At 37.1% G+C, this 117,433-nt stretch overlaps 2 protein-coding genes across 6 annotated transcripts; both read left to right on the top strand.

Annotated features, from left to right (window-relative positions):
• Positions 1–349: 349 nt before the first annotated feature.
• Positions 350–35,260, top strand: LOC134798917 (sorting nexin-27). Of its 3 annotated transcripts, none has more exons than XM_063771341.1 (11): positions 350–642; positions 21,682–21,784; positions 22,047–22,189; positions 22,728–22,858; positions 23,329–23,426; positions 24,074–24,169; positions 24,685–24,835; positions 30,719–30,879; positions 31,452–31,641; positions 32,925–33,091; positions 33,528–35,260. In XM_063771341.1, exons 1-11 carry the CDS (start codon positions 374–376, stop codon positions 33,594–33,596), a joined length of 1,578 nt encoding a protein of 525 aa, XP_063627411.1. In that variant the 5' UTR covers positions 350–373; the 3' UTR covers positions 33,597–35,260. The 3 variants fall into 3 exon arrangements, with proteins under 3 accessions (XP_063627411.1, XP_063627413.1, XP_063627412.1); XM_063771343.1 differs by lacking the exon at positions 350–642 and adding an exon at positions 10,809–11,252; XM_063771342.1 differs by lacking the exon at positions 350–642 and adding an exon at positions 16,623–16,860.
• A 16,455-nt stretch (positions 35,261–51,715) lies between these two features.
• Positions 51,716–114,739, top strand: LOC134798901 (myogenesis-regulating glycosidase). 3 transcript variants are annotated; one of them, XM_063771289.1, is made up of 12 exons: positions 51,716–51,757; positions 53,776–53,848; positions 84,590–85,090; positions 98,444–98,538; positions 108,362–108,494; positions 108,974–109,105; positions 109,430–109,520; positions 109,709–109,885; positions 110,207–111,424; positions 111,702–111,886; positions 112,335–112,512; positions 113,078–114,739. In XM_063771289.1, exons 3-12 carry the CDS (start codon positions 84,614–84,616, stop codon positions 113,215–113,217), a joined length of 2,826 nt encoding a protein of 941 aa, XP_063627359.1. In that variant the 5' UTR covers positions 51,716–51,757; positions 53,776–53,848; positions 84,590–84,613; the 3' UTR covers positions 113,218–114,739. The 3 variants fall into 3 exon arrangements, with proteins under 3 accessions (XP_063627359.1, XP_063627360.1, XP_063627361.1); XM_063771290.1 differs by lacking the exons at positions 51,716–51,757; positions 53,776–53,848; positions 84,590–85,090 and adding an exon at positions 89,412–89,614; XM_063771291.1 differs by lacking the exons at positions 51,716–51,757; positions 53,776–53,848; positions 84,590–85,090; positions 98,444–98,538 and adding an exon at positions 103,240–103,268.
• The last annotated feature ends 2,694 nt before the right edge of the window (positions 114,740–117,433 follow it).

Below are 117,433 nucleotides of genomic sequence, written 5' to 3'. Positions count from 1 at the left end.
CCAGCAAAACATCTATCAGAAATAAAACTATTCTACCTTGCAAATATTATCATCTAAGTTTAGTACGTTAAATGATTAAATATACTGGGTCAAGCAGATCTTGTCAGTAGAAAAAGGCGGCAAATTTGAAAAATGTAGGCGCGTAAGGGTATCATCCCATAGAAAATTTGAATTTCGCGCCTTTTTCTACTGACAAGATTTGCTTGACCATCTATAATAATGTTGATTTCTAACTATGAAGGATCTATTAAATTAGTACAACTCATAATAATTCATATTTTCTATTGAAGTTATTGAACATGAACGCATCCGATTCGCGTTGAGTTGAGCAATCTAGCCAACACAACAGCACAAAACGTCAAAGTCGTCCAAAATGGCTGAGACAGAAACTGATAATAACAGTATTATTAGACCTGAGAGAAATAATAAAGTTACAACGGCTACCAATGGGCCCCGTCGCGTTACCATCTATAAAACTGACACTGGGTTCGGTTTCAATGTGCGCGGTCAAGTGTCCGAAGGTGGGCAGTTGAGGTCGATCAATGGGGAGCTTTATGCTCCTTTGCAGCACGTAAGCGCTGTTTTGGAGCAGGGAGCGGCTGAACAAGCTGGTATCCGGAAGGGGGACAGGATCCTAGAAGTGTAAGTACCTAGGCTATGTAATCTGTAACCAGTAGGTGGGTGGCACTGGCTGGGAACCTCCCATGAGAGTTCACAGTATTGTTTGGCAATTTTAAGCCTAGCAACGCCTTTTGAAGCCGGTTGGTTCGTTTAAGAACGATCTGTAATCTGATTAGAATCATCCCAATCTTTGTGAGATTCACTTGTATCCTGCATAACAACTCAAAAATTTCAAATACAATTTTTTATTCATATAATTTAACTGACATTGTTTTTTTTTTTAATTTTTTAGACCATGGCACTGATAAACATCTCAATAATACAATTTTTCTTTTTCCAACTATGCACAGAGCATGTCTTGCATTTATATTTTTTGGTGAAATCAGATAAATGAGTCATAGTTTGAAACAGGTTTGTTTGGTTAGTGCAAGTCAGTCAGCTATGAAATTGGTTGCTAAAGACATATTGTTGTTATTTGGTAACTTATGCAATAATAAAAATAAAGGGTTATGTAGTGGCCGAAATTATTAAATTTATTGGCATGTTAAAACTAGGTTACATTTTTACGGAAATGAAGCAAAAGGTCATAGTCGGATTGTGTAATTAATACTGTTTGATAACTTTGTTATTATGAAATGTATTATCTATTGAAATATTTGTAAACACAATTATGTACTTAAAACCAGTCAGATTTTAGAAAACATTGCACAAATTTTACAAGTTTTCTCTTATCCCAGACTGCTGCTGTCTATTTCTATCTTAAATCAATTGTATGTATGTATGTATGTATGTCACTTTATTGCAGATAAACAGGTTTACATAAAATGGACAAAAACAAAACAAAAATAAAAATGTTATGTACAAAGGCGAACTTATCCCTAAAAGGGATCTCTTCCAGCTAACCTTTGAGAAAATGCGAAAAGATCAAATACTAACAGGTGAAAGACAATTTAATATGGACAAATAGCAATATGACAATTTTGGATACACATAAAGGAAGACGAGAGCAATAAGTAAAGAGAAAAACTAGTACTACATATAGTAATTGTTTTCTTTAAGCTTGTATCTTTTACTGAGGTATGCCAATAAAGCGTGTTCTATCTATCCCAAATGCAATTAGTATGTAATCAAAATCTGTAACTTAGATTTGACCCATTTCTATCCCAAAGGCAATTAGTATACATGTCATCATCAGTCGTTCCCTCAATGCTGAGGATCGTGACATCATGTCCTAATGTTGCTGACCAGTCTCTTCCATAGGCTTCTGTCACCCGCCATATGTACGGCTTCCTGCAGATGTACATGTAGAGTATACATGTGACCAATTTCCCGGCTTTGCCTGAGCAGAGATTTATTATTCCTATCTCAAAACCAATCACAACTGGTACGATGACAAAGACCAAAGGTGGCCAAGGAATCTATTTAGAAACAGCAACATCAGTTTAAGTGCTTAGAATTGCTTTAATAAGATCCTCCTTTTTAGGGTTCCGTACCCAAAGGGTAAAACGGGACCCTATTACTAAGACTTCGCTGTCCGTCCGTCCGTCCGTCCGTCCGTCCGTCTGTCACCAGGCTGTATCTCACGAACCGTGATAGCTAGACAGTTGAAATTTTCACAGATGATGTATTTCTGTTGCCGCTATAACAACAAATACTAAAAACAGAATAAAATAAAGATTTAAATGGGGCTCCCATACAACAAACGTGATTTTTGACCAAAGTTAAGCAACGTCGGGAGTGGTCAGTACTTAGATGGGTGACCGTTTTTTTTTGCTTTTTTTTCGTTTTTTTTTTTTTGCATTATGGTACGGAACCCTTCGTGCGCGAGTCCGACTCGCACTTGCCCGGTTTTTTTTATGCAAATTTTATTCCTAAGAAATCTAAGAATCCAAAGTTGCTTATAAAGCCACAATAGAAAAATGTCCATTCTTTAAAAAATAAATACAGCCACAATAAGGCTTCACTCATGAATGCTAACAACTAAACAAACTGTCAATACAGATTGTAAACTGTGGCAATTGTAAAAACAAATACAGCTGTTATTACTCCATCAAACAATCACATGCTTCATATGGCTTCCTGAGAAAACCTTACAGTGACTTAATTGGTTCACACAGACAACTCTTCGCGACTTTGTGTAGAAGTCGTTTAACACACTAACCAAGAGCCCGACTACACTGTTCGTAGCGACTACGCGCTACATACGGCAAAGACGTGGCTACGCGCTACGAGCGTAACGCGTAGCACTTAGTGGTAATGAATGTGTTAATTGCACCTTAACTTACTCTTCTGTATACAAACATCAACAATCATAACTGTCCATTGGTGGACCTTATTATAAAAAGCATAAGGTCCACCGATGGATAGTCAACAGTGTAGGCTATGGTACTGTCATCTATTATGGCCATGGTATGAATACCTACCAAATTTCTGGAAACACGAAATATGGGACCGATTTTAACAATATGAAATATTATTGGAATTCTGGTAGCTATGGTCAGCCAAGAAAGTGATAGAGTCGAAAAGTGGTAAACCACTTTCTTGGCTGACTATACCTATTGAAATGTTTTAGTTTCATTTTATAAAAAAAGTGATGATATTAGCACAGAAACTTCAATTTTGAAGGCCAATTTTATTACCGTTAAATACCGGTATTGAGAATAGCCCATTCCCAAAGATATGTGAAAAATAGGTACATGAGTAGATGGTGAAAATCAAGCGTCCTGAACGGATCTGTATTCTGTACAGTACCAGCGCTTCAAAACTTCTTTTTTTAGAGCTCATTTTTCCTTTCATCGTAGCTCACTAAACTTTTTGCAGCGACTGCACAGACGAAAAGTTTTTGCAATAATTTACGTTGTACCAGTATAACGGTTACGGTACCATCGTCCACACTGTTGACTGACCATTTTAAAACCTTATTATTGCAAAGAAATAAAGTTCATCAGTGGTAAAGAGGGCCGTAGAGCCAGAAATTAGAAGGGAATAAAAAATCTGGCGCGCCGCGTAAAACTTGCGACGGAAGATTTGGTCATCGGCACAGAATAAATTATAGTACTAGGCACAGAAGACTCACTCTCTAACAAAACGCGTCTGTTACGATCAGGACAGGTATGGCCGCTAGGTGGCGACAGCGCCACGGGCGGCTTAATTGCTAGCCGCCAAAATTGGTGTGGAACGGCAAAGCGACGAAATCGCGGAGTGAGCCACGCCTGCCATCGGGCGGGTTTGTTCGTTATTTCAATTACTGTGAAAATATATGTCCGTTTAAAAATTTGTTCGTCATATCCTTCTGCTTTAGCACTTGCATTCGGTACAATGTTACAATAAAATGTATGTACCATCACCCACACTGTTAACTGTACATCGGTGGACCTAATGCCTTTTGTAATAAGGTCCGATGTACAGTTAGAAGTGTTGCTGTTTGTACCTTTAACGCTAACATTGTTTAGTACAGTCGACGTCAAAGATTTGTTTACACTTTTGCCCCTTACTCCTTTGTAATAAGGCGAAAAATGTAAACGTATCTGTGACTGTACAAGGGGATGTGATACAGACGCTATCACTGTACAAATGGGAACGAGACTGTGCAAACAGGGCCCTAGAGAACTAGCTATCCGGTTGGATATAGCTACGAGTATATGCATAGATAGGTATATGAAACAGTCGCATTATTATACTGAGCTACACCATTGAAGGTTGGTCCTTCAAATTAGCATCATGGCTCCTCTACACGAATGGCCAACGCCGGCCAATCCATCACATATTTAAAAAAAATATAGAATTTTGGTCGAAGTTTCGGTTTCGGCGTACAAAATAATGTTTCGGCCGAAGGTTTGGTTTCGGTCAAAAACCTGTGAACCTTTCGACTGCGCCGAAAATGGGCATAAAAATCATGTTTTGGCCGAAGGTTCGATTTCGGTCGAAACTAGTGCAAAACCTTCAGTTTCGGCTGAAAACACGTGTCGGAAGCCGGTGTTGCTCGAAGGAAAAACCAGTTTCGGTCGGACACTACTATTGGTGCTGGCTGTATGGCCGGAGGCCCACTGCTGCGCACGCTACATCCACGGCCCACGTTTTAATGCAAACCGTGGGCAAGCCCACGAAATTTTGTATAGGAACGTGGGTCGTGTAACCTATACATAGCGTGCGCAGCAGTGGGGCTCCGGCCTATGTATGTGGTATATGCCTCCGCATTAGTCAAAAAACTTATGTGTAATTGCGTTATTGCACAGTCTTTGACTAATCCAAAGTTCTTGTCCAAAGAGAAAAGAGTGCGTTTCTTGTTGCTGTACCTACCCTAGAAATAGAATATATGGCATCTTTGGATTCAGAGTTGAGCAACGAATGTTTTTACCTGTTGCGCTGTGCGTATTATTGTGTAATGCATTGTCTACGAGTTTTCGCAAACGGAAAGATTTATGGTGCTAAGGTGACTAACAATATATGATGCCGCTATTGGTTTCACTGAATGTTTTTAATAAAATGTGCCTAGAATCGCTCAGTTAGTATAGTCAGTCAGATGTCAAATCATGTCATTAATGAGTAAATATACTCAAATATATGTATAGATTCCATAATTAATTACAGTGGCGGATTTGCAGTCTTTGCCGCCCTAGGCCCCAGGCCCTGTAACTGCCCCTTTCTCAGCGCCCATCATATTGACTACATTTTGAGTTATTTCTTGTTATCATCAGCGAATTTTTTGTCACAATTCGCCGCCCCTAATATCTTGCCGCCCTAGGCCCGGGCCTACTTGGCCTTAGGGCAAATCCGCCACTGATTAATTACATATTTCGAGGATACTTATAAAAACACCCTGACTAAATTGATGTAAAACTATCGGTAAACTTATCTTGCTACCTAATCTAACCAATATCAAATATATTTTGAAACCGGTTTACAAATGACCTAGAATAAATGATAATTGTCACGCACACTTTATGGCTCTTCTACACGATGGGCCAACGCCGGCCACTCCAAGGGACGCAGCAATGCGGTAGAATGAGATAGCAATATCACTTGCTCCCTCTAACGCATAAATGCGTCCCTTGGAGTGGTCGGCGTTGGCCCACCGTGTAGAGGAGCTATTAGTTTCTAAAAAGTATTAGCGTCACACGAATCTTGCCGCCTCCATACAATCGAAGGTACGCTCTCATTTTAAAACGACATGCTTTAATTACATGAAGCTTGGCATGAACATACATTTATTTAATAACAAAACTTCCGTGAGACACAGAAGCGCGTTTTTCGACTTAAAATACGTGAGTGACCCGTTCTTAATATATTTAACATACATTTATGTCTGGTATTAGTTTTAATTGTATATATTGGTATATTTGGTATACAAATAAAATAGAGCGTGTAGATTTTTTTTATGCAAAAAAGTCTGTAACGATTTTGATAGCATACGCAGTGCAAGTGTTATTTAAACGTCATAATTTCATAGAAGTTTGACGTTTAAAATAACACTTGCACTGCGGGTGCTATCAAAATCGTTGCAGACTTGTCGTGGTCTAACTCTACTAGCTCTACTTGTATTATAATTCCTAGCAACTAAAGCTGGAGGTGGACGTAGGCCATTTTTATTTTATGAGAGGGAAATGGCACAAACCGAATCCCAGGCAGACATGCGGGCAAAGTTAGTTTGAGTATAGGTAATAACCATTACCTGTGGCATATAAAATATATGCAGTATTTAAATGCGTATTATAGTTACACATTTATCATAAAAATGCATAACTAACGTCTTTATGAACCGTTAAATTGACTGTATTTATAACACTCATACTTTGATAGCTCCTTTCGGTGAACGTCTTACATAATAAAGTTGTTTTTTTAATAAATATGTGTTGCAATAAGTGAAAGGATATCAAAAGGCCAATATACTCGCAATCATATTCCTTTTGTGTCAACTTAATATAGGGGTTTTCGGGCTTCGGTCCGCGGCCCAGGCTCGGAAAGGAAAAGGAAGAGTAAAGGCCAGGCCACACCGGCTGCGTGTGCGTAGACGTGCGCGTGCGGTAAAATGTTGGAGCCGCGCACGCACACGTCACGCAAGCGGTGTGTCGTCTTTCATAAGGATCTGTATATTACAACGTGCACGTCTACGCACCCGGTGTGCACAGGCTTTAACCTTTTGAACGCCAAACGGCGCATCCATTTGCCGTGCCACTGACGCCACGGGGGTAAAATTTAGTTTTATGAATAAATGTGACGTCCCACGGTCAAAGGTACCTTATGGCGGGTATGGAGTTATGCATACCCCAGTAATCTACAATAAATAAGCTATCGATAACACAAAAGATCAACCTTCTAGGTTGCGTAGTTACAGAGATATGATTTTTTGAAAATAATGTTGTGAAATGAGCAACTTTACGATAGAGAAGTTTTAAGTTTAGCCGCCTAAAAAACTATGTTCCTGAAGTAAGTTACATAGTTGACTACAAATAATAATACCTTATATATCTGAGATTAAAAAAATATTGCGATTTGTTCTGTAATGCAAATAGAAACTTTTGATATCGACTGATTTATGTGTATACTAACCAATCTCTTGAAAATAAAGTTTTATTTCATTTTTACGATTGATTGCAATGAGCTCTCAAGATTTAAATTTTATCTATTAGAAAACGACACTGACAGACAGTTTAAGCAAAAAACAATACCGATTTAGAGGTGAAAATGTATTTTCTGACTTTTTCATATAAAATCACAAAATTGAATATTTTTACTTTTAATGTGACACACAATCAATTTTTCTGAGCACATATGAAAGAAATTCTGTCATTCAAATGAAATAAATCCTAAAACCCCAACTAAATACTATATTTAACCCCTTATGCCACTTTAAACTTACATAACAATAACAGTATTTGCTCCATACATTTACGAAAAGGTACCTTATGGAAATAAATCTAATAATACATCACTACAAAATATCAATCATATTACAGTTTATCTTTTATGAATAGAAAATATTAATTTACATTAAACTGCCCCAAATTTAATTAGTTCTTCGTCATAATAATCTTAAAAAAGACCAATAATTTGTATGTAATGAAAAGGTACCTTGTGGTCAAGTTACATGATGAGGCATGATGATGATGGAACAGTTAGGATAAACTAATAATATTTTGGGGTTAAGATGGTATAAATCGTCTATTTCTTATCAATAATATATTTCGGTTACTATTGAAGATAAGCGGCATTGAGGTTCAATGACCTCAGATATTCCATAAGGTAATGCGTCGGGTATTGGCATTTTTCAGCAAACCAATGGCTGATTTACTGCATGCGACCAAACCAAATGAAGATTATTCTAGTTAAGAAAGACTTGACGAGAGTAACTTTGGTACGAGGGGCGTTCAAAATATTCTCGGTATTGATATCTTACAACCTCTTCTAAAATTTCTTTTGTTACTGGCCGCTAAGGTTTATTCATTGACATTAAAAAAAAGTATAATTCGAACCGAGATGTTCTTTTGTTTTTCTGCAATTGCTGAACAAACATGAACATCATGTGCGAATTGACAATGTTAACTAAATCAGAACATCAATGCGTCATAAGATTCTCGACAAAACAGGGTAAAAATAAAAAAACCATAAAAGAGGAAATGGATTGTGTTTACCGTGAGTCTGCTCCTTCTTTATCTACCATTTAAAAGTGGTCAAGCGAATTTAAGGGTGGAAGGGCTAGTATTGAAGATGACCCTAGACCTGGTCGGCCTGTAGTAGCTACTTCACAAGAAAATATTGATAAAGTGGAAAAACTTATATTGGAAGATGGTCGAGTGAAGGTAAAATCTATAGCTCAAGTAACCAATCTTTCTATTGGTATCGTACATGATATTATCCATGACCATCTTAATATGTCAAAAGTAAGTGCAAGATGGGTTCCGCGAATGCTGACTCGGCTTCAAAAAGACATGCGTGTAGCGTGTAGTTCCGATGTTATTGACCTGTGCGGTGAAAATCCTGATGAGGTGCTGCAAAGAATAGTTACTGGAGATTAAACCTGGGTTCATCATTATGACCCAGAGAGTAAACAAGAGTCCATGCAGTGGCACATTAAGGGTTCAGCTCATCCCAAGATGTTCAAGGTCGTCCCTTCAGCTGGCAAGGTCATGGCCACGATATTTTGGGATTCTGAAGGAATATTACTAATCGATTATAAAGAAAAAGGTGTAAATATCACAGGACAGTACTACGCTAACATTCAACGTCAATTAAAGGATGCTATCAAAGAAAAGAGGCGAGCAAAGATAACCAAAGGTGTTCTGCTTCTGCGTGACAACGCCCCCGTCCATACTGCTCATATTGCCAAGGCAGCTATTGTTGAATGTGGGTTTGAAACTGTTACTCACCCACCGTATAGTCCGGTCTTAGCCCCCAGCGTCTTCTTTTTGTTCCCCAATCTTAAAAAGGATCTGCATGGAATATTTTTTTTCTGATGATGAAGCATTGAAGGCGGCAGTGGAGGAGCATTTTTACACCAAAGACAAAAAAAAATTTTTATCGGGGATTTAAAAAAAATTGATCGATCTTTTAAGTGGATGAACATAGGGAGGGAGTATATTGAAAAATAAAAATATCAAACTTTTCGTACTTGTTTGTTTTCATTTTCATACCGAGAATATTTTGAACACCCCTCGTATAATAGCAATCTACTTGGATTTGTGATGTCGGTCTATGTACGGTTATAATATTTGCGAGGCGCCCCAACCAGAACTGAAATTATCAAATTAGTTTTGCAGAATGCTAATACAGTTACCAATCTACCAAACTTCTTTTCCCGTATTGACTAGTTTTTTTGGGAATTTTCAATCTTTTTTCCATAAGGTACCTTTTCTACTAAACTCTGAGACGACATTACTAGGCTTATAACTAACTTATAACAAAAATAAAAACAGGTAAACAAACGTTACGCATTAAGGTTTCAGATCACACAATAAAAAAAAATTGAGCATTTTTTCACATCTTTACAAAACATTTCATATCTCCGAAACTAGAAACCCTCATAAGGTACCTTTTCCCGTGGAACGTCACAAATAATGCCTACCTAAAAGTGGGGTGTTTTTCAGTAGATTTTCATCAAAAAACGATCGACGTCAAATGCCATCTTTGGCGTCGTTGTCACGATTTTGCATTGACGTCAATTGCCGTCTGTGTCGTTCAAAAGGTTAAAGGTATATCCTCACCGCAGTCAACTTTTGTGTCGAAACACTGTGAAACACAGTAACATTAGGTAACTTACCTACAGTTATAGTTATTGTTGCTCCACAAAAGTTAACTGCGGTGAGGATGGCCTATAAAAGGTGCGTCTAAGATCTAGCGAATTAGCACGCACGTCTGCTATCTAAAACATAACAAAATGTCACGCCGGAGATGGAGATGTTTCAACCGTAATATTAAGGCATTAGCGCATTACGGTCGACATCTATCCATGCACTTGTGAACGCCACTGACACTCAGCAAATCAATTAGCTTAGCGCCCCTGCACACAAAATACAGATGTAGTGCATAATTATTTTCCTTCGTATTTTCACGGTAACGTACGAACGTGTCTTGCTTCAAATTTTAGTCAGTCTCGGTACAAAAAGTAGGTACTGAGGTTGACTGAAGTAGCCTGACAAATACGAACCATTCCGAGAAAATACGATGGAAAACATTTATGCACTACGCCTGTATATGCAGGGTGCTATTACTACTAGTTTTGCTGACAGTAGACAAAGTTGACAATCTAAAAACCGGCCAAGTGCTAGTCGGACTCGCACACGAAGGGTTCCGTACCATTATCTATAAAAACGGTCACCCATCCAAGTACTGACCCCGCCCGACGTTGCTTAACTTCGGTCAAAAATCACGTTTGTTTTATGGGAGCCCCACTTAGATCTTTATTTTATTCTGTTTTTGGTATTTGTTGTTATAGCGGCAACAGAAATACATCATCTGTGAAAATTTCAGCTGTCTAGCTATCACAGATCACGAGATACGGCCTGGTGACAGACGGTCGGACGGACGGACGGACGGACGGACGGACGGACGGACGGACAGCGGAGTCTTAGTAATAGGGTCCCGTTTTTACCCTTTGGGTACGGAACCCTAAAAAACTAACAAGACCTGGCCCTTGGCTCATAAAGTTTGAAAACCCCTGTCTTTAGGATAGCTCGGTGTTTCGTAATAATTGTGTCGAACAAACAACCGATAAGCGTTTTATAAACAGTACCATTTTATTTGCAATCGGTTTCAGTATTTTCTTTGAGCACTATAGTGATATTTTTACACTTAAAACGTAAAAACCTAGAGCATTATCAGTACACAATATTTTATTGGTAAAATACCTACATAAAATATATGTTTTGCAGTTTCAATTTGATGAAGTGTCATATTATTAAATACTCATTGTTTTGGCTTATGTATGTGTCCGTGTGTGTGCGCGTTTTTTTACCATACATTTGTGTTTCAGACCTAAACGAGTTGAAGTGTAGTGCTATTGAAAATAGCGAAGATTAGATTTTTTTACCGTTGTTTAGTTTTTTAGTGAAAATGTTTAATAGTATGTATTCGTTATACGAACATCAGTTGTCATGTAGACATTCTGATGTTGGCTACACTGCTTTGCAGAACGGGTAAGTCAGACAAAAACACATTTATTCTCCTTGTCCTTTTCATCCTAACCAGCGTCAAGGTTTGCCTTTGCAATTCTACATATAAAAGACAAAATTCTAAATAAATAAATAAAATAAAAATACCACAAAATAAATAAAAACACAAAACTTCTACTCGCTCCATTTTCTTTTTATAACAATTTTTACAAACGAATACTAATACCGGACATACATAATATGTCACTTAAATGTTCATGCCAAGTTTCATGTAATTTAAGCATGTCGTTTTAGAATGGTAACTTAACTTCGATTGTATGGGACCGGCTTTGGCAGCGGGTTCGTGAGACTCAGGAAAGAAACTCACCTCATCCGTTTTTCTCCCTCTGCTTTGTACTGTACAAAAAGGTCAAAAAGCAACACTCTTAATTGTCCATCGGTGGACCCCTTTTGTAATAAGGTCCAGCGTTGGACAGGTAACATTTGGTACTAGAGATGCCCCGAATAGTGAACTTGGCCGAATACCGAATATTCGGCCGCCCTCTCGGCCGAATACCGAATATTCGTCGACAAAATTCGGCATGACATGCGAACATTTTGAGTGACAATTATAACGAAATCTGTTCGCCAACAAAGCACAACGTTTGCTAAGATATATTTTTATGTTGAACATAATTAATGAATGTAGTTAGAGTCAATCAAATCAGATCCATGATAAAAATAAAATATTTTGGAATCAACAAATGCTCAAAAACGTGCCTTCGTATTTAACCATTTTTCAAGAAATATCTAGTTTTTGGTTATTTTTTGGCAAGATTCGGCCGAATACCGAATATTCCGCAAAGTGCTCGAAGGCCGAATAGGCCGAATAATGAATAGTTGCCGAATATTCGTGGCGTCTCTAGTCTAGTTGGTACAGTGCGGGCGTTGGTACTGTCATTGTGTGTGTCATGTGTGTGGCCCCTCTCCCCACGCAATGTATTTTTGCGACGCATTTTTTCCGCCCTAAACCGCCGTAGCTGACATTAATCTTGTGCTAATTACTAATTAGTACTCGTGACATCTAGATTGTGAGGACCTAATGACCTATTTTGCTATCTGAAAGTTGTTCGCGTTGTTGGAGCTGCGTTAGACCCAGTCCTATGAACATGTTAAGGGATTTGATTCCTGTGTTTCCTCGTACTATCGAACAACTTGACTCTTCTTTTTTGCAAAGGATTGTCATCTCGGCTATTAGGGTTTCGGCTAGGTTCGCTGAATGGCCACATAATAAATAATAGTACCAGGTACAGAAGATTCACTCTCTAACAAAACGCGTCTGTTACGAATAGGACAGATATGATCGCTAGGTGGCGACAGCGCCACGCGCGGCTTATGGCTAGCCACCAAAATTGGTGTGGAACGGATGTACTTTTAACTACCTGTAGCGAAGCGACGAAATCGCGGAGTGAGCCACGCCTGGTTAGACCCAGTCCTATGAACATGTTAAGGAATTGATTCCTGTGTTTCCTAGTACCAAAGACATATGTAACTCCGTATAAGATGAATAAAGTCTAAGAAAAAAACGTGCCTCGGAAATCAAGAAAGAGTCATTCTCGGATAGATGGCGCACACACCTTTGGCCTATGGTCGGCTAGATGGCGTTGACGACACCGTTTTATATTTAACAATTTTAACACATAGGTATCAGTGAATGAACATGGGTCAAAATGATATAAAAATAATGAAATCATTTATCCATATATATAATTTTTTTCGATAGTTTTATACTTTTTCATTTTGAGTTTTAGTCGTGTGTCGATAGATGGCAGTAAATTTACTGTGACTACAAAATTTACTATGACAGGACCCCTCTATACTATCTCTTCTCTTTGCTAGTACTATCGAACAACTTGACTCTTCTTTTCTGCAAAAGATTGTCATTTCGGCTCTATTAGGCTCTCGGCTAGGTTCGCTGTATGGCCCACTGTGAAACCTTTCACATTTACTACGTCATTGACATTACATTTATTTAAAAGTAAAATTATTAGAGTTGGACTAAGAAAAGTCTGCAGCGATGTTGATAGCCCGCGGATTGCAAGTGTTATTTAAACATCATAATTTCATTGAAGTTTGACGTTTAAAATGACACTTGCACTGCGTGGGCTATCAAAATCGCTGCAGACTTTTATCGGTCTGACTCTATGACCACAGAATAAGTAATAGAAGACACTTCCTACAAAACCGAAGTTTGACAGCGATTCAGGGTCGAATCATGATATCCCTTTCTAACTTATGGCACTATCCCTTTCGACTATTTAGGGTTGTCAAAATCCAAGTGGTCTTATCTGTGGTCGTGCACGCAAAGGGACGTCAAGTTGTGTCAACCCTAATAATTGCTCGGAGCAATGCTAAGCCGAACGGAGCCGAGTTTGTCCGAAGTCAGGAGTGTCTCCCCACTGCTATGACACTTACCTTGTGAAAACGTTCTATATTTGTAGGTACATAGTCACTGGCAACCTGACAACTAGTGGTGGCGGTGCGTCCATATAACTCGATTCACACCAGCTTGCCTATGTCGGGACAACACGGTGCGTAGAACGAAACGCAACTGTCACTGTCGCACTAATTTGGAAGAGTGATAGAGAGACAAAGCGTTTCGTTGTGTTAGCGCAAGCGATTGTCACCTTGGCTAGGCGATCTGAGCATTTAATCCTCAAAATTTAGCATTTCGTTTTTGATGTCACACTGCTACAGACTTTTTTTAGGCTTTCATACCCAGGGCCGTCTTAAACTATGCTGGGGCCCTTGGGCACATAATAATTTGGGGCCCTTTTGGAAAGTGAAGAAAGCAAAATTGAACTAACATTTTTCTACTATGACCTTCTATTTATTATGGGTAATCAAATATACTGTTACTGTCTGATCTCGGGGCCCCCAGAGGATGGGGGCCCTGGGCACGGGCCCAGTGTGCCCTTTATGGTAAAGACGGTACTGTCCATACCTAAAAAGGAAAATAGTGACTACCGTGTTTTGCTACTACGAGTATTAGACGCATTTATTGAGTGTGATAACTGATAAAATGCGCAAAGGCAGTTTTGCGTTCAATTTCGATTTCTCTCGGCCTACGCTTATGCGTCGTTCGAGGCCGGTATTGCTTTCAACTTTCCCTGTTCGCTCTAAAAACATTAGCTTTAGCTTTTTAATATAGTCTAAACTGTCTAAAGTAATACAAACTGGCGTAGTTTTATAGAATTTATGTTCAATAAGACCAGTTTTCTGGTTTTACAGCTGCATTTAGACTTTACACATTGATCTCATGTTGACATAATTCCAATTTGTGGATCATATAACAAAATATTATCAACAAGATTTCCGATAAAGTATTAAAAATGCTTGTACTTGTTGACCGAAGCGTTAGCGAAGGCCTCCGTTTCAGCTGGGCCAAAAATGTATGTCCGGATTCGGATGTTTTCCTTTGCATGTCGTATTTCTCAACCGATTCTCGTGAAATATTGTGAGCAGGCTCGGTAGTTACATATAATTTTTCTGTTGTTTCTTTTTTTGGAAAATGTAAAAAACGGGGGAAATTGGCATAAAGGGCTTAAGTGTCAATACAACCATTGTGAGTTATGAGGTGCTAGTGATTTTTAGGGTTCCGTATCCAAGGGTAAAAACGGGACCCTATTATTAAGACTCCACTGTCCGTCTGTCTGTCACCAAGCTGTATCTCATGAACCGTGATAGGTAGACAATTGAAATTTTCACAGATGATGTATTTCTGTTGCCGTTATAACAACAAATACTATAAAAATACGGAATCCTCGGTGGGTGAGTCCGACTCGTAATTGTCCGGTTTTTTATTTAAAAAATACAACTTAATTTCGGACTTACATCAACGAAGACGAATTGCTATTACATAACGGTGACCGAAATGTTACCCAATGGACTAGTCTAGTTCTGTCATAACACTCATAACTCATAATTTAAACATCGGTATCAACGTTCAAATTTCGTGGCACTTGGTAAGGGTCGCAAAAAAAGAAATACATAGGTATCATTGTTTTATTTATTAGTAATAAATAACATTTAATTTATTTTTATTCTTAATCGTACTTTGGTAAACTGTACATATATTTAAAGAGGTTTATATTCTTAATACGTCATAGAACCTCAATACTCATTTCATTATCCATTTGTAAAAAAAAATCTAAATGCCAAATAGGCAACAAATGTCAATGTCGCTTGCAGCTTGGGCCGCAACAATTGCGATTGCGCGGCCTTTCTTTGTTTTACCACCCTAATTAGGAAATGTACTATTTAGGGGCTTTTTTATTTACATATACAAAATAAAGGTTAAAAATACTAAGTGATTTGTTTGTATTTATTTTTCTGCCAACCGTACATTGCCACGAAATTTGAACGTTGATACCGATGTTTAGACTCATAAACTTGAGCGTATTATAATGGAAGTCAATTAAGATCAATTGATTTTGATCGATGGGCCCAAATTGATGGAGTTACAGACAAATAAATTTGGATGCTATTGACGTTATTTGACAAAATGAATTGATACCCACGACGTGTCTAGATAATTCGTAGTTTATGATCATACCCGGTTGGACGGGTGCAATTTGGTTGGACGTTTATTTCGGGGGTATGTTTTTACCCCCGAAAAATCAGGATATGATCATTTGTCTTGCACGTGCCGTCATAGTAAACCCTAATTATGTTTGAGTGCAGAGTCTAATTCCCAGACAATACTGCGAAGTAAATCATTATCATACCCAATAATAGATGTAATACTTGTAATGTATTTACAATTTGTACTATATCAATACCGACACATATACTTCGGACCTCTTGCGATTCGCACTTATCCTTAGTTTTGAATAGTGTTTTATTAATTACTTAAATGATATTTAATAATAGTTGTTGCTAAAAAACGTATTGCGGAAAACAAGTTTAACCAGTGATATTTGGATTGCGACATTTCGAAAATATAAGCTGAATATACTGATTGACTTTTTCTAAAAACAAGTGTAATATTCGTATGTTGTAGTTTATTAAAGTGTTAATATTTCCTTTGTGTCACATTTTTATTGTGTAACAGAACGCTTTTTCGTGCAAAAAGAGAGTGATCGGTATAATCAAAAGATATTTGAAATAAACTCTTTTGTATAACTCAACTAATATGTAACGACGCGTGGACTATAATCGAAGCTTTTGACGGATTTTATTTGAAATTATATTTAACTAGTGGGGTTCACCTCACACTTAAACTGTTTGAAACATCGGTAGTTTGATGTACGTTGAATACACTTTTTGACTTTTGAATACAAATTATTAGATTTCTTTTAGTATTTATTGACGCCCAGATATCTTAAAAACAATCTTCCCATGAGTGTAATATAAACGCGTGAAACCGAACGTTAGTCACATCCTTCGATGGGTGCTTAATTTTAGTATCAGTGAACTGACAGTTTGGTGTCAATGGTGAGAGAAGCATACGTGAGATTGGAATCATGTCGGTACAGAGGGGCGGGCGGGGCAGCTTCCACTACAAGTACTACTATTGCACGAGGATCGGCTTTGAGATATACGACCTGGAGACAGAGGCGGAGGCCGAGGCCCAGGAGGCCAAGGGAACTGGGTTCGTATCCATTAGAAGCTATAAGAGATCAATGAACGTCTCTCTTCGGTCGTTCCCGCATGACCATGCCCCGTTATCAATCTTCCAGGTCAGGGTTGGCAAATACCCTACCCTAAATTCCCCATTACTACATAACTTCGCCTTAACTAACATTACCTACAACGTTATTCCACCGTTGGTGACAAAGTTAGGTTATTTTGAACTGAGTTGAAATTTGTAGAACATTATGCCGTTAAATGTAAAATAGTCGTATATCATACATGACTACATTATCTCTTGGGTCAAGTAACTGTAAAAATTCAGCCTTTTCATGTGCAACGGTTCTCTTTTCTTTCGACACATTACTATTGTGTATCTCTGTTTTCTTTCTAAGGGGTCATCCATTAATTACGTCACACGTTTAGGGGGAGGGAGGGGGTCAAGAAAATGTGACATATTGTGACATGGGGGAGGGGGGAGGGGGGAGACACAAACTTTGTGACGTCACTTTAACTTCATCAGTAACCGAATTTTTTTTTTAATTATTTTATTCGCTGTACATTTAAATAACAAGTTTTTAAAACGATAATCGTTTTTATTCTTTTAATTTTCTTTCCTAAGCAGTTTTGGGTTATAAAATAACTAATATTTATATCGTCAAAAATATTTTGATAAAATATTAATAATACTTAGGTACTTACTTAATTCGATTTGGCGATTTCGTAGAAAAAATGTGACGTCACACTAGGAGGGAGGGGTTTGCCAAATGTGACCAAATGTGACAAGGGGGGGGGGAGGGGTCAAAAAACCTAGAAATTCGTGTGACGTAATTAATGGATGACCCCTAATAGGCCCGACTAAGCTACGAAGCTGTGTCATTCGTTGTTAAGTATACCTACAGTGTTATCTGACAATTGCCTAATTCCAGTGGATCGGACATAACAAAAGTCAGTATTTAAATTAGGATTGTTCATTTTTTTTAGACCCCCATTTTTATTTTATTTTCTGAAAATATAGGTTAATTTAAGATACCAATTTGAATGATTTATTAATTCACGGCTCGGTTGAATATTTATAATTTATTGAAAATATGAGATACGACTTCTCGTAAATTACATGTAGTGGCTCATTTGATAAAGCACAAGCAATAACAAACATTAAAAAAATAGTTGTAATTGTCAATTGATTGTAATGTCACCTGTCTACAATGTCAGTGTCACGCGTTTCTATAAATAATATCGTCTGGAAAACTCGTTTATTTTGAATCCCTAAATCAATAATTTCAAAATACCTACGCTATAAATTTGTGAAAGCTGATTCCAGAAATCTGCCTAAGTTATATAATATAACTTAGTTTTATTGGAGTATGTATCCATATAGCATCCAACTCCAACCATAACTTGGCTGAAATCAGGGGAGCAAAAATACAAATGTAAGTTACATCATATATTTTTTTACTGATTCGATTCGTAAGATGATTGGATTCATAAAATCGTTATAAGCGTCCATTGCTAAGGTAGCACCCAGTGGGTTCTACCGGCTTGTCACCATTGTTTGGATATTGTACTATATTAGGTACATGCCAATTTTGCTAATTATATCCTATAATTTCAGGTCATCATGTGATTCCTATTTAGATACGGCTGTGGGATACGTAATGTACGAAGGAGATTGATTTTGTTAAGGCACTTGGGCCCTGAACAAAGTTGAGCATTTTGTATCGAAACGAACGTCATATTAATCGTCATAATACTTTACGACAGTAAATAATGCCTGGGAACAGAGTAAATAACAAACCATACACTTCTCTTCTGGTTCGTCAACAAGAAGCCATCATTGTCAGCTGCTCGTGCAGTGTATAGTTACTTTTTTTTGGGAAACATATATACATATATTTCCTAAATTAATAAAAAAGTAGGTAAACAAAAACATGTTTTATTATTCACAACTATTAACTTAAGTCTTGTCCACCATGATATCAGCAGCTTGAACTGCAACATGTACCTGGAAATTAGAAATTATATCTTATTAAAGCAGTTTCAGGCTGAATTTTGAGTATGACTATGTATTCTTGTATAGTGTTTCTTTCTAGTAGGCACCATCTCTGTTTAACGGTTTGCCTTTATATACTCTGGCTACATTACCACAGAAAACACATAGGTCCCCGCGACCCTACCTACAAAGTGAGCTTTTAAATAATTGTAGTAAAATAATATTAATATTATACTTACATCGACGTGATCCTCACAGCAATACTGTGTGTAAGTAGGTAGGTATTCCAAGTTCAATTCACGGCATCATGTTTCACGTCGTAGGTCTTCGCGGATTCGAACAATTATTTTTGTGAATCATTCCCACACGTAGGAACAAGGTCTTTGATATATTAAGCAACGAAAACTACTGTTTAGGTATCAATTATAAATCAAATCATAACAAACCAGCGCAGCGGTTTAACTGAAAAATTTCATTATGACAATGATAACTTTGACAATTACGTGAGTGACGGATTGATTTACTATGGTCCGATAACTTTTATTATGCGATGACTTTACATTCAGCCAACGAGAAAGGTCAAACTAAGGTCATAAGGATATTTGTTGAAATATCTTCAATCCTCAATTATTATATCGCAGCAAATGTCGGAAACTGTTTGAAAACCTCATATCTCGAAATGGTTTTCGAAATAGAACATTTAAAAAAAAATGAACAATCCTAATTGGTAGTGTTCTAATTTTTAGCCCAAAATTTTTACAAAATTTTACTCCTGCTGCGATCTTGTCGCGCCATATTAGAGCGTGTTCACATTGTCCAATCAGATATTGGGTGGAAAAAGTTAAATTCTAAAAAGTGCCTTTTTGCCAAAAAAGAACCACCAAAGAAACCAATCAAAGAAAGAAGGACTTGATGCCATAGAGCACTCTTTAAAACCTGCTTTATGCCAAGGATGTTTTGACATCCGATATTGTGAAAACGCTCTAAGGCACTCTCACTCACCAGAGTGTATGTTGTAGCACGAGCTAGAAGAAATCTAAATATTCATATTTAATAAGATAACACATATCAGTGAAACAATAAGAATCAAAGTCAAAATGGCGTTCTAACAGTTTTATGTTCTGTCGAAAAATGGCAGTAAATTTACAGTGGCTACATAATTTACTTTGACAATCCGTCTCTATACACTCTATGCTCTTTGGTATATACTTTATCGCGATTTTCTTGGTAACAAATTGGTCTACAATGAAACATAAATTATCCTTATCTCCCATACGCATGACCTAAAGCCACTGTTGCTTCCCGTGCAATATTGGCATTATATTGCATAAGCTAATTGCCGTTTAATTGACATTGTTTATGGGATATAAATTATGTCGATAAGTAAATTATTTACTTGACTTTGTATGATTTAATGGCGTTTGTGTTGTACACATGACAAAATTTATTTGCATCATTTGTCATTTTTGGGTCCTTATCTGTGGCTTCGATAAAAGAATGACTTTTTGTAGATAAATAGCCAAGTCAACATACTACTACTACTTACTTGGCTGGCGCGATGACTCAAAATGAGTCTTGGCCTCCAACACAAGAGCACGCCAGCTTTCGCCGACGCCGAGCTCACGGAGATCTGCCTCCACTCTATCTGCCCAACGATATTTAGGATGATCAACAGGACGGCGTCCAGTTGGTTGACCCAAATAGGCCCTTTTGGCTGCCCGATCATCACCCATCCTTTCCAGTCAAAAAGACATCCTAAAATGATTAATTAATATTTTGCTTATGCGAAGTTTGGCACCAAAAACGGTAAAGTTCGTGCTCCCTACAGTAGTTACTTTTGCCAATCCTAATTTTCAATGAATTGCAACATTAATAACGAGGTTTGGTGATAACAAGCCAATAATTCTAAAACCTTGTTATGGGCACCTTGATGCTTCGATACTTTGATCCGGCCTCGATCCTCGTACGCGCATCTCCTATATTTAGCCTATTGATAAACCGACTGCTAGATAATGTTATACCCTATCGCTTTAGAAATAGAGTTGGAATTTAGATTTACTGATATTTTCCTTATAGATCGTTGGGAGATAAAAGCATTCCAGGGTTTTTAAAGTTGTTCAGTTGAAAAATATCGAAATTTAAAGGTTGTTTTGATTTTTCAATTTATTATTTTGCAGCTCATTTCTTTGTCTGGCCAACGCTCTGATTTTGTGTTTTACCACTGCACAATGGTCTTTTTTTTTACTTTCACCTGTTCACTATTTTAATCGGTCTGATTTTGGAATTATCAATAGTTATTTCAGTGATCAATGACCTATATTAATTACCCCATAGACAATATGTAATAGTGAGATGCTAATATTTGTATGGTGTCAGTAATCAGTTTTTTTTAATGGGGATCAATGGGAATAATATCTTTTAGAATTAGGGCGCCGCTCGTCACGCGAAATAAGGTCTAGATTTGGTCACATCTTTAAAATAAATAAAATCTTAATAAATGTTGTTGCTATTCGTCACGCTCCTTAGTACATCAGGTTTTATAGCCGATGTTTCTTCAGATCAGATTAGCTCAGCTCGATGGGATCGTAATATTGTGTTGTCAATGTCACCATTCTTACACACGTATTTCAGATTTCACAGCAATAGACATCGGCTAATGTTTCAAATATTATTTTCAAAATATGATCCGCACTAACCGAGTGAATTAAATAAAAGCTTAAAACTTGACTCGAACTCAAGATACTTCCAATCATAATGGAAATATAATGGGATGTTCTATGGACGCCACAGTTTTCTTGCCAGTATGGTTTAAAATTAAATAGTACCTTATTGTATGTGTATTTGTTTCAGAAACGGTGTGAACGTTGAAGGCGCGACCCACAAGCAAGTGGTTGACCTGATCAAGTCCGGAGGCGACTGTCTCACTCTTACAGTCATCTCTGTCACACCAAAGGTAATTTATCTCACTCTTCCATAAAGTCTGGATGGATTGGATTTTATTTTTCAAACAATTTTCTGAAGTGTTATTTCGAGCATAGTGTGTAATCGCGAAAGCAGATATGAGCATGAACGGGCTCACACGAGACGACGCCCAGGGTCGCGCAAAGTGGAGGAAAGCAGCGGACCCTGGCAAAGGCCGGGATAACGCTAGGTAGAAGAGGAAGAGTGTGTAATCGTTTATTTTAAATCCAGTTGTTATCCCTATTGTTCAACAGGAGGCCGAACGCCTAGAGCCATGCGACGACGGCTCAGCGCCGGTCGGCGTGATCGGCGGCGCCGCCAACTCCCGTGCGACCGTCTACCAACGCTACGACTACACCGACAAACGCTCGCTACCCGTCTCCATACCCGACTACAGGTAAATACTTATTGAGGTCTATAGAGGACGCGTTAAATGTCAGAATGGCCGAGTCGGAGAACTGAGTTTAACGCCATCTGTTGACTTCGCTGGAAATGAAACAATCGCTGTTGGTCAAAGAATTTTGAGATATCAGATTACTCGATCTACATTAGCAAACTGAGTTTCCCTCGTTCACCATTTCGAAACAATCGGTTACTGTGGACGGCAATACCTAATCTATTTTGTATTGAAATAGATAATAATAATATATATTTTGTAGTTAGTCAAAGGACTGTCTAATTTCAAACAGACAGAGAGAAGCTTACTATCTTTGCCTTACACTAGTATTAGCACCCAAAATAAAAGGATGAGTATAAAAGGATGACTATAGTAGAGTAATCTCTATGGTGTCTCTATGCCCGACTCACCCATTCTGATATTTTAGGCGTCCTAATTGGTTGCAATCACTTGACAATTTTTTTATCACCTTTAAATTAGCTAAATCGACTGTTGATGTCGTATTTCTACTGTACTAATAACTGTTTGACATATACAGGGTGGTGATGGAGCGCAACAGCGGACGATCGTACGTCGCGTTCAACGTGCACATGGCGGGGAGGCATCTCTGCAGCCGCCGTTACAGGGAGTTCGCTGTTTTGCACCAGCTGTTGAGAAAAGAGTTTCTAGGTTTGTAACTGCTGTTAACCTTGGTTCTTTTATTCTGAAAAAATTACAATAATTTTCGCGAGAATCGATTGAGAATTGTGACTTGTAGCGGATAACAGCTGTACATCGTGAGAATTCATACCCAAGATAAAACGGAGCTACGCTTTAGCTCTGTCATAAAGTACAGCACCATCTAGTGATGTTTTTAAGAATTAAATGTAGCTTTTATTTCTCTTTCATATTGTTTTTGTGTTTGTGACAGACAAGGCAGTCCCATTTTCGTTTTGTAATCATACATAGCAGTAAGTTGACAGTTTGCATACGCTCAATGCTAAAAGCCTATATTTAAAATAAATAACGCCATTTACAACAATGATGAGGCACGTACGTATGGAAGTTCAAAAACTCTTTTAAATCCATCTAATTCGAAAAAATAATGTTATAATAGTTTGTAGCTCTAGCTAATTTAGACCTTATGTTGATGGTCGCAGGGTTCAATTTTCCGAAGCTGCCGGGCAAGTGGCCGTTCACACTGAGCGAGCAACAGCTGGACGGGAGACGGAGAGGACTCGAACAGTATCTTGAAAAAGTATGTTCTTCCGTATCTTTACGTACTTCAATGGACTTCTTTATCTTAACTTATTTATAGGAAATTTGAAATATACTTATGTCAGACGTAGTTAAGAAAAAACCGGACAAGTGCGAGTCGGACTCGCCCACCGAGGATTCCTTACTTTTTAGTATTTGTTGTTATAGCGGCAACAGAAATACATCATCTGTGAAAATTTCAACTGCCTAGCTATCACGGTTCATGAGATACAGCCTGGTGACAGACGGACGGACGGACGGACAGCGGAGTCTTAGTAATAGGGTCCCGTTTTTACCGTTTGGGTACGGAACCCTAAAAAGGACCCATTCTTAAAAATAGTAATTTAAACGAATTTTGAGAGAAAAAAAAAATTGTTGTGTTTACTACTATTAAAAAAAAACGCGGGTGGGCCGCACGGCCTTACCAACTCTTAAAATAAATAAATTTGAAATGTGAAATTGATAAAGATCCTATTAAAACCAATCCTTATATAACTCCGTATATTATATTATATACGGAGTTAATACCTGTGTCCTTATTCGCCACACGTAATGCCTTTACTCCCTTCGGTCGTGTTTCAATCTGTCGCCACTCGTTGCGAACTTCCTATTTTCGCACTTGTATCGTAATGTACTAATAATTCGCAGGTGTGCGCAGTACGAGTGATAGCAGAATCAGACGCAGTGCAGGAGTTTCTCACAGACTCAGACGACTCTTCCAACCCATCGCCAGTCGACCTAAAGGTAAATAAGTGTTTGAAAAAATTCGTTTTTGGTACAAGCTTTTAGTGCTGACTGTACTTTTCCACAGGCAACGAATACTCATCGAGACAATTCTAATTAGGTTGCGTTGTTTTATCACAGAGTTCCTATGGCCACCCTCCTGTCTCCAATATCAGATCAGCTCGATGGTACCATAATATTGCATTGTCACCCGACTTACATATGTATACAATTTTTCAGCTTCATTGGAAGTCGGGAAGTGGGTCAAATTTAACTTACAAGATTTGACCCATCTCTTCTTCCTCGGTCCCTCATTGCTGAGGATCGCGACCAAGTGTGCTCCATCTCCACGGTGTGCGATCATAAGTCATATGGGTCACGCACTGCATATTGCCGCCAACCACCCTCTTCACAACATCAGACCATCTCATGGGTGCTTTTCCTCGCACACGCTTGCCATCTATTTGACCCAAGATAATCTGCCTTGACCCGTAGGTCAATCGAATTAACCATTTATACGTTTTTTTTTCATTCAGGTGCTCCTTCCCGACAAAGAAGTAGTAACCGTCTCTGTTCTGAAATCCACCAACGCCGATGACGTATACCGGGCGGTTTGCGAGAAGATCGGACTATCCAAGTCCGTGCAAAAGTACTTCTACCTGTTCGAAATCGTCGAGTACAACTTTGGTAAGTTTTACTTGATCGCATCTTTCGGGTTATTCCCTCTAATTACCACTAAGTTGTTACCAGTGGTAACTACTGGGAAAGTAACGACTGGGAAAGTAACGACTTGGTGGTAACTAGTGGGAATAACCGCATCTTTCTTGACGGGCTTAGCGCTCCGTTCGGCGATACCTCTAATGTAATATAATCTATTTCTTTTAACTTTTATTTAGGCACTGCACATATTCCTCCACCTATAAGTAACTTAGAAAACACATTTTAAATTTCATCATCATCATCATAACTTAAGAGCTTTGCTCTTGTCGGTGGAGTAATCGCCAATCACTTCTTTCTTGTGCCAGTCTTGTAATTTCCACATACGACGCATTATTTTTTATTTGGCTGAGATTAGTGATTCTTGGTCTCCCTTCTTCTCTTGTCTTTTCAATCCTGCCTTCCAGGATGTTTAGGAAAAAGTTATCATGCCGTATAAGGTGCCCTAACATCATGCCTCTCCTATTTCTTATTGCGTTTAACAAGCATCGCTTTTCTCCTATCACTCTCAGGACCTCTTCATTCGTCTTCCTTTCAGTCCAGCTAATCCTCTCCATCATCCTCCGCCAACACCACATTTCGAAAGCCTCCAACCTCTTTCTATCTTGTTGTCTCAGTGTCCATGTCTCACTTGCATACAACGCAATGCTCCAGATAAACACCTTAATCAATCGTTTTTTTGGATATTTTTGAAATGCATGCCTTAAGCAGATCTTTTTTGTTATTGAAGGCTCTTTTAGCCATAGCGATTCTCTGTTTGATGTCCTCGGTGCATCTAGAGTAATTGGTTATTACGCTTCCTAAATATTTGTATTTATTGACTTGCTCTATTGGTGTGTCCTGTAATATGATGGATTTGTAAACTTTAGGGCGTTTAGATGCTGTCATTATGCTTTTTGATATATACTGTAAGAGTTTTAGTTTTTTTTGCAATTTATTTTAAGTCCAAATTGATTGAAAACTTCATCCATTTTTGAAACCAATTTTTGTAATTCACCCCGGTCATTGGCAAATGCCGCGATATCGTCCGCGAAACGTATGAAATGAATTTTGTGCCCGTTTACCTTAACCCCTCCCAAATCTGACTCTATTATAATTTTTATGGCTTGCTCTATGAAAATGTTAAAGATGAGTGGTGATAATGGACACCCCTGTCTCACTCCTTGTCTGATTCTAGCTTTCCCTTTTTCTTCTCCTACTTTGATAATGGTCTCCTGGTTCTTATATAGTTTGTAAATGATCCTCCTGTCCCTGTAGTCAACTCCAATTTCGCGCAGGATACCCATCATCTTCTTCCAATCCACCTTGTCGAAAGCTTTTTCGAGATCTATAAAAGCTATGTGTGTGTCTAGGTTGTAAATTTATAAAAATATAAATATTGTGTATACCTACTCCTGTGCCATTCCTCCTTGAATGAACGCTTCCCATATAATTTATTTCACCTTGTATGATACATTAATTACTGTTTATGTTTAAGTACCGTAATTCAAATTAATGTATTGTTATTGTACTTTTTAATTCGATAATACAGGCTTAAAATTTACTTTTTGTATAAAATTCGTACTTTAGCGTGTAGTTGCGCTCCCTCGGAAGCCCATATAACCATTCCAGTCGCAGAATCACAAAGTGGTAACTAAATGTCAGATGTGTCGTAACAGAGTCCACACAATGTGTCTAGAATTGTTTCGAAACAAAGTGTCGTCGCCGTGTCTACACTTTTCCGTAACAAGGTGTCGACACATTTGTGTGCACTTTGCGTGCGGTTTGCGACTAAATCTGACAGCAAATTTGTGACAGCAAATGTCAATATAAAATACCTCTTGAAAACCAAGGTTTGTCAAACTACTATTAGTGTCTCGTGTGCTCGTAATTCTAGTAAGTCATCATGGGCAATGCAAATGATAATAATCGACCGAAACCATATAAACACCCAACACCCGTCAACCTTTTACAGAAAAGTTTTGAAAGAAATTCAATAAGCTACTTAGGTCAGGCAACGAATGCTCTAAAAGTTGTAGAGGGAAATGCTCGGAACACAATTTTTGACTCCGTAACTCGGTTTGACAAGTTAGGAGGTGAACATATCAAAAGTCCCCGGCCGTAGCCCTTGAGCGGGGGGGAGAGAGGGGGCTTTGAAGGTCCCATTTTCCCGTTTTTCGATTATATCTCGGAAACTATGCATCTCAGCGACATGGCCACTTATACAAAATGAAAGTTAATTTAATTTGTTACAAGTTTATTCAGTCAATTTTTTCGATATGTTGAATAGTTTTTGAGATATCCGCTCTGGAAAGTTTATTTAGGGCTCTCAATTTTATCTTGATATATCTATATCAGTGAAGGTGCTAGGCCGTGTTTGGTATCGTTTTCGTATAAATCTGGGGTGCTGAATCCATTTAAGATATCACATTGACACCATTCCACAAAATAAAAATAAATCTTTTTAGGGTTCCGTACCTCAAAAGGAAAAAACGGAACCCTTATAGGATCACTCGTGCGTCTGTATGTATGTCCGTCTGAATACACAAAATAGTTCTTTACCTATAGACGACAGGAAAACCTATTAGAAATGTGCAGTCAAGCGCGAGTCGGACTTAATGTACGGAACCCTTAATACGCGAGTCCGACTCGCACTTGGCCGGTTTTTTGAAACTCTTCTTGACGCTTAACCGCTGAACCGATTTCGTTGAAATTTGGTATAGAAATAGTTTGCGTCCCGGAACAGGACATAGGATAGACCTTATAACCAAAATCATCTTTTGAAGGTGTGAAAAGTGGCGTGGAAATTTGTACGGGAAATCAATAACCGCTGAACCGATTTATATGAAATTTGGGATGGTCTACATCTTTGATTTAGTTAAAAATGATGAAAAAACATGACTTCAAACCTAAACTTAAACAGTATTAACTTCAAGAAGTCAATTCTGAATTCCCCCCTACACCTCATTTCACACCTTTAAAGGATGATTTTTGAGATAACTTATTATATCCTGTCTCAGGACTCAAAATATATGTGTACCAAATTTAAATTAAAACTGTTCAGCAGTTTAAGCGTGAAGAGGAGTTTAAAAGAAAGTATTTTAATAAGTTTATATGTTTTTACTTCGGAATGGTGTCAATACGTGATACCTTAACTAAATTTGGTACTGCGAATTTATACGAAAACGATACCAAACATGGCCTCGTAGCTTTACTGTTGTAGAAGTCAAAATAAAATTGAGAGCCCTAAATTCTTATTACTTGGCCAAACTTGTGTAGAAGGAAAAGGTAAAATAAAAGTCTTCGGCAGGAATATAATATAAGACACAAATATATTTTTTTTTTGCGTTACTATTTCATTCATCAAATATAAACATACCTTGATTATACTATTCTAGTGAGATCCTCATAGATAAACAAAAACATTTACTTAAAAAATTACAAGGTCGAAATGTCACGGAACTTGTGAGAGTAATATGTGAAAAATAAAAACTTTTATGACAAAAAAAATCTGGACACAATTTAAGAATCACCAATTGCGTCGAGGAATCATCTGTATTTTTGCTTGTTTCATTACCTCCTCGCTTCTTTTTTGTCCTTTGTTTCTGTAGCAATTTGTTAGATCTGAAAATAAAGATAACTTGCGTCGTCACGGATGTCGATTTATAGGTTTTAGGGGGAGTGCAGAATTCGAAAACGATGATCATTTTATAATCCAAGATGGCGGCTACGTATTTTGTCATAAAAGTGGAATCCAAAATGGTTATCATTTTCTAAATCTGCGCCCCCCAAAACCTATAAAACGACACCCATGACGACTTTTATGACATAGTGCATGGCCGCCATTTTGGATTTCAAAATGGTCATCATTTTCGAAATCTGCGCCCCCTAAAACCTATAAAACGACATCCATGACGACTTTTATGACATAGTGCATGGCCGCCATCTTGGAATCCAAAATGGTCATCATTTTCGAAATCTGCGCCCCCTAAAACCTATAAAACGACACCCATGACGACTTTTATGGCATAGTGCATGGCCGCCATTTTGGATTTCAAAATGGTCATCATTTTCTAAATCGGGGCCCCATAAAACCTATATTCTTATTCTTATTCTTCTTATTCTTAAAACGACATCCATGACGACTTTTATGACATAGTGCATGGCCGCCATCTTGGAATCCAAAATGGTCATCATTTTCGAAATCTGCGCCCCCTAAAACCTATAAAACGACACCCATGACGACTTTTATGGCATAGTGCATGGCCGCCATTTTGGATTCCAAAATGGTCATCATTTTCAAAATTGGGGCCCCCTAAAACGTATAAAACGACATCCATGACGACTTTTATGACACAGTGCATGGCCGCCATTTGGGATTCCAAAATGGTCATTATTTTCGAAATCGGCACTCCCTAAAACCTATATATCGACACCCATCTCGACTTTTATGACAAAGTGTTTTGCTACCATCTGCATGCAAGACATTTCTATTATTTTTACGTACAAAAATGGCCCCCTGTCAACTTTCAATCGAGATTTAATCGATAATTTATTCGATTAATATTCAGATTAATTCAATTTCAATCTATGTTAGGTCGACTAAACTAATCGCGATTAAAATTTGAGAATTAACTTTTTTTATTCCATGAATTAGTCGAATAAACAGTTAATCGATTAATGCCCATCTCTGACCACGGAATTTTTACACTTTGAGAATATCTGAAAACAAATCAACACAAGGAGCCATTTTGCAAATCCAGTAACATACCAGTAACTTTGTTATTACTTTTGACAGCGCGTGTCATGTGTCAACACAGAGTCGACACAAGGTCGAAACATTGCAACTCCTTTGTGACTGCAATATTTCTCAGCCTTAAACCATATTTATACATCATAATTAACAAGTTTCGTAGTATGTAAAGCGTTATTTCTGTTATTTAAGTATAGTATACGCATCGAAGTACTAAAAATGCTTCAAATAATATAGTTATGAACACAGGCACTGAGAAGTAAACAATTTCATTTCCGGCTAAACTAAAACAATGTGGTGGCGCGTTGATTATATTACACTTAGTTTATCAAATCACTCGAGCAGTTTAATTCCCCATAATAATTTAAGTCCTATTGTAATATAAATGCAAACAATATATATAATTACGTCTTGTAATCCGTTTTAGAGATGGCGTATTAATGTCACTTATTTTTATTTAAGTATTTTTCCATCTGACAGTTTCCATTTGACAGGAACAAAATGAACGAATGAACGAATGATTTTGGCATAAAGTAGTCGCAAACCCGAAACAATGTGTGCACACGGCGACCACACTTTATGTCACTTTGTGTCATGTGTCGACCCTTCCCCATTTCTGGTAACTGTGTCGACACGGCGACGACTCTGCGACTGGAATTGTGACCGAAACAGACGGTGTCGACACAAGATGTGTCAACACCGCGTCGTAACGGCGACTGGAAATGGTTGTATGGGAGGGTTTCCACGTACAGAACCTTAGGTGGTATCTTGACATTCAGCTGACTGGAGACCTTTTCAGTGACGCTTAATAATAAGTTGATTCTGTATGTCTCATGTAATAAGGACCATGCGCGTTGGAGGGTCTGCCATCTTGTGGCCTGAATCTGAAACATAAGTGCTAAAATCTACCGTTCTCGTTGGTACCTTTCCTTGTGCATAGTACGTTCTAGCATTTTGTGGGCTACATCGGAAGCATAAACGACACATTTACGCCTCGCGGCAAAAATCTGACGGCTCCTATGCTGCCCCCTATAGTTCGTGCACGGGCCTATATTTAAGTTAAATTTAAGCGTTTCTTGGGAAAAATTTCTTCTATTCTATTCTTTTATTTGATGTTTCAGAACGCAAACTCCAACCGAACGAATGCCCCCACTCCCTCTACATACAGAATTATTCGACGGCATCATCATCGTGTCTCGCTGTTCGCCGCTGGCTGTGGAACCCGCGGCGCGAGGCCGCCGTGTGTGCTGATTCGGCCGCGAGAGCATTCATATTTTGGCAGGTAAGTTTAGCAGGTTAACGATATGACGTGTACGTCAGCTTGCGTTCCGTTGAAGAAAGTAAACTTAAATAAATAATGATCCCCTGCAAGATCATTTGTGTTCTTGAAGGCCGGTTTTATAAATCAATAATGCCTCATGTGTCATGAAAGTCAGCTGTCAATTCGTTGATCGGTTGAGAAAGAAAGATCTTAATAGAATATTGTCCATTGGAGCTGCGCTGAGCGAAGATAGGTAGATGAAGTGATTCTACTAGTTTAAACACATCTCTCGCTACGCTACACTTTCTTGAACATGTCTGGTGGAAACGCAGCCTTACTGAGCTTACAGAGGGATTAGGTCGATGTGTGTATAGGTATTTATAATACTACTAGCTTTTGCCCGCGACTTCGTTTGCGTGGGATGATGATAAAACTATCCTATGTCCTTTCTCGGGTTTCAAACTATCTCTATTCTCTATACCAAGTTTCATCTAGATCGATTAAGCGGTTTAAGCGTGAAGAGGTAATAGACAGACAGACTTTCGCCTTTATAATATTAGGATGGATAAGTATGGATTGAATATAATTTCCAGGCCGTAGAAGACGTGAACCGCGGCTCATGCGTCGCAGGTGCACGTCTCTACCAGTTGAAGGCGCTACAGGACGTGCGCCGCGCCGCCGACTACCTCGCGCTCGCTCGCACGCTGCCCGGCTACGGCGACATCGCCTTCCCTCCGCTGCGCACCGACGCCTGTCTCACTCCCACACTCAATGTTACTGTCGGTGAGTGAGATAAGACTATATACGCACGTCTCTGCCAGCTGAAGGCGCTGCAGGACGTGCGCTGCGCCGCCGACTACCTCGCGCTCGCTCGCACGCTGCCCGGCTACGGAGATATAGCCTTCCCTCCTCTGCGCACCGACGCCTGTCTCACTCCCACACTCAATGTTACTGTCGGTGAGTGAGATAAGACTATATACGCACGTCTCTGCCAGCTGAAGGCGCTGCAGGACGTGCGCCGCGCCGCCGACTACCTCGCGCTCGCTCGCACGCTGCCCGGCTACGCAGACATCGCCTTCCCTCCGCTGCGCACCGACGCCTGTCTCACTCCCACACTCAATGTTACTGTCGGTGAGTGAGATAAGACTATATACGCACGTCTCTGCCAGCTGAAGGCGCTGCAGGACGTGCGCCGCGCCGCCGACTACCTCGCGCTCGCTCGCACGCTGCCCGGCTACGCAGACATCGCCTTCCCTCCGCTGCGCACCGACGCCTGTCTCACTCCCACACTCAATGTTACTGTCGGTGAGTACTTATAAATAATAAAAGCAAAAGTTCTTTTGAAATGTTAGTGAGCAATTTCTTATTAATACAATAATGAGGCTCAACAATTAAAATCCGTGACTATCTTTTTCTGCCGTTGTTAAGGTACCAACCACATGGTGCCCAGCCCCTACAACCCAAGGAGACGTGTATGTTGAGGGGCTATCCTGATTCTATGGACGCTAAATATGAACTCAAAATGATTTACTATGAGTTTAATGATAATAAAAAATATTACAAATTCGACGGAGCCGAGTTATAGCCGCGGTGGCTAGTGGGCAAGTCCCCGGACATCTTGGCTGCCCCCCGCTCGCACCTCACCCCGCGGTCGCCCTGCTGGAGTGGTACGCGACAGTGTATGAAATGTAGGGGGCAGCACCTGTTATGGATAAATGTCAATTTCAAGTTTCCAATGGCAGTGGCGGATTTGCCCTAAGGCCCAGTAGGCCCGGGCCTAGGGCGGCAAGATATTTAGGAGCGGCAAATTGTGCCAAAAACATCGTTGATGATAACAAGAAATAACTCAAAATGTAGTCAATATGATGGGTGCTGAGCAAGGGGCGGCTACAGGGCCTGGGGCCTAGGATGGTAAAGACTGCAAAACCGCCACTGTCCAATGGGGTTGGGCAATCGAAGTTTTATGCAGATGCCACCATCATAGGTTTTTCCTGTCAATTCTACCAACAGTAACACATATGTCCCTTTTATACCCTAAATATATGTGTTAAATTGTCTTCTTCCAGGCTGGAACGGTCTAAAGCTCACAGCGTGCACGGAAGGCAACGCACAGACCGCCGAAGTACCGTGGAGATCCGTGAGGGAGTGGCGAGCCGACGACGACGCGGCCGCAGCAAGAATCACATATTCCACACACGATCATACGAGGACTATCGCTCTGTTCACGCCATATGTAAGTGTATAACTACTTATTAACCCAAATGGGACTCGGACCAGCCCTAGTATCCGTATATTGAAGCCTCGTCAACGTTAGCTGCCGCTCCGTACGCCTAAATAAAAAGTCGGATCGAGTTAACTTTACACAGGCCGCAGCTAGAATTACGTATTCCACACACGATCATACGAGGACTATCGCTCTATTTCCGCTATACGTAAAAGTTTTTTTACAGATTTTTTGACAAATTTAAAATTCTATTTTCATCAAGGACCAAAAATCTCCTTGAAACCAATTTTATCTGTGTTTTTACATCATATACTAAAATAATAGGCTTTCAAAAGCCAACAAGAAACTTACATTTACATGAATACAGAAATAAAAAGAAAGAGATTTTTTTATTTCTTTACGATATTTAGGAAAGTATTTTTCTGAAACTATATTTTGTTCACAGTACCAGTTCCTGTGTAATTGCTTGGACAGAATAGCCGAGGAGATGAGCTGGGTCGACACAGGCGACTAAGGAACCCTCAGCGCGCGAGCATAGCTAGTAAGACCGTATTACGCCATCAAAACTCCCAAATTGGTAGAAAACTACTGGCAACATTACCAACACAACTGGAGACAAAGGAACTCTCGGTGCGCGAGCTTACCTATAAGACCGTATTACGCCATCAAAACTCCCAAATTGGTAGAAAACATCTACTGGCAACATCGCCAACTCAAAAACAATTCAACCTGGATATACAAAATGGGGCAAAGACGAGAGGAATAAGAGAGTATTATGCTGTAATAAACTACCGAATTAGTAGAAAATACTGGCAACATTCAGAATCCACACTGAAGTTAGCAGTGAGGCCGTATTATGTCGTGCCAAACTATAGTATGAATTTTATGAGATGATTTTTTCGGCTCGAGCCCTAATCTGTTAAACAAAAACCTTTGTTGGTTTTATGATGAGGCATCTTAAGCGCGTGCCAAAGCAATAAAAAAAAGCAAAGTGATAGTATTAAGGTTCAAATTTATGTAACAGCTCATTCTGTGATAAGGAGTTTAGGTAACTTAAGACGATCCTGTGTGTGGGGCCTGTGTGTGACCTGTCAGGTAACAGAATGAGCTGTTACATGAATATGAACCATATAAATAGGACGGTAAAATTGCTTTTTAAACAAGTTCGTTCCCGTTCACTCAGCAGCGGCAGCATTGGTAACCGCTGCATAAAAAAAAAGAAAAGGCATTTGTTAAACAGATTAGGGCCCGCGCCCAAAAAATCATTTCATAAAATTCATACTATTACTACTTACGACAGTATCTCGCGTGCATGATAAACTACCCATCCCTTTTTAATTAATTAATACAGTTAGAGAAGCAGGGGGTTACTAAAACAGCGCGGAATTATTATTACGTTATCAAGTCTGTCACAAGTCTAATTGCAATCGATGGACCTTATGTTACGTTTGGGTGGTAACTACGTTGCCAAATCGTTTGAAAATTTGGGACAAGTAATGAAAATTTTATCAATGTTGCCAGTGCAAAAAAACTACCAGAACGCGAATCGTAGAACGTTATTATTATCATTATTATAAAATATACTAATGTTAATATAATACGTTTATTTATCTTGATAGTTAAAATATTTAGGTAATGTTACTCTATGCAATTACTCGGAGCGTTAAGTATTTCTTTATATATGGTACTATTACTATTAAATATGGCAGGTCATTGATCAATATGAATTTTTTATTTTAGTGATGGTACCATATATGTTTATGTAAGGTATTCTATGAAATATATGAGAATTAGTAGGTACAGTTGGACACATTTTACTAATCCTTATAGCATCTTTTGCCGTTTTTTTCGTAAGATTATGATATAATTTTGTGGATAGACAGAGTTCCCTATTACAATGTACAGATAAATTATAAGCGCAATTTCATTGTATGTCCTTAAAAATCTTCCATCCATAATGAGGAACTCTTCAAACTTACCAAATTTTACCAAAATCTGTCGAAAAGAAATCGACAATCAAATAAAATAGGCCCTTTTACGACTTGGGAACTCATTTCAATACAATTTTCAAGTGGTAGCTTGCACATTGTATTGAAATGACAATAGGGAGTATTACTGCAATGTTCTGCCGCCAGAGTGCAGCACTAGCACATACCGTGAACCATAGAAAAACTTATACATACCAAAGAGAATTTGAAATAGAGGCGGATTGTCGAAGTAAAATTATGTAGCCACAGTAAATTTACTGCCATCTTTCGACAGAAGATTAAAACTGTTACAACGCCATTTGACTTTGATTCTTATTATTTCACTGATATGTGTTAATTAGTGAAATATTAAAATTAACGCCACCTACTCGACATTACGCCAAAGCTATGGTGCAATCCTTTTGAGCGATGGCGCCATAACCTTTGGCCTACAGCTGTCGAGTAGATGGCGTTAATTTCAATATTATTTCACAAATTAACACATATCAGTGAAAGAATAAGGTCAAATGGCGTTCTAACGGTTTTATTTTCTGTCGAAAGATGGCAGTAAATGTACTGTGGCTACATAATTTACCACGACAGTAATTATCTATACACTCTTTTCTCTTTGTGCCGTACACAGTTTTTTGACAAGTTTTCACAGATTATTTGTTACGAATAAATATGACATTGATGCATCAAGGCCGTTTGTTTACTGTTTGTGCTAGTGGCATCCCCTACGCAGAGTTTTGCGTAATAATCCCTATTAAAAGTGACTCGTTGGGCAAAACAAAATGGTCGTTGAAGTTTCTCTCTGTAAGTGTGACTTTTATATTAGGCTCTGTATTTCCTATCCTGTAGTTTTTAAGCAACTTTGATCCTAGGTTGCTATTATGTCTCAATTTTTATAACCTAATTTTAGTTTAGGTAATTTTGTACTTACCAACCTTAACTTAATTTATACTATACTTATACAATTATATTAAATAAATCATGGAGAATGTTGTGTGTAGGGAGACGTAATGCATTTAAAAATTAAAGTAATTGAATAAAAAAATTAAATTATAAGTCGTATGTAAACTCATTGGTCCTAACTGCCATCATCATAATTATTATTCGTATAAATAAATAAAATTTTATTAAATGGCTCTCTTTATAGAACTCTCTTAATAGATCGACTGAACTCATTTCATATAAAATTATCTTAAATCATTCCCTTTTTAGATTAAATACTAAGTCAGCCATAATATGGGAAAGTAGTCAAACAAAGTAGCTATGCGGCCTTGATGTTCAAAATGACTTCACACACTCATATTCTCGATATTAAACTTTCGTGAGACATGTTTTAAATTGTTTATACGACAACGGTTTCACTCACTTGAATTTTTAGTCGCTATTGGCGACATGTTTCGGGCCCGTCGGGGGTCCTACTCATATTCTTTTAACAATTATATTCTGAGTTCAGAAATGTCTGCAAACGATGCGACAAAACTTAGAAATAAATGGAAAAATTTACCGCCTCGGGCGAGACGCGAACTCGCGACTCTGGCTCTGCCAACTGAGCTACCGAGACTTCACTCGATGACAGCGAATTAATAATTTGATATTATAATAATTTTGTGTTCAGCTCATTTTGAACGTCTCGTCCGTTTAGTATTTTCTGCTACTTTTCATACGTTCAAGGAATTATAAACATATTTGCATTACGTTCTTATTTGCATGCTATTTTAGCCCTTTACGACGGTATCTAGTGGATGATCCATGAAAATGTACTTTAAACTATTTTCCATACATATCCTTGTTATGCGAAGTCAATATTTTTATATATTTTCTGTAAATATTATAGGTTAGCGTGTTCCGTGTCATCTGTCTATTGCTTTAAAAGTGAAAATGAGTGAATTATATTCATATAATTTGCTGTTAAATTTGATAAATCTAAATATGTGACTTGCCATGGGAAAAGGTACTTTATGGTGGCTGGCGCTTAGGACGCATAGCACAGCAATAGTATTGGAGCGGCGTTAATAATAGCGTAAGCGCCAACCGCCATAAGGTAACTTTAGCCGTGGGACGTCACATATGTTTAAAAATCGCTTCACTCTAGCTAAATGTGTAGATATTTTGTAACGGTTAAATGTTATTTAAGTTATATTTATATATGTGATATGGATTACAGTATTTGTCTCAATGTTATTGAGATTTGAAATATAATTGTTTTATTAAGTATATACAGTGTAACTATACAAAACTGGTAGTAGAGTGTTTTTGAGTGTGTTATCCGAATAAATTTGTGACGTGCCACGAGAATACGTACTTTATGGCGGCTGGCGCTTACGTCGCATAGCACCGCAATAATATTGAAGTGGCGTTAATATAGGCGTAAGCGCCAACCGCCATAAGGTACCTTACCCGTGGGACGACACATTTTATTTCTATAGTTAAATTCCGTGCTAATGTGTATATAAGTTGTAGTTTTTTCTACTCCTATACCATAAAATGACGCCTCTCTTTCTCATTAATTCATCAATATGGTCCTAAAGTTGGTCAAGGTAAAATATAAGTAGAATTTGTGTATGTGGTAGCTTGAGTATTTATCCCAATTTATTTACATTTATTTGAATGTCCCATATTTGGAACATTTAAAAAATGGAACTTGGTTTATAGCAATAACGTGCCATTGCTTAGGAACAAAAATAGAAGAAATGTAGCCTGTTATGGGTACATTTATAATTCGATTCCTTTTGGTCAGAAATATGTATGTTTTAACTTTATTTGTGATGTTTTTATCTACTTCTGCTACATTTGTTCCATATCTGGAACATCGTGTGATAAAATTAAAACTGTGCTTGTAGCATTCCCTTTTATGACAACTTTAGTAAATCCGTATCCGTAAAATGTGGCTTTCCATCAGAATAGGTTCCTTATGCTTCACGTGCATAAGATAAAGACCTTTCTAACAGAAAATTTCCTTATGCTCCATTCCATGTGCAATAAACCTTTTCTCATGGAAAATTCCTTATGCACATGAATAATAAGGATATAATATAAATTTCTCTGATGGAAAGCCACAAGGATAGTTCCATAAAAATTGAACACAAAATGAAGTACTATTCAAGTGTTAATGTGATCGTTTTTGTGTTACAAATTAGTATCATAATATTCATAATTTTAATCGTATTTGGGTCGACCAACTAGTTCTTGTTGTTATTCTGCCCCATCAGCCAGTAGACAATAGTAGCATAGTTTCTTAGAAGAGCTGTACCATGTTCTACAAACGTGCTTAAGGACCGTATCGTTAATTATAGATACAGATAAAACCTGGTCTAACTGTTGACGTGTGTATTATTTTGTATTACTATGTTCTTAAGGTATAATCTGGGGATATTTTTAAGCCACATCTGATATAAGAAGGTTTTACATTTATTTTATTTTAGGGACTTTATGATGATTTCAATACCGTCTAGCAAATATAATTTGGACAAGCCTATCGAGCTTAATTTGAGACTATTTCACCGATTCCTTGGTACGATTTAAAGAAACAAAAGGTTAATATGCTGCCAAAATATGCCATCTAAGTGTCCTTTTCATGATTGCTCAATTGAACATCCACAGAATAAATGTGATGAATTTGTATTTTTACATGCAAACGACTTTTTATGCAACATTTTGGATTCCCGACAATTTCTGACGCAAGCGAAATGAGGGAAACAGCTAAAAGAATCTACCGAAATCCAAAGCCTAACGGACATTCATGGCGTTGAACCATGGCTAGAGCAGGTCGATAGAAACGCTCCATGATGGTTATATTGTATACCAAAGTCGGGGTTGCCGTAAGTAACGTGCCATATTCTCTAAAAGGCCACCATCCAAAACTTTTTTCCAACTACAAGAAATGATTAGACTATGCCCAGATGTTTCGCTTTACGAATCATGTGTAATTGCTGTTTACATAATAGTACGATTTTTTGGTGTAATATCTCGTCTTGGTCGCAAACCGCAAATTTTCTTGTAGTATTTGCACACAATCGTTGTTGTTACTCGGGAGGATTAGGTAAATATTGTCCAAACCATATGCTTTACGTCGATCTGTCAGGACGAAATGTTACTTATTATTAAAGCACTAATTAAACTATATGTGTAAATTTTAAATAAAAATATAATACCAGAAAAAACGGCTAAGTAAAGTTGTATCCATAATTAACGATACGGTCCTTAGTAGATGTCCCATTATGGAAAGGCCTTATAACTACCAAAAAATTCAAGTTTGGTTATTTTAAATACGAAATAACTAGTATGTTAAGAGTGACCCAGGAGACCGTAACCATGGCAACAAGTGGCAAGAAAAAGTTGATTCACCCATTTAGTCGTAATTTATGTTTTTTATTCACCCATAAATGCCCAGAAATTGTATTTACTTTGGATTTGAATATGAGTTTCTTAATGTATAAAATATAACCCACTGGGCATGTATGGGTTAACAATATATTAAAGCCTCTCATGAACATGTCAAGGTGTCAAGTACTTAGTCAAGTTAAATTAATTGTTAGAAGTGAATGGAGAATAAATAAATTAAAATTAGGCTTGATGCCGTATTGTTAGAGAAATACAATTAATTAAGTGTTTACTAATAGCAACTTAATTTTTTCCGCGAACCGTTAAAATAAATTATGCGCAATAAGGTGTATTTGGGTAATTCCGAAAACACCCTTAATTCCATTAAACAGTCCATTTTAGAAATTACCTGACAATTTTCAGTATTCGCAATTACCCGAATGCACTTTACTTATGTGTGCCGATTAGTTTATTTTGTTTCTAAGGCTGCTATAAGTATAACTGCGATTATTTTCGTTTTGATGTTTTATTTATATTACTGTCATTTTCGGTCGCAGCGACATATATCGAAAAAGTGCAATAATTAAACATATTCAAAGAATTTATTTAAAGATTTAATGTTATCGTTCAAATCTAAGGTTTAAATTCAGGTGGCATTCGCGGCTTTTTATAATCAATTCAATGGTAATATTAAAATATCGCTTTATTAATATTAAACTAGAGCCCGTTTAACGCATTCACTGCCAGGGGGCGTGGCCTAGGAACAAACATGTATGACGGTGGACGCACATGTGCGTCGGGGGCAGTGAATGTGTTAAGCTATCTTTGTACCGTTGACGTCAAAGATATATTTACAATTTTGCACCTTACTCCTTTTAAAACGTAAACATATCTTTGTCGTCGACTGTACCGACTTGAACGGAGCAAACTGAGGGAGTGTCGTTAATAAACGTCATCTTTTCATAGAAGTTTGCGATAATGATGACATTGCCACACTTTCTCATCGCAAATACCATGGCTTGGTCCGACCTTGTCAGCTTTGAATCTCTTCATTTGAACGGACAAAATAGTTCTTAAAAACTATATATTATAGTCGAGTGTATCATGTTTTTGTATAAAATAGTCGCGAGTTTCTTATGTTATTCATTTGTGGGTTTCCATCAGAAAAGGGTCCGTATACTTCATCTGCAATAAGGACGTTTTTATCAGAATTTCAATTGGAATTGCAGATGGATACGTCCTTATTGCACTTGAAGCATGTTGACACTTCTGTGTAGGAAAGCCACGTTTGTGTTTTATGTTAAATCATTTTTCATTACTGAGTAATTTTATATGTTTTTTACTCAATTAAATAATTACATTTTGTTATTCACATAGGTACGTGTGGTCTAAAAATGTTGTGTCGATTTGTTGTATACAGTCATGTCTTTAAAGACATTTGACGTTTTTAAAACTAATGCGTACTTACGGCTCGGCCACGACATTACGCGACTGGCGACGGCAGCAGCGACAACCATAGATAGGAACGAAAGGTCCGATCGCTGTCTCGCTCCAACCTATGGTTCTAGCTGCCGCCGTCGCAAGTCGCTCAATGTCGTGGCCGAGCCGTTGCTGGTCCTATTTTTTAGAGTTTTAAAGTGACATGCTATATATCATTCAATTAAACTACCTAGAATGTCTGGTACATCGGTTACCTACATTAAAAATAATGTAAAAAAGAAACGGAATAGTCTTTTCCTGTGAAATAAGTAAAATGTACGCTGAATTTAACGTCAAATGTCTATTTTGTACATAATAAAACTACAATGTCCTGTGTTTGATATCTTTACAGTTGATACAGTAATTACGGTATTTAGAGGTATTATTTAAATTACTCAATATGCAAGATAAGAAGTTAATTGGTTGATCGCAATAACAATTTTCAGGTTATATATTTTTGATTTTATTTTAATGAAATTCAATACAAAAATCACTGTAAAGATGTAGACGCCTCATACGACCAGAGCCTCTACCATCAGTTTTAACATTGACATAACGCTCACGTCTACGTAATTTACTTTCTGTACATCTCGCTTGCACTATTGCTCGCATATGCGAGTACGAGCGAGATGCATAGAAAGTAAGTTACGTAAACGTGAGCGTTATGTCAATGTCAAAACTGGTGGTAGCCGTACAGAGCCTCTACCATCAGTTTTGACATTGACATAACGCTCACGTCTACGTAATTTACTTTCTGTATATCTCGCTTGCACTAATATGCGAGTACGAGCCACGGACCTAGAGAGTAAACCGGACAGAGTACATTAGCCAAAAAGTGTGTCCACATGAGAAGTCAAGGTGGGCCGTTGCATCTCTTTCTAATTAGGGTGACCATAAGTCATATGTATGTGGGATATTAGGATAACATTGAATATATAGTTTGGCCAGGATCTTTTCTTATTCGTGCATAGTTATAGAGAATCATACTGTATTTTCGCTGTACTAGTATTATGGCCTGAAAAGGGATGGATATAGTTTTTTTCTCTTCTGTAAAACGCTTCACACAACCTTAGGCACTTAATTTAGTTGTTCTAAAAGCTGTTGCTAATAGGCGCACTGGACCACGAACATGGTGGATCGTCAGGAATGTGGTCCGCCGTAACGTCTGTCAAGAACACGGGTATGAGTGAGAGAGATAGAGAGACAGATATGGTGACAGAATCAGAGGGTCTACCGCGAACCAATTTCGACGTGTTGCCTCTCTGTCACACTTACGTACGAATTTACAAGTGCGACAGAGAGACAAAATGTCGAAAGTGGTTTGGGGTAGGCCCTCAGGGCAGTGGGGGATTTACAGTATTTGCCGTCCTAGGCCCCAGGCCCTGTAGCAAGCACTAGACGCCCCTTTCTCAGCACCCATCATATAGACTGCCACCCTAGGCCCGGGCCTACTCGGCCTTAGAGCAAATCCGCCACTGCCTCAGGATCGCGTGGATCCGCTACGCCCGTTTGTTATAGTTTTTAACTAGGGCGCTTATCACTGGAGCATAAATTAAATTAAAAAAATAAATATCATTTATTATCAGGCGACTAAGGCCCATAGATACATACCTTACAAACTAACATACGTACAATAGTAAAAATCTTACAAGCTAAAAATTATTTCGGCGTCACCGAAAACCATAAACACCGAAGTTCGCAAATTGCGAGCATCTTTCTCTGTCACTGTAATTACTCCTTTATAGGAGTAAAAGAGAAAGATGCCCGTAATTTGCGAACTTCGGTGTTCACGGTGGTAGGCCATCTGTGCGAAAAGAGAAGAGTCGTGAAATGTAAAGAAACTAGTGATGTGCCGTTCCCAGTAAATTTTCCAAAGAGGGTAAGCCCTCATAGGCACGAGCGCTTTTTCAACGCGCGTTAAAAAAGCGCGTTAGAATGAAACAAATGGAAACATGTGTATTTGTTCACACGATGGTGGTGGCGCTTTTTATCAAGCCTTGTTTTTTTTTTCGACTTTAAGCGTTGGTCGTTAAATCGAATTTAGCGTGTGAACGGATTCAACCCCTTTTGTAACGCGCGTTGAAAAAGCGCTCGTGCTTATGAGGGCTAAATTCCCAGTAACGTTTCTGGTATCGTCCCAAAAGTCAGTAAATTACGATAAACTTCTATTTTTCTTTTATTATCTATGTGTTTTTTTCATTATTATAACAATTTATAAATGTGTCTGTAATGTTTAAGGACTTTGGATTTCAATTTTTGCAATTATTTATTCTGTATTGGCTCCCATTTCACCAATTTAAACATGCCGAAATAAATACATACCTATTTATGAAAACTTACGTTTAAGTACGTAATAAGAATTGTGTAAAACCATAAAGGAAATGGTAAAACTGGTTCACATCGTGCCGACATCATGGTCACCCTAATGAATTTGACAATGTCTAACTTGTATTTTTATCGTAAAATGTAATAATTGTGGCTTCCTTGTGAAACGATATTACACAATTAGAAATTATTTCACTCCCACAACCTTTAATGCAACATTTCTTCACCATTTTTAAGAAATTTTGCATTCACGTGTTTTGTAAATATGTCATCAGGTTAGGGATACCAATTAATATTCAAACTTACTACTACAATGTCTACCATATCAAAATTAGTGTTTTTTATTGTTGTGCACATGCTTGATTAAATCAGTTAATAATATTGACATCATAATTATTTACAAATTTCCTAAAAGATATCAGAACCGTACTCTGAATATAGCACTTAAATAATATAAGAAGGTATTTAATTTTAGTAGTATATTGATATAAATACTACCACAATGGTATATTTTTAACATTGGCAACATGTGCGAGTGAGACACCGCGGCCCACCTTTGCTATCTCAAGTGGACCGTTTTCTCTGTACTGGTACGAACGTCTTTCTGGCTCTGTGATAAGGTTCAATTTAGTATGGCAAAAAAAGTGACAGTTCACTCCTTCTTATAACTCCATGGTACGAGCGAGATGCATAGAAAGTAATTTACGTAGACGTGAGCGTATATGTCAATGTCAAAACTGATGGTAGACGTACTGGTTTTCGTTAGGTATCTATATTGTAAGGAACAATTATAACAATGTTACTATTATATCAAATGTATTTTTAATCTGTTACTCTAAATTACAGTTTGTATGAAATACATTCCAGTACGTAGCATAGTTTCACTTCATACATACATATAGATAAGTGAGTGTGGTCACAGTTTCAATAAATGAACTTATGTCAATATGTATAGGTATCGCTTAAAATAAAATGTAATATTGAACACTGTTTTTTATTTTGTTTGGGTTTTTCAAAGTTTAATTTACCTCCTCTAAAAACAACATTTAACCTTTTCGTCGCCAACGACAGATATATCCGCGCAGGTCCAACGGCAAATACGGATTAATCCGTCACAGACCATAGAGCAACATAGACCTATGCGCATTTGCATAAAGTTCAATTTCAATTTTGACACTTCGGTGACGTGGCGTCTGAGCGACAGTTTTTGTGTTTGACACGGCGTCGGAAAGGTTAAGGATGACTCACGCTAGAACTACATTTCATTTTCTAAATAAAGCATCAGGTGGTAATCGATAAGCGTCGTAAGCGTCGGCCCGGACCCGGACCGTTCTAGTATGAGGCATACTTAAGTATCTACTTACGCGCCTTTTACTACCGAAAAATTGGTCGCTTCAACATTCACGGGCCCACTATAATAGGCTGATGATGATGATTATGTGAAACTCAAACAATTTCTCGCAACAATAGCTAACCACCGATGATGACCCATAACAAGCCTCAATTTGCGCTAACCGACCGATCACGACTCGCTAACGAACGCTCAGTGCCGGTGACGCCATCTTGTTTCAGAGGGCCTACCGCGAACACTGAAGTTCGCAAATTGCGGGCATAGGTATTTCTCTTTTACTGTTTTACCACAGAATAAATAACAGTACCTTTTACTCTAAGGGCGTAATTAGTGACAGATATATGCCCGCAATTTGCGAACTTTGGTGTTCGCGGTAGGCCCTCAGATGTAACAATACTATTGACTTTTTGTATACCTTATTTTCTTTGAAATATGGTTTATATTCGGTAAGTCTACCGTCCTAAACCAAATGGACTTACCTATCAGGGACAAAATGGTTTTGAAAATTGAATTTTCAATTAAAGAATTTAAGGTACATGTTCGCTATCAATATTGATGAATCAATGAGATACGTCCTATTGGCTTAGGACGGCGACAGAGTAGTGTCTACGGCGTAAGTAACCAATAGTAGAGCTTACGGCCTTGCAATATAGTTTACGAAACATCAGTGAATATTTCAGAGTTTAAATCGAGCAGCGCAATGAAATTAAACAATAGTACTCCTTAATGTCTTTGCTACAAGGGTCATGAATGATCATTGAAATATTTGGGAGAGTTATATACAAACGAGTATTATAATGAAGTGACCAATATAAGCAGGGCCGGATTAAGCATGTCGGGGCCCCTAGGCAGTGCGAGGCTTGGGGCCCCTACAGTCAGTTCTGCACACAGCATATTCAGTACAGGGAAATAAGTTTGCGAAACAAGTTTCAATCTTCAGGCGTCGGCCGAGCCGATCCAAATCGAACGATGTCTTTTTCGCTCTTATTGCATGGACTGCGTGGACATAAAGCTTTATTCTATCGGTTTTTGCCGATCCCGCGTCGCGTCAAGTGTGGGGAGAGCCCTTTAGGCTTAAGGCTAATTCCCAGTGGAACACCAAAGATATGAGCTTCAGCGTCACTTTCCTATCTACCTCTAATGGTAAATTTTAAGCGATGCTAAAGGCTAAGCTCAACTAGTGCCGCAAAGTTGATTTTCTCAATAGTTAATATTTTGCGAGGCTGAACAGCGATTGTCCGACCATAAGACCAAACGCCGAGGCACATGATTAGAATCAACCTAATAATAAAAAAATTCCATATGTTAAAATTACTTAAATTACTAGACCAAGATTAGCCTGCAACAATTTTGATAGCACTCGCAGTGCAAGTGTTATTTTAAACGACAAAACTTCTATGAAATTATGACGTATAAATAACACTTTCACTGCGTATGTTATCGTAAAGAAGCAAAAATAAACGCGAGCGCAGCGAGCGCGAAATTTTTTGTTAACAATATCGCAAATTGTGAAAGCGTGTTAAAAGGCCGAGTATCGATCTTCATCTGGGCCTAAAAGTCCGAAGTGCCCCAGTGAGGCGAGCTTTCATGCGAAGTCAAAGCCGTGCTTCATCAGGCTTCAGGATAAATAGTTGAGCACAGACACGAACCAATGTCCATTGTATAAAAAAGCGAGACCGCAGGCCGAGCTAGGCGAGGCCAAAGGCTAAGCTGAAGTAGAGGAGATGTGGAACACAAACCAATGGTAAATTGAGGTAAAAAGTGAAGCTGAAGGTTGAGCAATGAGCATTCCTATGAAAAACTGGGGACACGTTCGTCTTCTTTTTTTTTCTTTGTTTTAATCAATAGTCCTCGTGATTCTGAGTCGAAATAACCCAAAAGTTGTTGTGTGAACCATTTTCCTGAAACCATTTTCCTATTATTACAACTTTACAACAGGTACTGAGAATTCGCCCCGTAAACTGTAACGTATTGCTTCAATTTTATTACAGTATTTCAGCGGTTCTCAATCTTTTTTTTTTTGACGGAACCCTTTTGGAAAGCGAAATACTTGATGGAACCCTACAATAAAACAATAGTTTTTAGAAGTGTGTTCTAAATTCATGCGGAACCCCTACAGGGGGGTCGCGGAACCCTAGGGTTCCGCGGAACACACTTAGAGTATGGCTGCAGTATTTCATTAATTTAAAGAATGGATGAAATAAAAAAAAACAATAACAAAGTATAATCATTATTATAAGAATGAAAAGTTTACTCATGAATTTTGACCCTATGGAACAAAATTTTATTTGGTGCGCGCTGAGCCGCCGGGGCCCCCTAGGCGAGGCGGGGCCCCTAGGCAGTTGCCTACTTTGACTTAGGGTTAATCCGGCCCTGAATATAAGACCTTATTTTCTTGGGTATAAGGGTTTACAATGACTAATTAAAGGGGTCAATGTGTATCGGTGTTTGGGCATTTGTGTGGTGAAGGCCGTGCCAATGCCCAAATCATTGAAATGAGAGGTATGAAAATGGTTTGAGGATGCATCATACATTTAAGATCTTTAGTTGAAAGTTTTTGCGTATAGTTGTGGTGTGAATTAGTACCTATACAATTGTGTAATTAATGGCCCGATTCGAACAATACTTATAGTCACAGCGGTACGATACCGATCCGTCAGTGTCAAAAGTGACATTTGAATATAAATACCTAAATAATGCTCTTCGTTACATAAACCAGCTACTGCCGTATTCGAACTTCAAGATATTCACAAGAGACGACACGTATTACTAGAACCATTCTAGATACGTTATAGTTTAGATATCAACTAGTTCTCTTTTGCAGCGCAATTCGGGCAACCAATGTCACTTTTACGTTAGATAGAGTAAGATGTGAATTGGATCGCTAAGTCATATCCTGTGGAAATCGTTCAAGAGTATCTCCAGAATCGCGCAAATGTCAAATTTGACAGGTTAGATCTTAAACATATCGTTATCGTATCTTGGTGATGTCTAAAAGATATCTAATAGATGTCTATTTCAAAATCCGAATCGGGCCCACTGTCGCGCCAATCATGTGCTTGGCCTACCTACAGGCAGGTTAAAATATCTACGGCGCGATTCGAGAAAGAATTAGAGATTCACTAGATATGAAATAGTAAAGATATGTGACGGTCCACGGCAAAAGGTACCATTTCCCCAGCTGAATATTGGAGCGGCGTTAATAATAGCGTAAGCGCCAGCCGCCATAATGTACCTTTTGCCATGGAACGTCACATATCTTTACTATATCATATCTAGTGAATCTCTAATTCATTTCCCGAATCGCGCCGCTAGTATTGGTGTCTGCGATATGAGTAGGGCAGATAATCTCAAGTTCTCCGAGTTAATTCTTTAATGAACTCAATTTTCTTTAGGGGCATCGCAGACGAGATTCATTTTCAAGGTATCACGTCAGTTGATCATGTTTTATTGCGAGAAGAAATAAATACAAGGATTTTAATTTTCCTAAGCTATTTTTACCCTTCTTTTATTTACTTCATCTGTGGTATACAAAAATATACATACATACAACAAAATATCAAACGTTTCACATATGTGTGTGGCACGTGGTCAAAACATCGTGGGTGGAAACGTTCGGTTGTGCTGTAGCTGTATAGAGCAGAAAAAAGCGTTCTCGAAAAATAAATCCATAAAGACGACTTAGAATTCAGTCAGGACTATATCAAATATATTAAATATATTAGGACTTATATCATACAACAGACAATGGTTAAATGGCAATAAAAAAATACTAAGAGAAGTAGAGTTTATATAACATCAGAAAATATCAAAAATAATGTTTCATTGCCACAAATAAATTGCATGTAGGGTACACTGGATCGTAATAAATATAGGTAAAAAAAGAACAGTAAAATAAACCTAACTTATTTTTTGGCTATCGGTTCCAGTCTCAGGCATTACCTACTAGTAACAACCTACGAACACACTCCCTCTGGTCGGTCTCTCATGTCTGAGGATCGTGGTCAGTATCATGGTATAATAATATACTCCACCTGGTACTCTCTTCCCGTCTTTTCGTGGTCACGTGACTGACACAAGCCTACGTCATCATGCGACAGCGTATATCATAATATGCGATAGCGCTATATATAATTACTTACTTATTTACTGCTGTGGCGCGACGACCCGAAGTGGATCTTGGCCTCCGACACCAAAGACCGCCGCTACTCTGTCCAAAGCTGTTTCTGTCCAGTCGACGGCGCCGAGTTCGCTAAGGTCTTTCTGCACTTCGTCTCTCCAGCGGTACCTAGGGCGTCCAGACGGCCTATATATAGCGGCCATGTTATTGTGACGTAGGCTTGTGTCACTCTGGGAAGAGAAGACCATGATTTATTAGACTATGGTCAGTATCAGAACGAACACGAACACACACATTGCAAGATAAATAGGTAGTACAGATGTAGTGCATAATTGTGTCGCTTAACTTCAAACTCGGGTAAATCCATTCGACCCTCTCAGCAAATATCTACCCTATTACCTTATCTTAATACCAAAATCGCATAATCTGACAGATGGATTTACCCGAGTTTGAAGTTAAGCTACTCAATTATTTTCCATTGTTTTTTCACGGAAACGTACGAACGTGTCTTGCTATTTCAGTCAGTCTCGGTACAAAAAGTACTGAGGTTGACTGAAGTAGCATGACAAATACGAACGTTTTCAAGAAAATACGATGGTAAACAATTATGCACTACATCCTATACTGAACCTGTCCTATACTATCTTTAGGTACTTAAATAAAAGTAAACAAATAATTTAAAAATTTCGGGTACCGTAAAACGGGGTGAGTAGGTTTCGCGGGGAGCTATGGGTTATGAATGGGGAGAGAAGATTTGAGAGGGGGGTGAGGTGTGTTTTTAAGGCTACTGCTACAAAAATAATGTATTCCAATTTAAAATGGGGCTATAGTAATACGCATAATAAAAAAAAAATCGATCCAACAATCTTCCAAAATCACCTTTGTCCTCTCACCCCAAATACGAGGCACTACGGGGTGAGGTGGGTTTTCCTCTTTATCGTCAAAGTTATGACATGGAACTACCCAAAATAAAATACAAACTAAAATACAAACGTCCGAACCACTTATTATATACACCATTCAGTTTTCACATGTAAAAATAAAATTTTATCGAGGTTTGAAAGTCAAATTTCACCCAACTCACCCCATTTTACGGTAGTTCTAACATTTATTGATTAACCAAACAAATACAAAACCACCTGTATCTGTCACTGAACGACCCGACTTAAACCTACATTATTTGATCATGTAATGTTTTCATCTACCCTCAACTGGCTTTAAAAGCCATTTGAGGGTAGATTTTGTTTACTCTTTTTAGGGTTCCGTACCCAAAGGGTAAAACGGGACCCTATTACTAAGACTTCGCTGTCCGTCCGTCCGTCCGTCCGTCCGTCCGTCTGTCACCAGGCTGTATCTCACGAACCGTGATAGACGGTTGAAATTTTCACAGATGATGTATTTCTGTTGCCGCTATAACAACAAATACTAAAAACAGAATAAAATAAAGATTTAAATGGGGCTCCCATACAACAAACGTGATTTTTGACCAAAGTTAAGCAACGTCGGGAGTGGTCAGTACTTGGATGGGTGACCGTTTTTTTTTTGCTTTTTTTTCGTTTTTTTTTTGCATTATGGTACGGAACCCTTCGTGCGCGAGTCCGACTCGCACTTGCCCGGTTTTTTTTAAATACCTAAAGATACAGAGTATAGCGTGTAGGAAACCTAAGAGTAAGGCGAGTAGCGGACGAACGGCAGACGCGTGCGCTTCCTCCCAGACACTATTAGCAGGGATTACTTACTTTCCGCTGCACGCCAGTATATATATACACGCTCTCAAATGTACACTCAGCTGCAGAGATAAAGGGCATAGAAATTTGCATCTAGGGAATACATTTTTTTGCAACTGATTGTACAGTCGGCAAAAGTAGCTAAACAAGCGAACCAGGCAGTTAAAATGATCATGGTTATTGGTTAGACGCCAGTGGACTCTTTAAACTGAATGAACAGTCAGTGATGGACATAGGTAGGTACTTTCTTAACTTGAAGATCACACAACTAATACCTACTGTTGCAGAGTAAACTTATACACAAATTATGAGAAAATTAAAATTAGGGTAAATCTAATATCATTTTAGAAAAATCATTATCTTAGAACGATTTCAATTTAGTATCTTGCCTATAATTTGAAATCGAAGCTTCACGCCCATCTAATCCAGAAAAAAAAAAACTTTTCCATAAAACGATATTCGTTGCAAAGTAGATGTGGATAGGAAAATATGGTGCATCATTTAGACTTTGTTGTTGATTTTTGACCGACTAAGTACAGTTGTTTATTGATTCAAGTTACTCAAAATAAAAATAAACTGCTATATTGCATATTTTTATTCCGCAGCAAGCTATAAACCCATTGTGGGTGACCACAATAGTCGTGGTCTCGTGATCTTAAGTATATTGAGTTATTACCAGCATAATACTGTAACATATAATAATATAATCGGTTTGTTTGCCCTGTCAAACACAGATGATGTAAGATGTAAAGTCGGAAAACGTCTTTCGATTTTCACATTCAAGATCATCTTTATAAGGTACGCTGTTCATTGAAAGTAAGAAGCGGTAATTATATTACATTTCGTGTTCAAAATTAAGGGCTTTAAGCACCCAGCACCATTTAAAGATACCCATATGATACGATTGGTGATGTGATAGAGTATAAACTCTACCCAAATGTTTTTTAGAGGCTGGGAGAGACGCACTTGTCTTCTGAAGATTAGAAGCACAGATCGTCAGCTCGCGATGTATAATTTCAAAATAGGTAAGTACATTACCTAGATCTAAAGAGTTAAGTAAAGCTCAACATATATTTCATAAAAAGAGATAACCGCATTAGAAATCACTAGTTTTAACAAAATCAGAGCGGCAAATGTTGTTTTCCGTATATAGTATCGGAACTCCAAATGTTAATCTTTTTGAGTAGGTACCTACTACAAGAGCCGCAATTGTACCTCCTAAGAGCGGCTCGCCAGCCACAGTTTGCCGAGCTGAGCTAGAACATCGCTTAGCCAACAGTGGACGATCAACCTCACCTGAACGGCGCAGGCAAGTAAAGATAATGAGGCAGTGTGATGCGCGCGCTCGGACTCGCGCGGGTTCTGATTTTACCGGTATTTTAAACGTTCCAAATTCAAACGTGCTATCCAGTTGGCAGATAGATTGTTTTGTGCTTTATTCGTTTTTTTTCCTAAAATTATAAATGTGACAAGCAAAGTATTTACCTAATTCATAAAAAGTTTGGGATTTATAATTTTATATCATAATTCCATTAAAACGCTTGCAAATTTCAGTTTAAACACCTTATTTTGGATAACTTGTGAAGTTTTATAAAGTAAAATAATATTATTTTTGGTGATGGCGACTATTTAACCCTTTACCGCCACTTGCACCATCCCACTAACCCGGGGTTAACCGGTTAACCCAGTGTCAAATTGTACTGGTAACCGTGGTTAGTGGAATGGTGCAAGTGACCCTTAGACTTTGCGCGCGTTTTTCTTTTCCGAAATAAATAGAGTTAGACCAAGATAAGTCTGCAACGATTGCAAGTGTTTTTTATAAGTCACAATTTCATAGAAGGTTGACGTTTAAAATAACACTTGCACTGCGTGTGCTATCAAAATCGTTGCAGACTTGTCTTGGTTTGACTCTACTCTACTTTTGGCACGTTGTTTCATCCATTACTATTGATGCTAACTGTGCCACTAAGGGCCACTTGCACCATCACACTAACCCGAGGTTAATAAGCAGTCAAACCTTCAACCCAGTGTCAAATTGTACTGGTAACCATGGTAACTCCAGGTTTAACCGGTTAACCACGGGTTAGTGGGATGGTGCAAGGGGCACTAAAAGATTTATAATAATTTATTGCTATAAATACACAATTTTCATTACACTCCACTGTTGCCGAGGCGATGCTATTACAACAATATCTAACACTAAATCGCCTATTGCAAATTCATAAAACGTGTCTAAACCTAGTTTTCTTCGCTTCCTTATTACTTTACCATTTTACATTAACACCACATGCTATTTCCTATCTCCTATTATTTCCATTTTCATTCATTTTTGTATTTAAAGAAATAATCCTTAACTGTACTTAACTGATATCGTTCCAATGACAATAATGATTCATACTTTTTTTTTAAAGAACGTTGGTTTTACAGATAACAAAAATTTTTAATTAAAAAAATATTTAATAGTATGTAGTTTATCTTACTGCTACATAAACAAATATTATGTCAATATTAAATCAATATCGATGTTATTATTACGTAATAATAACATTTTCGGAGATAAGAAATTTGTTGTAAGAAAACATTTATACTGGCCGCAATTTGCGATATTTGAACACATCATATAGAGTTTATGATGTGTGTAAAAGAACTTAATAGATTATTAGAAGCTTTTACTCATTTATTTTTTTATTTATTACATACACACAATCATCCTTACAAGCAAAGCTAATAGGTACGACAATGAAAATTTTGATTAAAAAAAAAAAGGTTTATATTTTAATTTCATATTCATTGTGTATACCATCTCCTGAATTTTTGTTACTTTACCTGCCGTTTTTTTTCAGATATTTAATGTAGAAATTATAGAAATATCTGTCTATGTATGTATGTAGTTTGTGCCAAGCCCTTCTTATTTTTTAGGGTTTTATCCGAATGTAGAGACATTAAAGAACCGATGTAAAGCTAAAAATGCTTAAATTAAAATACATTTAATTGGATTTAGATTTCTTAACATCTTACATTTAATACCCATACCTATACTCTGTATCTTTAGCTATTTAAATAAAAGTAAACAAAATCTACCCTCAAATGGCTCCTTAAGGCAGTTGAGGGTAAATGAAAAATTACACGATCAAATAATGTAGGTTGAAATCAGGTCGTTCAGTGAATGATCCAGACGGTTTTGTAATTGGTCGGTTAACCAATAAATGTTATAACTAGCTGAACATTTACAAATTGTTTGTTTACTTTTATTTGAATACCTAAAGATACAGGCTATAAGTACCTATAGATCTGAACATAAACTAGGAACAATCAAACTTAAAACCATCACAAGTATCATAACATTCAATAACTAAATGACCACTACTTCGTCGTGAATGTTTGTAGTGAAGGTCAGTGGAGCAGTTAAACTAAAGACGAGCAGTTAACTAAAGTGATGTGAAGTTGACAACGGACTCAAATAAGGTAAGCTGTACAAAATATACCTAAGTAATGTCCTTTTATTTATGCTCATGGCGGTTCCTCACAACATATATTGAAACTAACTTCATTACTTGCCGTCATTCTTTCATTCCTATCCCTACACTATCACTAGAAATACCCAATCTCCTAATAGATACCACATCTTTTTAGGGTTCCGTACCCAAAGGGTAAAAACTATTACTAAGACTCCGCTGTCCGTCCGTCTGTCTGTCTGTCTGTCTGTCACCAGGCTGTAACTCATGAACCGTGATAGCTAGACAGTTGAATTTTTTACAGATGTATTTCTGTTACTGCTATAACAACATAATATACTAAAAACAAATAAAATAATAGTAGATTGTACAACAAGGGCATAAAGTGACCCATCTTTACCCGAGGCAATTTTTTGGTCTGAGCGAAGCGAAGACCAAAATAGTAGACGAGGGTAAAAATGGACATTTACGAGTATGCCCTTGTTGTACACTCTGCTTTTCACTTCGATTGCGAGGAAAATATACAAAAAATCAAATATTTTAGGTTATTTTAACGTATTTATTCAAGACTAAAGAAAATTGTTCTTGGGCCGGTCGGAGGCGCGGGGCACGCCGATCGGGAGAGCGCCGGTCGGGGGCGCGCCGGCAGGGCTGGCTGTTTGTATGGCAGAATTTGGACTTTATTGCTAAGTCAATAAGGGTCGTAATAGATGATTTTACTTCATGCTCTAGAGCATAAAATGCGATTTTATGTCGTTTACGCACGACATAAAGGTGCACTTTGTGAGCATGAGAAGTGAAAACATTTAAATGGACCTCCCATGGCAGGGCAGAAATGGCGGTCGCTTACGGGAGTGCTTTGCGATCCGCGAGTACCCATAAAGATCAAGGGAAAGTGTATAAGACGGCAGTTCGTCCTGCGCTACTGTATGGCTCCGAGTGTTGGACAACAAAAAAGGTACACGAGCAGAAGATCCATGTTAACGAGATGAAGATGCTGAGGTGGGCGGGAGGTGTAACTAGCAATGCACGCACGAGAACTTTCCAAAGTTGCGAAACTTTCCACATGAGAATTTCTCGGTAACTTCTGAGAATGTTCTCGAGAACGAGAATTTATTTATTTATCGTAGTTTATACCATGAATATTCACGATAGTTTAGGTGTAGTATCCTTACCCCCAGAAAATTCCGACTTTTGGTCTACCGCTTCCGGTCAGAAAAATGTATGACGGCCCGGCCAAACGGTACAGACCTAGGTGGGGGGTGCTCCACCAAATGTCATAGAGGGACCCTGGCAGTTTTTGACGCGGCCATGTTTTTTTTCAATATGGACGACTTTTTTTTTTAATTTTTTCAGGTTTGTCCTAGCGCGCTGAAATTTTGGTCTCGGAACCTCCGGGTCCCCTAGATACCTATAAAAATTTTTTTTTTGGAAAAATGCTACAATTGCGGGAAAACTGGCCACTTCTATTTTGTATGGCAACTTTTAAACGGTGCATGATAGGTGGGGGGTGCTCGAACAAATGTCATAGAGGGCCCCGAGACAAAACAAACTGCATTAAAAAAAATACAAAATGGCCGACTTTTTTTTAAAAAATTTTCAAATTGGTCCGAGCGCGCTGAGATTTGACATGGCGGGAGATAGAGGGCTCTAGATTCCTATTACAAAAAAATTTTTTTGGAAAAAATCCAAGATGGCGGAACAATAAATTTCCATGTTGCAGAATGTTCTGAGAACGTTTCCGCTTTTTGGGAATGTTCTGCAATTTGTACATTGCTAGGTGTAACCCGGCTTAATAAAATTCGCAATGAATTTATCCGAGGGAGCTTTAAAGTCGCGCCAATTGCCGAGAAAATCACCGAAAACCGCTTAAGATGGTACGGACATGTTAAAAGACGCAGCAACGAGCACGTCGTACAAATCGCGCTAAATCTACCGGAGTATAATAGCGGCAAAGGCCGCAAACCATCGACCTGGTGGTCTAAAATAAAAGGAGACCTCAAGCAAGCCCATGTGTCAGAATCGACAACCCAAGTTAGAACGTCTTGGCGCAGATATGTGAGGAGGTCCGACCCCAAATAATGGGAAACGGGATGGAAAAAGAAGAAGATTTAAGTGGACCTCCCATACAATAACTTAATTTTTTTGCCATTTTTTGCGTAATGGTACCCTTTGTGCGCGAGTCCGACTTGCACTTGGCCGGTTTTTTTCTCACCTTTTATCGCGTCAAATATAGTACAAAATATTTGTTGCCTACTTTCTCGAGTCAAATAGGGCCCCTACATCATCGTATCACTATAACAGCTAGTTTCGTAAATGATCGACTGATAAGACAAGTGTGGAGTGGTAGTTCAAATTTTGCTACTAACTTCTTACTAAGTAAATATTACTATTTACTTAATATTGAGTGGTTTGTGCAATACTAATACTTAGTAAAATAGTTTACATAAGGATGTATACTTACCTACTTATTCAATTTGTGTCAGTTCACCGAATGTTAGACGCTTGGCATAACTATACTAGCACGGATATGATGGTCGTATTTGTCTACTTGTCTAGGTATACATATAATAAATAATATAGGTTCTATCATAGGAAAATAAGTAAGCTAAATTTCTGTAAATTTTATGTAAATCTGATTTTGTAGGTACAATAAAAAAAAGTAAGCTTATGTATTAGGTAAGCTTAGAGTATTCATTTCCGTATTTATACATATATAAACACCTAATTACATTATTTGTAATATAATTTACGTTTAATACTTAGTTTTAGGCGAGTTCAAAATGTATTAATTATTTTAGTTTTACCATATCTCCCATACAAATGATTCGTCATACATAAGTAAGGAAAACCTTACACTCGTCGGCATAAAAAAAGATAGACAGGATTTTTATTATAGCTTTTTTTGTCTGTCCACTTTGCTAACATATCTCCAAACATCACATCTAGTAAACATGGCCCAAATCTGGCCCTAAAAAAGGAAACATTAATAGAATGTTATAAAAGGTCATGGGTAGCGTAACACAGGATGCTGTCGGCGGTAAATGAATTAGGACAGATTGTGTGATAAGAATTATCTGAAGGCCGCGAAATGTGACACAAATTTACTAAAATTAGATTTATGGGAAGTTTACCAATGTTTAACGGGGGCCTATTTGATCAAGGTGTCTCGGGCGACCACAGGACAGGCTCCTAGACTCCCTAGGATCCCAGGCTATTCGCACAAACATTAAGTCTTAGGCCAAGAAAGGTACGCTCGGCTAGTATGGCGGAATGGAAATAATTAGTAATAGCTGAAATTTTCGGTGTATGGGACAGATAATAAATCTAGTGATTACGTCGACACATAATCCAAATAAATATATTACATTTAGGTATTTAAAAAAAAATGTAAAAATTTAAAAAATCACAGAAAGTTTGTAAAAAATATTAATAACATTTTTTAAATTTATACTCATAGAGAAATATTTGCTTTATGACATTAAGCATGAATCACACAAAAAATAATTCTGTATCCTACATTTAAAGTAAGTAACCTACGGTTATTATTAAATTCAGTATATTTCCGTCCTCAAAAATGGTAATAGGCTATTTTTTCTCTCATTATTTCCAAATTACAATAAGTACAAGCGTTGAAATTTAATCGTACACTAAATAATACCGTATGGTAGGTTTTATGGGGTTGTGCATTAATTGCCTGGTTAAAAATGGTAATAGATCAATATCATATGGGATTTTTATTATGAGTTCTCTTTCGTCGAATACTGTAAAAATCGGCTTGAAATATGATTCGTAACACAAAAAACCATCAAAAACGTTATCGTTGCTTTAAAGTTGCCGCGCACGAGCCAGCGAGCTAACGCGATTGGTCGTTGCATGGAGCGGGGCGACGGAACGATGAAACTTCCATCGCCCCGAGCGCGAATATTTAAAAAAGTATTTAGTATATTTACTATTTACTCGGTCAAAACATATGTACCAGTGAACGTAAAAAATATGGGAGACTAGATTCGAACTAATTATCAGCTTTAATCTGGGCAAGAGTGCTGTAAATAAGAAAGTAAATTTTACGTAATTGCAGGCTTTCCGTCTTTGCGTGCGCGTTAAATTTAATACAATAATAGGCCAATTATATAGGGCTATTATACTGACACACACCCAATTTGATAGCAGAAAAAGACGCGAAATTAAAATTTTCTTAGGGAAATCAAATCTTCGCGCCTATAAGTTTAAACCATTTAAGGTTTCAATAGCGGTCATTTAAGTACCACCCCTCACCACTAAAATGTAATTATCAAAAACGACAGTTGCTAATGTTCCCCAAAGTAAGCATTTCTAGTTATTGCTGCAATACAGTGGTACCGGGCACCTTGCGACGCAAGGCCGAGCAGGAATCGCAAACCTTAAAATATTTGCACTAATTAATTGAGTTAGGATTTTGTTAGTACTCTTTAATTGAATAGCAAAAAATATAAGTTACGTATTAGAAATACCGTTTTTATTCGATTTTTAATTAAGTAATTATTGTTAAAATTATTTTTACCGTGTGGTGTCGGTTAAAATTTCACTAGTAACATCATTTGGCGACTAGGGCAATAAAAATCGACACCATAACCAACAAATTAACAAACAACAATAACCAACAAATTAACAAACAACAAAAATTTGCAGTAATATTCCAAAACTCGACAGAACGCAAGCGCACCGAACCGTGTCGCTCCCCTGACGCGACTCAGTGTCATAAAACGTAAGGCCGTGGTATTAACGACAGCGGATAGCTGAGCGGCGAGCGGTGACTGCAGGCGGCAATAAGGTGTTCAGTTAATGTTTTTGTAATTTGAAATGACTTCGTTTCCATGTAGAAATAACCAAACAGACTTTAGAAGCATTTCATATTTTATTTGTGGCCGTATAAATTATGTTTTATTGGTAAATTAACTACAATTATTCATATTTGTGGATAAAACAATATACATACTATAATTAATACTAAATTAACATTAAATAAATACATTATTTATGACATAAAAATACATTGCGCGTATTTAACTACTTAGCACTGTTTAATTACGATACTTGCAAGTAAGTAGTAAAGTATATGGCTCCATCCTATCCTGTACCACGATATAGAAGCGATAACATTTTTGCGACAGTTTTGTATAGATAATGGATTTGTCGCTAGAAAATTACGATATCGAGATAAAAGTCAGGTCTCTGAGCGCTATTGTAACCTTAAATGCTTTTTACTTATACATGTTTTAAATTTGCCGCGCTTTTTCTAGTCAAGCTGAATGTGTTTCACTATAGAATAGTAATCGAATTGGTTCAGATTTAACGTTTAATGCATATAAATAACATAATTAGTAAATAACATAATTTTGGACTAAGTACATTATACATACCTACATGACATCAGGCTATGGTTTGGCGCACCGTGACCCTGAACGGCGCGGTAATGTGTTACGGCTGTTAAGTGAAGTCCAGACGGGATGATCAAATCGACCGATTTGATCAGAAATGAAATTGGGGTCAATCTCCAAATTAAGCAACAATTAAACAACTGTACCCATATTTGGAACCTCAGAATAATATACCCGGCCGGATACCGGATAGTAACTTTGCTTGATTTCAGAGTAAACAAATTGGATTTAAGAAACAGTCACGGTCATATTGTACATTACTCGTTTATTATTTCAAAACAATTTAAACATCCACTCACTTGCACGCGTAGGTACCTACTCATTTCGAACATAGAAATGAGTCCGCGCCAACGTTCACCACGAAACAGGTTAAAACCTGCACAATGCGCACCTAAAAACCGAAATGTAGGTATTGTTAAATTTAGTTTGTAGTTAATTAGTTTTTTGGTGTAAGTGTATGAACCAAGGTCTGAAATAAATGATTATTTTTTTTATTGTTCCGCCGGCCGAAGATTCGGCGGTCGGATACCGAATATTTGGCCGACGGTCAGGCCGAATATCCGGTATCCGACCAAACAACTATCCATTGCATTTCTAATTGAGAGTGGCAACACTATCGTAGGTCGTATTGCCCTTTTCTAGCATATACATGCTTTGTCAGTTATACAAGGCAAATTTTCAAGTCATTGGCTTGCTGTTTTTCCATCTGGAAGGTCGTGAAGCTAAACTGCTGGTGAGTTTTTGAATTTGTACCTCAGTTTAGCTGACTATATTGAAATAGTTATTTATTTTACAAGGGGGCAAAGTTGTTGTTTAACCGCTCGTGCTAATATTGATACTTGAGCAAGTAAAACATTCGAAACATGGAATCTTGAGCGTTGCGAGGGTTTCAAAGCACGAGGGTTAAACAAAATTTGCCCCACACTTGGCCACACTTGTTTCACTAAACACAAAATGTTTCACCACACCAACCCAAAGCAAATATTAAATGTAAAAATATCATACAAAACAACTCAAAATTTGCATTTGATTCCTTTGCCTCACTTGTGAATAAAATGAAACTTTGCTCTCAGTTTTTGAAGTGCAAAGTAAGCCTTTCCGAGCTGGTGTGAAATAAATAATTAAAATTTTCACGCCACTGTTCGGAAATGTGGCAATAGATGGTCTAAAACCAAGCTGGAAAGTAGGCAATAGCTGTAGCACCTGAAACACCACTACTACAATGTTTCATTATTATCATCATCTGTCATTGGTGACAGTTCGCTACAGCAATGAGTATAATTTAAAACATAAAAATCAATAAAACGTCTTTTTTGGCGCAACTTTTTCCTTCAAAAATAAATTTAGGTTATTTATAGGACCAATTTCTTGTTTAAAAAAAAAAACGAAATGTCAAACTATTCATTCATTCAGTCAGTTCATTCGATTCACGCTTAAGGCGTTTTTTACTTTTGTAGCTGTTTGTGGTTTTTTAGCAAAAACGCTTCTAAGTTTAGAGTCGGTTTGAAGCAAACAACATAAAAACGCCTCTTAAATGTGATAAAAAAGAAAAAAGGCGGGATCGGAAAATTCTCACTGAATTGGATAGTACTATAAAATATACGACACATATCTACGCTCGCTATAAAAATGAGTTCTTCTAGTGAAGAAAATGATATTCTTACGCTGACGCCTACCGAAATTCAAGAGACAGCACAGGCAGTGGCTAGTAATTTGCTACCAGAGAAATCGCGGGCTAGTACTTATAGTTATCCAAATGTTTCCTTATTTCCTCGCAGTAGTCGTGAAAAGCACTATGTAATGCCTCGGCCGGAAACGCTAAAGATGGAGTCGTATTATTCGAGGGCCTCCACCAACGTGTCGGCCCTCAAACTCACTCGTCCATCTTTTAGCGGTTTTCCGTCCTCTCCTACAATGTACTATAGTTGTCCGTTAAATTATCTAGCAAATAAAAACGATCCGGAATAGTGATGTGAAAGTGCAAGAGGATATTAGAAAGAGAGATGCCTAAGAGTAGCATACCATAATGAATACATGTGTCTTAGCTGTATATTGTATTGTTATAAATAATGTTAAAAATGCTTTATGTTGTTAATGTGTTCCAAATTGTGCCGCTTTGGCATTAGCTGTAAGGTGCAATTTGTTATTTGAAATAAATAAATACAATAAATGTTAATTTTACAAAATGTACCTATCAAATTGTATACTTTACTAAATATCTCTCTCCTCACAGGTGTTACAATAAAGGGTGTACGTACTACATAATTAATTAAACACTCATAATATAATTATATTACATACACATAATAAGTATATCATAGGATATGTATAATCACATTGGTTTGGCGTCTTCCCACCACCAGGCGATAACAAACATGTTTCAATATTATTCTTATGTTCCGAATATCGGTACAGCTGTTTAATGACAGCATTTACACAAAAATAAACCGCTAATTAAATAACTTATCATATTCGGAACTACAGATGCAACGGATAGTTGTTTGGCCGCATACAGGATACCGGATGTACGGCCTGACCATAGGCCGAATATTCGGTATTCAGCCGCCGAATATTCGGCCGGCGGAAATATTCAGGTTTTTCAGGTGCGCATTGTGGAAGTTTTGGCCTGTTTCGTAATGAACTTTCGTGCGGTATATAGGTCTATCACTAGGTACGAAATTAGTGCGCGAGCTAGTGAATGAAACGTTTAAATTGTTTTAAAATAATAATCGAGTACGATTATATTCCGATATCAAGCATAGTTATTTAGTACCCTTATTTTAGTTATCCGTCCGGATATTAAAATAAGGGCGAGATAAGATACCGGATAGTAACCGAATATCCGGTGCATCTCTATTCGGAACCTAAAGTTTTAATCCTGCATGGTGCAAATATGTATAATTTTGAGACAATGACTTGAAAATTTGTCTTGTATAACTGACAAAGCAACCTGCCTGTGTGGTAGGAGTGTGGGGGAGAGAGGGAGGTATATGCTAGAAAAAGACAATACGACCTAGGGGCTGTCCATACATGACGTCATCTATTTTTGACGATTTTTGTCCCCCCCCCCTAAAATCATCAAAAAATCATGCTTCGAATGACACCGTTTCCTCCTGCGTCATGATACCATCATCCGATGTCCAGACCCCCCCCCCCCAAATTTAAAATGACTAAAATTTATGAATAGGCCCCTACGACAGTGTTGCCACTCTCAATATTATTTATTCTTAGGTTCCGAATATGGTAAGTTATTTAATTAGCGTTTTATTTTTGTGTTGCAAAGGAGTAAGGTGCAAAAGTGTAAACATATATTTCACGTCGACTCTTATTATACTATGTTATACTTATTATGGAACTTACTATGTTATACTTATTATGGAACGTAAACTATGAATTGAAAGAGCACGAAATAGTCAATATAATACGTTTGTTGAAAAAAAAAGTCTACAGACGCTTAGGCGCGAAGGGTTATTGTCTCATAGAAAATTTGAATTTCGCGCCTTTTTCTACTGACAAAGTTGTTGGATAGACGTTAATATCAAATTAAAGAGTGGGCCTACACACTTCGCTGTGACAGAATGTGAAAGTGTCACCAAAACTGTCAAATGACTACGATAATAAGTATTCCTTTTATAATGCCACTCCACACTATGCCATTCTGAAATTAAATAAGAACGATAGATAGTCATGCGCAATTTTTATTTTTGTAGTGGGTCATAATTGACGTATATAATTACGAATATAATTTGAACATCAACCAATAATATTGGATATGATATCAGTTATTTTTAATCAGCTATCATTCACGCGCGCGTTCATTTTGCTCAGACTTGGCCGCACAAATATTTGGTGCGAGCGAGACGCCCGCGCACGTTCGAATTGGCCTGTCACTTGTAGCAACTTGTAGGTAAGTACATACTTACCTACATACTATCCACGCGTCCTTGGCACGAACTCCCGCCACCGCCCGCATTGAAACTGTCCCCGCGCGCCGCAAGGAAATTAGGCCAAGAAAGGTACGCTCGGCTAGTATGGCGGAATGGAAATAATTAGTAATAGCTGAAATTTTCGGTGTATGGGACAGATAATAAATCTAGTGATTACGTCGACATATAATCCAAATAAATATATTACATTTAGGTATTTAAAAAAAAATGTAAAAATATAAAAAATCACAGAAAGTTTGTAAAAAATATTAATAACATTTTTTAAATTTATACTCATACAGAAATATTTGCTTTATGACATTAAGCATGAATCACACAAAAAATAATTCTGTATCCTACATTTAAAGTAAGTAACCTACGGTTATTATTAAATTCAGTATATTTTCGTCCTCAAAAATGGTAATAGGCTATTTTTTCTCTCATTATTTCCAAATTACAATAAGTACAAGCGTTGCAATTTAATCGTACACTAAATAATACCGTATGGGAGGTTTTATGGGGTTGTGCATTAATTGCCTGGTTAAAAATGGTAATAGATCAATATCATATGGGATTTTTATTATGAGTTCTCCTTCATCGAATACTGTAAAAATCGGCTTGAAATATGATTCGTAACACAAAAAACCATCAAAAACGTTATCGTTGCTTTAAAGTTGCCGCGCACGAGCCAGCGAGCTAACGCGATTGGTCGTTGCATGGAGCGGGGCGACGGAACGATGAAACTTCCATCGCCCCGAGCGCGAATATTTAAAAAAGTATTTAGTATATTTACTATTTACTCGGTCAAAACATATGTACCAGTGAACGTAAAAAATATGGGAGACTAGATTCGAACTAATTATCAGCTTTAATCTGGGCAAGAGTGCTGTAAATAAGAAAGTAAATTTTACGTAATTGCAGGCTTTCCGTCTTTGCGTGCGCGTTAAATTTAATACAATAATAGGCCAATTATATAGGGCTATTATACTGACACACACCCAATTTGATAGCAGAAAAAGACGCGAAATTAAAATTTTCTTAGGGAAATCAAATCTTCGCGCCTATAAGTTTAAACTTTAGGTTTCAATAGCGGTCATTTAAGTACCACCCCTCACCACTAAAATGTAATTATCAAAAACGACAGTTGCTAATGTTCCCCAAAGTAAGCATTTCTAGTTAATGCTGCAATACAGTGGTACCGGGCACCATGCGACGCAAGGCCGAGCAGGAATCGCAAACCTAAAAATATTTGCACTAATTAATTGAGTTAGGATTTTGTTAGTACTCTTTAATTGAATAGCAAAAAATATAAGTTACGTATTAGAAATACCGTTTTTATTCGATTTTTAATTAAGTAATTATTGTTAAACTTATTTTTACCGTGTGGTGTCGGTTAAAATTTCACTAGTAACATCATTTGGCGACTAGGGCAATAAAAGTCGACACCACAACCAACAAATTAACAAACAACAATAACCAACAAATTAACAAACAACAAAAATTTGCAGTAATATTCCAAAACTCGACTGAACGCAAGCGCACCGAACCGTGTCGCTCCCCTGACGCGACTCAGTGTCATAAAACGTAAGGCCGTGGTATTAACGACAGCGGATAGCTGAGCGGCGAGCGGTGACTGCAGGCGGCAATAAGGTGTTCAGTTAATGTTTTTATAATTTGAAATGACTTCGTTTCCATGTAGAAATAACCAAACAGACTTTAGAAGCATTTAATATTTTATTTGTGGCCGTATAAATTATGTTTTATTGGTAAATTAACTACAATTATTCATATTTGTGGATAAAACAATATACATACTATAATTAATACTAAATTAACATTAAATAAATACATTATTTATGACATAAAAATACATTGCGCGTATTTAACTACTTAGCACTGTTTAATTACGATACTTGCAAGCAAGTAGTAAAGTATATGGCTCCATCCTATCCTGTACCACGATATACAAGCGATAACATTTTTGCGACAGTTTTGTATAGATAATGGATTTGTCGCTAGAAAATTACGATATCGAGATAAAAGTCAGGTCTCTGAGCGCTATTGAAACCTAACGCTATACATGTTTTAAATTTGCCGCGCTTTTTCTAGTCAAGCTGAATGTGTTTCACTATAGAATAGTAATCGAATTGGTTCAGATTTAACGTTTAATGCATATAAATAACATAATTAGTAAATAACATAATTTTGGACTAAGTATATTATACATACCTACATGACATCAGGCTATGGTTTGGCGCACCGTGACCCTGAACGGCGCGGTAATGTGTTACGGCTGTTAAGTGAAGTCCAGACGGGATGATCAAATCGACCGATTTGATCAGAAATGAAATTGGGGTCAATCTCCAAATTAAGCAACAATTAAACAACTGTACCGATATTTGGAACCTCAGAATAATATACCCGGCCGGATACCGGATAGTAACTTTGCTTGATTTCAGAGTAAACAAATTGGATTTAAGAAACAGTCACGGTCATATTGTACATTACTCGTTTATTATTTCAAAACAATTTAAACATCCACTCACTTGCACGCGTAGGTACCTACTCATTTCGAACATAGAAATGAGTCCGCGCCAATGTTCACCACGAAACAGGTTAAAACCTGCACAATGCGCACCTAAAAACCGAAATGTAGGTATTGTTAAATTTAGTTTGTAGTTAATTAGTTTTTTTGGTGTAAGTAACCAAGGTCTGAAATAAATGATTTTTTATTTTTTTTATTGTTCCGCCGGCCGAAGATTCGGCGGTCGGATACCGAATATTTGGCCGACGGTCGGGCCGAATATCCGGTATCCGACCAAACAACTATCCATTGCATTTCTAATTGAGAGTGGCAACACTATCGTAGGTCGTATTGCCCTTTTCTAGCATATACGTCCCTCGCTCCTACACTCCCACCACACAGGCAGGTTGCTTTGTCAGTTATACAAGGCAAATTTTCAAGTCATTGGCATGCTGTTTTTCCATCTGGAAGGTCGTGAAGCTAAACTGCTGGTGAGTTTTTGAATTTGTACCTCAGTTTAGCTGACTATATTGAAATAGTTATTTATTTTACAAGGGGGCAAAGTTGTTGTTTAACCGCTCGTGCTAATATTGATACTTGAGCAAGTAAAACATTCGAAACATGGAATCTTGAGCGTTGCGAGGGTTTCAAAGCACGAGGGTTAAACAAAATTTGCCCCAAGTGAAACACAAAATGTTTCACCACACCAACCCGAAGCAAATATTAAATGTAAAAATATCATACAAAATCAAATACAAATGAATTTTATTAAATATTTATGATTTAAAAGTCAATTCTACCAGCAAACATAAGAAAACAACTCAAAATTTGCATTTGATTCCTTTGCCTCACTTGTGAATAAAATGAAACTTTGCTCTCAGTCTTTGAAGTGCAAAGTAAGCCTTTCCGAGCTGGTGTGAAATAAATAATTAAATTTTTCACGCCACTGTTCGGAAATGTGGCAATAGATGGTCTAAAACCAAGCTGGAAAGTAGGCAATAGCTGTAGCACTTGAACCACCACTACTACACTCGCGTGCAAAAGTATTGCATCACTTTGCATTTTTTCGTCCGCACCCAATATCTTTGTAATTCTATACCCGATTCTGAAATTTTTGGTATCAACTGAAAGCTTATAATGTAACGCATTAGAAAAATGGTAAATTCAATGAAATTTCGAATCTGAAGACTATAAAAAATCATAAAACTGAAAGTAGTCGCATAATGCTCCAAAAATAAATCCGGAAACTTGAGAATAAAAGTCATTTTTTTAATACAATATCGTTTATTATAATTAAATTAATACTTGGTATTGCCACCTACAGGCCTCCTTTCACAAACCAAGTGGTTTTTCATAGACGTAATTAATTTTCTAATGTGATCATGAGGAATAGCGTCCCACTCCTCCAGCAAGGCTCCCTTCAACTCCTCAACATTGACCAGGGCAGGATTCCGCTTTCGAACCCTCCTTTTTAGGTAGTCCCACACGTGTTCAATGGGGTTAAGGTCCGGGCTCATCGCTGGCCAGTCCATTGTGTCGATGCCCACTTCGAGAAGGTAGGCTGCGGTGGCCCTAGCGGTATGACACGGGACATTATCCTGCATTAGGATGAACCCCTCATCAAAAATACCGGCATAAGGAACAACATGTTCCTCCAGGATATCAGTGATGTACTTCGCAGCGGTCAATCCACTGTCACGGGGTCCGCCAGGCACGAAAACCAGTTCTGTCCGCCCGTCGTAGGAAATGCCGCCCCAGAACATTACGGATCCACCGCCATAGGCGACCCTTTCGGAGAAGAAACATTGAGCGAACTGTTCTTCTGGCCTTCTGTAGACTCTTCCTTTTCGGTCACATCCATTCAAACACATTCTGCACTCTTTCAAGAAGAGAACTGGGGTTCATTGCTCAATGGTCCAGTCCTTGTGATTTTCAGTAAACTCTCTTTAGGCTGTACGGTGTCGCGCCAGCAATCTGGGCACCGCTGCGGGCCTCCTGGGTGTCAAGTTCGCTTTCTTAAGTCTTCTTCTTATTGTCTACTCACTGGCAGCCACTCCTCGTACCTCACGCAGACGCTGCTGGATGGCAATGCTGGTCTGGTGTCGATCTCGGAGAGATGTTGTGACAAAGAAGCGGTCGTCCCTCTCTGATGTACACTCTCTGCGGCCGCTTCTTGGTCTTGAAGTAAAGGATCCAGTCCCCTGGAACTTCTGGTAAACTCTGCAAACTGCAGATTGGCTTAAATTCAGCTCGGCAGCTACGGAACGTTGGCTACGCCCCGCTTGCAGGGGCTGGATGATTTGGCGGACTTCAGCTTCAGTGGTTTCCATTTTTCCAGGTCTTTTTCACGGGAAAATACGCGGAGATATGTAACGATCGACTTCTGATAAGTGACTGATAACAACCCCTTCTCTACCCCCGTTTTATAAGGGTCAAGGGTAACGCAACTCGTGCGCGTGATAACGTGAAACCGCTCACAAATCGGGAAAATGCCGATAATTTGAAAAATACTGGGCCGATTTCCATGTTTTTTTACTTTTCGTAAAGCTAAAACTTCAAGGAACATGATTACATTAAAATAATTTAGAGAAATTAACCAGTTTACAAATATATTGGATGCGGACGAAAAAATGCAAAGTGATGCAATACTTTTGCACGCGAGTGTACAATGTTTCATTATTATCATCATCTGTCATTGGTGACAGTTCGCTACAGCAATGAGTATAATTTAAAACATAAAAATCAATAAAAGGTCTTTTTTGGCGCAACTTTTTCCTTCAAAAATAAATTTAGGTTATTTATAGGACCAATTTCTTGTTTAAAAAAAAACGAAATGTCAAACTATTCATTCATTCAGTCAGTTCATTCGATTCACGCTTAAGGCGTTTTTTACTTTTGTAGCTGTTTGTGGTTTTTTTAGCAAAAACGCTTCTAAGTTTAGAGTCCGTTTGAAGCAAACAACATAAAAACGCCTCTTAAATGTGATAAAAAAGAAAAAAGGCGGGATCGGAAAATTCTCACTGAATTGGATAGTACTATAAAATATAAGAAACACGTATCTACGCTCGCTATAAAAATGAGTTCTTCTAGTGAAGAAAATGATATTCTTACGCTGACGCCTACCGAAATTCAAGAGACAGCACAGGCAGTGGCTAGTAATTTGCTACCAGAGAAATCGCGGGCTAGTACTTATAGTTATCCAAATGTTTCCTTATTTCCTCGCAGTAGTCGTGAAAAGCACTATGTAATGCCTCGGCCGGAAACGCTAAAGATGGAGTCGTATTATTCGAGGGCCTCCACCAACGTGTCGGCCCTCAAACTCACTCGTCCATCTTTTAGCGGTTTTCCGTCCTCTCCTACAATGTACTATAGTTGTCCGTTAAATTATCTAGCAAATAAAAACGATCCGGAATAGTGATGTGAAAGTGCAAGAGGATATTAGAAAGAGAGATGCCTAAGAGTAGCATACCATAATGAATACATGTGTCTTAGCTGTATATTGTATTGTTATAAATAATGTTAAAAATGCTTTATGTTGTTAATGTGTTCCAAATTGTGCTGCTTTGGCATTAGCTGTAAGGTGCAATTTGTTATTTAAATTAATAAATAAATACAATACATGTTAATTTTACAAAATGTACCTATCAAATTGTATACTTTACTAAATATCTCTCTCCTCACAGGTGTTACAATAAAGGGTGTACGTACTACATTATTAATTAAACACTCATAATATAATTATATTACATACACATAATAAGTATATCATAGGATATGTATAATTACATTGGTTTGGCGTCTTCCCACCACCAGGCGATAACAAACATGTTTCAATATTATTCTTAGGTTCCGAATATCGGTACAGCTGTTTAATGACAGCATTTACACAAAAATAAAACGCTAATTAAATAACTTATCATATTCGGAACTACAGATGCAACGGATAGTTGTTTGGCCGCATACAGGATACGGGAGGTACGGCCTGACCATAGGCCGAATATTCAGTATTCAGCCGCCGAATATTCGGCCGGCGGAAATATTCAGGTTTTTCAGGTGCGCATTGTGGAAGTTTTGGCCTGTTTCGTAATGAACTTTCGCGCGGTATATAGGTCTATCACTAGGTACGAAATTAGTGCGCGAGCTAGTGAATGGAACGTTTAAATTGTTTTAAAATAATAATCGAGTACGATTATATTCCGATATCAAGCATAGTTATTTAGTACCCTTATTTTAGTATCCGGTATCCGTCCGGATATTAAAATAAGGGCGAGATAGGATACCGGATAGTAACCGAATATCCGGTGCATCTCTATTCGGAACCTAAATTTTTAATCCTGCATGGTGCAAATATGTATAATATTGAGACAATGACTTGAAAATTTGTCTTGTATAACTGACAAAGCAACCTGCCTGTGTGGTAGGAGTGTGGGGTAGAGAGGGAGGTATATGCTAGAAAAAGACAATACGACCTAGGGGCTGTCCATACATGACGTCATCTAGTTTTGACGATTTTTGTCGCCCCCCCCCCCCCCATAAAATCATCAAAAAATCATGCTTCGAATGACACCGTTTCCACCTGGGTCATGCTACCATCATCCGATGTCCAGACCCCCCCCCCCCCAATTTGAAATGACTTAAATTTATGAATAGCCCCCTACGACAGTGTTGCCACTCTCAATATTATTTATTCTTAGGTTCCGAATATGGTAAGTTATTTAATTAGCGTTTTATTTTTGTGTAAAACGCTGTCATTTTAAAGCCGTACTTTTCGCCTTATTGCAAAGGAGTAAGGTGCAAAAGTGTAAACATATATTTCACGTCGACTCTTATTATACTATGTTATACTTATTATGGAACTTACTATGTTATACTTATTATGGAACGTAAACTATGAATTGAAAGAGCACGAAATAGTCAATATAATACGTTTGTTGAAAAAAAAAGTCTACAGACGCTTAGGCGCGAAGGGTTATTGTCTCATAGAAAATTTGAATTTCGCGCCTTTTTCTACTGACAAAGTTGTTGGATAGACGTTAATATCAAATTAAAGAGTGGGCCTACACACTTCGCTGTGACAGAATGTGAAAGTGTCACCAAAACTGTCAAATGACTACGATAATAAGTATTCCTTTTATAATGCCACTCCACACTATGCCATTCTGAAATTAAATAAGAACGATAGATAGTCATGCGCAATTTTTATTTTTGTAGTGGGTCATAATTGACGTATATAATTACGAATATAATTTGAACATCAACCAATAATATTGGATATGATATCAGTTATTTTTAATCAGCTATCATTCACGCGCGCGTTCATTTTGCTCAGACTTGGCCGCACAAATATTTGGTGCGAGCGAGACGCCCGCGCACGTTCGAATTGGCCTGTCACTTGTAGCAACTTGTAGGTAAGTACATACTTACCTACATACTATCCACGCGTCCTTGGCACGAACTCCCGCCACCGCCCGCATTGAAACTGTCCCCGCGCGCCGCAAGGAAATGTAATCCTTAGCATTAGCGCAAAGAGTTCAAATTTGGTAGTTTCATTTAGCGAATTTGATAAAATGCACATATTTATTACATTGACCATATTTTTGTGTGATTATGTATTGAATATCACTTTGAACGTTATCAGAACAAAGTCTGCAAGAAATTATATCTATAACCATTTTTTCTAGCATGTTTAAGGCGTAAATATACAAATGAATACAAAAAATACAAGTGATACAAATAATATTGATGTCGGATTCTCGGATAAATAGCTTAATGAGGTAGTTTTATGGTAATTCAATCAAAGACCTAATTATTACTTTTTTTTTATATCAAGTCACGACGTATATCCGTGAGGCCCCGCCATTTATTGAATGAGTTATTTTCCGTGTTAATATTTTGACTGATTCCATTGTCGACTCATTATAAATATTATTTTCGTCACGTTTACGAACTAAAAATACTATTACTATTTTTAACAAACAAGAACGGCTCTTTTTTTTAACTATTTTTTGTTACCTACTTCCGGACAGAAAGTTTTTTGGATTCGAAAATAAAGTATCTTAAAATGATCTAAAGAACAGGAATAAAAAAAAAATTGCCTATTACTAATTAATGTTTAACGTAAGCGTATCTTTACTGGAGTATCTGGCGGTGCCAAGGGGCAACGCCGCCAGCGTCCTAGACACACGTCCCCTATTCGACAAGCGACGTTTGACGTATCGTGTTGATTTCCCGTTGATGTGGGAAAAAGGAAAAATCATGAGTTGTCGAATACGTACAAAGTCAAAATTTGACATTAGCAATCCACAGTTAGGTGACAACCAAACCAAACCGAACCACCCCGAGTTCAGAGTTGAGTTTAGGTTGTACCAAATGAACATAGGGGACAAGTCGCTAGTTTTTAAGAGCCAACGGGAGTGGTCAGTTCTCCATACAAACGTACTCCTCGTTTTCGTCCGTGGTTTTTGAAGCTAGAGCAATGATTTTTTCAACACAGATTAATATTGTCAATATCTGTGTTGGACCGTTTTGCTTTTTTTGATATTTTTGTTTTTTAGGGCTCTAGCCTTCAAAAATGGTCCAAATGGCCTTGACTATGCCGCAATGAGAGGCGTGGCATTCAAAATTGATATCAATTAGCCAAAAAAGCAAAACGGTCCGACACAGATAATGTCATAATCATTTAGATTTCCAAATTTAGTTACGAATGGTTAAGTTTTGGAGGAGGAAACAGAGGAGTACGAAACCTCGGTTTTTGAGATTTTTACGCAGGATTTTTCGCCTCGTCCTTATCGCACTACTTTTAGGTGCCGCTTCCGTTAGCGAGACGGGTATATTTACATAAAATATTTAAATATCAGCTCCTGTTTCGTCTTAACCGACTTCAAAAAGGAGGTTATCAATTCTACCGTTTTTTTGTATGTATGTATGTTACCTCATAACTCCGTCATTGGTGAACCGATTTGGAAAATTATTTTTTTGTTTGTAAGTATTATAGTTCTAAGATGGTCCCATTTACAGTGAAACCTGGATAAGTGAGACTTCAATGGACGAGCAGATTTGTCTCACTTAAAGAGGTATTCCACTTACCCAGGGTCTCAGTTAGCCAGGTACAAATAAATTTCTGTCTCATTTATAGAGGGTCCCATTAATAGAGGTGAGAATAGAGGATATATCTCAGTTATAGAGGTGGTTAATAAGGTATTTTGTTATTATCTTTAAATGTTTAGGTAAAATAATCCTTGTCCCTAATTATTTTTTAAGTCTGTATAAATATTTCTTTGAATTTATTTTGAATGATTTTCCAAAGGATAGATTTTTTCAATTAAATTTGATACGGACTTCATTGCGTCTTAGAAATTTATTAAATGAAAATTTGTTTATTCTTGTTACTTATCAAGATTTCAGCTTTCGTTTCGATAGTTTTAACTACATAAAGTAACTAAATGAAACTTGAAGTCGTTTAGACACAATTAAGCAAATGCGGAATTTGTGGATAGACTAAGAGTTAGTATGAATACGGAAATAGATCAATAAAGTCCAACTTAGAGAGGTCATAGATTGTCGTTCTCTCAGATACAGAGGTAATTCGTATAAAATTCTAAAAAAAAATTAAGAAAATGTAATCTTATAAATATAGTCTCAGTAAAAGAGGTAAAATACACTCTCTGTCTCAATTATAGAGGTAAATGTGACTATAAAATCACAACAACTAATCCCAGTTATAGAGGTTCGTTTTATCTCACTAACAGAGGTAATTCAGTGCTAAAGTGTCGGGACCGCACCATGAGTCCCAGCTATAGAGGTTTCTCACTTATCCAGGTCCCACTTAACCAGGTTTCACTGTATATCAAATCCCAGTTATGATGATAGGATCCATGAGGAATCCAGGGAATCCATCTCGAATCTTATAGACATACATATAGCGATTTTTGTGTTTTCATCAATAAAGCAAGTACATATTTACGTTCAGAAAAAGTGACATTTGATGAAATGGAACTGCTGATGATGAATCAAAACGGAACTCTAACGATACATAATATCAAGGTTTAGTCTGATGATGGATTCCAGGGAATGATGGAACTCCTCAAATCTTATAACAAAGAGAATAGATAGTATAGAGGGGTCCTGTCATAGTAAATTTTGTAGTCACAGTAAATTTACTGCCATCTATCGACACACGACTAAAACTCAAAATGAAAACGTATAAAACTATCAAAAAATTAATATATTTGGATAAATGATTTTATTATTTTTATATCATTTTGACCCATGTTCATTCACTGATACCTATGTGTTAAAATTGTTAAATATGAAACGGTGTCGTCACCGCCATCTAGCCGAGGATAGGCCAAAGGTGTATGCGCCATCTGTCCGAGAATGACTTTTTCTTGACATCCGAGGCACGTTTTTTCCTTAGACTTTATTCATCTTATACGGAGTTACATATGTCTTTGCTTATAAGCATACATACAGCGATTTTTGTATTTTCATCAACAAACTAAGCATTTACAATTAAAAAGTGCCATTTGATAAACTGGAACTGCTAATGAAGATTTAAAGTCGGGTTTACTTTTTTGTTAAAAGATTAATTATTATTTAGTTACCTACTCTACCGTTCGATACCTACATACTGAACTCGACACCGTTTTTAATTTGAGCTGTAATATGATTAATAATATATCAAGGATAAATAGTTAATTATGTAAATGTATTATAATTAATTAGCACAGCCAAAGGCCCTGCATTCCCGAGAGTACAACTCAACCAAAAACACCTATGAGCACACGCTTATCAGACCATACTAAACTTTATTCCAATGGTATAAAAGCTAAAATTGATAGTAATAATAGATCGCGATAAGTATGAAAATCAAGGTACTTGTGATGTTTTGTCATAGAGACCTAAATAGAGATCTTTGTTCGTTGCATTTGCATTTGCACATGAGTGACGTGTATGAAGGATGCAGTGACATAATGCAACTTATTGTGTACACATGCGTAAGGAATAGTAGTTTGTGTTACAAGGGATCAAAATGATATATTTCCGTCAAGGGCAAACATTGAATCCTGAATGAAGCGATGGATTCTACAATAGAATCCCAAACGTAGTGAGGGATTCTAAAGTAGAATCCTGAGCGTAATGAGGGATTCAAGTGTTAACGCCCAAGACGAAATAATTTTGATACCGTGTGACACACGCTTTTCACATCACCTATGAGGAAAATAAAAACATCTTAGTGTTGACACTACAGTGTTGCCTCTTTTTAATTTCTACTCTTTTTTGCCAGGCTGTACATACGATGTTCATAGTTAATTATATTAATATTTTATACTGGCAATGAAATGTCGTTGAACAGAAAAGTGCCACTTTGATCCCTCCTAGCAGGGAAGAAAAATCAATTTTCTGATTAGGTGATGTGAAATAGTAGTTTGTGTTACAAGGGATCAAAATGATATATTTCCGTCAAGGGCGTACATTGAATCCTGAGCGTAATGAGGTTAGAGGATTCAAGCGAGGATTCAAGCGTTAACGCCCAAGACGAAATAATAAAAAAATAATCATTTATTTAATTATTTTGATACCGTGTGACACATACTGCTTTTCACATCAACTATGAGAAAATAAAAAAATAAACAAATGAGGAAATCATGTATCAAAATCAAAACACTATTTAAGCTAAAAAAATTGTATGTAAAAATGAAAAAAAAAAAATGTGTCCTAGAACAGAAAAGTACAGCTTCGATCCCTCCTAGCAGGGAAGAAAAGTGCCACTTTGATCTCTCCTAGCGGGGAAGAAAAAGCCCTTTTTCGAATAGGTGATGTGAAAAGGAGTATAGTTATTGTATAACAATCGTAAATAATAAAGACTAATGCTTTGGATTTTCCCGGTGATGTAGGTAGATGGCGCTGTGCGGTTCAATACGTTAATGGGTAATAATTCTGGTTGTCAAAAATTGTTGTTTGAAGCCATTGCCATTGGCTGGTTCTCCACAGTATATCATATCGAACGAGGAAACGAATCATTATTGTCACTAATGAATCATAATCGCGGTTGACTAAATCGCCTCTAAGTTAACATTGTTCCGTGTGAAATGGACATCATGTTTGTAAATACGGTTTCAGCAAGTTACACGCCTTTGTACATAACATTTTTATTTTTGTTTTGTTTTTGTCCGTTTTATGTAAACCTGTTTATGTGCAATAAAGTGACATACCTACATACATATATACATACATAAACGGTTGGCACAACAACAAGCAATGTACCTAGACCACCTTCAGAGTTTTCACATTATCCGATCCGATATCGGATGTAGGATCCTATATCTCACACTACTTAAGGAGCCCACTGATTAACAGTTCGCCGGACGGTATCGGCCTGTCAGTTGTTCGGAACTGTCAAAATTTTGTTCTAACTGACAGGCCGATACCGTCCGGCGGACTGTTAATCAGTGGGCCCCTTTACAATAAACATTATGCCTACACATACGCACACAAACAAATATTGTCAGTCCGACAGCTGACGGGGGGCTCCGACATGGCAGAATTTATCGGAAGCGCTTTTCCGATATCGGATGTCGGAAAGCGCTTATGACAAAAACAGCTGCAGGAGAGTGCCATTGGCATTAAGTCCGCCTTTTTTGTGTTGTCTATCGTTTTTATTAATAATGATTTATTAAATGTATAAATAAATACTGAGAAACACATTATTGCTTACATTTTATTTCCTTCTGATATCGGATAGGACAATGTGAAAACGCTCTCAGTTTGACGTTGCTTAAACAAAGTAAAGTAACTAAAACGGATCCCGAATCAGACTGAACAAAGATTTGTTTACGGTGTTGAACTGGTTTTGATACGACGTTGAAAATCGCTCACGCTGATTGTTGTTGTCTGTCCTAGGCACCCCGGAGGTGCATAGGGCCACCACAAGATCCTTCCACGCCTTCCTGTCTTGAGCAACCGTCTTGACTTCGTTCCAGCTCAGTCCTACGGCTGTCAACTCGTTCTCTACGCTGCGCCTCCAGGTGTGTACAGGGCGTTTGCGGGCTCGCTTCCCGCCCTGAGGCCGCCACTCGAACGCGATACAGGCGTTGTTCGTATCTCCTCATAGTAGGGTATGACCGATCCATCTCCACTACCGCAGCGCTACTTCTTGGGCGATCGCAGGTTGTCGGCACTTATAATATACTCCACAAATCCTCATTTCTTATAGTCTTCAGCCAGAACATGCGGATTGACTGACTCACGCTGATTGGTGCATCCGAAATGAAGTGAAAGTCGTGCGTGAGATGCGCGCCAATCACCAAGACGATCGTCAAGGTCGTATCAAAACCATTTCAAAATCATAACAAATTGTGAAATCAGAATAGGGTGTTGTTACTAAAAATGCCATTTTTAACCGACAGTAAAATTAATCTATACATTTATGTAATTTTTATCTCCGGTATAACTGATCTATAATTAATTTCTTTATCAACTTCGATAAACCCCATAGAAGTGTGCGAGTTGTGTGACAAAATAAAATGTTTTTTTTTATGCTCATTATTTATTTAATTTTATGACTTCACATAACTAATCTCTGGTTTTTAACTGCCATTGCCTGAGTTAGTACAGTCAAGGTATTACATATCGACACGGTCAAAGTTCAAAAATATGTATACACGACCTTATTGCTCATACATCAAGGTCGTGTATACATATTTTAGTCACTTTGTCCGTGTCCGGCTATTTAAATTCGCTTCAGAGAGTAATCAATACCAATTACGTTTTATTTAAGGAAACTTCAGTAATAACACCATACTTACTGAACCGGAGCAACAAGCAACTAGTGTATATTGTTAAAATTAATTTAAAACATCACGTTGAAAAATAAATCTTATTTAAAAGTCATAGAGTACATATTAGTGTATACAAGTGAGATTGCCATTTAAGAAGAATAATTGAACGTCGATATTTTAAACGCCAATTGTTTTTCATTTTAGCAATGTTTGCCTTTAAGAGTAGATGTTTGGCTAAAGTTTTTTTTAAAGGGATTTGCTAAACATTTGCTAAACATTGTTTTAGCAACTGATAATTAGTGACGTGTGTTCTAAGTGGTGAATAATCGAACTCAGGCGGTTTCAATTATCGGTATTCGACTAATTATAAACTTAAATTTCGATTCGTTCGCGCTCATGCATGACCGTTAAATCTTCGAACTTGGAACGTTTTTAGATTTGCTTTAAAATTACAATGCAGATTTAAATTTGAGTAAAGAACTCTTGAACGCTCATTTGTTTTTTAACAGTTATCTTTAGATGCAGATAGTTGTGTTTTAAAGTATTTCAAAGTGTTAAAAATGATTTGGGACTGTGAATCGGGAAAAAGTTGCTCCAAAAAAAGTTTTCAGTGTTTTTGGTGTATTTTCTACGTAGATTACATAATATACGCGGTGTTAACTATAACCCTGCTAAGTTTGTTTATATACTTTGTAATAGTCGCGTAGTTTACATACAATGGAAGGCTTAAAGATGAACTATGGGAAGGATGCTGGGTATTGCATTATTATTCTGAGGTAAGATGCAATTATGTTAATTTTAGAAAATTTGTTTGTATGTGTGAGAAATTATGATATTGTGAACATTTTAATATGGTTTCATATTTACTGAATGACTAAATGTATCTATTTTAGTAATATTTAGTTTTCAATATCAGTGATAAGTAATCGTCAGTGTTTCATTAAACTAGCATAACGCGCACCAACTCATGAGTGCAATTTTGCACTTGGAAATTAAATTGAATTGTTATCGTTTCGAATACACTGCTTCGTCTGCTTCCAATATGCTTCACGTGATTACGAGCACGGTGAATATTTTAGATGCTAATAGTGTTATTTTAAACGTCATAATATATTGAGATGGTTTGGACAAATGGACACGTGAAAGAAGGCTAACAAAGAGAGTGTATAAGGGAGAAGTAGAAGTGGGAGTTGGAAGGGGTAGACCTCGGCGGACTTTCTCTGATCAGATCGGGGAAATCCTGAAGAAAGGCCAGGTCAAGTGCACTTACTCTAAACCAGCGAGCGTGTATGAGGAATTTTATGAAAGTGAAGGAAGCGAAAGAGGTATGTCATGATCGTAACAAGTGGAAATCCGTGGTCTCTACCTACCCCTCCGGGAAATAGGCATGATTGTATGTATGTATGTATAATTATATAGAAGTTTGTCGTTAAATAAAAACACTTGCACAGTCTAAGTCTGTGCTATCAAAATCGCTGCTAAGTCAGCTTGGTCTGACTCTATCACAATGATTTGACTCTTAAATAAATAAATATTATAGGACATTTTTACACAAATTGACTAAGCCCCACGGTAAGCTCAAGAAAGCTTGTGTTGTGGGTACTCAAACAACGATATATAATATGATATATTATAAATACTAAAATACATAGAAAACAACCATGACTCAGGAACAAATATCTGTATCATCATACAAATAAATGCCCTTACCAGGATTCGAACCCGGGACCATCGGCTAGCGAGCCGATAGGCGGTCGGTCTTTATTTTAACTTTAATTTCTAATAATAAAATTACAAAGGGCTACACATAATGGCGTCACAGTTGCGGTACGGCGGAATGGAAGCTGGTAATCTGCGAGATAATCTCGGCACACAGACGGTATCTCGCGACCTTGGTGGACTTATGTGTACAGTGGCGGGTTAGTGTTACTGAGGGCGTAAAGGAATTCAAGACAATTTTATTTCATAATTTGCAACTTGCCCCTGCTCCGCGTACCTATAACAGGCCGATTGGAATGTACACTGACATCAGGGCCCAGTTTTATAAAGTTACAAGTTACAGGTTACAAGAGTACAGGCTACAGGCACCTGTAATGCACTGTGAACGGCTACAGGTGTTTTATAAATGCACATAGATAATTACAGTTGTAAAGAACCACGGTCAATCTCGATTACATGTGAAATCTACAGGTGTGAAGGACATCACTATTTAAAAAAACGTCTGTCATAGATACTCTGTGCTCTACTAAATGCTGTGTAAGCTGTGTTATTGTTTGCTGTAAAATATTAATTATTGGAAAAATGCCCAGAAATTAAAATGAAAAATCGAGTGGTTGAGAGCGGTGTTCGATGCCAAGGATATACTTTTCGGGCCGTTTTCAGATTCAGATTAAGTTAGATTTCATGAAATATTTACCTAATAAGTAAATAAATACTGTTTCACATTACATTATAAAATGTATCGCTTCGGTAGCGGCTCAAACATAAGTACGCTGTGTATCGAAAATTATGAATAGTACACTTTACCATAATGTGAATGCACTATACTTAAATAAAGAGACGAATGCTAATAAATCAACGACAAATATCGGCACCAATCCTTTTCCGTTTCCTAGTAGATAAAATAAAACGATATATCAATAAAATCAATATCAAACATATTGTCACTTTATTTCCTATTTACTATATACTTCAGATACATTAACAAAAACTGATGAGGTCAGTGCATGGAAAAATATGCATGCCCTGGCAAAATCGTTGGCGTTGGTGCCTAACAATAAAGAGTAAAGTTTAAAATCGCTCAGAAAACGAATAATTTTAATTAAAAATTAAGAATTACAGGACTCAAGACGTATGTCAGTTTTTGTTACAAGTGTACCAATCTACACTTGTAATTTACAATATTTTTATAAAACGCTTGTTCGATTATGAGTTTAAAACTATTAAACTCCCATATTTTCGTCTATGGTTGAGCTACAGGCACTTGTACCTGTAACCTGTAAAATTGTAACACAGTACTTTTATAAAAGGCAAACTGTAAAAAACGGAGCAAGTGTTGCCAGTAAACGCCTGTAAACTTGTAACTTGTAACTTTATAAAACTGGGCCCAGAACATCAGAACCCTTAGTAGGGTTGCCAGATCGAAAGGCGCTATTATCGGGAAACAATAGAATTATTTCGGGATTTTGGGACATAAGTCGGGAAAAAAAACATTCAAATTAAAGTAATTGTATTAAAAACAACGATATTTTACATTATTGGCACTACGTCAGCTCGCTCGCTCGACGACAGTTCGGAGCATGAAATTATTGTTTTAAAGCGTGAAGCTGTTTTTCTGGACAGTTTACACTTTGTCGGGAATCGGGAACACATGCTAAAAATCGGGAAAATCCCGCCAAATCCCGACAATCTGGCAACCCTACTTAGAACACTAGGGGTACTGAATGATAATTGAATCGTGTTATTTAGTTGTCGTCGTCGCGCCAATATACATATGTAGCTACGGACAAGTATAATCATAATCGTAGTATAAGTATAGTTTCATTTCATATAAGCGAAATGCAAGCTAACCGAATGATATCAAATTTTCTTTCTTTCTTTCTTTCTTTCTAAATGTCATTCTGATATCAGTGTACCACACCTACCACAAACCCCTCCTTAGTTTAGGGCATTCCACAAACAGAGCGGCTACCGCGAAAACCGAAATTCGCAAATTGCGGGGATCTTTCTCTTTTACTCCAATGAAGGAGTAATTAGAGTGACAGAGCAAAATGCTCGCAATTTGCGAACTTCGATTTTCGCGGTTATAGCCCAGGTTTACTTCGTCGCGGACGTCACGCGTTTGACTACCTTAATAATAACAAAGAGAATATATAGTGTAGAGGGCTATTGCTGCCAAAGTAAATTTTGTAGTCACGGTACATTTACTGCCATCTATCGACACACGATGAAAACTTAAAATAAAATTGAAAATGTATAAATAATCAAAATATGTTTAACGGATAAATGATTTTTAATTTTTATTGTTCCATACTGACCCATGTTCTTTCACTGATATGTGTTAAAATTGTTAAATATCAAACTGTGTCGTCAACGCCATCTAGCCGAGAATAGGTCAAAGGTATGGCGCCATCTATTCGAGAATGACTTTTTCTTGATTTCTGAGGCACGTTTTTTTCTTAGACTTTATTTTTCTTATACGGAGTTATATATATCTCTGATAATAATAATCTACAGATACCTATCTGTATTATATACCGTTGAATTTAAAGCTAAATTATCACACGTTACCATGCCAAATATTAGCTTCTTTTCTTTTTTCTTTTTTAACACTGTTTTTTCTGATAGTGTTGAAAAAATAGCGTCACGTTCGGTCGGTGCCCCAACTTAAGTACCCACGTCGCCATATTAATTGTACATAGAAAAGTATATAGGTATGTACTTATGTTAGGGACTCAATTATATATTCATGTATAAGGTACAAAAATATGTCAAAAACAATGAATAATAACAACTTAAAATTACAATTAATCTAAATACAAACTATCCTAAAATAAAACTAAACTAAACTAAACTAAATCTAAAAAAGGCCCCTGCGGCAAGGTCCCGAAGATGCTGGCTGCGTTACTACTATTAGGGACTTAATATTATGGTTTATGTGCATAAGACCTTTCTCTGTTGGAAAGCTACAAGTATACCTACCAAAACCAAAGATACTTCAAAACGTGCGTCATTACATTTTTTGTTTAACTATGAAATGACAGGTGTTAACGATGAGCGACAAGGATAAACCTTTAATAATGTCAGGATGTAAAAAATTACATCAATATCAAAATTATTTTTTATCTGACACTTAAATTGCGTGTTTTTACGGACTAACTTCCGTCTAAGACTTCGTTCGCGTAATAGTTGTAAAAAAATGAACCCGATATAATTTAAGCTCTGAGAGTTGAATTAAAAAAAAACCTTTCCTAGTAGAGCTCTATGAACATTTGAAAAATACATTACTATAGATGGTCAAGCAAATCTTGTCAGTAGAAAAAGGCGCGAAATTCAAATTTTCTATGAGACGATATTCCTTCGCGCCTACATTTTTCAAATTTGCCGCCTTTTTCTACTGACAAGATCTGCTTGACCAACTATAATTACAAGCTCGTCGTATCAAAATCGTTGCAGCCTTATCTTGGTCTAACTCTATATCTACTATCTTAATAAAAGATAAAAAATTAACACAAAACTTTCTTATAGGTAAACTGGTAAAAATCATAGGTATCGCTTAAGAGTAGGTAGGTAATCGTTGTAATTACTTTGGGAAACTTTTCAGTATCTATTACTTTATCTACAAGTATTTATGGTAGGTATTGAATATTGAATAACATTCAAACATAATTAAATTGCCACATAGAAATCGTACATTGACATTCTAAGATCTGTAGTTGCACCTTTAAATCCTCCTTACTAAATATGGCGGGAGTCGCTAACAACATTTTTAAATAAGTTACTCAAACCAAATGTTAGCATTAGGTAGGTACAGTATCACTAAACCAACTGATTTCGTCACATGTCTCTGTCGTTGACATCAGTTATTGTTCATATTTTTTTACAAATTTTAGTGTATTTACCTACTTGTTACTTAATCATTTTTATTACAGTATTTTTAGACTGTTTTAACATGTATTAAAACTGTTTTTACATGAAAATAATGGTGCATTGTTTCAAAGTTTCTTATGGAGTAATAAAATTGTTGTCTTATATTTCATCGACATTTAACTTCGTTTATTTTAAGTCCTAACTTCTTTTCCCGGCTGAAATATATTGTTTAAATACCTATGAAAATATGGGGCATTATCTATGAAAAGGGACCTTATAGTCGATGGCGCTTACGCCGCACAGAGTCGCGCGGCATTGTATTTATGTCGGAGCATCGTTAATAATGGCGTAAGCGCCATCGACAATAAGGTCCATTTTCATAGATAACGTCGCATATATGAATATCATACTGCTACAACAGCCACGCATTAATTACAATGGCACAGTCACCTGCAATAATATGTTACTCTTCGAAGGCCGCAAAAATATGTGACAAGCTTATAAGGCTCTATAAATAAGATCGTCTGCCGTATTCGAACTTCAACAAGAGACGACACGTACTAGATCCATTCTAGATACGTTATAGTTTAGATTTCAACTAGTTCTCTTTTGCAGCTCAATTCGGGCAACCAGTGTCACTTTTACGTCAGATAGTGTTAGATATCTATTAGAAGTGAATGGGATCTCTAAGTCATAATATATCTTGTGGAAATCGTTCAAGAGTATCTCCAAAATCGCATAAATGTCAAATTGACAGGTTAGATCTTAAACATATCGTTATCGTATCTTGGTGACGTCTAAAAGATATCTAGTAGATGTCTATTTCAAAATCCGAATCGGGCCCCGTGTCAGATATTTTTGCGGCCTTCGTTGTGCAACATGTTATTGCAGATGACTGTACCAGACACTACAAAACTTTAAAAAGTTGTAATTTGGAGATTTTGTGTGAGAATAATGTAAACAATTATAGTATTTATATTTTCATATAACTTGGGTATGGTAACAGCTGTCATCTCAATACATATTTTGTGTTTTAAGGTTATAAATTATATGAATCAGCTGTTACCGTATCCAGTCTATGTAAAAATTCTTTAAATGAGAAGTAGGTATATAAGTAGGTGTGGCAAATGAGTTTTCCAATAGTTGTTATGCGTGGTGGGTCAGTATACACTTGAAAATAGTTAAAAATAAAATAGTAAATTCCACGCAGGCTCAAAAGAATCACTCCTTTACTTAGAAACGTTTCCAGTATTTATTATTCATAACCTAAAAGACGTCGTCTTTTAAATACCCTTCACTCTCCTCAGGTTTCCAGGTGGCAGCGTGAATTTATTTAAATGGATAATCATCCTTAATATAATACTACCTGGTACCTCGCTCTCAAATATAAATTAAATCATAGTAGTTGAACATCGCAAAGACCCGTGATAGTCTAATTTATTTGATATACTTTATCATACTTTGATGTCAGACGTCAATAACCCTCCACTAACCAGAGACCTCTTTTTTCAGGTTACTGCTGTATGAAATACCAACATGGACGGCCAACCAGAAATAGCAAAAGGCCTCAACTCCCCCGAACTCAAAAGAAACAAAGAAATCCCTTTCGCGGACGATTTCATCGAACTTGACCATGTCAGGCCAGGAGAACCAATTCGACCAAAACGAGAAACCAAAGAAATACATGCTACCGACTTAGGAGAAGTACATTCTTCACCAGACAGTGATACTATAGTAGTTAATACACCTGAAGGAACACTTTATATAACTTTAGAACCAGATTCAAGCAAATCTAGTAGAGTTAATAGTCCGAGCACGCAATCGACTGATCTCACGTCGCCTAGTACTTCTAAAGCTGCCGAAGAGTCTATGGCTTTGATACAGAATGAGAAGGATATAGAAGCGGAACAGAGACGGGCGAATTTGAGGAGGAATTCGATTTCGATGCCGACGCTTCAGAATTTGGAGTTAGAGGTGCTGAGGCAGCAGTATCTACAGAATCCGCAGGATCAGGTGAGTTAGCTTTGTTTACAGACATCATAAAACACTTAAATTAAAAACTTATAAATAAAAAAATTGTCCCAAGTCGTGACCTCTTGAATGTGCCTAGAAGACTGGCCGCATTACCCCTCTGGATAACAATGCTTATCCGCTGAGCGAAATACAGGTCATTCGAAGCCTCTATAAGGAGCTTTGCTAATTCCTTATAGAGGCGGCGCGCGCTAGGCCCCCACAGTCCTAGGGTTTCAACTCCAAACACTGTCGCAAATCAACAATGGTGTTGCATACAGAAACAGTAAGCGTACCGAATCGGCCTGCATACTTGCTCATCAAACATTGGACTTACGTTAATATATGTATAGCATTAATAGTATGTAAGCCTGCATACGCCACCATAATAAATTGCGCGAACGATTGTGTCTATCGGCTGCCTTTTAAACTTGGAGATTGGAGAGAGCTAAGTACATCAAATAAAATTTTCTTGCCAATTTCATTTTGCTAGAAAATGCGTCCAAATTATCATTCTAGGAATCTAGGCTATCGCGACCATGATCAAGGCAATTTCATAAACCAAACAGGATAATCCAACGGTCCGCAAACAAGATGTACATAACTATGTTAACAATGTTTGCTTTAGGATTATCGCATTTACTATAAATTTACGCTATTTGGACAGTCATTGCTCTCAAGATAGAGGTTTTATCAGTTTGGTTAAATTAAACACATTATCAACATGGTCTAAAGTTGATTATTAAGATTAGGTACATTTTTTCTTCTTTACTGCGGACATTCTATGCAGTACCCCTAGTCTAAATTTCATTAGACAGCGTGACGTGACGTACGCGTTTGCGTTAAGTGTCATTTTGTATGGGATTTTGAGTTTCCAAACCAACCCGCTTGGCGCGCTGTTCAAAATCCTATACAAAAATAAGTAGACATAATGCAAACGAATGAAGCTAGGGATTCTGTTTTCTGCTACTCGTAACATAAAGAAAGTCTTATTCGTTTGATTAAAATTCTTAAGATAAATTATGACTAATATATTATCTTTAATCGCCATTATAAAACGGTAAAGAAACTAGAGAAATATGTACAACTTTATTAAGTTATTATTAACGGTACGTCCAGTATTTCTTATCAAAGGAGGAAACTAATATCGAGCTCAGAATAACCTATATCCACACTAATTGAACAAACAAGGTAAAACACGGCAATAATTTGCAAGGGAATTGATAAAACAAACACCATAATATCAGTTTAGACAAAAAATTCGCTATCGTTACGTCACCTGTTATCACTTCACGTGATATGGACAAATTTGATAACATGCCGGAAAAGAAATTCAGTCTCAGACAACACTCTTTAGGACACAATTGCGATAGAATGCTTGAACTAATTTGGACTGTTGCTTACAATCATTAGAGAAACAATTATGTTAGTATTTAAATTGTTATCAGAAGAGCAAACAAAATAATGAAAGTTATCTCGTTCAAATTAAGCATCATATAAGTAACAATTTGTCAGTGTAAATATACAAAGTGTAGTTGCAATCGTGTCTGTGAAAGTGATAAAATAAAAACAGTTATAAATGAAGTTGGAGATAAGAAAGAAGATTAGTAGATTCTGACAAGGACTGATAAGTGGACAGGACTAGAAATGCCAATTGAAGACTTTTAATGATTAAAGATCGTACAACAGTGTAGTGCAATAAAATATAACACCTAAGATCTCTAAAGTTAAATTTAAAGCTCAAGATGCGTATCAGAAAGAAACCAGATTTACGAATACAAATACCCTCATACCCTCATGATTTCGTCGAAATGCCTCCTGAAACAAGACGGAGAATATTAGAAGCGACCACACCAAACACCGCTAGAACTCCAACTGATATACCATTCATAGATGCAGATACTCCACATGCACAATTCCAAGTTGGCGATCCTTTATCTCCTATAGATGGACCTCAGCTTGAAGGGGGATTTAGAGCTTCAACCCCTACTGTCAAGATTGTAGAGCCAGAGGAAATTGAACTTAAAAGGGCTGAGATTAAAGATGAAAAAGGTGATAATAAAGATGAAAAAAGTGATAATCAAGATGAAAAAGGTGATAATAAAGATGAAAAAAGTGATAATAAAGATGAGAAGAAGGATGAAGAAGCTGAGGATCCGGTGCAGTATAGAAAGATGAGGAATTCGATATCAATGCCGCATGGACTGTATAATTATGAGTTGGAGCAGTTAAGGAGGGAACATGAAGGAAGAGTGAGTAGGATTGCTCTTGTTTCAGACTTTTCTTGATTATTAATTAGACCTTTCTAAAGACACAGCAGGCACACGATAGGTACCTAGTTACAGTACATGTTACAAGACGTATTATTTTGCTAAAACTGCATTAAACCTCGACAAAATATATGAGTTTGTAAAACCAAAAATATATTGTACTTATACATAGTTAAACTTTAAATTTAAAATTTTATAAAATAGTTTGAAGAAAGACTCGTTAACTAGGTAAGTGTTGTTAAATGTTATGTAAACATACGTACGTAACTGAAAACATACATACGTAATTATTACTCTAATTAAATTGATAAAATTCCATCCTTTCATCAAAAGTCCACTAAAAAGATAAAATCATACTTAATTGGATTAGCAACGAAAACTTCAATTTCATTTAAATACAACCTACAATAATACCTACAAATAGTTTATTTCCAAAAACATATTAGAGAATTTACATTTTATACTGACCCCACACTAGGCAAAGCCTGTCCCGTGAGGGATTTCACACGATTTGCTTATATTAAAGGTATTACATAAGCGGCTATTGCAATAATGTTGAACAGATAAAAAAAAAGGATTATAAGGAAATTCAATTAATAAAGCATAGTACAGTAATAAATAATAGGACCAGATAACATATAAGAGTAAGAGAAACATATGTAATTTAAAAATCGTTAAATTTCGCCTCCTTTCTTGGCCAGTTCGGCGCGGGGTGCCTCTGACGCCACTAATTGTATAATGGCATCCTGTGGGGCACTAAATCTTAAGCCGCTAACGGACCGTACAAGGATTTCTTTAGACCTGGGGTACAATACAATACAAAACCTCTTTATTGCACAACCTCAATAAAAACATTTACAGAGAGACATACATAATACATGAAGACAGAGGCAACAAAAGGCGGTCTTATCGCTAAACAGCGATCTCTTCCAGATAACCTTTAGGTAGTGGAGAAATGATAATATTAATTAAATTAAAGAAGACCTGGGGTACATTGAAACATCAATAAAAATTGTCAGTAATAAGCGTGGAAATGTAACTATGCATGTAAAACCTATTTATCAAGCTGCACAAAGGCTTGGGTTAAATATATGTGTCGCTTCCAAGCAAAACGTCCCACTTTGCCATAAGGACGCATTGACAGATTATTCGTATAAAGATACAAGAAAATCTTGTCCTTATGCTAAGGGACAAAGTGATTTGACTTCGACACATTTGGACTAAAGTTTATATTGCAATTGCGACTGCATTGCTGTAACACTGCTTTAAATTTCATTTATAAGGGACATTGAAATTTAGATTTCCCGTGGTACCTAATGCAGTCTGGCAGTGTGTATCATTGCAGTAACAATTCGAACAAACCTTAATCATAGCTTAACCCGAGTTTTTTTGGGTTATATTATAAGACTTTTTAATTTCAAAACAATGGAAACGGATTGAATTATTGTCATTTATATTTGGCGATATTGGTCTTGACTTTCTTATGTCAATGACAAACGGTAGAAAAAGAGGTAGAGTTCATATTCAGACAAAACTAATATGCTTATATTTCAAATACCTACCTGAGTATATAAAAGATATGCAAATAAAATAGTACAAATAATAAACGTATAAATAGGACTGAAACGAAGATTATCCTATAGCAACCGGTATCTTCATTCATATAAGCCATTCCATGTATTACTTTAACAATCACAAATCATAGCGATACCGAAATAGTACGTACAGACCCGCAGTTGGCGTCCCCTCCCGGTGTCTTATTTGCCTACATACATTGGTGCCCGTGAATCTTATCCAGTCCCGTCTTAGCCATGTGACCTAAAACTGTCCACAATCTACACACAATTTCAATTCAATCATAAAACAAATGCAAAATCGCGTTAAAGAAACCGACGGTTTAATATTGGAACAAATTAATGACGATTCAAAATTACGAATTTAGAATCAACTGAAGATTTGAAGAAAGAAAACAATTGAGAAATAGAGTTGAGAAACAGATTATAAACAATTGAAGACGCTTCTAAAATTCGTATTTTGATTTAAAGTCGGTTTAGATTTATGCAAAATGAGCAACGAATGTAAATTAAACGCGTTTGCGCATAAGTTCAAATACGTGTCACCGCTATGGATCGAGTCGGACTCGGATATAAGTAAAAGTAGTGAGGGTGGAGGCCTATGCAACAGTAATAGTGATGACAGTTTGCGATGCAGCAGTGGCAGTTCGGACTCCAGTATTAACAACTTCTTGGATTCAAAGGTAAATAATAAGAAAAGAGAGGCCGGAGGCCTATGTCAGAGCTAAGTGACACCCCCCCTGAAACCTAAGCGATCATAGTTTGAAATGCAATAGTGGCAATTCAAACTGCAATTTTATTCTAACAACTTCTTGGATACGAAGGTAAAGCAATAATACTCTTATACTCGGGTTATTGAGATGCCGGAGGCCTATGTTGTAATAGTGATGATAGTTTCAGATACAGTAGCGGCAGTTTAATCTCCAGTAGAGATGCACCGGATATCCGGTTACTATCCGGTATCCGGCCTATCCGGTCCTCTTTTTAATATCCGGCCGGATACCGGATAGTAATTTTGCTTGATTTTGGAGTCAACAAATTGGATTTAAGAAACCGTCATGGTCATAATCGTACTCGTTTATTATTTTAAAACATTTTAAACATCCACTATTGCACGCGCACTCATTTTCGAACCTAGAAATGAGTCCCCGCGAACTTTCACTACGAAACAGATCAAAGCCTGCACAATGCGCACCTGAAAAACCGAAATGTAGGTATAATTTCGCTGGCCGAATATTCGGCCGATGATCAGGCCGAATATCCGGTATCCGGTATCCGACCAAACAACTATCCGTTGCATCTCTAGTCTCCAGTATCAGCAACTTCTTGGGTTCGAATGTAAAGCAATATGATACTCTTATACTCAGGTATAAAAAAGAGAGGCCGGAGGCCTATGTAACAACAACAGTGATGACTCTAATATTATAAAAAACTTCTTGGACACAAATATGCAATATATGCTGCAGCTAAACATACGAAGTTTCCAAATATAATTAAGAATTAAAGAGCCTGGAGACCTGTGTCATAGCAAAAGGTTGTCATAATACTCTTAATCAATTTACGATAACATAATATCATTTACTCGAACTGAAAGCTATTTCAATCAATCTGTCCTAGTGCTGCACTAGCTGAGCGGGTTTATAGATGAATTATCGAGAAGATGGAATTGCATTTGTAGTGGTTGTATGCTGATAGTACAAGAAAATAGAAAATTCAAATATAGAATGCCTGTAAACAAACAATACTACTACATATGCAATTCCACGCTCTCGATGATTCAACTATACCATGGACGCCGAAAACATTTGTAGGCCCCAAAATGCTTCGGTCACCCCTTACCCTCGTATAGTCGCCATCAGATATATAGAAGCAGCTAAGGTGTTCACAAACATCTGAACGAAGCCTCTATTACGAAGACCCTAAAGTGCATGTTCAGATATTTATAGGCACCTTGGCCGCTCCTATATATCTGGCGACAGTAGGTACCACATAGTTAATAAAAACTTAATGTTCCAGTGTTGTTGGCTAATTAAGTAGGTACAATGAGATGAATTGCATGCCGCTCACTCGTGCACTGTTAATTTTATCATTATCGTGAGATTTAATGGAATGAAATAACTAGTGAGTATTTTCTGATTTTCTTAACTCTCCTCCTTCTTCTCCCTGCCCTTTTCCCACGTTATGTGGGGTCGGCATAACATGTTCTTCTCTTCCATTCTCCTCTCCTCTATCTTTCGTCACGTCAGCACTCACTCCCTTTCTTTCTCATATCCTCTTTCACACAATCCATCCATCGCTTTTTGTGTCTACCAACCGCTCTCCGGCCATCAACATTCATCCCTAACATTATTTTGCCTATATGGCATTCATCCCTCTTCATTACATGCCCATATCACGCAAACCTACTACTCCTCATCTTTTCCGTTACCGGATAAACCGTGTCCGTGATTTTCTAAGCTATACTCTATTGTAACGTAGTAAGGTGGATTTTAACAAACACTGTTCGGCGCACGAGTGTCCTGACAAGTTTTTGTTTAATATAGGTCAAGACCGAATCAGAGTCACCTCTGAAGGGTCCCGTACAAAGAACTGAGATTTAGATTAATGATTTATATATCATTGCTTACTTTAAGCGTTGGTGGCCTATTTGGTGCGTCTTATAACCTGAAAGTCACCGGTTCGGCTCGTACCAATGAGTTTCTTGAAACTTATGTAATTAATTTTATTTTTTGGTCAATAAAGGCTATTCTTATTTTATCTTATCTTATGTACGAAAAATCATCTGATTTACCAAAATTGCTTTTCGGTGAAAAACATAGTGAGGAATCCGGCCTAGTTTCCCTTCTGTAACAAAAGACAAGATGGCAGCCGCTTTACATTAGTGCCTATGTGCCAATTCTTGGGATTAGATTACAGAGCGGACTACAAGTTCCCCAAGTGGCAAGTTCCACAAGTTTGTTGTTGGTATATTATGTAGCATTATATAAATATCTTACATGGATAGAAATTGCCAGCGTTTTGCTACTAAAACTGTCAGCCATATATAGGTTTCATTCGCGACCAACATTTTCCTATTTGTAGGCTCTTGTAGCTTGGCTTGACCATAGTCTATAAAATAATACTAGTCATTTGACGAAGCTGTCTAGACAGGGCAATCGTGCGCGGTGCGCAAAGCGAGAGGTGGGTCGTGCGCACCCGAGCTGCATACATCGCCATTGTTAGTAGCTCGGTACTACTCACAGGGCTAGCGTGTCTGATACTAAATCAAGTGTAAGTCTTGGGCAGTTGTGTAAAACTCTGTGACAACCCTACTGTGCGGTGTCCGCATTTACGCAAACATCAAAGGCGTCGGTCCACTGTTACTTTTTACAATGTGGCTTGACATTACAATAAACGAATTATGATTTAGGAAGGACGATGGTACTATTCACTTGTAAACCACAAGCGTCAACCCTGAATCTTCTTCTTCTTCCTCGCGTTATCCCAGCATTTTTGCCACGGCTCATGGGAGCCTGGGGTCCGCTTGACAACTAATCCTATGATTTGACGTAGGCACTAGTTTTTACGAAAGCGACTGCCATCTGACCTTCCAACCCAGAGGGGAAACTAGGCCTTATTGGGATTAGTCCGGTTTCCTCACGATGTTTTCCTTCATCGACAAGCAACTGGCATATCAAATGATATTTCGTACATAAGTTCCGAAAAACTCGGGCTCCGTACGAGCCGGGGTTTGAACCCGCGACCTCCGGATTGAAAGTCGCACGCTCTTACCACTAGGCCACCAGTGTCAACCCTGAATCTAATAACGAGTAAATGCCCCACATCGCTCGATCAGAGCAGTTGATTACTGTAATTAATTAGGGTTCACACCCAATTAGTGATGCAGTCTGTGCAAGGAATCATGCGAGGTGCACGGAGGAACAGGGAGTTTGATTGCATACCTTTAACTCAGGTAAATAATTATAAAGTATATAAAACATGGCTTTAATAGTTACTGTAAATAGGTACCTAATCATAAATCGATTAGCTTTTTGACGCCCTTGTTTGCGTTAACGAAAGCATCTCATACGGTTGCCTCGTCTTTTTTGGTGAGAGTAGGTTTGATCAAGCAGAAACATCTGCCACTGATCCTACGAATTTTTAAATTAAAAGAAAAATTTACCGCTTCGAACAAGACAGAAGATGATTAATTTTCATTTTTCCTTAGGTTTAAAACATAGTAAATAACTGTGCGTTTTGTTCTACGTAGAGTCAAAAATATCTACCAATTTCAATGAATGAGGTGTCCAATTGGTTTTGATTTGTGTCACATAAGTAGGTACATGTTGTACCTATGTATTTTGAACTAACTAGAAGAGGAATACATGTATGTGATGACGTGATATGCTTTAAAGTTTTCAACTTGTAACAGAATCATAAAAAATAAAAGAATTTTTTTACACGCCGAAAACTTAGTAAAATTTTCTATCATGAGTTCCTACGGAATCCTAAAACGTCACTTATAAGCATTATTCTAAATACACCCGCAAAATATACACACATTGTGACAGACAAACCACCAAAATAAACTAAATAGCCCAAACATTTATCTACCATATTGTATATATGTTTTGTAGATTTCCTATATATAATATTTATTTCCTATATATTATATTATTCCTATAGATAACGTTCGTGATAATTAGGATTCCTTAATGACTAGTTTTGATGTGGGTGAAACGTGGGATGGCAGTTATTATACCATAAGTAGTAGTCGCATTAGATCACTCGTATATTCTTAGATAGAGTTCATCTAAGCTAACTCCGGATCGACTCGCGGCTTGCCAAGCGATAATGTGGAATGTGGAATCGCCACCATTAAGGGGCTCCCCCAAGCCAATCCTTCGATCCCTTAGTTTCCTTATGTTTTTTATAGCTTATCATATTAACAGCATCGGCTTTAAGCAAACATATTTACTTCAAAGTAAATATCTTCGAGATCTTTGGCATCAAAATTGAACAATTTTAGGCCAAAAAACTGGTTTTCTGGCCACAACCTTTGTGTTAATTAAAACCCTAGAGATGTCAAATGAGAACCAAATAAAGGCTGTCAAAGAGAAGGCAGAGGACCGCCAAGCATGGAAATTGCTCCACCGACAAGCGTATGATGATGATAGTGCGTCTCGCTCGCGCCAATACGAGTATCTACCTACATGTACCTATACGAACGAAATGCACGATAATTGAATGACATCAGTTAGATGTCATTTTGATCGGTGTACGTTCGAATAGGGAATATTAGGCAAAGCTCTGTGTAGGTGGCACCTTTGTTGCACATACAGTAAACAAACCACATTGACACATCACACGTCACGTCAATCACATGGCCTACCGCCAAACAAGAAAATCGAAATTTCGTTATCTAATCTATCTATCACTCTTGCATATTCGAGCGATAAAGAGGCAGATAACTAAATTTCGTTTCGCGTTTCCCGGTAGGCCCTTGTTAACAAACCGCCTTGATGCATCAATGTCATATTTTATTGTCTGTGAAAACTTGTCAAAAAACAACCGGACAAGTGCGAGTCAGACTCGCCCACCGAGGGTTCCGTACTTTTTAGTATTTGTTGTTATAGCGGCAACAGAAATACATCATCTGTGAAAATTTCAACTGCCTAGCTATCACGGTTCATGAGATACAGCCTGGTGACAGACGGACGGACGGACGGACAGCGGAGTCTTAGTAATAGGGTCCCGTTTTTACCCTTTGGGTATGGAACCCTAAAAACAGTTTAAGGCACAGTATGTATAAGTTAGTCTATGAATTTACTGAGTCGGTAGTGCTGCACTCTGGCGGCAGAAAATTGCAGTAATATCCCCTATTGGTCTGTGATTCGCTTAACGTCTACGGACAATGTTGGATACGATGTGAGAGGAAAGCTGCTACGGTTGTAGCACTTGTAGCGTAGTACTTGGTGCTTTGGAGGTGATAGTTTGTAGAGTCAAACCAATCTTAAAATGCATTTCTACGCTAAGCTTGAAAGTCTAGATTTAACCCGGATAATTGTATATTTACTCATCAATTTCAGAATAATCATTTGATTTAATTCTTAAAGATTATGGTCAGTTAAATTAATATACTATATTTTGTACACCATACTAACTAATAAGCTCTGTGTGAGAACAGACGGATAGCCGGACATACGGAATTTTGGCCAAGCTGAACCGGAGACTTTCCCTTTTGCTCAGTCAATCACTTTCTGTAGAATGCGTAAAATTATTCTCCTATAGTTTATATGAACGTATATTGAACTCGTTGTATACGTATATTGAACTCGTATACGTATGTTGAACTCGTTGTATACGTATATTGAACTCGTATACGTATGTTGAACTCGTTGTATACGTATATTGAACTCGTATACGTATGTTGAACTCGTTGTATACGTATATTGAACTCGTATACGTATGTTGAACTCGTTGTATACGTATATTGAACTCGTATACGTATGTTGAACTCGTTGGACGGATATACAAAAGTAGCACGGCCAGCATCAAGCTGCACGCACCAGGTCCCAAATTTAAAATCCTTAAGGGAGTGAAGCAGGGTGACCCGCTCTCTCCTAAATTGTTCACCAGCTGCCTGGAGGAAGTTTTCAAAAAACTGGCGGTCTCTTGGGAGACAAAGGGTATCGAGGTCGGCGATAAGAGGTTGACAAACCTTCGATTCGCGGACGACATCGTACTCTTCTCACCATCGGCGATTGAACTGCAATGTATGCTACAGGAACTTAGCAACGCAAGCCTTGAGGTTGGTCTAACGATGAACAGATCCAAAACCCAGCTAATGACCAACAGCAAGAAGCACAGGGTGACGGTGGATGGTAACATTTTGCAGTATGTCGACGAGTATACCTATCTGGGCCAGATAGTCTCCTTCACCGATCGCCAGGACAAGGAGATCGATAGAAGGATCGAAAACGCCTGGAGGAGCTTCTGGTCCATGAAGGAACTCATGAAGGGTAAACTACCAATTGCACTGAAGCGCAAGCTCGTCGACATGTGCATCTTGCCCATCCTCACCTATGGTGCCCAAACCTGGTCACTAACTGAGGCGCAGAAATCCCGGCTCAAGGTTTGCCAACGGGCAATGGAGCGAAGTATCCTGGGTGTCCGAAGATCTGACAGGGTGAGGAACACAGAGCTTCGCTCCAAAACCCGAGTCGTTGATGTTGGGGTGAAGACCGCCAGGCTAAAGTGGGACTGGGCTGGACATGTCTGCCGGATGCATGATGACAGATGGGCCAAAATAGCCACTAGCTGGCATCCCCAGGGTAGTCGAGGCAGAGGCAGACCGAGAAAGAGATGGCGGGACGACCTGGATGCATTCCAGCGGGATTGGCGGGATCTTGCTCAGCACAGGGAGGATTGGAAAGGGAGAGGGGAGGCCTTTGCCCAGCAGTGGGACACACACATAGGCTAATAAAATAAAAAAAATAGTTTATATACTTAGCTAGTATTATATAGGTATATACCTAGACTCATTGCATTGACCAAGTTAGTGTTTAAATGAGCGTTTCTTTTATTTTTTGCCATTTTTATATATTGTGACGCGAGCCCTTTTCATCCTTATGGGAGAAAAAAAGTGTCTAAAAATTTCCATACAATTTACAAACTTTCGTTTTTGTTACCGCCATACAAAGTATATGGGAAATGGTAACACAATAGCAAAAAAAACTCTGGGACATTTTTTATCCCATTAGGATCGAAAGAGCTCGTGATTCTGAGTAGAAATAACACAAAAGTGGCAAAAAACGTCACAATATAAAAAAAATAAAAGAAACGTTCAAATACAAGCGAACCCTGTGAATTTAAATTACTCATACAAATAACAAATAAGTATGTTTGTGCATGTCATAGTGTTTCTTACTGAGATAACATCAGTAACATAACAATCGCGATTTACACAGCACGGTGGTTTCCTAAGCTATTCGCCATACTTCATATTGTGTTTTTTTACTAGATGAAAGGTTAGGTGTGTCGTGGTCAATAAACGTGGGTGCAAATCGTGAGTTGTGCTGTCAACTTCGGTTCGTGTGCTGTATATATGTATGTAGAGCAGAATAAATCGACTTTTTCGGTTTTATCGACAAAAATGCAAAATGTAACTAAAAATTCGGTCAGTATCCATACTACCCATAATATATCATAGGCATAGGTACGTTAATAAAATTAAAAGGCGAAACAAGAGAAATACTTACATTAAATGTGTTAATTTAATGTACCTAATTGACTTATTTTATGTAGTGCCTATTTTACAATACGTTACCTACTATCAGTATTGCATTGGTTTGGTTAAATCCTAAGTAAGTAATCATAAATGGTCCTTATAAGAAGTCATATAAAATCTTAGTGTAAACAAAACATGCTTACTTTACGTTTTTGGAACAAGTATGTACCTAATATAGTACCTCTCTATGTAAATAATAATTATGTTAAAAGAAACAGGGTATTTAACAAAACAAATATTTTAATGATGAATAAAAGTTCAAATAAATGAATGAATAAAAAAATATTTAAATCTTTAAGCTTTTAGGATTACAACAGTACCTCAACAAAGTCTTCTGTCACTCCTACTAATGTGGCATATTATTATGTAATAAAATCTCTTTGCTTATGTATTTTGCGGTAAAAAATATTTTTTTTTAATTTTGTAAAGTTTCAATTGTAAAACGTACGTTTTAATTTGTAATTAATTCAATTACGCTTAAGAATTAAAAAAAGTTCAGCTACACATCTGTAACGCCTTTGAAAGGAATCTTCAAACTTCAGAACTGTAAGAAATAGCACCATCTATCACATCTCCATAGCACTACAGCGTATCAGCATCGTTCGCGTTGCGCGTGCGTTTATAGTAGAGTTATAGTTACGCATCTTACACGCTAGATGGAGCCTAATGGAAGATTAGGGAATCGGAACCAAGGAATAGGATGGCGATGGCAATCTGTAGATATACCCGTGCCGCCGACAGTAAGTGTACTCGTAGGTAGATCAATATTGTATCGATAGATAGATCATCATCATAGGCCTTTTCGTCTACTGCAGACGATTCATGGTGTAACACTGTTTTTGGTGGCTGAATAGACCGATGCGAAACCGACATCGTCTACCACAGGTCTGACAAGAGAATTTTGTGGAAACCGGTACTGAGACACCATGAATACTCTTTATTGACACACCTCAGTGTAATAAGATACAGCTTAAAGAAACACAATTGATTAAAAATAGAGACAACAAGCGATCTCTCTAAAGAGCGATCTCTCCCAGACAACCTTTGGGTAGCGGAAACAAAACATATATGACACAAACCAAAATGTATTAAGTAACCACAGAGTAAATAATAACTAAAATACAAATAATAAGGAGAGAGTGAGCCCTCTAATCTTACTCATTTCTCTATGGTTTTGGGACTAGTTCGATCAGTGTAAGATTGTCCCCAATGTATTTTATTTATGTAATTTAATTGTCGTCAGATTCCGGAGCACCATCAGAGCTCAGCGTCAGGGTTCAGCGATGGCGATGGCGACGCGCAGGCAGACCACAACGAGACGGAAGATGATAGAGTCAAGTAAGTACACAAATATATTGTATCATCGCCCACACTGTTAAGTGTACATCGGTGGACCTTATGCCTGTTGCAATAAGGTCCACCGATGTACAGCTAGGAGTGTTTCTGTTTGTATATCTACTGTTTTTTTTTTTTAACAAATAAAAATATTGCTCAAAAGTTGGATTGGATTAAGGTGGCATTCGGATGACGACTGCTGCAGTGTGACTGCCAAGTAAATGCTGCTGTCACCTTAAATGTGATATTCGGATGTCAACTGCAGCTGCATTACTGTTTCGTCATTACTGCAGCAACGCTGCCGCCGCTGTATCGGTTATTTTTTCAAGGATTGAATGTCATAATCACGGCAGTAATGCAGCGGTAAACGTTATCTGCGGTCGCATTTTTTGCGCTTGTCACCATGCCTGTCACGTACTAACAAGTATTTAAGTGCGAAAGTGACGGAGATAGTGACAGACGATAAAAATGGAACCTTGCTACGCCCTCTGGATATTATATAAATTACTTATAAACCTCAGTATTAATCATAGAAGGGTATATTTTTTTATAATCCAGCTGTGAAATTGTGTCATGTGACACAATAATTTTTTTATAATCCAGCTGTGAAATTGTGTCATGTGACACAATAAATTAGGCCCATTGCCAGCTCCAAAGGTCCTTATAACCTTATAGGCGGTAATAAGGCCAGTGTGCCACAGATTGGGCATTGCATGCAGCTGAAGTAAGTGGCGGACGTGGACGGAGAACAGCTTATAACAGCGAAGTCACTAGGAAAAACCGTGAGTATAAAGAGAATTATTAAGATTTTTTTACTGTAGTTGGGCATTATTTGTTTAACGTGAGTGCTAGCATGCGAAGTAATCGTTTTAAAATTGTTATATCGGCATCATATTGTTGACTTTTTGAGGTTTTTGGATTACAATTTAGAAGGTTTTACGGCTAGGTTTTACAATATTTCACGTGAAAATATTATTATTCTGTTTTGATGATATTATCCAAGATGTGTAATTCGAGAGTAAACTCAGCTACCATCCAATTCGTCTTAATTTTTTTATCATTTTGAACTATAAATTAGGAGGTTTCAAGGCACATAATATTATGGAGATATTTTTAACCGTCCTTCAAAGAAAACCTCTTTGCACAGCAGAATACTGTATTGGTGTGCAATTCGTGTTTAAATAAAAAAATAATAATGTATAAATATTTAAAATAAGACTCCTTAACTCAAAAAATCTTTTAAAGTTAAGATTAGTAGTTAAGCTTAATATTATATAATGTGATTTTTTACTGAAATAAACAGTTTAAATTTTTTTTTAGATAGGTTAGCTTAGGATTTAACTGATCGTTCAAATACCAGCCTATAGGTAGGTAATATTCTGCACATAAAGCCATACGTGTTCAAAATAAATCCATGAGAATGACTACGAATGCCGGCGTTTTTTCTGTGGTCTTTTCTGCTCTACTCTGCGGCGTGTAATCTCAAGGGACATTTAATAAGGAAGCGCGGCGAGCGATGACCCGCGCGCATTGCGAAATCTTTGCCCCTTGCACTCGCTTCCAGACCTCAAATGCCTAGCAACAACTGTAGTCTATCATCCTTGAGAGAAGGGATTTGAGACTTTAAGACGCTGTGAGTTCAGGTCCTCGCGGCCTACACTGAGCGGATTGCCGTACGTGCCCGGGTTCGCGGATACCTATCATTGTTTTTGAATTGTTATTTTTAATACCTACCATATAAAGCAATTGTTTTTGTTTGATCAAAAATACAGTAGGCAACACAACTGAGTCGCTTAACTTCAAACTCGGGTAAATCCATATGTCAGATTATGAAAAGGGCAGATATTTGCTGAGAGGGACGAATGGATTTACCCGTTAAGCGACACAATTTTAGTAGCAGTTTTCATGTTAATAGGTTATGTTTAAATAATGTTTTTTTTTTCTATCGAGCGAAAGTTGTTTAAAATCAGGTTTCCAATCGATTTAATTATTAGAGAAGCCTTAAAGATAGAAAATTTCGGCAACCGTATTATATGATCTAAAAAAGTGCTATAATTTTACAAAAACGCTGCTAACTGAAGCCATTATTGCAGCTTAATCTAAAAATGTTATAGTTCATTTTAATATAATATATGCCAAAAATATTCGTTTTCACATATATTTAAAGCAAATTATTTATTCATCGCGAAGAATGACAGACATCCGGCTAACTATGTCGTATTATTATTTAATCATATACTTAGTTAGCAGACAACGCGAGAGGCGGTATTGATGCAAAAAAAAACATAATATCCCAACTAGCAAATTATGTCGTTAACCGTTAACTAATTTTGTTATTATTCGCCCAGTGCGTCTCACTTGCGCCAATACATCTAGTAATGTACTTACGAGCGAAATGAATGAATGAATTAATGATGCTTTTATTCGAAACACACATACACAACAACATTAAAATGCACGCAGGCATGATAATTAATCACATCATTTAGATAGAGTCCGACCAAGCTAACTATGCAGCGATTTTGATAGCACAGTGTGCAAGTGTTATTTTAAATAAAAATCTTCTATGAAATGATGACGTCAGATTTTGATGTCAGAAATGTCAGAATGTAAGTTTGAATGGCGTCTAGCAGACATCAGACTAACGTCAAATATGATTAAAATAAGATTTATTTAATATCCGTAATTGAAATTGAAATCTTTATTGTCATATTGTGAGTTACAATGATTTTAAAATTATGTTAAGGTAGAATCATCACAATCAACCGCGATGCGGAGTACAATGTTAATACTAAAACTAATCTTACAGCTAAATACTTATACAAATATCATGCCATTAAGTACATGTGATACGAATAAAATGATGGGTAATATGTCAATGAGTAAATTAATAAATATTACTATTCGTACCTATAGAAGTTTATAGTTTATTCTAGATGTTTGAAAATTCCGAACAATATTCGATTTAACCTCAATTCAACGCAAATGTTTTATTTACCTCAGTCCGTCGGTCAGGCTAACGACATTTACATCGAATAGTAATTAGCTGCCGCCCGAGCGAAGCGATACTGCTACAAAAAAAGCGTAAACACCATTGCGATATCTAGTTTTAACCGACTTCAAATAAAGGAGGAGGTTGTAAATTCGAATTTTTAGGGTTCCGTACCCAAAGGGTAAAACGAGACCCTATTACTAAGACTCCGCTGTCCTTCCGTCTGCCCGTCTGCCTGTCCGTATGTCTGTCACCAGGCTGTATCTCATGAACCGTGATAGCTAGGCAGTTGAAATTTTCACAGATGATGTATTTCTTTTGCCGCTATAACAACAAATACTAAAAACAGAATATAATAAATATTTAAGTGGGGCTCCCATTCAACAAACGTGATTTTTTATGCCGTTTTTTGCATAATGGTACGGAACCTTTGGTGCGCGAGTCCGACTCGCACTTGGCCGGTTTTTTGTATGTTTGTTACCTGAGAACTCAGTCATTTGTGAAAAATAAGATTACCCTTTAAAAACGACTACAAAATAGATTAAATAAATACATACCATCCGTATAAATGCGGTAGCAACTGATATGACTGTTATACAGATCAATCCAAATGGGTCAATATGGAGAAGTCAGAAACTATGAGAGATAGCGAAATCTGTTCTTAGGAACCATGGCTTCGATTTTAGATTTAATAAGAATGGCATTCAATTTTTTTTTAAAGTTATTCATACATAACCAGGAATCGAACTTATACAAAGTCTCTGTAAACAATGTTAGGTATAAATGGCGAGCATTAAGTTATTAAGGGCCAGTTGCACCAACCACATTTGACAGACTGATCAACGTCAGCCGGCGCGCCCCGGCGCTTTACTATAAAACTTTCCATACATACAAATTTAGCGAACTCTTTAACGATTCGAACAGTTTGGTGCAACCGACCCTAAGTGTTCCATTTTCAAAATTTAAATAAATTGGCACGCCCGCTATACGAATGCGTTCTAATTTTAAATAAACGCATTTTTAATGCATAATATCGATGGCAATAAGATATGCATAAGTGGTCTATTCAGAGAAATGATTCATATTAATGACAACATTTTGCAAATTATTTAAATTGTGTGCATTTCAGTCTAATGTTTACACAAGATTTCATAGCAAAATTTGGTCCTTATACTTTCACGATCAATTATACAAACAAATACTACACGCGATTACATAAAGATTAAAGAATATTCACCAGGTTCAATTCCCGGTTATGTATGAGAGTTTAAAAAAAAATTTGAATGTCATTATTATTAAATCTAAAATCGAGGCCATGGTTCCTAAGAACAAATTTCGCAATCTATCATAGTTTCTGACTTCTCCATACTGACCCATTTGAATTGATCATCCTGTATACTGTATAATAAATAATTATGTTTAGGTACACAACTTGAATGTAGGATAAGTATAATTCTATCAAAGATCGCACTCTGTTTGTGCGTGCGTGCCATACGTAGAAGCACGCAAGATTTGCTCAGTCTGTCGCGACGCACATTGACATACTGCCGCGGTCGCTAAGTTGTGCACATAATAAAATAGACAACTGAACTTTCTGTTTACGTAAGCTTTAAAATTTTACTGAAGACAAGTGCGAGTGAACATTTTGTAAATTTTTGTTTTTGTATATTTTCTGTGTAAGTGTGATTTAATTTGGTTTACATTACAACAACAATGATGATGATAATATGATAAGTGAAAGGTTCAGTATTTATTTTTAGTATTTTTATTTGTTAAAAATATTTTTATTTTTATTTGTTAAAAAAAAACAATTTATTTCGATAAAAACTATAAAAAGTGCGTAAGTAAGTCTATTTTACATATGTTACATATGTATGTGTGCAGAATCTTTATAATGAGTTTATGTGCGGGGTCACTAAACTCGCGTTAGCTCAGTAAGTCCACATACCTACTCATTCACTTTATGTTTATAGTTGGTTCTAGAGCTGTTTTTAAATGTTATAAACAACTACAATAAGCAAATTAATTGAAAAATATACCTATATATAATTTATTATAGCGACATTTAATTTATTTATTTTTATTGAACACTTTATAAATATTATTTATTTATTTAATAAAAATATATATATTTATTTTTAACTTTATAAAAAAATACATAATATATTTATTTTAAACTTTATTGCACATAAAAAAGCTTACAACAGGCGGACTTAATGCCGCTATAGGCATAAATATAAATAGTTACCAAATTAACAATGTTGATTTAGCTGTGAAATTAATTTTCAGCGTAACTATCATATCATGTACCGACGTAAATAAACAAATCACATCGGTAATTGAAAAATTTACGTCCATGCAATGGCCGTATGGTCAAAATTGACAGTATTTTTTTTCTTTCTAAGATGCTCTATGATGTAACTAAAAATAAATAAATTTAAATGTGATAGAACCAGTACCGTCTTTACCATAAGGTCACACGGGGCCCGTGCCCAGGGCCCCCATCCTCAGGGGGCCCCGAAGAACAGACAGTAACAGTATATTTGATTACCCATAATAAGTAGAAGATCATAGTAGAATTTTTTTTATATTTAATTAGCTTTCTTTACTTTCCAAAAGGGCCCCAAATTCTTATGTGCCCAAGGGCCCCAGTATAGTTTAAGCCGGCCCTGGATAGAGCAGTTACATTGAACCCATCTGAAGAGCGCCAACCCAAATCTCTATATTAATATTCAATTAAATCCAGTTCGTACCTAACTGTAAATGTAAATACCAAACGATAATTAAATATAGTTACAATTACATTTATTGAGATTAGTTCGAAAACGTATTGATTGCACGCATTGGAGCACGACTTGCAGATTAAATTGCATCTGCTCTATATACAGGGCGGCTAAACAATAAGTGCATTCCCGTTGCCAGTGAGGTTTTGGGATTATACTGAGCAACTTTTACTATAATGGGACCAACCCCGAAAAAGCGAAAAAAAAATTTGGCGGTTTCATACATTTTGGCTAGTCCATTTTCTATGGGAAGGTAAATTTCTTTTTCGCGATTTCGGGGTTGGTTCCATAGTAAAAGTTGATCAGTATAATCCCAAAACCTCACTGGCAATGTAAATGCACTTATTTTTTAGCCACCCTGTATGTATTATTTTATTTAATACTAATGTAATGTCAATAATGTTCAAGAATAACTTTAACCATTTAACTCGTTTCCTATGCAATTTAATTTTGAATATTGTACCCAAGATTATTACAAACTAAATATTTTAGTGTTGTGTATTATGGCCCGATTCGCATTTTGATCCAAGTGTCATAATGAAATTATATTAAATAAATTGTGTCAGGACTGTTAGTAAGCACTAAATTGCGTCAGGACTGATAGTAATACACTAATACATAATGCTACTGAATACATAACTATACCTAAAAATCCAATAAGTGTGTAAAATAAAAACCTCATTAAAGTATATACTAAAAAACCGGCCAAGTGCGAGTCGGACTCATGCACGAAGGTTTCCATAACATTACGCAAAAAACGGCAAAAAAATCACGTTTGTTGTATGTGAGCCCCACTTAAATCTTTATTTTATTCTGTTTTTAGTATTTGTTGTTATAGCGGCAACAGAAATACATCATCTGTGAAAATTTCAACTGCCTAGCTTTCGGTTCCATGAGACGGAGCCTGGTGACAGACAGACGGACAGCGAAGTCTTAGTTAAAAGGGTCCCGTTTTTACCCTTTGGGTACGGAACCCTAAAAATAATGTCAATAACGTCATACCATGTGACGTCGCCCTTTTCCCAGCAACGTCAGAACAGGTTCCGAAACCGGATTTTCGCTTGTTTGTTTACATTTCGCGAACCCACCAAACCGGTTGGATATCAAGACTATATTTTACTTGCTTTTCCTTATCGCTTGTACCTATGAGTCCATTTTTTAGGATATCATACGTACCTACGGTCTATTCGAACGTATAATTTGTTGTGTGATGTCATTCTTTTTTCATTCGCTCGTGTACGAGCCAATTTAATACACGTATGAAATGAAGAAAATTCACGCGTGAATGATAATAAAATGATATCGATTTGATATCGGAATTTAAGTTCGCATTGGCCTCCTTATACGGACAGACAAGATGACATAATTTTTGGTTACATTCTTCATTATCATTTTTAATCGTCGTTATCTGCATTTACTTGTCTGTTCTGTTGTTTTGCTCTAGTGACTTATTTGAGGGAAATAGAGTATTTTTTTCTCAAATTAGTAAGTTAAAAGTACCACTGTTCGACGCGGTCCCAGTACATGTCATCTTGAAACTTAAGGCATTGTCAATAGAGGTGACAGCAAGGTGTCATCTATTGGGCATTAGCATGTCGAGCACTAGTACGTTTACCTTTATAAAAATAAAATGAACCTTATCATTTCTACCAGCTCTGAAATTAAAAAAGTAGTTTCGTAACCATGCACATATCTAAAGGAAGAGATTTATTTACTTTACAAATAAATACCTTAAGAATACGATCACTTACTTATATTAATCTCTTATTTTTATCTACTTAATGTTAACAATAACAAATCAGACACGACACACGACTATTTTTCTCCCAAAAAACAAAACGTTTTAGGCGCCAATGTAATTTCTCATAAATAATGACTTTTTGATACGAATATAACATACAGTTTACTATGCTGAATACATTGCCCTATTAACTGGAGATAATATTATCTTTATAACTGTTCTATTTGTTAATGACTCTAGTGATTGAGCTGCATACAATATTTGCTACCAAGTAGGTAATAGTCATGTAAGCCTGACCTGTAATTTATATTATCAATAAAATATGAGTATGAGTATGAGTATGAGTATGAGTATGAGTATAACTTATAGGTTATTAAACAATAATAGGGATGTTTCCTGTACTTAAAATAAATTATTTCAAACCGTGCACGAAATAAAGCACTGGATAATTATTAGAAAAACATAGATAGCAGCTATTTTTTTTTAAACACAATTTGTATTTAATAAATCGGATTGAAATATAAAAAGTAGGTGAGTTTACCGTGACGTCACTATATTTGTTTTCATATAAATTTCATACTAAAAAATCGTTTTGACAGTTCTAAAAAAGAAGCTGATTTGACTAGTAGGAATGTAGCCTATTAGAAATGGCATTGATGTGGTGTTTAAAAGGCTATAAGTATGAATTTATTAGGCTATGGATGCTTGCAGCTAAAGATTACGCTCCTGTTGCAAAAATATTGCTTGATTTGCTTTCAGGGTTCTGCGTGCTGCGGCAAAACTTTATGCTTGCTGTCGCAAATGGAACTTTTGAATCCTCTCAATTACCTAAATTCAATTCAATTCAAAATTTATTACGGAAATTGATAGGTGAATCGTCTGTTTCCCGCAGCGTGTAGCATTTTACAGTGCCTTTTGGTACAATAATGTAACCTTAATCATAGAGAAATATAGTAAGCATAGAGTGCTCACTCCATACATCTGTTTTGGTACCAAAATGACTATTATTTTCGTAGTCGACATCTAGCATCAAGTAGCGGAATTATCAGTACCGCTACTTGATACGAGATCTCTCGAGTGTCGCGACTCGTGAAAATTGTATTGAACAACAATTTACCACTAATATTAAAGCAGAAGGAGTTCAAAATAGACTTCCGGTTTATTCGGTTATGATATTAGCTAGAAATTGTTGAGCATTAGACTTTTTGGTCGTCGCAATATCTATTGTCAAGTATCAGTACCTACTGATAATTCCGCTACTCGATGCTAGATGTCGACTACGAATATAATAGTCGTTTTGGTACCAAAACTGATGTATGGAGTGAGCACTCTATGTATTTTTTTCTCTATGCCTTAATACTTATATCTCGTAATAAAGTGTGATAACCGGCCTCCTGACCTTGGCCGGTGTCTGGAAACTGGAAACGTAATGAGGAAGCTGACACTACATGTGGAAGTGCCGTCCTTTCTGCAATCTTATTTTAGCGCGCTTTGTTCTTCTTTGGATATAGAGATATTTTGTTAGATAGAAAATGGATATGAAGTATCGTCGCGTGTGTTTTGTGTGTGTTGAACAGTATTAGATTAGATTAATTTATTTCTTATTGGAAATTACATGGTATTTAACAATGTCACAATGTTTCCAAATAACATGAATTCACAAAAAGATCGTCAGATTGTAAACAGCAATACATTAAAATAATTAAGAATGAAGTAGAAAATATAAAACAATCATAATAAAAATTAAAAGTAAAAGTCAATTACAGTAAAATAAAATGTCAGAGAATGTCAGAGCATAATAAACATACTAAATACAATGTTTAAAAAATTACCTATGTATGTCAAAATATAAACTATGTCAAAAAATTATCTTTGCAGAGTATAAAGCGGTCAAAACGGTTTTCTAACGCTGTTTTTTAATTAAGTACCTACCTACTTAAGTATTTGTTTATTTTCTCTATTTTGTTGTCAACCAATATCAATAAAAACATAACTAAAGTAATACATATTCAAAACTGAATTCAATTTAAAATTACAATGCCAATTTGCCTTTTACGACCCATCAGAAAAAAAAAGTAAATAACTGTCCAGGCGGCCTAGCCAAGGTGTCAATCGCTTGCGCTTTGCTATCGAATCGCTTTGTGTCTCTCTATCACTCTTCCATATTAGTGTGACAGTGACAGTTGCGTTTCGTTCGCTACGGAGCGTTAGCGATTGGCATGTTGTCTACGGGGCCTGTTAACCGGTAGATAGATTTGTTTATAGGTACTTCTTTTCAAATGTTGTTAACTTAAATGTTTTTGTCGACAGAGCACCGCTCCGCTCCCCACGCCGCAAGCGCCGCGGACGCAGCGAATTCAGCATGGACGACGATGACTACTCACCGAACAACTCTGTCGTATCCGTCAACTCATTGGCTAGTCTGCTACGGGAAAAGTTGCAAGTAAGTTTGGCTTATTTGTGTTAGCATGGCCACTAATCCTGTGCTGGAAGCGTCGGTATTCAACATATATGAAGGTAAATGTTTTACTCAGCAACTTAGTTTTCATTAATTTCGACGACCGGTCTGGCTTAGTGGGTAGAGTTAGACCGTAAAAAGTCTGCAGCGATTTTGATAGCCCACGCAGTGTAAGTGTAATTTTAAACGTCAAACTTCTATGAAATTATGACGTATAAATAACACTTATACTGCGTGGGCTATCAAATCCGCTGCAGACTTTTATTGGTGCGACTATAGTGACCCTGCCTGTGAAGCCGATGGTCCTGTGTTCGAATCCCGGTAAGGGCATCTATTTGTGTGATGAGGATTAGCACAGATATTTGTTCCTGAGTCATGTTTTCTAAAGATAATGGCCACCGTGCCAATTAATTTATACTAATCTATTTTCCTTTTTCTCTTCTGACTGAATATTTCTTTTCCAGAGCATCCCTCAAAAGATCCGCAAGAAGCCGACCGACTACAAGCTCCGCGCGTTCGTCGGTCTCATGTTCTTAGCTGTTGTGTTCTTTGTCGGCTTCGCGTACGTGCTGTACCATCAGCAGGCTAGTAGCCAGGTAGATATTTGTCTGTTTCTCTTAAGGCACCACAACCCATGACAGTGGTCCAATTATACTAATCCTTTAATTTCATTTATTTATTTATTTAATTGCACAAACTTTATCACACGAAATCCAAAAATACTTGGATTGTTTCTACCCACTACATCCTTGAAGTCTCTATTCATTTTTTGCTTCAAATCGCATTCTAAAATGCCGTTTAGAATTCCATGTAATATCAAGATCACTATAAACAACATGTTCTTTCTATAAGTATCACGGTTCTAGTATTGAAGAAGTATAAGTAGACTTAGTGGTGTATTAAAAATATTATACTTTCAGGCATACTTCGACGCAGTGCAATTCAACGAGCCGAAGAGGTTGCTGAGAATTCATAGTGCTGATGACAATGAGATACTCAGGGCTAGTCTTGGTAAGTCACACTTATAATTTCATCACTTAGGCTCTAGCCAACTATCATTATTTTCCTGGAAATTGTCATACATGATGTAGACAGGACTTTGCTGATATGACCTCGATTTGGGTCGCAATCATCAACAGAAGTTCCTTCCGAGAAGGACGGATTATTTCAAAGATTTTAATGGTGTGTCTTTCTTTTAGCGGTAAATTTACCAGCCAAGCAGAAGGCGTTCCCCTGCCTACCAGCGCACCGTCGTGTAGGCTCCGAGTGTCTCGAATGGCAACAGTCCGCTCGCTTCTACCTCAAGTGCCTGCCCCACGACCCTGGCTTAGATAACACTACGTGCTACTCGGTTGAGTGGCAGGCGCTTCGTCATGGTAAGATAGATAGAATTTTGTTAGTTTCCATTAGCAGGCATAACATAATAGAACATATAAAATTTTAAATTACAAGTGATCACAAAACCGCAATCAGTTAGTAAATTTAAAGTTGTCACTTCTGTTTTAGATATTTAGGAATTACAAATTAAGCATATTCGTAAAGTTTGCTATCGAAACATTTTCTACGGCAAAGGTTTTGAAAGCATAAATCACATGACCGATTATTTTTATGACTGTTTTTAGACTAAATTATTTAGCAAGGGAAACAGCATTTTCACGGATTCAGTAAAAGAGTCTTCATTGTTTTACTATTTTCAGACGTCTATCCCACCGACTGCTTTGACTGGAGCGAAACGAAAACCAACTGGTACGGCGGTGGACAAGCGTCCAACCTCTCTTGGCCTCTCAACAACGGAACCATTGACTACACTCCCTTTATCACCGGGAACATACAGAAATCACAGTTTGGAAACGTCCTCACCAGATACCTTATCAACTCTAAAGGTGCAGCCGTCATTATTGACGAAGAAACTCCATTACATATCGCAATCAATAAAGGAATCAAACAAATATGCATCAAAGCACAGCATGATAACTTCGCATACGCCAACAAACTCACAGAATTCCCTGAGATGAAGTACAACATATGCACTTCAAGAGACATGAAATCGTTGCATTCTTCAATACATAATCACCAAAGAGCGCCTTTGTGGGATGGTCTCAAACCAGCAGATATGATGACCTTGGAGTCTTTGATAACTGAACCAGTCTGGCAAATAGCGCCAAGGTTCAAGCATGAACTGCAAGCAGAAACCATTTCAAAATACACCGAAGATGTTATTAATCTAGGCTTCCTAAAACAAGGGCATGTTTTGATCAACGAATATTGGCAGAACGAGATAGGTGATCTAACTGTCGATACGAGTAGATTTGAAACCTTAAATATAACTGTAGATAAACTACATAGAAGAGGTTTTAAAGTAGCGTTCACGATCCAGCCCTTCATAAGCACGGAGAGTAAGAATTTCGCTGAATGTGTGCAAAAGAGACTGTTAGTTAGTGAGCGAGAAAGCGATAGGAGAATACCAGCCTTAACCAGATTTAAATCTTTAGCGAGCGCTGGCATGCTAGACATAACTAATAACAGAACAGTTCCATGGTTCACGGAAAAGATTCAAGCTGTTATAGACAAATATCACATTGATTCCTTCTACTTAGACCTAGGTACAGCCTACGATATGCCAATGTACTATCAATGTGAAAAGCGATTGATTAACCCTGATCAATACAAGACCATTTTCACGAAGACTTTTGAGAAATCACTAAACATAATCGGAGTGTCAGGTGCCGTGTCGCTACCGAGACCGCCGATCTTTGTGTCACTACCGCCTTTTGAGTCGACTTGGGAAGCGTTACGCTCGGTCATACCGACGATGCTGACTTATGGCATTAGTGGGTATCCGTTCATCATGCCTGGAGCTGTGGGTGGAGACATCTACTGGCCGGGTAGCGAACAGTTCCTGCCTTCTTCTAAAGGTACTTACTTTGATTTCATCATCACCCTTCTTATTTCTATTTTAAAAGATACACAGTGAAAGGAATAGGTACTTTGTGAAACTACTTACATGTAACGATATTAGGCTTATTATGAATGTTTCTCCATGGAACCTAAAACATTTAATTGGCTTGATTTCTTCTCATTTCCCCAATTTTATAGCTAATCTTTGCAGTTGTCTTATTTTACCTTGTCATCCATATCATCATAATAATTTCACCTATTTCTGTCTGATTAGAAACCTTTGATTTTTTCCAGGATTATTAGAGTCAAACGCAACAAGCACAGAAACCAAGAAGCTTCCAGAAGTGGAATTATACATGCGCTGGCTACAGATGGCGACGTTCTTGCCCGTGATGAAGTTCACACATCTTCCCAGCAAGTACAATGATGAGAAGGTGTTGGAGATGGCGAAGAACTTGACCACGCTTAGGCAGAAGACGGTAAGAAGACATACAGAAGACAGAAATTATTCATAAAATTATTCATAAACCTGTGTTAAACTTTCTAATAAACAAACAAGTCATTTTGACAAAATTATAGGGATTAATAATTAGCAACGGTTTGTTAAATTTGACAGACGTTATTCACACCCAGTATATTGTGATCCTGATCAACAATCTTCCCCCAATTCGATTATGGTACAGAGCGGTCGCACTAGTAAAACAACTCAAAGCAACTCATAACAAAATTGAATTAGAGATGTGTATCCATAAAAAACTAAGGTCGTTGATATAGTCCAGATAGTTTCGAAACTTAAGTGGCATTGTAAGGGAAATATTGCTCGTAAAACCGGTGGCACCGAACTTTCATGACTTCATAGGCTTCAATTTAATATTATGTACGATAAACATAAATAGGCACATTAATATTATCTATTCCCTTTTCCAGATAACCCCTCTCCTCCTAAAATACAAACGCGAAGCTCTAGAAGAAGGTTTACCTCTAATTAGACCTCTATGGCTGGTGACCGGTGGTGACCCCTTGCTGGTGGTAAAGGACGAGTTCGCGATCGGAGACGACATCGTGGTGGCTCCCGTTCTTTATCCGGGACAGACTACTAGAGAAGGTAATATGTAGTAATTTTCTTTTAGAGAAAGCCAAATTCCTAGAACATAGGACATCTTTTTCCGAAGGTACTCTAAATCACACAACGTTTTCTCCTACTGCTTTCTGCCTTCCAAAATAGAGTTGGACACGCAGTGCCAGTGTTACGCCATAATTTCATAGAAGTTTGACGTTTAAAATAACACCTGCACTGCGTGTGCTGTCAAAATCTCTGCAGACTTTTCTTGGTCTAATTCTAGTTGTCTTTCATTTTAGGAATAATACGTTAGAAGCTTTTATTTTCAATACGTGCGTATAGAATATTCGTTTCTACAGCCCATACTGAATGAGTTGTCATTGTTTTATTACAGAATTCCTATGACCATCGGTTATTAAATCAGACCTATTTGAAAGAATTTTTTTAACCTGTTCCCGATGTCCGATTAAGCTGGAATTTTGAATACATGTCATACATGTTAACTATTACTACATATCAGGCTTGATGGAGATCACAGGATCTCTGGAATGTTTGAACTTTCTTTTTTTTTGTTACTTTCTTGGATTCTAAATTCTTTCTTGGTTTTCAGTATACCTCCCAGCGGGCCTTTGGGAAGACGGTATCGACGGCTCCATGCGCAAGGGCAGCCGCTGGATGCACGAGTATCGAGTACCTATCAACCGCGTCGCCTACTTCAAACGGTTACCCAGCGATTTGCGTTTTCGGTAGCCCTATTTAAAGACAACTGATTGCAGCCTTTATGCTGTTAAAATAAGGTTTATTTTTGTCAGTTTAGAGACCCCACACACTAGTGTCTTTTGAGTTTCACTCGTAGTTGCGCCAACGTTGCGTCGAGCAGCAGCCATAGAGTTAGAGTTGACTAGACGCCGTCACTCGCGAGACGCTAGTGTAAGGGCTATTTTAACAACTACTTGCGTTGAGTTGACTTTACTTCGCGACAGTAAGCTTTACATTGGTCAGTCTATACAAAGCTGTTAGATACAAGAGTACAGAGTGAGATTTAAGTGCGTTTTTTGTCAATTATTGACGACCTCGTTGTGCTTTTCTTCGCTATACTGCAACTTGAACAGCACTTTGTGAGATATGTCAGTGTCAAATGTGACGTTTCTTCAAATAAAAACGTCACTTTTCACACTGACACATTTAATCTATATCGTTTCTAGATCTTTTAATTGACGTATCTTAAAGTACGAATCGGGCCGATTGAAAGATGTTGATGTCTCATCTCCTACACTGCCAATTGTGTAAAAATGAAATGCAATGCTCTTGTATTGCATAATCAAAGTAATTTATATCTATTTATATTTATAATCCTCAAAGTAATTTGTATTACTTAATTAGGTTCTTGTAATTTACCTCTTTCTGTACTTTCATTTAAATTGACTTACACAAAAATTTAAACTCTATTAAGGTAAGTTATGCCCATGTTGACAATTTAAAATATCGATCATATTGATTACTAAATTGTTACGAGTTGATACACGATTAGCTGTATAATAGGGTCATTGCGTCAATTAACCGTCCAGTGCCTGTTTCCGTCCACTTGGAGTAGTTGCCACAAATATTTATTGTGTATAATTAGAAGAATTTTAAGAATTCAAGAATTGCGTATAATTTCAATATATAGGTAGGTCGCAGACGTAGGGGTCTGATTGTTTTATATTAAAATTATACACAATTCTTTGTGGCAACTACGCCTAAGTGGACGGAAACAGGCACTGGACGGTGAACTGACGCAATGACCATATATATAGTTCGCTCAAGATTAAGGCTACAAATCGGCATGGACACACCTCGCTTTAAACAAGACAAAGACGTGGCAAGACACTATTGACAATGGCAATTAATATTAAATAAGTCCGTCCACAACGAATGATATTCGACAAATTATTCGTGTCACCCTGTAAGTTGTGGTAGGTACCTACTTGAGGGGTAGGTATTCTATTTTTAAAATCTGTTAAGGTTTTAATAATGATACGATACAATCGCCTGCGCCTATTCGTCCGCGCGAAATTCACTGCGAGTTGTTTCATGATAGTTATGACAGTAGTTATTGTTGTTATCAAATTGTTATGACATAACAATAACAAATCAAGGTGAGAATTTTAACTTTAATTAGTCAACAGTCGTACTTGTCACGTTACTACCTTCGTCGTTGTATTGGGGGTTAGCATATTTGATAGTCATAAGATTTTTTCGATCATATTCTTCTGTATCTTCTAGTCTTTATTCACTGTTAGCATTTGTGCCATTTATTTGATGACTTTCTAAGACGAAAATAACATATGTGACGTTATCTATGAAAAGGGACCTTATTGTCGATGGCGCTTAACGGTGCGCCGATATAAATACAATGCCGCGCGACGCTGTGCTGCGTAAGCGCCATCGACAATATGGTCCCTTTTCATAGATAATACCCCATATTTCGCTCCCAAACTCATTCTGGCATAATAGTATAAAATTATAACAGTTATTATTATGTAAACTGTTATTCAAGTTCCAAATACGATATAATAGAATTACACACTCAAATACAATGAGGAACATTTATTCAACGAGTTATTATAGGTAACATTATGTAATAAGAATAACATTCTTTTACTTCATTGTTTCGAGGAATGTTCTATTATTGCGGTATCTTAACAAACATCTGTTTTTTTTTTACTTTTTGTAATAGTTATGGTCCATTTTGAAAATATTTATTGATCATTATTTGTATTTCTTTTATAAAAATCATATTTATGTTAATTTTATAAACATTATCTCTTGTAATAGATGTTTATTAGTGACCTAAGAATATGTATACAAATATGTATAAGTTATATAATAGTAGGTTCACACATTCCAATCATAACATTCCTCATATTTTAAATATTTTATTGAGATGAGTTATGATTTAGATGTTCATGATAAATAATTAATTTATGTATATTAAATAATGAATATTTTTTCCTTTACAATGAAGTAAGTATTTAAACTCTTGTGATAATAATAAATACTGTAGAAAATTACAATAGATAAAATAAGCGTATTTTATTAATAGTAATAAGCCGTTTAATACAAAATGTGACTACTTCAGCCATTCCAAAGTTAGTTATTAGATAATTATATGAGATTAATTACTATTTAGAACAACTCAGGTTAGAAGGAAAATGTGAGTTCTGACCACAATGAAACAATAATTATTAATAAAAAGTGTTACCTAATAGTTCGTACACGAAGCTTTCAGGCCTATTCGGATTTCGAGATAATCACAAGATCTTGAGACGATTTAGAGATCAACTAGATCTACATTAGATATCGACTAGATGTGACTTGGATATCTAAGGCATAACTTGTCGAAATCGTTCAAGAGGACCTCTAGAATCGCGGAAACGTCAAATTTGACATATCTATCTTACAAATATCTTTAAATTATCCGTATCGTAACTTGTTGAAGTCTAGTAGAAATCTAATTAATTTTCCGAATTGAGCCGTTTAAGATCTCTCGCCCTTAAAGATGTTGTATTTCGAAAATTTTCCAAAAAGTTAAGACAGTTTTCGGTTAGTTATGGTATATTTCCCATTCCTTTCGATTTTAGGCAAATTTCTTTTTCATACAAAAACGTGAGTTTTAAAATATTTTCTTGTGGGATGTTTTACCGTTTTGGAAGGTTTACGACACAACAGTTGTCGTGTTCGAACTCTGTGATGGTTAAGAAATATCTTCATATATGCTTTTTGTGATTCTTTAAACATTCCTTTTTTTGTGTGTTGATGTATTAAAACGAGTATGTAAACTATGTAAGTAATGTATAAACATGAAAAAAATGCTAAATGTGGTATTTTGCTTATTAAAGTGATGTGAGCTTTATTGTTGTTTTATTTAATTTTTTGTGATGTGATCTCTCTCTCTCTCTCAAAATCTGGGGTGTAAGGCTCCACCAAATGTTGTTTTGTTTTTAGAAAAAAAATCGAGAAAGTTGGAGAGGACATCACTTGATTGATCAGTATTTCGAAGAACAATATAACAACATAGATTGAACGTTCCTTGAAAATGCTTCGGTTAAGGATAAATAAAAAGGCAATAACATTTTAATTGTTTTATTCATTAATGACTTTTACACTTCCATCAAACACGCCGAATGGGGATAGCGACACGACTGATACAATGAATGATTTAATTTTAAATTTACATATAATCATTACAAATACCTAGATCCATATATCATTATTACAATTATTAAATATTATTTTGAGGGTTTTGTCACGAAGTATGCTATTTTGTTTTAGTTCTGTAGTGCTGTTATTTTCAATTTAGGTAATGTATAAGTATATCAACCAACCTCTAAAAAAATTAATAATAGCGAAAATATATGTGATGTTTTCAACCAAAAGGTACACCACACTGTTGGTTGTCGACAAGGTTGATTTTAATTTTTAATTGACTACCGGCAATAAGGTCCCTTTTGGTTGAGAATGACATACTTATATATCTCCAGTTCGCTTTTAGGTAATCATGTCTTCGATACTCTTGTAAATACTTTTGATAGGGAGTCAAGTACCTTTATTACACAGTAAAAAATATATAATACACTACCTAATATACACATTATTGTTACTAAAATAAACTACACAATTAAACAATAATCATGAAAATCTATGCATAACAACAACTTGACACAAAACATAAAAGAAGTAGCATCCTTCGTGTCTCCTCAAAACGGCTGTAACGAAAGCGATGTAACGCATCAGTCTAACCATTAAGCGTGTTGATAATCTAAACGGTGATGTGATGATAATATTCCAAATATCAGCTTTATGATTATTAATTTATTTCCATCCCATATCATTCAAATTTCCTTAAAATGTCTACCTTTTCTTTCTATGGTTAATGTTCCACTTTCTCAGCATTTTTTATTTATTTATATAATTTATAAGGTGT

Source organism: Cydia splendana, chromosome 17 (assembly GCF_910591565.1).
Source record: "Cydia splendana chromosome 17, ilCydSple1.2, whole genome shotgun sequence".
NCBI lineage: Eukaryota > Metazoa > Arthropoda > Insecta > Lepidoptera > Tortricidae > Cydia > Cydia splendana.
Note: the sequence above shows the minus strand (reverse complement) of the source record. Positions and strands in the feature narration are given on the sequence as shown.

Bases quoted from the DNA above. Each gene is read 5' to 3' on its own strand.
- LOC134798917 (XM_063771341.1), top strand. From the start codon at position 374: ATGGCTGAGACAGAAACTGATAATAACAGTATTATTAGACCTGAGAGA. The intron at 23,427-24,073 runs GTATGTTCTTCC...AATAATTCGCAG, and splicing joins TCGAACAGTATCTTGAAAAA to GTGTGCGCAGTACGAGTGAT. The intron at 24,170-24,684 runs GTAAATAAGTGT...TTTTTCATTCAG, and splicing joins CATCGCCAGTCGACCTAAAG to GTGCTCCTTCCCGACAAAGA.
- LOC134798901 (XM_063771289.1), top strand. From the start codon at position 84,614: ATGGACGGCCAACCAGAAATAGCAAAAGGCCTCAACTCCCCCGAACTC. The intron at 108,495-108,973 runs GTAAGTTTGGCT...TTTCTTTTCCAG, and splicing joins TGCTACGGGAAAAGTTGCAA to AGCATCCCTCAAAAGATCCG. The intron at 111,425-111,701 runs GTACTTACTTTG...GATTTTTTCCAG, and splicing joins GTTCCTGCCTTCTTCTAAAG to GATTATTAGAGTCAAACGCA.